The sequence below is a fragment of the Nipponia nippon genome, unplaced genomic scaffold, assembly GCF_047370975.1.
Source record: "Nipponia nippon isolate SJK-2023a ecotype South Korea unplaced genomic scaffold, ASM4737097v1 scaffold_1, whole genome shotgun sequence".
In the NCBI taxonomy this organism is placed as follows: domain Eukaryota; kingdom Metazoa; phylum Chordata; class Aves; order Pelecaniformes; family Threskiornithidae; genus Nipponia; species Nipponia nippon.
In genome coordinates, this window is record NW_028262290.1 from 123,806,463 (window position 1) to 123,928,578 (window position 122,116).

Sequence of the window (122,116 nt, forward strand, 5' to 3'; positions counted from 1 at the left end):
CAAATAATATCCTTTGCAAGAACAGTAGAAAGATAAAACCTGGCTTGAAGTTTTGATAAGGAGTTATTAAATGACTTCTATTTCTACGAAGCCGTTCCAATAAGATAACGTAAGAAGCAAACATTATATGCACAGGAGTCAGTAAACAGAAAGTTGGTTTCAACCTAGCAGCAGTGGTTTGTGTGACACAGGCTCAGGCTGCCAGTGTGAAACCATGTACTTTGGTACAACATAGAAATGTGAATGCAAATCAATCTCTGCTAGCAGAAGCAAAGAGAGAGGCTATAGTGCTTAGGCTAATTCTAAATGGACGAACTCAGGCCAACCGTTCGATTTCTTTATGCCTGTCACCAGTCTTGGCCAACGTGACTAAAGCCAGGTCTGACACTAAAAGCTAAAATGGTTAATGGCCTTTGGGTGCTTGGCTGTTATGTTTGTGCTCGGGGTCTTTGTGATATGTCACTATTATGAGAGATTACAAACACAAAATACACAAGGTACTGTGAAGAGCATCCTAACAGTGTCCAAAGTACTGTTCTGTAGGACTCTTTTACTGTGCTCCATGTCCTACAGATGCTGTACTCAAGGTCAAGTTTCTATGTTTTTCATTGCAATAATAATCTTCTATTCCATAAATTTGTTAGGATTTAAAAATGATCTGTCATTGCTTCTCAACTTTGTCATCTTGCCACCTTTCCGTTAAAATGGAAATGGTGCAGTTGTATGTCTCTTTTAGGACTGCGTTTATCAGAGGGACAGTTAAGGAGATGGACTAGTGCTTTTGGGACTGCGTGGGAAATGAGTACATGCTGCTGGGAAGTAGTCCAGGTGCCCATCAGGAATGATCAGGAGTAGCAGCAGAACGTAAGCCTTGGAAGAGATGTTTCTCTGATGCAAGAAAAATTGATTTGTAACCACACTCTGGAAGCTTGAAACCCTGGAAGGCTCTTGATTAGTGAGTCATTGCTTTTTCTATGAATATTTAAGGAAGAGGGGACATTGCCCAGGTGGGAAGTATGTCCTTCAGTTGAAGGTGGCAATTCTAGATTTTGCGCCAAAAAGAAGAGGGTTTCTGAAAGCCTGGTTTTCCTGGTGGGCCAGCAGAATTCAGTCCTGCCTTCCTTGGCTGCATGTGACCTCGCTTCAGAGCACAAGGAAGAGGGAGCACTTCACTTATGTGGGATAGCTTTCTAGGGACTTTTTTCTGAGCACTGAAGGAGCACAGAAGCACATCTTTAGAAGTGCAGATCTTTTAAAAAAGCTGCGAGCAGGGACCTCTTCTTCAGACCAATGTGCTTAAATTGATACCATTACAGTGTAAGTAACCACTGCAAAGGCTTTGGTCTCACAACCTTCCTTGGCTCATAGACCCATGCATTGGATAGGAGCAAGGACAGATTTCATTACTACCTAAATAGGCGCAGGATGTTGAGTTTGGTAGCTTGACAGGCCTCCAATAGGCCTAGATTTTATATTCCCATTGTACATTATTGTACATTATCTCACTATATTTTGCACATGTATGGGGAAATGTAGTGGTGGGTGGAAGGGTCAGAATGTCAGCATATTTATTGGTAATACTTAAACAGCCTTTGTAGCTGCAAGAACACATTCAGTACTGTAAAACTGGGTGAGGCTTGAAAAGATAACTTAAGCTATGTTAAATAAGATTGTAATATCCTGATGTCTGCGCACTAGCTCAAATATTTGTCTGTGTAAATATGGTGGCAAGATGCTAACTTTTGACCTGTGACATTTTGCTTTATTTGATCATATCTTGATTTAAAAAGAAAAAAAATGTCTAGCAGTAACAAATCAGAAGAGATTTCATTAATAATAATAATACATTTCAGAACCTATCAATTCTTACATATTTGTTTGTCTTAAAGTACATATGTTTATAAAAACAGAGGAAACTTTCCAGATATTGACTTCCTCTGTACCGGTCAGTTTGGCTTAGGTACGGTACAGACAAGAAGGCAAGCTATGTGGTTGCATGAGCACCAAGTTACCCATGGACTGAGTACTCACTGGTTTTGCAAGCATCTGGAAAATTTCATCTTGCATTCTGCAAGATGTATGAATGCCGTCCAGTGAGTACCTTGTCAAAATTCATTGGTTGAGAAACATATTTGGGTGTGGGCACTTGGCAAAGCTGTGTTGCCAAGTGCCTGTCAGCTGCACTGAGGGAACTGGCCACATACGTGGTCTCTGCTTGCCACAGCTGTGCTGTGAAAGGTGTTAGTTCAAACTGCTTGCTCAGGTACGGTGGGGATGCAGGTAGTTGCATATTGCACACGGGCCAATGGGCTGTCACACAGTACTTTCCAGTGTCAGGCTCACTTTCAGTGCTCTGCTAGCCTCCTGGTGTGCTTCTCAGTGCAACTTCTTGGTCCTTGCCTTCAGTCTGTTTCATTGGGACATGCCTCTGGAATAAGCTGGTCTTGCTACCTGTATACATCTCACACCTTGAAAAGGAGGGGGAATGTAGATTGCAGACTTCCTGAGTGAGAAAAGTGTGTGCCACAGAGTCACTTGAACTGTCTTCCCTTGCTCTTACTGTGTCTCTTTCAAAGTCTAGGTTTAACCTGACTAAGGACAGAGTTAGTCCTGTGGTACATGAAGTCCATATCCCCTCCTCAATGTGTATTTGCCATCAGGGACAATCCCTCAAATCCATTCTCGGTGGGCACTGCCAACAGTTTTCCTCCTGGGTCTTATGAAGCATGAGGGACAACATGGGAGTGGCATCATTGCCAAGTTTGTCAAGGACCTTTCCGTTCTGGAGGAGAGCAGCCTGGATTGTGTGTTTTCCTCACTTCTCAGTCAGGCTCTTGCCGTGCCTTTGCCTATTGTGTTTCTCAGCAGAGCCCACTTTTGCTTTCCATGCTGCAGCAGCCATGTAAATGTGTCCTGCAGTGGGATCTAAGAGGCAATATGAGCCCACAGGCCTAAGGGATCCAAGAATCCTCTTCCAGGCAGCAATACAGTTTCGAGCTGGAGATTTTGTGTGGCAAGGTGGGCTAGGAAACGGGCTTTGCAGAAAAGAGGGACGGCTGTGGTGTCTGGGTTCCTGGGTGGTGGAGTTCTAGCAAGTGACTGAAGGAGATGCTACTTCAAGAGCAAAGACACTGGGATAGTTGCTGGAGGATTGTTCTTATCAGGACCAGTCATGTAGCACCTGTGCTGGCAATCTACTGTCAAAGTACGTCCAAAGAGTACGTAGTTTCTGCTGTCTTATTTTAGTAACACAGTCTAGACTTTGTTACCAGGAATCATGTTTGGGCCTGTTAACAAAGGTAATTTGGGCTGCCAAAGACTTATAGTATGCATCTTGCTTGAGGACTGTAGGAAGCATAGAAGGAACAGCTTTTGATTTGTCCCTACCTTATTGCCTGAAAAAAACATGCTGGTAGTGCTGAGTCACCTCCTTTTCATCCTGCGAGCTTGGTGTTTTAGAGGAGTCTCTACATTTGAAAAAGCACGAGAGGCAGTGAGGCATCTTGTGTCAGCAGCGTGCAGGCAACACGCAGGGCTCTTTCACCAAAGCCAAAAAGTGTGAACTTACTTCGCTAGAACTGGGCTGAAAGTAGGCTCAAGCTTAGAACACGTGTCTGGAGGCAGAGTGGAAGAGCCGCTGTCTGTGGTGTTTAGACTGTATGATAGGAAAAGGGACAACCCCTCCTCTCTTTTATAGTAAGGCCTGCTGGCTTGGGCCACTCTGCTGCTCCTGAATACACACCTGCAGCTGCAGTGGCTGGAGTGGCTTTTCATCATGGAACCCTATTTCTCTCTGCTGAGCCTCACAATAATCCATATGTTTCCCTCTTTCAGGCTAGACTATGGAAGTGCAGGCACAGCGAGCATACATAATGGCTGGTTTATTTAGTAGTGTACAGCCCAGCAGTAACGCAAGTGCTCTTTACCTCACAACTCTTTTTTTTTTTTTTTTTGCTATGTATCAATCATAGTAATGGCAATAGCAACAGGTACCACCACTAGAAGTATTGCTACTGATACACATATCACATAGTCTGGGAATGACTGGGAATGGATCTAGAATTTGTCATTTTTATTGCCTTGTGTCTCCAGCTGAAATGTTTGTTCTGTATTTGTACAGTATCTAGCACGGACATAGCCAGTACCTCAAAGAATACAGTCACATAAACAAGTCTTGCCAATGGGCAGGGTAAGTAAACGAGGGATATTTTCAATCTATGTTTATAGGAAGTTGTCACTGCAGGTCAGCAATTTCACCCATGTTAAGTGCAGAGGGATTGGAAGGGGAAGAATAAAATAGCTCAGGGGATGCTTATGGAGAGCTTCGGCTAACTGTGAGAAGCTGCAAAAGGAAAGCACAAGGCTCTGGTTTGAAAATCTAATGGAGGGGACTGAAGGGTCTGATGTGATGGCAAACTGGACATGAGAATAAAGGTGCAGTATTGCAGCAACTGTAGCTGAACTACTGGGGGCTGCCATGGTCCTCTCTCCTTGGAGGGCTGAGCCAGCCAAAAATTAATCCCTTTTTTTAAGATTCGTTTTCAGCTGGCTCACCTCCCTGAACAATTGCAGTAGCAGCAGTGCTAGCACAAGAGAGGTAAATGGTAGCGTGCAGAGGAGAGCAGGACTGCAGCAGCACAGATTCAGATTAAATTATACAGCTATGGGACCACACGCCAGCCTTCTGACACTGAATGAGAAATCATAGGTGCAAGGGAAGGAGTCTCACTAGTTATGAGTTGATTTTTCCTTACTGCCATGAGCTCTGCAAACAGCTAATAGAATCTCGCTCTCAGGGTCTAGGTTTGAACAGAGCATTTCAGTGGTAGAAATAAATTGTGGGACATACTCCCTTGCATGAAATGATGTGCAAAACTTGAAACTTGGTAGTAGCAATAAGCAGTAGGATTGTAACTTGTCTCTGGCCTAGGCATCTTGAGAGGGCAGTGATATAATAAAACACTTGAGGTATTTTGAGTGTAGCTTCTCACAGGGGAAAATCCTTTCCCTCTGTAGCCAGAGGGAACGTATAGTAGCCAGAAATGTCCGATTACTGTTGCTCCTGCTCTGAGACATAACGGAATTTAACATCTCTGTCGCAAAGCTGTCCTCTTTTGATGGAACCATTTTTACCCATTCTAGATCTTCTCCAAAAATACTATCGGCAAAAGCATTTTATTTTAACTAAAAACTGGGACGAGGGAAAGCCAGATGTGCTCGTGAAAGCTAATCATTCTGGCTCTAGAAGGAATTGTTTTCTAAATAACATAAGTCCTTGCAGTCTGTTCCTACTAGTGCCGGAGTTCTTTGGGGAGTTATTCTGAACTCTAGTCCTCAGCAAAGTAAGCTTTCCTGCAGCCAAGTATTAGAGTTAACCTCCAAGCTTTATTTTTATCTACAGTTTTCTTGGCAAATTATGAAGCTTATGTTTGGCATTTTATTTCCTTGTACAATCTTCTATCTTTGGTTTGTATTACGCTTTGCAGAGCTTAGAGTTTATACAGGGGTTTGGGTGGGTGATATAAATTCTAGTAAGTTTCCATATAACCTAATTTAGAAGCTTAAACAAAGCAAGCCATATCCTCTATTGGCAGATTTGTGCAGAGCTTTGCTGCACTGATGTTAGTGTTGAATGAACAACTATTTTCAGTAGTGTTTTGTTTCTCTTTCAAAGGAAACTGTAATGGGGAAGAAGGTGGAGAGCAAATTTCTTACTGAAATGCAATACAACAGTAACACTTAAATATCTTGGAGGATCTGAGACTAAAGGCCAAACTAGGGGCCCTAACATTGTCATTATTATGTATATTTTCTTTGAGAAATCAAATCCCAGAAACTTTGTTTTTACAGACAATTTTGGTATGCTAGATTTCTGGAATGTGTTTTTCTGCAGCTATGATAGTAATTTTATATGACATAGAGCAAAAAGTAAGTGTGTATAATGATTGCAAGGCTGTATGTTCCTATTGTACCTTGCAATTAGGGAACAAAAAGTATGTTACAACCACTGGTTGTACTAAGTCAGAACTGAATGTGTAAACTCGATTTCTGTTTCTGCTGGTGTAAATGGATGTTTTACTCACAGCTTAAGCAGGACTGATTATAAGTGAAATTGACAAAAGTGCTCCAAACCACACCACACAGCTGAAGATAAAAAGAGTTGTCTCTGTATGTTTTTACTTTGACAGAACAATATAAATAAAAGCTTAAGATGGGGAGATAAGGTGGAATGCCAAACCGTTGGCAGTGCCTGTAGCCTTCAAGTTCAGCAGGGTGGTGGCAGTTTTAAACTGGGAAGTCTCATATGGGTTTGTTAAACAGACTTCTAGTACTGGTTTAGATCCAGAAATTGGGAAGGAATAAAATAAGAACTATTTCTTGGCTATAAATGGCAACTCCCATAAAAGGCAAAGGAGAGTCATAAAATGTCAGCAGCTGTCTGAGGGTATGTCTAGATGAACTATTTCTCACCAGGGTGATTAGCCCCAGCAGAGTGCCACGCTAATGTGCCAACTTGGTTCTCAGTTCAGAATGGCCTCATGTCTGGTTAGCTTTTTTTGCCCTGTCTCTCCCTGCACACTTTTGAGATGATATACTGCTATTGCTTAGGCTGTATGTGGACTGCTTGACACGGATGTAGTTAGGCCAGGGTAGCCACAATGATTTACACAAGCTGCAAATCTTTAGTAAGGGAGACTTTGCTCAGAGTATATCTTGTCCAGGGAAGAATGAAACAGCAGAGACTGTATTTGGCTTTTTCTACCTCTTTTATGTCCAGGCCAAGACATTGTTCTGTTAGACATATTTAGTATGGACCTTTATATTCAAATAGCGTTGGAGTATCAGAACTATAAATATGGGGGGAAAAAAGAAGGAAAAAAAAGAAAATACTTTCTAAGCTCAAATAAAACAGATAAATAGGCTGCAGGAGACTTAAGTGCTGTAAATGGGATCTTGAAAGTGGGTATATGTTAATTATAAGTGCAAACCTGCGTTTAGATTACTGGTAGAAATCATCAAAGTCAACATCCTAAAAATCAGCTTAGCCTAGAATGTTTTAGGTAATACTGCTGTTGTCCTATGATATCTTGTACTTGTGGCAACATTCTTCCTTTGGTGCCATAGGAACTTCCATTGTCCTGGAGATGATGATAACACTTGTTTCAAAAATCTTCTTATATCCATTGATAAAATGTTTAAATCAGGATAGTGAACATTATTTTTTTTTAAAGAAGACAGAATCTGAAAATTTGTATCAAAACTAGAGGTGAATGGAAATTCTGTGCAACTCTTCACAAAGTACTAGTGCATCTGCTGATGTGTCTTGGAGCCACTGCTTTTAGTTAATATTACTACTAGGGAAATAACTCTCATGTCACTGTGGATAATCCCGTGAAAAAGTGAGCTCAGTGTTCAGTGGTGGGCAAACTAACCAGCAGAATGTTAGAAATTATTAGGAAAGGAACAGCAAATAAAAAGAAGATACTGTTATGTTAGTATTAGAAACTTTCATTTTCAATACTGTACACAGCTGTGCCTCGGAGTACAGCAGAGCTGGAGATGGGGACAGGGGTTCAGTGATACAAACTGACTTTTATGCAAAGGAGAGACCATAGTGACCTGGTCTCATCAGTCACTCCTGTCCTCAGGAAAAGATAGCCCCTTTCTCAGAGACATAAAATGACAGAGGTTTACAAAATCACATGTGATATGGGGAAAATTAGCAAGGAATTAATATTGGCTATTTCTTGTAACTTAACTGGGAACTCTGACTTCTTCAGTTACAAAGCAGTTTAAACACAAAAGGCAGTTATCTGATCAGCAAAAGTATAAATTCATTCAAATATGTGTTGGAGAAAGTCATGGCGGCTTTGTCTATTGGCAGCTCTTGAACATGGTGGTCTGGAGACAGCCTTCAGACTAAGAGATCCCTATGGTGGTTGCTGAGAACTGGAACGATGTACCAGGGGAAGGATCATACCAAAATTGCTAAGCCTCTGCTGTGGGCCAGTGTCAGAAGCAGAATATGGAACATAAAGAGCTATAATTTGATCCAGTTCAGTGGTTTTTACCATTTTACATTTCTTCTTGCAGGTACCCTGAACAATGAGCCCAAATGAGGTGTGTGTCCTACATGATACCATGCCTGAGGGAGTAATACAGGGATCCTTGCTTTGTTTTGTACTTTAGACTGGGAATACTTTAGTGGATGCAACAGTCACCAAAGTAAGCAAGAGTTTTGTAACTGGGAGCTGACTTAAAATTAAAGTCATGAGTTAGGTTCAAGATTTATGCCTATTTTCTTAATTTTTTTCCAGGTTTGACTATTTGAAGTTTAAATTGTTACATGTGCACTAAGTAAAGAACCTAGATTTTCTTAAATTTTGGAGTAACTGCGGTAACCCATTTGGCACATGTGGCAATCTAGTCGCTAATACAGACATCTAGTTACAGACGTAAAGCATTTCAGGTTAGGTAGCCTTGTTTAAAAGATGTAAGTAATTTTTTGTGTCTTGTAAATCTCTTTCCCAAAGAATCCACTTCCATATTCTGTTTCCATGTATTTTCTCTTTCCTTATTTATTTAAACTTAATTTCTCTAGCTATTGGTTCTATTTTAAGTCTTTAAAAGAGGAAATCTATCATATTGAACTACATTGGCAGATAGAAAGTTGCCAGAAAAATAGTCAGTAAATAGTATTCAATAAATAGCAATTCCATTATATTTCATAAATGATCTAATGTCTGAGTTTACTAAAGCCACTTTGGATGAATTCCTGAGCGAATGTTGTGTATGAAACTTTCTGCTGCGGTAGGTGAGCTGCATGATCACAAAGAGAAAAGTTTTGTATTTCAAGAAATCTGACTTTTCTATTCCCAGACAGGAATTTGAGACTCTCCAACTATGGTGCACCTTTAAAACAGACCATCGTAAAGAAGTAGTGTTGTGAAGAGTATAAAGAGCATTTTAGCAGCACAAAGAAAGTATGGTCTATCCCGTGTACTTGTAAAGCTGTGCAGAACGACTTTTTGCAATAAGAAATAAACAAGAAATGAAACTCACAGTACAAAGGAATTGTGAAGGCACTTGCATGGAAGCTGAATGTGTCAGTACAGCCAGACGATCCTTGAAGATGGGGTTAAAATTTTAATTTTGCAAATTCAGAGAAAGAAAATCCAAGAAGCTCTTTATCTTTTATGCCTCAATTTTGATATGGATAGACTCCAACTTGCCTTCTCACCTCTTCCCCCACTAATATCAATCAATCAAAAAAAGACACTTTTGAGATAAAATAATTACATTTTACTAAAACTGAAAATCCATGTCATCTGGCTATAGGCATTTTAATCCTTTGCTAGACAAATGCAAGTACATTAGCAAACTTTTGCTGAACTTCTAGAATTTTTTTCCCTAGATTGGCCTGTAACTTGACAGGCACATTGTTCTGCCATGGCTGCTGAATTAAGGTGAAGTCCATAATTCAGATCTGAAACTCTTAAATGCAACTTCTCCATAATTGGAAATTCAGTGCCTAGATGTCTGTCAGGGACACAGCTGTTTGTATCTTGCCAAAAACAACTTGGTGGTTCGCAATCACAAGGGAAAACTTAGCTTCCCAGCTGGCTGATGGGCTGTAATCTGACTCCTACTCAGTCACCAGAGTGCTGCAGAAACATGTGTTCCATTTGTTGACAGAACAATTGTCCTGGATAGCATTTACTTACAATTCAGTACCTTCATAAATATTGTAAGAACTTACATCGTATAGCACAGAAAGTGCAGGTAGCAGTTTCCATTTTCACTGTGATTGCCTGGGGCCATCACTTCTAAGCACACTGTCAGCTCACTCAGTAAATCCTCTAGACTGGGGTACAGGCAATTTAGGAATTGAGACAGATCATGCTGTACCTTGCTTTCCTTAGCTGGCCGTTCTCATTCTTGGCTGCTTCCTTCTTACTCTAACCCTCATAGCTTCTTTGCCCAAAATTGCCTAATGGGTGGGATTTGTGCCACGGCGATTTCCAGACTGGAAATCGAGTAAGTCATTCGAATAGAAAGCACGTGTGTGGAAGAGTCCTGAACGACAAGAACAAGAGTGCACTTTGACAGTGGCTCAGGAAAACATTCAACTGTGATCTGATTTTTCTAGACTCTTTTGCGGATATCCCACCTCTTAGAACAATCTGATGAAGGCTTCTTCATTAAGAAAAAGATATAAGAATAGATCAGATTACAAGGACCTGGAAAGTATTACTTTGTTTTGTGTTATCTATTGGTGATTTGTGAGGAGTTGTCTTTGCTAAGAAAAATATTCAGAGGGACAGTAATCTCTGGATTTGTGCTGTAATCGCTTTATCTCCTGAGCAATGCAGCTAAATTTTGTCATCGATTCTGTTTCCTTTCAGTTGAGAATCTTAATGTAGTATGTTGTTATCGTATTTACTCTATCCTTTACAAGTCTCAGATAGGAGACTTGAACTTTCTAGAAGTCGCATGTACACTAGGGACTTTGACAACAGTCCCCTCATAAGGAGGTTATAATGTCAGTAATCCCTAATCTGATTTGCGTTAGGGACTACATAGAGCTCATTAGCAGCACTGTCGTCTTAAAGTTAATTACAACATAACAAAATGCGGGACATGAATTTGACTTGTAAATGAATGTTCTTTATATCCATGTTCCTCTATCAGTGCCAGGAAACCAGAGATAGTGGGGATGATGATCTAAGCAGTAAGTATTTCTCTTTAAGTGAGGGAGGAAGCAAAGTAGGCCACCCACTTCCTCCCCCAAAATATCACAAAGCTGTGCCTAGTGGGACGTGTAACCTCATTTGCATCAGTCACGTCCTTCATCAACAAACACGTTTTTCACAATCTTTTCCATGGTCTATTAGAAACAACATTCAGATCTGTTCCCTCTTTCTCTCTCTGGAGGCCAGGAGTGAAGGAGTTGCCTCCCTGTCTTATTGGTATATTCTTGCCAACTCCAAGCTTCTTGCTTAATTCCCCTTTTAAAGTAAAGGTTTCCTAACTCTTGTGAAGAAAATAGAAATACATAGGCTTATGCTTGAACATAAGAGTTAGAAAAGGCAATGTTTAATAAATTTGATAATATTCAGTAAAACACTTAAGTTGCAATCTGTGATTAGATAATATTTTAGTATAATTTGATTTATTATAATGATTTATTTAAATATTAAAGGGCTATGACTTTGTTATGTCTCTGTTTTCTGTCCCTAAGTACCTTACTTCTCAAGAGCTGAAACTTCTCAACTATAGAAGAAAAGTATCTGAAGTTAGACATGCTTTTTGGCTATGTTGTTGATCAGAAAGCAAAGACCACAACAGCAAATTGAAAACTTAGTATGTAGTAAAGATACTTCACTTGGAAAGGTAGCAATTGCATAAATATAGTGTCTATTTTTGTTATTACTTTTTAACCCAGTTACATAGTTTCATAAATAAAAATTAAGCTACTGATAGCATACTGAGTATAGAATGGTTCTACTGGTAAAAAGCTAACCCCCCCTTTATGTTTAAACTGATTATTGAAAAAAAGGAAAATTATGTTAATGCAGATGATGTTACAACTGTTTTTAAAGGTATAGTCACCAGATCCTGGGTGAAGACCTTGTGGTATGACATTGTGAAATAGAAATGCCAGCTCTGAAGGCATTTTATATGTAGATAATTGACATGTAGTTAATTGGGCATTTTGGAACAGAGGTTCCAGAGGGCGTCCAAACTCATTTAGAAGTTGGCTTTTCATTACAACAGGTATGATTAAACTCCCTGGGGTGATGGAAGAGAAATTGTGTGGGAAGAATATGATCATCTAAAGAGTCTTATGGGAAAAGAGATTTGATGTCCCATATTGCACAATTTACCTCAGCTACCTGGGACCCAGGATATATGAATATCTTTGGTGTTTATTTGCTGTCTTCCTTCTGTGCATGTGAAAATTTTTTACAGAAGTTGACTAACCTTTTCTTCTTGGCTGAGGAACAGGTTAAAGGTTAAACTCGGGACTTTAGGCTAAGTAGTGCTATAATAAAGGGTGCTGATTGTTTTGATGATGTGAAGGCCTGCATCGGTGAGGTTAAAATATTACACCAAGAGCCTGCATACCCTATATAGCGTAACAAGGAACAAGTGCAGCTGTGAAATGTGTGAGACCACAGGATTGGAAGAAACTTCTTGGAAGCTTTTCTTGGAAGAGTCCTCTCCTACTGCAGGCATTTACATGCTAAAATCCTTAATGACTACTTCAAGGTCTATCTTAAACTAGGTAGTTTCATGCTTTCTCAAGGTTGCCCTAGACCTGTCTTAAAAGGGTGCCCTAGACCTTCGTTCTTCTCATGTCTAGAAACTTTTTCCAGCCTAAATTGTGACAGTGTTGTCTTTTAAGTTAAGCAACTGTTCCTTTCTTTGTCCTAGGGAAAAAGTAAGTATCATGGCTACCATAGAGCTAAACAATGTGAAGGTGGAATGTCAGGAAGGCCTCTTCTTGTAGTAAGCCGACCATGGTGATGCTGAGTTGGTGCCTTGATCCAGTGAGCATTAAACATATGATTAAGTCTGAGGATGGATTTCACTGCTTTTCTATATAGGGGGCTGAAATTTCTTACGCTTTAGATATTGCACACAAGCTGGATGGGAGAAGAAATATAATTTTGTGTTAAAAATCAGCTGCATATATTTTCACAAGTGTAGAAATTTAACTGAAAAATTTCTTTGAAGTCTGCTGCTGCTACTGTTGATTGACAAATTCCTTATTTGTGTTACTGTACTCGGACAAGGTAGGTGCTGTGTATAAGTAAAGCTGGTACTGAAGAGGGATAAATAGGAATAGATGGACGCACAATCAAGACATTTGGTAGTTTGTTAGAGACCTTTCATATTATCCTCCCATGCCTGCTGAAATGGCCAGGTTCTACACACTGAAGCTAGTAAATCTTTTCCTTCTGTCAGAGGTCTGTACTGATTTCAGTATTGTGACATACCAGAAAATGATTAAGCGGTAGATTTTTCTTTTCTTTTTCTTTTAAAGACAAACTGAAACAAATTTCCCTAGACTAAAAACTCTTTTTGAACTATGTAACAGCTCAAACACGTCTCTGTTTTAAAATGTATATTTTTCTTTCTCTTGATATGGAAGAAAAAAGAAACATAAAGACAACTGATCTTCTAAAAGACAGGAGAATTTGAGGAGAGAAAATGAAGTGGAAGTGATTTTCTTTCCTAAGTAACCTGTCTTGACTTGCTATATACCTTTCAAATCTACTTCACACATCTGAACTTGTACTCATTCAAGCTAGTGACTGTAATGACGGTGACGTCACTGTTTTGTTTATACTGAAATCTCTTTTGAGGGCAAATCACAACAGAGGTGGTTTTAGGAGAGGTATTGATTATGCCTCAACTTTGGAATTTGGTAATTTTGGTATACCTCAAACATGCTGCACTTGTCCTCTAGTCTGCTTTTTTTTTTTCAGCTTTAGATTATGAACTCCTCAGGCCTGTGATTATTTCTTCATAAGCATTTAGAAACCACATAGAACAATAAATCTTCTGGAAAGAAACAAGAATAACTTTGATCCTTGACCATGTTAATGTACAATAAATATTTAGTCACAATTTTGCATTAAATATTATACCCACAAACTGTGTGGAGACAAGCACTCAACACCTGTAAATCTTACGTTAAGATCCGCCAGAATGCAGGTTGCTATTAGTTTTGATTTGACCCTGTTGTTCATGTGCCTTATGAGATGGTCTTCATTTACACAGTTGCTTCAGTTTGTTGGGTTTTTTTACAAGACCATTCTTACTGCATTCAGCACACAAAATACTACAGCATTTACTTAATGAACAACTTCTCAGTGTTTTGTCTTAGTTGTGCAGACTTAGGATGTATTTATTACTTTATTATTTACTGCTCTGCGGGTGAAATTATTATTTTTCTTTTCTACTTTTTACGAGTATTCAGCTTTATATGTCTGGTTGTTTTATAAGCATTGACTTTCATGACAGCTTTCACAAGTAAGGGAAGGGGTATTTATCTTTTGCAGATGGCTAGCCAAACAGTGTCAAGAGCTTCAAATAATCTTCAGTATCCAATTTTAGACACCTACAACTGGTAAATTTTTTAAGCGTTAAGTATTGTATGACGCTCATCTTCAAAACGCAACATCTTCTGGCTTTATTTACAAATGTCTTTGGCTTTTTTTGCAGTCTGAACCTGGCAAACAGGTACCTAGAATGTAAAGAATGCACAGTTTAGTTGACCACGTAGGAGAGTTTCATTTTTTAAATTGTGATGTAGGACGTACATTGGCAGGGCTCCTGAGACTCTTCAGTGTTTCTGCTGTATTCTGCCTCCTAGCAGAGAACTCTTCTCTCCCTAAACCCTTTTCTTTGTCTTTAAGAGCATTAGGCCAGAATACCTCTTTCTCCTTTTGCAGCTCCAGTTTGTGTGTTTCTTTCCTCACCCCTTCTTCCCCCCACCCCTCTTTTAACATCTAATACTTACCTTTCTGATCCCCAAGAGATCACCATCTTTCTCCCCAAGCTTACTCCACTTTTTTGCTTGGAGCCAGCCTTCTCATCCTACCCAGGTGTTTCTCTTGCCTGTTTCCTTCTGTACCTGTGGTTGTTTGCACTAGTATTTGTGTCTCTTTGCCCTTATCCCTTTTGTTCAACTTTTGTTACTCCTGTTTAAATGTTCTTTGTTCTTGTGCAGGTATAGGAACTGGTTGTTTGCATATTGCATCCCTCTCCTCCTCACACAGTGATTTCATTTCTTGAATTTCTGTTTGCTTCTGCCAGCATCAGATGCTCTAATGAGAAGCATTTTTTTCTTTCACCATTCTTAGGGCTCTTCTTAGGGTCACTACTGCTGCCAAAATAATCTCCTCTTGTGATTACCTGCACCAGGTACTCCCCACCATTAAAGCAGCCAATGTTTTCATTAATTGATATTGTGTCAGCCTGGAAGAACAGCCAGTATTAACAGACAGAAACCTTGAGAAAGAGTCTACTTCAGTAGAGGTAATGGCTGTTGCAGTTACCCCATCAAACATCATCTTTTCATCCTGTGAGGTCTGTGGTAACTTACTGCCAGAGGTCATACTTGCCAGAGCATCTGAGGAGGAGTGGATCGGATGCTGGTGTCAGGCTGGATGGAGGTGCTTTTATCAGCCCCTAATGTCCTTCCTTTGAGCCCTGTAAGTGCCTGACAGTTGGCAAGAAACTAAACAGCAGGAGAGTAAACTGTAAAGCTGACACTAATGGCTCTGCCTTAAGGAGACAGGCAATTTCCTAATCGGAGATGTGGCTTATCCACCAATTTCTGCCTCTTCCATCCATGTCCAAGAATGGGACTGGGGGTGGGGGGAGGAAAGGGAGGAAGAGGAGTGGAGGAAAAGCACCATCAGGCTACTCTTGGTGGACCAGCTATGTTATCTTATTAAAAATACTGATGATCCACTTCTTCAGTGCCACATGAGCCCTATCCATCTCCTTTCATATGTCATCTGGTGTGTCAGTGACAGTTGCAGTTATGCTTGTATGCACAAAGCTGGCCTGTTTCTATATCAATAATGGCTCTTGGAAAAGGTAGGTTTTGAACATTATGAAGTCCTGGTCAACTTGATGTGAACAGAGGCATCACTTTCTTTTCAGTCAGGCAGCATGGCATGGGGAAGCTAGGTTGGCCTTTTCTGCTATAGTTATACATATGGTGACCAGATGGAATGCAGTGAGCAAACAAGTTTTTCAGCTCAGCAAATGACTGGGTGTTCACCTGGAGATACTGTTCTCAGTATAGCGTGCCAAAGGAAGTATGGTGAATGAATGCTGGGTCCTGCTGCGCCTTGATTTGTCTATTGGGTATTCTCTGATGCCAGGGAAAAGAGTGCTAGAGCATCTCGTCAGAGATCCCTCTTCAGAACCCCTCTTCAGAGATGAAGAGGATAATGGAAAAGGAACATCCTTTAGTGCCAAAACCTAACTGATGTTCATGTCAGTAGGCTCCTTTTTCATGGACTAAACATTCTTCTCACTCTGGCTAAGTTTTTAGAAACACTCTGTCTGCTGTCTCCTGAGGAACCTCGCCAAATACTGTAGTTTGCTGTACATTACGGGAAGTCCTTACTTTAGATATTACTGTTCTCTGGGCTGAGTCCCCAGAGAATGCAGAAGTTCCGTGCTCGTGAAGGTGGGTTGTGTTTATCTCAATATCAAAGGAGGACCTCTGGGATCTACCTCCCAAGACACTTATTTAGCACTAATTATGTGGGACCTGAAGTTACAATCCATCCCCATTATACCCGTGCTGTCTAGTGCAAGATCATTTTCAATGGTTTATCTGGGTTGAAACTCTGCCAGTACTGTTCCTGGAAGAGGAAATGACAGAATAGGTCACAGTTATACTGCAGGTGTATCAAGGCGCTTTATATCAACGTTATTATTTTTGTGGTGGTTGTGCACAGTGCTTTATTTCTGTCTATTATCTGTTCAAACTCAGCTGAGACCTGATCCAGGTCATAATCTTTGATTGAAGAGTGTGTTAAGATTGCTCCCTGTTCAATCAGTTCCACACAGCTTGCCTTACTTCATCTCCTCAGTAGAACTAGGCAGGTGTAGCTTACGCTAATGACATGTTCCTCAAAGTACAGGTTATAGTGACCTGTTGTAGACCCATGCCAAGTCATTCATTTGAAACTTCCTCCAAGTTGGATGGGTCAGGAGCTCTGGCCTTATGGCCAGGATTGCATCTGTGCCCCGTGCCATCAAACAGTGTGCACCTACTGTTCCTTCCAGGACATCTGCTTCTGTTCAGAGAAACGGTGAACTATTTTCATCTGCAGACTGCTCAGCTGCAGACTGATCTGTCTCTGCCAGTGCCTTTCCTGAAAAGCACAGAGAGGACTGCTGGTCACCAACCAGCTCTTCTCGCCCATGCTGAGGCAAAGGTTCAGAGCCTTCTGCTAGCCTGTGGCCAGCCTCCAAAGCAAGCGGGTCTCTAAAGCTGTGCTAAGCCTCCTGCTGGTAGGCAGTATAGGAGAGGCCTGGTTTGACTCTACGGCCAGGTTTACATTTTTGTCCACGGGCTCTGCAGAGCCTCCTTTTATAGTGTTCTTAGTCCAGCACGGTGTTTGCTGATGCACGCATTCCTTTTATTTGCTGCTTCTAAAGTTACTGATAAGACCAGCAGCTCTCTTATCTCCATTTGAGAGGAGCTGCTTGAGAACCAGTCTAATTCTGATCCCCTTGCCTTGATCTGCCTTGACCATGTTGTATCTGCATCAGTCAGCCTGCCTTCTCTTTTACATTGCATCTCCTGTGATCCTGGTCTGATCCTCAAATCTCTGCGCCTCTCTTCAAGTGACCCATCCAGACTTTGTCGCTTTCAGAAGACAAGCTGGGACGGGGCCTGCAGGGAAGTCACTGGTATTTTCTTACTGACACTTCCGAACCATTCGGAGTTCACATGCCGTATGTAACAAATAAGCGCTAAGCCCAAAGCATCCCGAAAGTGGTCCAGGCTACGGGCTGCATTGCACATGTTGTGGAGCTGTGTGGCATCTCTGCCCCGCTGGTGTGCACCAACTCGTTGCATTTATGGTATTAGAGCTTCAGAGGAGTCCAGAAGTCCTGGGCAAATACAGGCTGCCTTCTGCTCAGGCCAGGCAGGGATTCAGGGTGGAAAAGGGGCCATAGCATACACCTCCCCCCTGCCACCAACCTGTAGTGGGTGTAGGTAGAAGGAGAAGCCCCAGGGTGATGCAGGCACGTCATCAGGCATCGGAAGCGTGAAGGGATGGTTCATCTGCTGCGTACGCGCACGTGCAGTCCTATCAGTCCAAGGTGTCTTAGAAGTGGATGCGTCCGAGGAGGGCGTAACCTTTACAGAGGCAGACACGGCGGAAGGTATCTCTGCTAGACAAGTGTGAGCAGCTGTTTCTTTCTAAAAACTTGTACTGGTGTGAAGCTTTACAGAGGCAGCCAAAAGCACAACCTTGACACTAACCTCCCCCCTCCGCCTTTTGAATAAAGGCTTGCTGGAATATTTATACAAGGGCAAATAATATTATTTTTGGAAATGACTGAATTATTTTGGTTACTTAAAATCAGCCCGAGGCAGGCACCTGGCATGGAAAATTGCAGCTTGCGTGGTAAAAGCTTGGCAGAAGTTACCGGCAAGCGAGGAGGGGTGCTGGGCCAGGCAAGCGTCAAACAGCCGTAGTCGCCGGCACCGCTACCGCTCTCCGTCCAGCAGCGCCGGCAGCTCGCCGCTCTCCCGCGCGGGGGGCGCGGGGCTGCCAGCTCGCCGCTCCCGCCCCGCCAGCCCGGGAGCTGAGCCTCTCCGTCAGGCGGAGCTCGCCCGCCCCGGCAAGGGACGGCCCCGGCCGGGACGGCGGCGGCGAGGCAGGGGCCGCCCGCCACGCGGCTCCGCGTGTGGACCGCGCTCCCCGCCGCCCCCTCCCGCGCCCCGCCCCGCAGCGCGGCGCCCGCCCCCGGGGGCGTCGAGGCGCCGGGCGCTGCGCTCGTTCCCATTGGCTGGCGGCGCTGCCGGTCGCGCGCGGGGCGGGGGGGAGCGGGCGCGGCGAGTCGGTCTGGGCTCTGCCCCCGGCGCGGCGGAGTAGTCGCGGCCGCCCCGTCCCGAGGGCACCAGCGCAGTCCGCCTCCGCCTGGCACCAGACGCCCGGCTCCGGCTTCAGCCCGCCGTTCGCCTCCCGCTCCGCCTCCCGCTCCCGGGCGATCTCGGCGGGGCCGCGATGGAAGAGGAGCGGGCGGGCGAGCAGATGAGACCGTTGCTCACCACGGTAACGCGGGGGTGGGGGGCGGTGTGCGGTGTGCGTGCGGGGGGGGCGCACAAAGGGCCGCCGCGGGGCAGCGCCGCCCGCGTGGTGCTCGGGCCGTCCCGCTCCCCTTTTGTCGGGGGACGGGGGCGCGGCGGGGACCCTCCCCTGGCCCCCCGCTCCGCGGCGGCGGCGGCAGGGCGCGGAAGCGGCGCCGCAGGCACCGGAGCGCCCGGGGCTCCCCGGCCCCTCTCGCCGCCGGGCGGGAGGGCGCAGGTGTGCCCGCGTGCCGGCCTCGCGCGCCCGGCCGTTCCCCCCTCACCCCCGCCCGGGCGGCGGGCGGGGGGCAGCGGGGCCGGAGCCTTTGTTCCGCCGCTGGCTCCGGGCGCCGCCGCGGCGTGCGCTCGGCGGCTGCGTCCGCCCCGTCCCCGTCCCCCCCCCTTCCTTTGTGAGATCCCCGCGGGGCTTTGCCAGCGGCGGTGGGCGGCGCGGCCGCCCCTGGCCTCGCCTTTCTCCCTGCCCCCGGCCCCGCTCGCTGACGAGTTCCTGGGCGAGGGAGAAGTGCGCACACATGGCAAGCAGCGAGCTTCCCCTCGCCCTCATGTTGCGCGGCCGCCTGGTCGGGTCAGGTGGTGGATACGGTTCCCCGGCGGATTTCTAGTCTTTGTGTGTGTGGGGTTATTGGGGAGGGAGTGTTGGTGCGGGGAGATGGATAAAACTACGGAGCTTGGGTTCGTTTCCTTCCCGGGCCGGTGGCTAAGTAAAGCAGACATGTGTTGCCTTACTTCCTGTGCTACTGAAAAATACATGTGGTTCCACAGTTGTAATTTCCCCTCCCTTCAGATGACTCAAAGTCTGGATTTTGTTAATAAGCCTCTGAGCCCTTACTCTGATATCCTCCTCCAAGGCCTTTTCCAAAAAGGTGTCACACAACGACTTGTTTTCAGTGCCTGAAGAGGAGGGATGTGTAGTTTGCGACACAAAGAATGCTGTGACGGACAGAGAAATAACACTGAAAACATGTAAGTTTTCATCATCTTTCCGCTGCTCTTCAAGGAGAGACTTGAGTCACATTTGATAAAATTGGCAATCTAATGAAGTGCTAGCTTCCTGTGACATCAGTATGTTTAGCGTGTCTTTCCTTTGTTATAACAGGAGTGTTGATAACTTAGTGGTTCAAAGGCCCATGAATTTTGCAAATTCATGGGATTATTACAATCTTTGTATGTTGGCTTCAGAAATTAATGTGTGTGCTCTCCTCTAAAGGTTTTGTAGATCTATTCTAGACTGCTTCCCCACCTTCTTGTCTCTGTCCCAAAAAGTCATATTCCTAATTCATGTTAGCTTCTTCAAGATAAATTCTTGGTAAGAGCAGACTGCTTGATAGGTTTAATTCGTGTTAAAACTACCTTGCCTCTCTGTAGGAGGTATCTCTTCTTAGCTGGCAGAAGAATGCTCTCATCTAGTAAAGAGATGCTAGGCTGTATGGAGCAAGTTTCAAAAGCTTTGGGCTTCAAGTATATGAGGTTAACGTGGGAGATGCTAATGGTTACCCTCAGGTGAATCCAAATGAAAAAGAGGATTACAGACTTCATGGAAGTCAATGTTCCCCGAGCACATCTTTGTCAGGCCTGGCAGGAGTTGTTTAGGTTCTGTTGTAACAGAAAAGAATTACATGCTTTTGGGACAGACACATAAGCTGCTGTACTAGTGCATGGTCGTTTTTGATGTAGGTGTTTTGAACAGAGGTGCTCAGTGGAGTGGTCCAAGTTGGTTTCCTTACAACAGCAGCACCTAGTCAGGAGCCTGACCTCGGTGCCCAAGTGTGTTCAAGGAGGCAGCGGCAGCTGAGGCAAAACTGAAATGCTTAGAAAAGTGAGAGAGCAGGATTGGTAGGAACTAGAAAAAAGGAACTTCTAGGGAAAACACATGAAGTAAATGGCTTGAAGAAAAGACAGGACATGCTAATCTTTGGCCAGTTACATAGTATAGCAGCATTGGATTTGTTGTGGGTTTTGTGCGAAAGAGGTATAATTTTATACACGCAAAAGCTACTTAATCCAAAATACGAGTGTTTTTGACAATACAGCTTGACTAAATTTTTCTAATCCTGCGCTTCTGGTAGTACAGGCCACCTTCCTGCTAGCAGAGCTTGCTGAAACTGCTTACACATGCATAACTTTTTCAGAAATAAAAGTCTCGGTAAGTTGAAAGGACTTTGTAGAAAGCATGAATCAAATCTGAGAACTTAAGCACTGTGAGTTAAAAATACAGAAGCATGATCAAACAAAGAACTCCTCCAGTGTTGGTAAATCAGCTGGGTCTGTGTTTATGTAGTATTAGACATGTAATAAGTAAGCTCTGGTGCTTCTTGTGTGGAGGAGCACCTCTCTCAGTCAGCCCCCCTCACTGGATTTATTTTATCAAAAGTATAAAATACCCTTTAACCTTGCTTGTTTTGTATTTTAGGTCTAGTCTTAAAGAAGAGAATCATCAAGTGTTTAGGACACGGGTATTTTGAGGATACTGCTTTGGTGGCAATGTGTACATGGAAGTTGGAAGGGGGAGGTGAAGTGAATGCCTGATATATAGTTGTTACAACCAGAGAGCAACCGATGATCAGAACATCTGGGACGAGTAGAGAATACAATAGGAAAAAGATACGGAACTGCATAAATCCATGGTTCTTTCATACCTTACGTACTGTGAGCTGTGCTGCCCCTCATCTTAAAAAGTTGCATTATTATTGGAAAAGGTTCACCGAAGGGCAACAAGATGAATTAGTTCCTAGATGAGAAGTGATTGAACAGGCTAGGGCTTGTCAGCCTAGTAGAGATGATGGGACAATGATATGGTAAGGCTCTATAAAACTGTGGAGAGAGTGGGTGAAGATGGACGAGGAGACACACAGTCAAATCAGAGTTAGGTGCTAGGTTCAGAACAAACAAAAGGAGGTGGTTCTTCACTCAGTGTAGGGAATTCACAGATATATTTGCTATACCATGTGTACACAAGAAGTTTTTGTGGACTTAAGAGGAGGCTGGACAAGCATTGGAAGACAGATACATTGAGGTTAGTAAATGGATGAGCAGCAGCCTCAGGAAGTCTTGAGTTGAAAATAGCTGGAGGCTGTGAGAGTGTGAGGAGGAGGAGTTGTATGCTTGTCTTGTTTTTCCTCTTCCCTCAACAGCTACTTATGGTCATTCTTTTTTGGTTTATTTAAATAGGAGTGGAGTGTGTTAGAATGTTGCTTTCTATACAGTGGTGAGTTTGACCGTTACAGTGATGGTATTAAAATGCTTGATACCAGTGATCTTTGTTCTAGCTTCTAGCTTTTGTGATTATGGTGTTCATTACAGGATGGTTTGGTGGGTTTCTTTACAACAGCTGTAAGCATTTAAAGGAATGTATATTGCAGTTCTGTCTCTCGATATTTTGCAGGTAATATTTTCAAAACACTTTGTTATCTTAAAAAAAAAAAAAGTAGATGGACACTTTTTTTTCCCTTTAGTATTTGATACTACTTCGCATATATCATAAAATGTTCACAAGGTCGTAGACCATACAGTATGGCTAAGTAATGGGTTTATGTTTCTTTGCATCTTCTTTTTCTTTCAATGAAACAAATCTGTTTTTATCACTATTCTACTGTAGATGATGATAGAACTGAAAGTGGCTCTTGTTGGAGAAGGGCATGTTTCTAAGCTTCTCCTTCTGGCTTTCCTAATCAAAGCATTAAAGTAACGTGGTCTGCCATATCTCACTGAAGAGGGCATCAGCGTCCCTGTGCTTTTTCTGAAGTGGCTACGTGGTTGGCTACCACTTTTATTTTTTAGCAGCAGTGCATGCACATTATCAGGTGGGTTTTAGACTTCCCTGTTCAACAGTGGTTGTGGTTCAATGTCAGCTTTGGGCTTTTACTTCAGGCTTGCTTCATTTGAAGACTCTTCCAGGTATAGCCAGCTTCACCAACCCACATCATTGCCTCAATGGGGTCTGTCCATTCCTTTATACTGATGCATCTTTTTAATGCAACAGGATAGTGTCTGGTACTCTCACCTTCTTGAATCCATAACAAACCCTGTGAAGGCTTGTAGGAGTATAGGGTAACAGATGTCAGAGCCACTTGAAATAAAAAAAATACACAAATTGATAAAAAGTATCCTAAGTACCAGAATCTGTTGGTAGTCAAACTTGAACAGTTTAATAATCAAAAATACAAAGTGCTTTTTCTTTTCAAGAAAAACCTTGAAAATAACTTCATTTTCATGAATGGATTTCAAGGGAGAACCAGATATTTGGTGGCAGCTAGACTGGAATACACGGTTTCCAAACTAAGCTTTGGTCTGGTTATTGTATTTCAGATAGCTTGGTAACTTTGTCTAGCTATGTAGTATTTAGGTGGTTATTGACACAATTCCTTTTAAAATATGTTCTAAGTCTTGATTTACCTTGGTGGTACTTCATATGCAAGAATGTAAGTAGCATCAGTACAGTCAAACAAAGTCTTACAGAATTGACGACTTCGTATCTTTCCACATATCTTGGATGACTTACTGTTTTAGAAATTAAATAGTGGAAAGTGTTCTTTTGTGTGACTATTGGCCTTCTTATTTGACATGTGAATTTTGTGATCGTAAGTCAAATGACAGGTCTCTGAAGAACATTATGCTGGTAGATATAAATTTTTTTCATATTAACATAGTAAGCTTGAGCTGGTGTTTTCCCTTTATGGCTGGACAAGGGTAAGGGAGGGTATGTTTGTACTGCATAATTGAGGGCTGAGCAGGAAACTCTCCTCCCCCACAAGTTTGTGGCATCTGGCTGAACACATGCTTTCCACAAGTTAAAGCAATACAGTTATACTGGTGTGGCAGGGCCCTAGCTAAATAGCCCTGGTGAGAGAGACTTTTACTAGCTTGACAACCTTGCAGGCTTGAATCTATGACTTTTGAGAGACAAGCTGCTTTTCTGTATTGTGCTGTTTCTGTAGGGTGCATACCTCATACAATTTGCACCATGCAGTGGGCTTTGAGCAATGTCTCTGATCACCTCTGGGTTAAAGTACTGTAAGCTGCTATTAAGTGTACGTGCTGGCAGTCGTCTTGAGTTCTGAAAAAGTTACCATGGCTGTCAAAAACTTGATGTGTTACTTGAGAACTTTCATTAGGCTTCACTGCAGTAGTTTTATTTGCTGTCCAAAATAAGCTGTAGGGTCTATGGAGTAGTTGTTGCCTTATATCCATGTGATTTGATCTGTTTCTGTAGGTGACTTTTGACATGCCACCATGGTTGTTGTTGGCTTTTGAATATTGATATCCTTTATACAAGGGTGTCTGTTACACAAAATCTTTAGTGGCCCTGAAGTAGTACTTAGTAAATAGAGCTGCTTTATAACTAGTGATTGATAAAATACAGAGTATAACTTGAATATACTTGAACTTAGCTAGAGAAGGTCTCCAAAGACTACTGTCGTGCTTTTGTTATAGCATATTCTGGAATGATAAAGTTTAGGGACATCTCAAATTTTTTGCTAAACTTAAGATAGCTGTCTAACTAATGTTTTGACATAGTGATGTGAATAGTGAGATTCAAATGAGATTTTTGTAGATAAGCACATGGAGAAAAGCACCACAAACTACTTAACCCTGTAGATCAGTAAATGTCTGCATGCAAAAATGAGACTGTTGATTCTTCTACAGATGATCTTACAATGTTCTTAAGCATGTATTTCTAAATTTACATTTGCACAATTAGCAGTAGGTGAAAATATTATGACATTATTTTTAAAAAAAGTGCAACATTTACATTTAAAAAGTCAGTCCTGACATCTTAGAAGCTCCTTTTTTGTGTTACTGGGAATAAACATCAATTACGCAAGCATCCCAAATCTACCTTGCCAGCATATCTCAATGGTTATTAGAAGGGATTATATGTGTAAGAGTCTGTGTTAGTTTGTGCTTGGCACCCTCCGAGTTCCTTGTTGCACTGGGAGTTAAATTTGCTGCAGTAGAGAGAGCATGTCATGACAAAGGAAATGTATATTTTAACCAGTAGATGGAGCCATTTTAGCTACATATCAGCATGCCTATTTACGTAAGTTTTTGAAAACTTTGTTTCTTAAAGGCTTTTCAGTCATTTTGCCTTTAGAGTATGGCTCATAGCTATATCATTTTTTCATCTACAGAGCAGACTAAACGCTTTATTCTTACAGTAACAGTGCCGGGATTGTACATCAGGAAGGCTATTCCATTTTCATAAATGTGCAAAAAAGAGTGAATGCTTGTGCTTTATGGGAATTTCAGTTATCTGTGTAAATGGTCCAGTGTCACATGAGTAAAGCTCTATAGCCTTTGTATACCTTGTGTTGCCTGAAGTAACGTTTTGAAATATTGATCTGTAGCGACAGTCTCTTGTGACTTCTGCCCAGGAAAGGCTGTTAGCTCGAACTGAGATTTTGTTTTTCCTACTCCAGTGGCTTAAACTAAATTGACTCAAAGCTGTGTAATGGAATGGTTGTCCTATTTGGGTATACTGGCACAAATTGTCTTATTTCAGCAATGCTGGAGTGCTTCATAACCTTGAAACACCCCTGGCTTATTAATTCTAGCAAGCCTCATTTTAGCAGAAGTATTCACAATGCTGTACTGGTATCATCTTGTATCCTCCTTCAACATCCACTATTCTAAAAGGTATATTATGTTTTTCTGAAGAGTTTGACTCTGCCCCTGCGTTTGTACTTAGTAATGTATCTGATAGACCTTCCCTTTCCCCCACTCTTTCAAGTCTTCGGCACTGAAGATTATTTTTGGTGAACACAATGTCAACTTGGAAGAGTAGGACCTTATTCAAATCTTCATTTTGAACTCTCTCAATATATGATACTTTGTCAGGTATCTGTATGTTGTCTTCTTCCCCACATTCCTACTGTGAGAGAATTTGAGTTTTGTTTTTTTTTTTTTTTTTCCTACTTATTCAATCTCATTGGAAGTTAGATTTTCTACAAATGATATAGAATGACTACTGCTATTTTTCATAAGATGTAGTTGTGCCGGAAGGCATCTAGACTTGTCATGTTGGCAGTACGGCTAAGACAGTATCCTGAAATACCAAAATACTTTTAAACTTAAAAACAGACTTGATGTTTTTTTAACTAAAACAGAGGCTTCAGTAGAAGTTTCCAGATCGGGCACCTGTTGTCAAACTGTTGCCCCAGTTTAACAGAATTTCTGGAGTCTGCCTCCAAAGAAACTGGAGCTTCTGGTGAATGAGGCAGGTGGGCACAGGCTACAGAGGGAAAGGGGGAATTACTTACAGAGCAGTGTCCCTCATCCCCCCACCGTCTGATGTATGTTGGAATTCTGCTGTTTGACCTTCTACTCTGCCCTCTGCTACTGTCCCTTCTACAGTACAGCTATACTGCTGAGGAGCTGTTAGCTGAGGTCTGCTTTTAGGTGGGGAGAACTGAGGACTCGCATGAAAACTGGACTTTCTTTCAGTTATTATCTTTTCACTATGGGGGCATGTGTGTATTAAGAGTGTGTATGTGGACAGCATGTCTTGAAAAACTATGCTTCCCTAAAGTAGAAAGGGAAGATTTGTTTTATTCTTTTTTTCCCCTGCTCATTGTTGCACTAGGCTGATTCTTCTGCATTTTCCATGACTAATGTCTACTAAATATATGCTGGCTGTGTCTTGACTGGGATCTATTTTGGGATGAAGAAAAAGATAGCGAAGTGGTTGTAAATACCTAGGTTATGGCAAGGGTAATGATATCAATTGTTCCTTGCTAGAAAAAGCTAAGAATTTGCTTCAACGAAAAGTGCCACTTCTGAACATTGTGACTGTTTTACTAGCAGAGTATAATCAGAAGACTAAAGAATCTCTGTCTTGTTTGTGTGTCTTTGTTACCAAAGAACAGAAAGAGGTTAAAGCAAACCTGTGTTCGTAGAGGTGTTGTAATACAATCTTGTTTGGTGTCCATTTCTGGAATGTGATTGTTTCTCAGTGCAAAAATTCTGTTGCCATGTCAAGACTCAGGCTGCTGTGTTCTGGATTTCAAAAGTCATGCTAAGCGGAAGCATGTGTGATTTCTTTCTCTTAGACAGGGTCATGAGCAAGCTAGTACAGCTAGTAAATCATGTTTATTGCTAACTGGTCAGACTTCAAGTTCACATTTAGAAGCCCTGATCATTCAGACTTTCTCTTACATTTGTAAGAAAAGAATGTATAGCAGATGCTAATGTGCATAACACCTTGTTGTACAAAGATCTATTTTCTGTTTCTGTTGTACAACTTCAGTTTTGGAGGAAAAAAATAGAATGTGTTTTCTCCCCTTTGTACTGGTTTCCACATCCATTGTTATCTTCAAGTCCAGCAGAGCTTTGGCTTACCTAACTCCACCCCTGCATGATTAGATAATGTCTGTATATTCCTCCTACCCCTGCTTCCACCTTCCGTGTACTCTGTTTTGCATTTGAGCTCAGTCACAGGTTCCCTTTTCTTTCACACTGGTCCATTGTCAGGCCTGCTTGACTTCCTGCATGCAGGAATGGTCCCTCTTGTGCTTTGAGGAGGCTGTTCTTGAAGATCAGCCAGCTCTCCTAGGCTTTCCCTTCACCATCCATGGTGGTCTTCCATGAGATTCTGCCAAGAAGACCCCTGAACAAGCTGAAATGTGCTCTCCTGAAGTGCCATGTTGTAACTGCATGTACTGGGTTTTGCACTGTACGCTGTACTATTTGTCTTTCTCGCTCCTCCGAGGACTTTAAACTCCATAATTTTGTGGTTGCTGCGGCAAGGCTGCACTTGACTTCCACATCTCTGTCTGGTTCTTCCTTGTTTGTGAGCAGAGCATCTTCGTTAGTGGGCTCATTGATCACTTGCACCAAGAAATAATTTTCAACACACTCAAGAAATCTGGAGTGCTTGACCACACCCTACCAGCAGATATCAGTGCTTTTAGGCCCCAATGTGTACCAGGGCCTGCAACTGTGAAGCTTCCTCCGGCTTTCAAATGAAGGCTTCTTCTACTTCCTCTTCTTGATAAGGTCTGTAGCAGGCACCTGGCATGGCATCACCCATGTTGGACTGTTCTCTGATCCTCATCCATAGGTCTTGACTGTCTTGTCACTTGTTCCAAGCAAAGCAGTGTTTGTTGTAGCCAGCCCTTTGTATAGATTGAAACCCGTGTTCATTAACTTTCCATGCTGGCTTTTCTCAAGAGCTTGTATCCACCCACTGCAGCGCTCCAGCCATTTGAGCTGTCCCACTGTCACTGTAATTCCTGTGAGGTTATAGCACTGGAACCGTGCATGGACTGTGTCCTCCTGTTATTTCCCATGCTGCGTGTGTGCTTGAGTGCAAGCACTTGAGAGGGGGCCCCCAGCCATGCCTCTTTGATAAGGGAAGCGTGAGAGCCTTCTGTCGTGTGTTCCCCATGTCTTCACTTCTCTTAAGTGTGACAACCTTTCTCCACCATGCCTAGTTTAAAGTCTTACTCACAAACTTAATGCGCTTGGTGGCAAAGATACTTTTGCCACACTTTGTCAGATGGATCCTTGTTCCTGAAAGAGGTTCCTGGGGTCATAGCAGTAAAAGGTCTGCTGATAACCACGTATTGACGCTCTGGATGCATCTACTCTGCCCTGAGCCTTTTGCTTCTCACCGGAGAGACTGAGAAACACCACCGGGGCCTCTTCACCCTTGCCCACAGCGCTCGGTAGTCACACTTGATTTGCTCAGTAATTGCTTTTTGGAAGTGTCACTAGTGTCCATATGGATAAGCAGAAAAGTGCAATAGTTTGAGGATTGAATGAGCCTCAGTCTTTACAAGCAAGCAGCAGACCTCCCAGGACCTCCTGCTTATCTTCCCTGTTGTGCAGTGCATTCATTCCCTCCTGCAGCTCTCTCACCTGGCCCCTCAGCACCTCAAAGATAGCGCACCACCCTCAGATGAGGCCACTGCTATCAGCAGCACCAGAGAGGAGCAGCGGCTGCTCCCTGCAGCCCAGCACCTGGACGGTGACATCCTCCCTGTGCAGTTCTTGGAGCTGGCATCTCTGATATGCGAGGGACAGTTGCTTCAGCTGGTGTTGGAGACTTCACCCTGTAACATGTTGCACAATCTTGAATGGTGTTTCAGGGCCCATGTGAACTGCTGTGACATCTGTTGGTTGCTTTTGTTGGCTGAGCCCTGGGAAATGTGCTGTGCCCATGTTTGTGTTGTTAGACTATTAAACTTTACCATCTAATTCTGTTCACAATATAGATTTAAAGCACACAAGTTTAGGTGACTGTTTTGTTCTACTTGCAGTTGGTTTCTGATAGACACATCACGTCGATATTATTTTAACAACTCGAGTATTGTAAACTTATTTGTAATGACTGCTATTTCTGCAAGGCAGCTATTCATTAATAATAATAATTAATGTTTTTAGTTGGCTGGTGCCGTTGTGTTGGCTGATGATGTTGCATAACTTCTTGGCTTCTCAGCTTCGAGGGACCAAACATAACAGATTTTCACATTCATGTTTTGCCAGGTCATGTGCCTGTAACAATATACATCTCTTTCCCTTACCTTGAAATACTTGATGAGGTATTTATTAAATGCTGTTATGTAGAGAGGAGACAATTCCACCATATTGGAGATGCTTCAGTTGAAAAGCCTAAATTTTCTTCTCTTTTTCTCTGTGATACCTGTAAACATAATTTGTTGCAGGTGGAAACACTGCACCTTTGGTCTATGTTCTAGGAATTACTTTCTTCACCTCTGTCTCTTTTATAGAGGGGTTTTAACTGAATAACGCTACTGGTGCTTACCAGTGCTAGATAAAACCAGAGTTATCTTCTTTTCTAGTTGCTCCCCAGAAAGAACACTTAAAAGAAGGAATCCTTCTCTGTGTTCTCTGACTTGTGTAGTCAAAGGACTGATTGCAAGCTCTTTAATTAGCATTATAAACAATAAGGTAGGATTATTTAGACTACTACTAGATTTATTGCTTCTTTGTTTCTGTTTAAAAAGAAAACTATTGGAAAGATTGTATTTAAACTACTGCCTGTTTTAGGCTAGTGATTTTTTTGCCTTTTTCTTTTTCTTTGGCTTGTATAACACTATTGTGAGGATATACTATTATGTAAGCGCATGCATTTCTTTAACATGTCAAACATATTTCCAGACAGACTTCGTGTATGAAAAAGGAAATGAGAAACTTCTTGGTGAATAGCTACAGTTGGTATTACTGTTGGTGGTAAATTCTTCATTTTGTTTGTCAAATGACTACACCCTACCAGCCATGCATTTTAAAACTGTTTATATAAAAACAAACAGATAGCATCTAACAATTATTATGACTCATTTAAGGAAGTGATAAAACCCAAGAGTAGCAGAGATCCTTTACTTTTTCAGCTTGATTTTTTTATTAACATTGCTGCGTTTGCCTGTCATTGAGAGATATCAAAAAGGAAATTAAGGAGGCAGATACTCTTGTAATTAATATTTGGTTGAATTAGGTAACGATCGGATGGAGAGACATAGAATCATAGAATCATTTAGGTTGGAAAAGACCCTTAAGATCATCAAGTCCAACCATTAACCTATCACTGCCAAGTCCACCACTAAACCATGTCCTCAAGCACCACGTCTACCTGTCTTTTAAATGCCTCCAGGGATGGGGACTCTACCCCTTCCCTGGGCAGCCTGTTCCAATGCCTGACTACCCTTTCAGTGAAGAAGTTTTTCCTAATATCCAACCTAAACCTCCCCTGGTGCAGCTTGAGGCCGTTTCCTCTTGTCCTATTGCTTGTTACTAGGGAGAAGAGACCGACCCCCACCTGGCTACAACCTCCTTTCAGGTAGTTGTAGGGAGCAATAAGGTCTCTGCTCAGCCTTCTCTTCTCCAGACTAAACAACCCCAGCTCCCTCAGCTGCTCCTCATAAGACTTGTGCTCTAGACCCTTCCCTAGCTTCGCTACCCTTCTTTGGACACGCTCCAGCACCGCGATGTCCTAAATGTTTCAGCTTATAAATTAAGTGTACAAAATCAGTTATTGGACACTTTTAATTTTAGATTGTAAATACAAGCAAAATTATTAAAGCTTTACTAACTGATTTTTGTGGAAATTCTTGAGTTTTGAAAACTGCTGATGTATGCCAATCAAAAAAGGAAGAACATCAACCAGGTTTTTTTTGTTGTTGGCATCAGTGTTGCCACCCATTACCTGCCTTAACTGCTGATGCTATAGAAAATGCTTGTAATTACTTTACATTTTTTAGAAACGTAACCAGAGTTTATTTTCAGCATATTTTGTAATGTACTTTGCTAGATTGACTTTGCTTGCTTTTACTGAAATATGTAACTGTTTATGATTCTGTGTATGGTAAGGATAAATATTCTTGGGTCTTGTTTTATACTCAGATGCTCTAGGTAGAGCTTCAGCTGAGGACGATCAGTTTATTGAGAAGTTGAGAGTATTTTTCCTTAAAGTCAATAGAATGAACAGTTATTTTAAACTGAGTAAAATTATAGATTCAAGCCTTCAGAACAGGGGACCCAAAAAAGGTTAAATATCTGATCCCCAAGAAAGAGACCAAATTGAATAGGGGTAAGGTGCTAGCTTAATTTTTTTTTTTAATGGAACAGCTGTTCAACAAATGATTTTGTTTGACATGATTAAAAAACTATTTGTCAAACAAAACATTTTGTTTGACATGATTAAATGTACTTAAATTACGGTCCATTTGTAGACACAGATTCCAGTTGTTTATAACTTCTGTGTAGTGCAAATGTGCATGGTAGGCAACCTGTTGGCTTATAGTTAAGGAAGATCGCCGTATTCTATGAGTGAAGACAAATAGTGTTAGTCTAAGGCTTTTAATTCTTGGGTGTGAGTAAGTTGCCTTTGCTATGAAGAAGACGCAAATGAAGGACAGAATATAAATAGGGAACTGAAGAAATTTGATATGCTCAAGGCCAAAGAATATACCTGCTACTTGTATTCTGTGCTTTGAATGGACAGAACCTTTTGAAAAGACAGGCAAACAAGGAAGTTCAGTGTACTTTTCTCATTGGTGATGGAGCCGACTTACTGTCACCCGTTTGGTATATGGGATTTTATGTAATCCTAATACAGTAAATAACTTGGAATATGCTGCTTTGTTAAATAAGGTGACTAATTTCCCTCTGTCACATTCAGTGGTTTGTTGTATGACTGGATGTTTATTGTGTTTGCATTTATGGTAGCCCAGGCTGGGTGTCTGATGATTATAAACTTCTGGATCCTGGAGGCAATGTAAAGGTGAGAATTTGCATGTTAAAACAGTAGTTCTCAAACCAGGTGTACTTTTCCAGGTCATATGCCATATGCTTCAGTGTGTACAAGGGGTGTGCACTTACCTGCTAGTCATATATCATACATATATCAACTCTGTAGCTGTGTTTCTTTGGGAAAGGGGTGGGGAAGTAGGTCTACAGTTTAAAAACTATTGTGGATTAATGTATTCACAAGTAATTAACTTCACCTTCTTGACAAAAGGCTTATTTTTCTTTGGTTATCCTTGGAAGAAATCTGTAGGGCTTGATGACCACTGGTTAGATAATTAAGTTTCAAGCAGCTAAGGCTGTAGTCTTGTATGTTGCTATAAGAGGTTGCTGTGGAATACTTTGAGTTGAAATTACCACTGGTGCGTATTTTGAGTAAAGTCACAAGTGTCCACTTCCAGGTACTGGGGGAGGTCATAGCCAAAAGGTGTATTTGCTGGCAGTGAAGGCACCAGGGAACTAGGAAAATGTGTATCTGTTTTCAGAAATAGCTTCTAGAGAACGGTGGCAGTATCTCCAAAAAGAGGTTTAAGTTTGTTTTAGAGGCTGCAGAGGTGGCAAGAGCTGGGGAGAGATGCAGACAATGGCACTAGAGGTGTCAGGGCTGGGAATGGTGCTGTGGAAGCTGTTAAGACCCTGAGGGAATTGTGGCTGGGCAAAGCAATGGACCTGAGTACTTGTGGAAGTGACAGAACAGGTATGTATGTCCGTATGCATGCTTGTTTCTGGAAACGTAACGTAAGTGAACTACATACATGAGTAAAGAATACATACCTCCAAGATGGCATATTAGCTTCTGTGTTGTGACTTGCATTACTGCTATTTCTTGTCAAGTTCAGCAGATCAATTGTATGTGGCGATACATCATAAGACTGTAAGTAGTTTAATGTATTATGGCCACATTATGATATGGAGAACTTGTTTCTTGCTTCAGTTGTCTCGTGGCATAAAACAGGCTCTTGGGGCAAAGACACAAGAAAATTTCCCTTCTTGTCTTGAGGGTTACTAAAAAAAAAAAAATCTAAAAGCCATGAATGGATACAATATGCTGTACAGTTTAATGAGATCTGAACAATGGCTCTTTATTAGTGAATGGATTGTTTGTGTGTATGTGTGTATTTATCTTTCAGATGTTCTAAATTTGAGTGGAAGAAGGAGTGTATTGTTACAGAAAAGTAAAGAATGGACACGATCTTAATTTTGAGAACCAATCTCCTGTAGAGCTGTATATCAAAATAATTTTATGTTGTGCAAATCTAATATTTCACTAACAGATCATTGGTAAACATACTTTAAGTCCGCTAGTATTCCTGAAGTGAAGTGTAGGATGGAAAAGAGGAGCATAATCTGGGAACTGCTTTCAACCTCTGCTTACTTATACAGGAATCATTAAGATAAGATAATGATCAAGAAAGTGGCTTGTTGTGAGGAGCGATACGGGGCGAAGGGGAGCTTGGTGGTGTCCTTCTGTAGGCTCTGTGGCCAGGGTCATTCTCAAGAATTCCATGGGAAATTCATGTGTAACAGCAAGCAATAGAGGTGGGGTTTAGGTATGCCTTGACAAGGCTGCTCTTATCCCCTTTCCCCTTTTATTTTGGTTTCCAACTTTGTTGTAACGTATCCAATGCTTTTCTTTGTTAGAAGGAGCTTTGCCTGGCTTTTATCCTTAATGTCATCTGTTGGGAGGTGGCCTCAAGGAATTGGATTGTCACTGAGTGCCCTGTTCTGTGTCAGCAGTGAGTCTATATTCCTGTGATGTGGAAGGATTCCCGTGGGGTGTCTCCTACAAAAAAAAAGTCTTTTGTGACTCTGAAAAATTGGTGTGCTTTCTCCACATACCTGCAAAGATTGTCAGTGACTTATACTGTAGCACTGGAGAGAAGTTTCTCTTGCTGGCTGTATACAAGTGCCCCTCTATTAAAGTGAGAGAGAGCATTTGCAGCTCTACAATACTTCTGTGTTTCATGTACTGCTTCATATATAACTGAACACCGAGTTCCTTCTGAGTATTATTATGTTGTCTTTCCTCATGTTACTGTGCTAGTGTGCCTCAACTTTGGCATGAATTGCGAAGCTGTAAGTGAAGTGCGTTCCTTGTTCCTTTTGATGAATGTGATTTTAAAGTCTAATAACTAGACAGAGACCCACAGCAGCTTTCCAGTGTATTAATTCTAGGCAGATAGTAATGAAAACTGAACTGTAAATGATGTCCTGGCTGTGACTGTATTTTTTTGAAGTTTGGTTTTCCCTGCCTTGTGCTATTTGTATTACTGAAGAAAGTGCTTCTAAATTCCTTAGGTCCCAAGAAAGCAGCTTTGTTAGAAGTACCAGAAATCGAAGAATTTATAAGAATAATCCTGTTTTCCCTTTGATATACATAGTGATCATGCTTTGAGACAGTCATCAGCAGTGAGGTCCTAATTTTGCATCACCAGTATGGACAAAAGTTTCAAAACAAGTTATATGCTTTATATTCTATCTGATAGGTCAGTAATCCCATATCAACCCAAGTCAGAAAATCCAAACCTGAAAGCTCACTCTTTGTTGGAAGTGAAACAGAAGTAGTCTAAATGAGCTCATATAGTGTTAAAGGAGCAACACTCTTGGTGCAGTTGATATGGAACTCTTCGTAGACGAGAAAGCTGGTCTTTGTTAAGTGTCCTCTCCTGATTATGTAAGTTAATGTGTTAAACCTACTTGTAGCGAGTAGTTTGACAGAAGTCTTATTTATGGGAATAATGGTTTATGTCAAAGTTGTTCAGAGACTAGATGCAGTGAAACAGAGCCAGAATTACTTGCTTTAAACTGAATGATTGGCTGTGGTCCTGTCACTGTATTGTAAGACCCCACTTGAGCAACAAGAAAGTCTTTTCGTCATAGAAAGTGCCACCTGGCATACAGCTACAGCACAACAGAGTAGTCTAGGATGGAGCACAGTGCGATTTGTCTTCCCTTGCAGCTGAGGGCTAAGGTATCTGGTTTTAAATACTTACTGGTGACACTTACTTTTTTGAGTCTCTGTTACTGTAATAGAGAGAGCCTGTAATTCGAGGCCTACTCATGATGTGTTTGTAAAGAAGTGGTTCCTGATTGTCAAGGCAGTATAGCGTGGGAGAGTTGTATTCACGGCTGCTTAGATCATGTGTTAGTATTATCCTGTTATGAATGGTAGTTCCTTCAGTGGCTTCCTAATTTAGAATACATAGAATTTTCCTCTGTAGTTTCATAAATTTCCAATAAAAGCAACTTAAGCAGAGGGGTTTTTTGTGTTGTGTCTTTATTGCTTTTTGTTCATAAAATCTTGGTGAAGAGGGTAGTGTTTGAAAAATTGTATTTGAGTCGATGCTTCAGAATGAATGTAAAATGTTATGGATATTCCACTTTAGCAGTTTAGTTTGCAACAATCTAGAAAATACATGAGTAGTTATCTGAAAGATTTTTTTTTTTTTTTTTTAGAAGGCTTAGCTATGGAATATAATACTGCATTAAAGTGTCAATAAATACACAGAGTTATTAAAATAAGAAAATTATTATTTAAAGAAAAAGGGCTGAGTTTCAGGATACCATTGGTGAACTCTCTCTTCCACCACCCTCTTCATCCACCCTTCTTCTTATAAAGTGTTAGACTGTGAATGCTGCTAACAACATCTTTCAAACCTGCATGCCTATCATTGTCTCTAATGCTACTTAATTCTTTTAGAGCTTTTAGAAACGTGGGTTTATCTTGTAAATTCAAATTAAGACCCAGAGTAGAAGTGAAACCTGCTGATACAGTGGTTTCAAAAATCTGGTAACGTGGTACAGTTCCTCTGTTGTGGAATGTGTTCGTGATGATACTGTTTAGGAGAGCACGCATGTTTGTGAATGTGTATAAGTTGCTAATAATGTTATGTGTTACCAAAAATCCAGTTACATTATGGAATTAGTCAAAAGTGGAAACAAGCTTCAAATACATAGAGTAAGCTTTTCTTTAGGCTGCTTTCATTGTTTTATTTCCTAAACAGTAAGTGTAGATATGCATTGCAGTCTTTTCACTTGCTTTTGTTTAATGTACTTCTTTAAACAGGTTGGTATTTGAGTATGCAGCTTGATAATTTTCTTCAACAGAAAAGACTGGAAGAACCATAAAAACAGAGAGCATGATGGTTGTGCTCTGTATTATTGTGCAATAGCTTCCTTTCTGAGTTTATCAGAATTCCATGTTTTTTCCCATTTACATAGTCTGTATGACTAAATTTCAAGTGTTTAAGCATTACGACCTCAGTGGTCTGAAAAAAGTAAGTTATCTTCACTCATATATCTAAATAACTTGTCCATGAGTGAAAATTTGGGGTTAATAATAATCAGCGTGTACGAGTGATTTTTTTGAAGTGGACTAGGTTCCCCCTAGTGTCCTGGTATGAATGTTGTAATTCTAAACTGAACTATGGTACAGTCTTCCTGTAACCGGGAGAGCTTCCTTTTGGCACAGTTGTTCTGTTCCAGTGAGAACAGGGTGCCTTACCCTTTCTTTGAGACCCTGTCAATGACGCCTCAGACATCATAAATAGCTTTCATTAGACAGTTAACCTAGTTATAAATATTTTAAATTATGCATTTATTTGTCTCGCTATGCTTGAATGATTTTGCTTTTTCTATATATATGTAAAAACATACATATATTTTATTTATATATATATATAAAAATAGTGCTTCTGCTAGTGTTGATTTTGATAATCAAAAATGAAAACTGATTCAAATTTTAAAGACAGATCTTTTGGAAACCACTGTTTTTGAAGAAGTCTGTAAAAGGTTGTTAAAATTGGATACGAAATTACTGCTTTTATTCAAATTAATTACATCTCAGTCACAAGTGCTGAAATTGATTTTAAAATCACCAAAAGCTATATGTCATACTGCCCCAAATAGAAAATTTTATTCGAATTTCAATAAAAAGTACCATTTTCTACCAAAGTTGAGTGCCTTACCATCATTCAAATACGATTTCATTTCATTAAGGTTAGCGTGCAGTATAAGTCAGTTTGATTCTGTTTGTTCTGTATGTAGGAGATTTTTACATCACGCTCTTCAGTGATACGTTTCCAGCCTGGTGTACAGGCAGTTGATGTTTTCTGTAGAGTTAGTCCTGTGAAGAAATGTGAGTAATAGCAAATAATTTGGTGGCTAGGCTAATTTCTTTGTGCACGCCCTGACTTAAGCGAAGTACCACTGGAAAAAAGGGATGGGTATGCTTATAATATATATACAATCTAGGCAAATGAAAACTTTTATCATTAGAAACATGGGGAGTTGTCTAGAGGACAAGTATATTCAAATTCTTCCTATTTGAATATTTCTTTACATGTTGCTTTTAGCTGTAGGTGGGATTGTTTCAATATTGCCACTTTGGTTTGGTTGCTAAAAGTCTTCTAGTGAAGATGTTCTTCCCCCCTCAAAAAAAAACCCAGTTAAACACTCAAAGTTATGTTAATGCGTATATGATTAAGATATCTGATTGCATAAATTTGATATAGTAACACATCCTCAGGACTATAAACTGTAGTTGTTCCTATTTTATATGTCACAGTAAAAGCAAGTCTTGGATTATGAGCAGATGGCTTCTCTACAGATTTGATAGTATCAGAAAGACATACTTATTCTGGAGACTTGGTTTCTAAATCATTAGAAGTGTCATGCTTTTTTTTTTTTTTTTTTTTCTTCTTCTTTCTCTATTTTCCCTTATCTGATATTTGTAGATAATTCAGTTGGCTGCCAGATGCAGTTGCCATTGTCTAGATCAGCATCAACTCTTGCATTACAAATCCTGAATTACAAATGTTAAGATAAAGTTCTTGTAGCCATTGGGTATAGCATATTTGATTCATATTGCTGGAAGGTCTTTTGCTTAGGTCTCCAGTCTGGATGATGTATTTTATGTATCTGTCTTAATGTTTGGTTTACTGTATATTCAACACAGCATTTTAGTTTTCTGTCTTTTAATGGGATCAGTTATGTTCATAAGGCCATCTTAAAGCTATTGCGTCTCTTTTCAAGTTCAGGTAGAGAATGCAGGAGGAGAGTTTGTGTCTTGGGGCACGACTTGATATATTGAAGCCAGCTTTAGAGTTCCTAGGGCTGGTCAAAATAGCCGTGGTTGCATCTCAGGGAGCATGGGTCTGGTGTAAGCTTGCTCTACAAGTTCAAATTTGCCTTACAAGAAAATCATGGTGGTAGAATTTTTATGGGTGGACTTTATGCAAGGCAAGATCATTGTCTGTCTTCCAGAAGTCAATGTGAAAGCCAAAAGCCTGTCTAAATTCCTTGTCGTGTGTGCTCTAATTTGACTTAAAATCAATCTTTCCTTGAGCTTGTATTCGTGCTACTGGATGGCAGTGTTCAGATTAAGCTGCATGGAACTGCAGTCTGACTGTGGCTATGTTAGGAAGACAGGTAACTTCTGTTGCTTATTCCAAAATGATAAAAAAATGCCTCTGAATGGTTTGGGTAACCTTTTCAGAGAGCACCCTTTTTAGCAGTTGTTGGCCAGTTAGAACTCCCTTGCAAACTCAAATGTTAGTGCTCTCTGAAGTAGAGAATTCTAAGTGTTAAATCAAGAGTATCTAATTTGCCTGCTGCATGTTGGATGCATTCAACTTTTTTTACTAAATAGCCCCTCAAGTAATAAGTTTGCAGTAAGAGTCCTACAGCATTAGTTTTTCCTCTTCAAAAGAGAAATGCATGCATCTTTCTTAGAAGTGCTGTGTTGTAGATTGTCTTTTATGTGGTTATTCACAAAAGGAAAAAATGTAATAAAAGTAGTAAAAAAAAATCTTTCAGGAGTTGTTCTTGAGACAAAGGATGCAGTAGTTACAAAAGAGGTAGGTTTTCTTTTTGGCTAACTTTTAGATCTCTGTCGGATTTTCCCCTTGCGTTTTGTCAGTTGAACTTTCTTGTAAAATAAGTACCATGTACGATGGCATGCACGAATCTGTTGTGTTAGAATCAGCACCTTTTAAACTGATGTCTCCCAGAACCTCCTAGTGAGACACAGCAAAAACACTGCATTTCTTAGTATATCAGAAAATCAGCTGCTTTCTCTCTTTAAACAGAAACAAAAGGATCTCAGCTGTATAGGTTCAAATGATGTTAGACAAGGCAAATAAGAAATAGAAGTGGATCCCCTTTTAAATGTCCCTTCAGTGATCTTTCTGAAGGATCTTGGGCTGGCTCCTAGTTCTGACAGTTTTTTTGTCTAGCAAGATCTTCACTTATAAAGGTTATTTCAGATTTTTAAGATATTTTGTTGTGCTTTAGAATTGCAAGAGGAAAATGGAAGAAATTTCAGCAAGAAAGTACATGTCTTAAGATATGGCTTCATGCTAAGGCTGAGCTGGACTAATTAGGTCCTGGTCTCTGAAGGGGAACTGTCATTCCCCCTCTGTCGTGACTCCTTTCCCATAAGCTGCTGCAACTTGTGAAGCTGGCAAACAACAAACAAAAACCTCAAAAAACACCCAAGAACCAAACTGAAACTTAGTTTTCTGAAATGAATGTTAAGGGAGTTACAGGTTTACTCTGTGATCAGAAAAGCATCAGATCTAATGTAAGACATGTTATAATGTCTAGTCAGAATATTGTGAGAAGAAGGGGAAGTTGCATGAGCAGTCTCTCTCCATTTCTCCAAGCTGTTGATTTTACCCAAGCTGAGATGTGAAGCTGCAGCATTGAAGTGTGGCTCCACTACAGTCCAAGTCTGTCTCTGCTAGAGTTGCCCCATGGTCCTGCCCTTCCTACTCTGGGCTCAGCAGCCTCACCCGCTCTGTGCACCGCTTGCACCTCACCAGTAATGAGTGGTGTCGGAGCTGAAGTGGTAAAATATTGTCTGCGTGATTTTATTGCCAGATCAGTTTCCTGATCCAGTATGTTGTTGGTTCAGATGATTGCCAGAACTGGCACAAATTGGGAATTGCAGCTTTCTGTTACTGTCTGCCTTATTAATAAAATACATGTGGATTGCTAGAACTCGTTTTTTTGGTAGTTGTGAATTTATCATGGTAGAGGCTTGCTAATACACTGGTAACTAGTTGACATTCAGCATGTAACAGTGGTAATGGTCTGACTGGTATTCATGATAAATGTGGATTTCGGCTGTTTTGAAGTTATTCAGCATAACTTGGGAGATGTGATTTGTGGAATGTATTTTGTATTAAAATGATCTGCATACAACAGTGCCTGAAATCCTGTATGTTACACCACTTGGAAAGTTAAAAGTTTATGATGAAAGTCTGCCCTTGTTGAAATTGCAGTGGTCATGAGCAGGCCCAGAGTTTTACTTCCATTCTGCCTGCCTTCTTTTTTAAGAAATGTTGTGGGCCAGTGGAGCGCTGATACCTCCTGCTGTCTCAGTCCTGCTCCTGATGTTGGAAATGTTGCCTTACCTTCCTGTTAGAGTTTGCTGAGCTTTGATTTGTAGGTGGTAATTTTTCTTCACTGTAAGAGTAAACGTGTTGTTGGTAAATTATTACACAGATGCTTGATTTGACTGGGGTGCAATTACATGAACAGATGAGAATTCGAGAGACAGGAAAGCTGAAGGTGAAGAGTTAAGCCTTGAATTCATGTGAGTTGGTGAGATTCATGATCTTTCACTTTTCTATGAAGAGACAGACATGTAGGTGAATAATCATTCAAAAATTACAGCATTCACTGAAAGAGCAAATTTTGTATTTATCAGCTGTTGCTGTTTGATATTCTTGTCAAGGAACTCTTCTGTGTGGGTGTTGCTTGGTTTGGTTGTATTTGGAGAGTCTGTCCTAACTGGGTAATTGGATAATTTGACTCTTCCTTTCTACCCCACCCCTCTGGTGTTTTTTTTGTTTTCATTTTCCTTTTTTTTTTCCTCCTGAGGATCTGCTGTCAGGGAAAGGCTTTTGTGTGCCTATACTTCAAATAATGTCAGTACAAACCAGATAATTTTATCTGCCCCGTATTATACCGCTTCATATCTGGAGTCATTAGCTGTTCACTTCTAGGAGATGAATGTTAAGTATTTGTACAAGCGTACATTTAAACATATGGCCTTGGTTAGGTGGCCTTAATAATGTTGAAACAGCCCTGGTTTATAGTTCTTGTGAGCTTGCACAGTGATCTAAGCCTTCTTCAGAATAAAGAAAAATTAGAATATGTCTCAAAAATGCTGCCAAAATGCCTGGAGATGAATTTAGGTAAAAACAAGCGATGAGGGATATGTTGTAGTTGTAGAGTGAGCAGCTTTGAATTCAGAAAGCATCCTCGTTCTTCTGCCAAAAAAAAAAAAAAAATCCCAACCAAACCACCCCAAAAAACCCCCAACAAATCAAATCACCCAACACCCCTCCCACCCCCACCCCCCCAGCCTAGCTCAGTGCTGTTCGCATGATAGCCACATGCTCATACATGTTGATGTGAAATTCTTCGTAGTGTTCTGTTTGAACATGGTGAATTTCTTCCATCTATCTCTACTGAGGGAAGTTTTTGAGTCCAGAAATAAGTACTCTAAAACTTTACACGCATCTTTTGTTTTTCTGCTTCATCAATGTATCCAAATCAGGATTGCAGGGTGATTAATGAAGTAGTCTATACAATAAGAGTCCATAATAATCTTGCTGTTGGTGACGATTCAGATTACAAATTTCAGTGGTATCCTCTCTAGAGAATAAGTATGCAGCTCTCAGGATGATGTGTAATTGTGTAATGTCAGGAGGACTCAAACTAACAATCCGCCTCATGCTCACTCCCAGCGTCCTGGTGGCTTGTGACAGCTGTCCTGCAATGCCCTGAGAAACCCAAGAGTCCGCTACTGGGGCAATACACCAGAGAATATTTGCACAGAATACATCTATGTATCTATCTTATCTATCTTTCTTCCCCCCCGCCCCCCCCCCCCTTTTCTTTTTTTGCAAACGCTCAATTCCATGTGTACGTGCTAATACAAACTGAAGTGAGCTGAAGCATGCTGTGCAGATGTACCTCTTGGGAACTAGCTCTTATGTGGAAATTGTATTCTGAAAAATACTTGTAGGCAGTCAAACTCTTGGTTTTTATGGATGGTTGTGTTTCATTAAATGCTGAGCCACTGCCTACGAAGGTTTCTGTGTTTCCCTTGCGAAGGGAATAACGTCTCCTTAGAGGAATAGCTTATATTTAATTTATGTGTAATAGAAAACTTGTAGGAAGCTGTTCTTCTTAACGTGAGTTAGTTGGTTCCCATTTAATAAGAAGCTGAACAAAACCATCTGTAGTGGTATTTGGCATACTAACATTAGAGAGTTTGTGTCATACAGCTTGCTCCTGCATCATAATCCCCTAGCACCTTGCCTCCTTTCCTGGCTCCCCCGTGAGCTGGGCTGCCATCCCCTGCCCCAATCCAAAATAAAGTCTTATTTAGAAGTATTGTCTTATTGTCTCATGGGTAAGTATTTCATGCTTTTTATATTATTTTCTAAAGAGAGGTGCTTTGAGTTTGATAGATGCTATCCTTTCAGCTACATGAAGAAAGGTGGCAGTGAACTGGGGTGGTTTTTTTGGGCTGCAACGTTAGAAAAGGCTGTCATGTTCATTTCGCATAATTTGTTCATATAAGGAAGTGTTGAGTTTGGATTACGGATGCAACTCTAACACCCACCCCCCCACCCCCAGCAGGTTTTTAAAGTATCAACAGAAACCTCATACCAGATCTATCAGTTTGCAGAGCTAGGTGTGTAGGTATGTCAGTATGGTCTCTTTGCAAGCGAACGAGCACTTGGTTTCCTTGTGTTCCTATACTAGGCTGATAGCTCTGGGCTTGAGCTCATGTGGTAAATCCTGCTGAGGGCACAGTCCTGCTCATCGCAGCTACTTTAAATAAAAATGTGCTCATGTCTTGCCATCTCGGAATGGCAGATAAAGCGCAGCTCTACCTGCTAGAGACTCTGCAGACCCTGCAATCAGGCAGTTTACTGCCACTTCGTGATAGACTGGGATCATAACTGCTCTCTCGTTTTAAGAGCAAGATTTGGAGGATAGGAAAGAAGAGGTTGTGGCTATGGTAACATATGCAGCTTGCTGGTGTGTTAACGCTAGTGTTGCTGTTAAGATGTGATAGGGGATATTTTTACAGATTGATCCAGAAACCAGTCATAACAAGTGACATGAAAATTACTCTTCTGATACATTGTAAATGTTTCTGCATTCCACCCCATGGCTAACAGAGGTTTTGGAATTAGTCCAATTTAGTTACCTGTACTGCTTACAAGGAAATCATGGGCTATATATCGCTTGTCAAAAGATGAGAAGTTTTGCTAAGAGCTCAGATGAAATCTTTCTTTTCTGTCTGGAGAACAGATAAATATTTTTTTTTTTTTACCTGCCTTTCCAAAAAAGTGCCTTTATAGCTAGAGATAAGCTCAAATAAGTGGAACTTGAAGGGTTATAAAAGTGAAAATTAAGAAGGAGAGATTGATGGACGAATTGTATGTTTCATGATAGCTACTTCTGTTTATTTTTATTTTTCTTAAAAAAAAAAAGCCCTCATTCACTTCATAAAGATTCTATTGCAGCATCAAGCATATGATTGAAATATTGCTGCAGCACAAATAATTTTGCTCTGAGTTCTCACAGTGTTGTCACTGAACATGTTCAAGGATGTGATAATTTTGAATATATTTGCCTACAGTTTGTTTTAGAATACTTCTGTAGTTAAGCATGTTGAGACAGTTGCAGTTTGAAGTTGCTGCGTTGTTTTGAATCTAATGTGAAGCTTTTCCCTTGTATTTATTCTTAGGTAAGAGCAGATGTTTATCCACAAAGTATTTTGGTATGGAACTTAAAAGACAAAAACTTCCATCTGTTTGAAAAAAAAGCTTGTTTATATTTTAGGATATTACATTTTTCAGCTTGGCTGTACATGCACAAGGTCTTTGCTTTCTTTCTTTCTTTCCTTTTTTTTTTTTTTTTTAAATGAAGAAAGCTTGTGAGTGGGTTTTTTGGTGTGTGTGGTTTTTTTTTGTTTTTTTTTTTTCCCCCAAGACTGAGTGACTGTTAACTAGGAATTGGTTGACTACAGAGTAGAAAGAGATTTCAATAAACTGCTTCAGAGCGGCTTTTTATTTTTTTTTTTTTTAAGTTTCCAAACCAAGTAAGTATTCTTTCCAAAACTTATAAAAAGAAATAAAAAAATCAGTGTGATTCCCAGGCCTGCACCCCCTTCTATCCCAAAGGAATAGACAGCCTCTTCCCCCTTCACACACACACCCACCCCTGACCTAAACAAACCAGCTTTTGTACTTTTAGAAATTGAAGTACTTCTAGTACGTATTTATGCTAAGGAAGACCGCATTACAGTGCGGGAGAGCCACCAGAACACAATTCAGCATAGCTGTTCCGGTATTCATCTGAGTAGCTGAAGAACTGTATGAATCTGTGCTCTGCATTAGGAAAAGAATAAGTTTGGTTTAGGATGCTCACTTGAGAAGAGGTCACTAAGAGTTAGGGTATCCGATATTTTTGTTTAAGTTTGTTCTTGCTATATGAGTCATTTAGTTTACAGTCATTTACATATAGCAACAGAGAGGCCTCCAATAGCTTGGAAGTGAAAAGATTCACGCACATGTTAGAGTGAACATCTATTTACAGAGTGGAAACAAACTACTTTTAAACTCTCTTGTCAGCACTATCTGAGAATACTTTTATTAGTCTACGGTTAGAGAATTTTCTGGACTGAGAAAGGCAGTGAGGGGAACTGAATGTGGTCTGCTGATTCCTGAACTACTAGGTGATAAATACCATCTTCACAGTTGCACAGTATGTTTCATTGGCTGGTGGTATTTGCCCCAAGTTTGTGAACAGTACGTTATTTGTTTTGTTTTGTCCAAGTTGTTCGTTGGTTGGGGTGGCACCAGTCCAGCTTCATTACTAGAGTTCTCGTCATCCAAGAAGTAGGAATGAAAGAAGAAAAAAGAACAAGGAAGGCAGTGTCATGTCATGAAGGTTAAGTTATGGATAATGCCTTAAAGAGCCAGTTTTCCTATGCGTTACATCATGGGACAAGGAGATTAAGGTATGTTACTGATGAGGAGGGGAAGAGTGAAATGAAGCTCTGAATTTGGTCTGCTGGAGTGGAGGTTGCATTTTTCTAAGGTTGGCTTAAGCAAGGAAAAAGTATAGCTACTCATATCATACCTGAAAGAGAGCCATCTTACTCTGGGAGGAGACATGAAATTAATTGCAGCTAACAGCATGGCTTTTTTAGCTCTTCAATAGGAAAAAAAAAAAAAACCTAAAACACGAGCATTTTTTTTAGTAAACCCTGGTTTATTTTGCTGAACAAGAATATATGGCTTATGTCAAAAAATCCTGCTTTGGAATGAGTATTCAGTGAAAGGTCGGTATTACAGCTATAAACACACTTAGCAGATGTTTGACTTCTGGGTTGTTCTTTTCTGGGACCCGAGGTACAAATGTGCTTTCATTTTATAGTGCTAATGAAGTCTTGGATCAGAACAAAAATATAACCTTGGAGCTGTTCTTAGCTGCTGTTGATGCAGAAAATGTTAAGTCTCAAACTCCGTTTCAGTTCCTTTTTTGGTATTCTCTGAGCTGGAATTGAAGGCATGCCGTCTCGCCCATTCTGCTCTTGTGCGACCCTGCGGTAGCTGCAATCAGTGGCCTGGGAGATGAGAGGCTCGCGAGGTAGCGATTGGCTGCGGGGCTGGGGAGCAATTTCCCGGAGTACATCTGTGTCAGACTGAGCGAGCTAAAGCAGTCATGTATGCGCAGTCTCTGATCTCTTGGGAGGTTCGTTACAGGGTCTCGTACAAGGGCATTCTCCGGTCCTGCGCATCAGCATGGAAGAAGCTCGTCCAGGAAAGAAAATGCAACCTGTATGTAAATAGCAGCTATATAACTTAATAATGGTTCGAATGTGCTTTGGTGCAAGTGATATTTAGCAACTGTCTTTCAGAATGGTGCGCTACCTTAGACTCACTGGTTTTGGATGAAATTTTCAAAAGATCTGGTGATAAAAATAATACTTGAAGCAGAGATTTCTGTATTAGGGAAGATATTTTCTGTGTAGTTAGAATTGCTTAATCATAGGAACTAGCTTGATCCAGAAAGAAAATATTCTTTTACGATAACAAGAGTATACTGCCAGATTTTGAGAGTGGTTGAGTGTTGTGGTTTTGGGAGGTTTTTTTTTTTTTTTTTTTCATTTGCATTATTTTGAGTCAGCCTTTCTTAATTTGAAGGTTATCAGCTGTGGCTTTGAGTAATTTTGTACAAGTATAGCAGAGAAGTTTCTGGTAAAGCATCTTGAAATAGCCTATTGATTGTTCCTTATGACAAAGAAAAAGTGAACTTAATGAGCTGTGTAACTGAGGTAAAATGTTCATGGAGGTAGTGTTTGTTTTCTTCGGACTTCAGTGGCATAGCCACAAAACTCCGCTTGCGGGGATTTCTACAATGAAGCAGTGAACTCTAGTATTAGTGTTACAAGCTGTTGCTTAGCTCGTGTACGGGTAGTCTTTATCACTGCCATTTAACTGCAATGCAGTGGGATGCTGTAATTGATATTGTAATAGAGATTACTACTTTAGAGTTCCCTGGAAACTAAAATCTACGGGATGGAATTTTCCTAAGCTGTAAAGCTTTGAAGACCCCTGAATTGTTTTATATAACTTTTATAAGATGGCCACTAAATTTTCTATTTCCTTTTGTGAGCATAAGAAGAGTTTCATTTAGACATATTAAAATGCATCTGATTGCAGTGGTCTTGTTTGTTAGGGTCTCTGTAGTACAGCGATTGATTTTTGATTTCGATGGGGGTGCTGCCTTCAGCTCTGGACACAGAACTCTTCGCAGGCACGCATATGCCTAGAAGACTAGGCAAAGATCAGAGGTGACTAGTTATAAAGATTCTACTACTGTGCATACTATAGTCACAAGACTGTTCACGTTTGAATGAAGCAGTGCAATGTATAAACTATATGCTCCACTCATTACAGTGTTATGCCTTAAAATTTAGAGAAACTTCAGTTTGGCTATTGGGAAACTGATTATTTTTTTTTTAACTGTAATTTTAGAAATTGAAGTAAATGGAGCTATGAATTTTTGAATGAAATTTAGTGCTGTGAGGCAGTGATAAAATGCAACTTTGTAAAATGACTACTATAATGTTAGATATGCAACTTGATATCTTGTGTTGGATTGGTGACATTATTTGCTAACTTTATGCATGGTGGTAGATTTTCTGGCGTGCAGAACACTTGGGTTGAATTCAAAGAGGCTTCTAACTTTAATCGAATGTTCTCTTGCATTTTAGTAATTCCTTAATATTAATCAAGCCATCCCTTTTTCTTGTGTTTGTTCTAACCCAGTTTTTTTTTGACAAATTGCTGTGGTGTGCTGTAGATGACGGCCAGTGGCTACTGTGACCGGTCTCTTGTCAATGTTTATGTTTCTTTTTCTCCCAATTTAATTCTGTGTTCAGATTAATGCAAGCACTTCGTGTTTACTGTCCAAAGACTAGTGTCTGATTTGTCTGGGACATGGCTTGTTTTGCAGGTTATGGCGCTCAATGTGACAGTGGCCAGACTAATGCCTGCTAGAACCACTGAAATAAAATTATTTGTAAACATTAAATGTTCAACTGTTCAGGAAGCAAAACATTAACATGTTTAGAATGGCTTTTTTCCAAAAGTGTGATGTGGGGGTTTTTTTGTTGTTGTGTGGTGTGGGTTTTGGGGGCTTTATTTTTTTTTGTTTGGTTTTTTTTTTAATTTATTTTTTATTATTATTAGCACACATACATTTCTTTCTTTTCTGTCCTCCACATACAGTTTTGGAAAAGGAAAAGTAAAAGTAAAATGCAAGTTCTGGAGAGTCTTACTGAAGTCTGTTGATGTCTATTGGACATATTTGTCCAAACTGAAGGTTTGTATAGCTCCTGTGTTTTTTGTAAGTCTTCTAGAAGCAGATTGGTCAGACGTATTTAGTAGGGTAAGCTGAGCAGTTAATTAGAGGATTAGTAGGCTAGAAAAACTTCTCTAAGTATTCCTAACCTCTTTCGTTATAGCTATGGTCTTACTGAAATCTAAGCGTCAGACCTTCCTGTGAGGCTCTGAGTATGGCTTTGATTAGGAGGGATCTTCATTTACATGTGAGGATAGTTGTGTAAAATAGTAGTTGTATAACCACAGATAAAATTTGCAAGAAAAGCGGGGGGAGGGAGGGGCGACACCAAAACCCTTGAGCTGTACTGGAGTCTTTCCTGTAGTGCTCGAGCAATACCTACTGCTATGGTAGTAGGAAAAAAAAATCTGGAAAGCAGCTGTTCCTGTGCAAATGAGACCATAGCAAATACGACCAAGGGGGAACTCATCAATATGGTACACGTCCTATTTTAAAACTGGCAAGTGTTCTCTTTGTGAATTATTATTAATTTTGCTCTCATTGATATATATTTAGAGGGCAAGGCCAGCTAAAAATTGTGTGCTGACAAAATGAGACAGGGTCCATTTATATTTGGTGCATTTCCCCTTGGTTGTTAGGTTGATGTGCTTGATTTAGGACTGGTAGTGTTTCATCACTTTGGCAACTTCTGTAGATACAGTATTGCTGTGTAGAGCAATGCTGTGCCCAAAGAACGTACGTCAAATGCATTTACAGGACCACTTGTGCAATTCAGCTAAAGACTGTTTAATAGGCTGAATAATACCTTTACTTACTACTATTTAGAAAGAACTTTGATTTTTTTCATATCCTGGCTGTCCTTCAAGGAGGCAGCAACCGGAGATGCCTGCCCTCCTGCACACCATAGGCTCATCTTACCTCTGGTTTAAAAGCAGAATCAATCTGACAGAGAAGTAAAACAATATATTTAGAACTTACCAAGTGCTGCTGTTAGTCATTCCTGCAGGTGAACCATGTCAAAAAGCCCTGCCTAATCTGCTCACTCCTAACTAAGGCTACTTGATGCTCTGCCTGGGTTGCAGTGGGAGACCTATGGTATAGACCTAGTGCTGATGATTGCCAGAGGTAGAACGATTGTCATTGAACTCCGCATACAGTAGTCACAGATGGCATTAACAAATACACTAATTTTTTGGTTTCTTTTCTTATCGCTTCCAGGGTTGCTGTCACTGGTAGGCTTGTAGCCCTACAAAATTAGGAGATAACACTGGGCTTGTTGGACCCCCGCCCCCCCCCCCCCCCCCCCCCGTATCGGTGCTTATTAGCTTGCAGTTCTGGGAGACTGAATGGATAGGGAAGAGGCTGTATGTGCATTCTGTATTTTGTTTTCTGACTACATGGAGTATTATGTGTGCTTAGAATAAAAATGCAGTCTTCTGAAACAAACCACTTGGGAAATGTTGCTGTGAAAATGAATTGTGAATTACTCTACTGGTTCATAATTATTCTGAACAATGTATTTCAGTACCTTTGTGACAAAACAAATGAGTTTGTGTGTATATCTATTTGTAAAAACAGGTAATTTAAAAAATATTTTATATATGTGCATACACATCTGGAAAACTGTTGCAAAATCAGGTTTTGTAGTTCCTCTTTAGTTATCTTTGAGATGTGTAGTCAAAATCAAGGTTTTAATTTCTTTTTCTAGCTAAATTTTTATTTTTCAAGCAGAGCAATATTGGTAATTTTTCTTTATTTAATTTTACTTTTTTGTTAGTGGAGCCTTGATGGCTATCATATCTGTCGTCTGAATGCAGATTCAACAAAGTGTGAGGGCTGATGATAGAACAAAAATACTACTTTGACTATGCTTCCTAGATCTAGGTCAAGCCACCGTTTTGATTTCTGTTTGCACTGATTTGTAAGTTTATTGGGAATTTGCTGTAGGCTGCTGCTGTTGTATCCTCTTGGAGACAGCATCCTGGATTGGATGGATGGCTTGATCCAGCTTAACTGCTCCTGTATACTGATGATGAAAGAATGAAGAGCGAAGTACAAAGAGCAAAATGCACTGTGCAAAAAATATTCATTTGATCTTGGTATATAAATCTACAGTACCATGCTATATGGGTTTACCAGTTGGGTATGTAAGCAGTGTCTGCTCATGTTTTGAGAAGAATGGTTTGTTGGTGCCACATTCCAGCCTAAGAGCTAAATCCCATCTGCCAGATCTGGTATCTCTACAAAGGCAGAGACGTATCCATGGGTTCTTGTGGGAAGGAGGGGGGAAGTATTTGCCCTCTTTTAAAGCCAGAGAGGATGGGATATAATTACAGTCACAGAGCAATATGTATGTTCACTGTGATGGTGTAGGTAGTTGTAGTAGATGAATATCAAAATTAGAAGTTTTAAACTCTTGGCCAGGGACAGATGTATAAGGGAAAAAAATAGATATGAACACACCTACACCCCCCCCCGTTTGTTTTTTTTGTTTTGTTTTGTTTTTTTCAGCATTTGCATCTACTTGAATAAATGCTGCAGTGAAAGTTCTTTGTAGCGTGAAAGTGGCAATGTAATTTTTTTTTTTTTTTGGGGGGTGGTGGTGGCGGTGGGTTTCTTGTTTGTGTCCTCTCCTGTGCCCTTACTTATTCCCATGAACACTAGTGCTATCTCCTCCGGTGCTGCAAGTAGTGCCCCAAGAACTTTGGGCTGAGGGGACGTAAATGGAGTGTATGAATATTGACTTAGCTAAGTAATGGTTTTAAATGTTGAGCTCAAATTATCTCAACGTGATTACTGTATTACTCTTACATTTCAAAGGTTTACAGTTAACTGTATCAGCCATTTGTATGATCGCTGTCTATCACCAGAATGAATTGATTGAACTGCATTTCAAGTACCTTAAAAATGTGTTGGTAGCAAGTTGTATCTCTTGGAAGTGGTTATTCAGTAATGCGCTTTGGCAGCGCGCCCATCTGATGTCTGTCATGTGTATGTGACTGCATAAGGTTAGGTGAGTTGCATGGTGGGAAGCGCTTGTACAGATGACAGTGGAAAATTTCCTTTAGATTTAATATTCTGTGCATCATATTTGTGCCAGTCCACTAGACAGTAACTAACACATGCTGCTGGAGGTTGACAGTTTGATTCTTGCAAACTTGAGCGCTTTCCTTAATGATTGATGCAATTTAGGATTGACTTTTTTTAAATACTACTTTTAAAAAAAAACATGTAGCGTTCATATTTCAGATATGAAAAGTGTACTGTACTAAGCGAACACAAATGTTTGAGAAGGTAAATAAGTATAAACAATTTCTGGATACTTGTTTGTCTGCAGTGAAAGGGGAATTACTCTCTTCTGAACTGAGAAAAAACATTTGAAAATCGGAGGTGGCAGGAGGAATCCTACTGGGATTCTGCTAGGGCAAATAGTTTTTGAAAGTCTTGTCTGGTCGGCAACAGTTAAAGGGGTTTCATTTTCATGCTGGGGAAAGTTGGAAGGCTGAGAAGGCACGTTGTAGTATGTGTAGGCACCTCTGGCTGAATACTAAGGTTTTACTGCAAGGGTGTTTCTACAATACGTTTGTGAGTATCCACAAATTTGGTGTTAGGAAGAAGTATCCTTAGTGTATTTTAATACAATGTACTAGGATTTTGGGAGTTTTTTTTCTTTGAAGTACTCTTAGATTTGTTCTGGTTTTATGAATTACCATCTCCTTGTGAAAAAGCAAACCAAAGGTGGAGGCTTAATCTCTCTCTGGGGCACCTTGGTTGCTGCTTGCGTTGTTTTTTTCTCTTCTCAATTGTTCTGTCTCTTGACTGAAAGGAGAAGTTACATACATTCCAAACTAGTCTTAAATTTTACTTTGGCTGGTCTTCATCAACTGTTTTTTGGGCCACTGTGGGATTATTGTACGCAAAGTTTGACATGAAATGGATGGTAAACTGCAGAGGAATGCTTGCTCTAAGGTGAAGTCATTTTCTGTGCCTAAGAAAGGGAAGTTGATGAGTTTTAAACAATCCCACCTCTCTTTGGTTATGTGTGTAAAAAGTTGAGAAAGTAAAAGAGAGAACTAGAATGGGAATGTGTTTTGATTCAGCAACTAAAAAGAGTTTTCTCTCACTTTTGTGCCTTAAACTGACATGGTAGATCTTCTATTGTTACTGGAAACCTATGCCCTATAGACTTTATTTTTAGCAAGGAAAAGGCTGTAGCTTGGAATTAGTTTTATGGTGTATTTGAATATTTTGGATTTTTTGCCTGACCTAAGGCAAAACTATCTTATGGTGGGATGTGCTATTGGTATCACAAATGGTTATGTTAAAATGATGCTTTGTGTTTTTTCTAAACAAAGGCTGTAAATGATAGGCTTTCTTCATGTATGATATTTGTGGTTGCTAATGGTTTATTCTTGGAGCAGTCTTTGCATATGTTGAGTACTTTGAGATAGCGATGGAACGGTTCGCAAGGGCATGCGTGCCTTTCTGTAATCTAATCTCAAAAGACATGTTACTTTCACATGATGTGGTTTTGAAGGCTGCTTCTGTATGTATAAGGTTGGCAAAGTACCTCTGTTACTAAAGCAAAGGGTGATAAATATTAATAACATGGTGTAAGGCATACAGCAAGTACAGTTTCAAAATGTTATTGGGATATAAAATCTTTTCTTGCATGTATATTTTCCACAGTGTGTGTGTAATTTTCCACCAGTACACAGTAGTCTGTATAATCTGGAGAAAAACTTTGTCTTCCTTTATTGCTCAAAAACTGTGTTTGGCAAGCTTCCAAGTGTCCTAAAAGGACGGGGGACGGGGGGGAAGTTAGGTACAGGATATTTCAGCAGTCTATGGCTGTAAACATGAAGTGAATTGTGGAAGAGGTTTTGATAGCAGTTTTCCTAATGTTAGGGTTTTTTCTCTCTCATATTATAAGACACTTAAGATAATTTAGAGGATTTGTAATACTTTATCTATTTCTGTCTCTATTTTGAGTTTTCTGGTAATGTGCAGGATTTGTGTGTGTGTCTGTTTCTGTAAACTGGAGTTTCTATTTCGGTGTCACTGAGGTAAAGTAGGTACGCTTGGCTCCTCCTTGGTTGTGTTGTGGCCTCATGAATGCAGTTAAATGTTTTGCTGTACTTATGTGGTGCCTCAAAAGATTGTTAACTTAAGCTTTTAAATATTGCTGCTTAGAGACCTCTTTTTTTGCTGTTGGGTTTATGCATGTTAAAATTTTTTTTCCCAAGCTGTGTTGGAAAATACATCTTCAGTAAAGATAAGAGCTAAGACTTGCTTTGCAACTGTGTTTTTCCTTACCTCCAGAATGGTTGTCAAAGAGATGAGAGGCCAAGTACATCATGAAGGCATCTGCTGGAGGGCTCTTTAATTTTGTTTTTGTGTGTAGGAGACAGGAATGTACTACTCCTCCCCATTCCCCCTTGTTACCATGACACTTTTTAAATTTCTGCCACTTCTTTGTTAATTTGTCCTTGTAATATTTTCATAGATTTGCCCATCAGACACGACTTTGATTTAATCACCTGAATTTTTTAATTGTAGCTGACTGGAGTGTGCAGGAGTCTTGATTTTTCTAACATGCATGCAAAACTACTTTTGCAATGCACCAGTAATGACAAAGTTATGTTACTGTGTAATGCCTTTCTCGAAAACCCCACTCTTAAGGACACAGCTCAGAGTTGACCTTTATTTAGTTTTCAGAGGCTTTTTCTGCCATGTGCCACGCTTTTCTTTTGCTTATTTACATAGTGCCAGCTGCTTTTATTTTTTGTGGTCTAACTGCTTTTAACCTTTTTCTATAAACCTCATCTGATTTTTTTTTTTTTCTCCTGTATGTGCCGTTGTCATCTTCATATTCTTTAATCTACTTTGCTCACTAGTGAAACACAGATTTGGATTTGTTTGTGTGTGTGTGCACAATACATTATAATAAATATCTATTTTAGAAAGATTAAAGGGTTATGTGTTAAAAATTTTTTTTTCTTTTTGGTGGGCCTTGCTACAATATGTTTTAACTTACAGCTGTTACAGAGGTATGTTGTTTTTCATCCTTGTCACTTCCCTGTGAGATGACAAACCTCTTCTGTATTTAAAGCATTGCACTATTGAGTAATTCTAAGATCAAAGTTTAGGTGAATATCAACACTGTTAGGGTTCCCAGTCCCTAGAAGACTCCTGATTTAGGCTTCCATTTTTTCCTCATGAAACCATTATCACAGATCCCATGTTGATTGATGTAAATGCACCAGTGGGCTGCTGCCAGAAGCAGGGATCAAATTTATTTGTGGTGGATCTAGCTGTCATATGGACACGAGAAAAGTCAGTTTGGTGAACTGATCCAATGGAAAATGAATTAAGTTGTTTAAAAAAATAAAAAATCCATTGCTTCAGCTCTTTATATCTGACTTAAGGAAAAAAAATGTGTACCCAAGGGAGCAGAAGGAGCAGGGACAGTATTCTTCAGCAGTTAGCCTGCCGTTATATGTAGTTAGATGTAAAGCAAAGCATTACCTTTAGGGTAGGCAGCAGTTCTTTGGAGAACCAGTTCTGCCAGGAGGCTGTAATCTGTGAGCTGTTAAAAGTGGACTGTATTCTAAGGAATACAAACATTTGGAGAGAGGCAACTTTAATGTTGTTTTGATGTCAAGTCTGAGATGAGATTATGAGATTTCTACTGCTCAGTTATTTTAAGGTTTATTTTTGTCAAGGTTGAGCAAAAGGCAGTGTTTAAACGTTTCCTTTAGTGATGTGCTAAATGTGATTAGAGGACACGTTCACAGATAAGACTCGTTCTTGAGCTTATATTTATTTCAAATACTGTGCTCTTGTGTTACGAGTGGTATGGTTTCAGTAGTAATGGAATCTGAACAGATTGTCTTGTAACTGCTATTTTCTAACTTTGTGCATAGAAAACATGACCTAGCTAGGGGTGTGGTTAACAAGCTGTCTGTTGAAACCTGAGTGAAACAGTTACTTTGATCTTTCCAAAACTCTTGGTCTAGGAGCGATCCCCAAGTTGTGTAACTTAACTCTTTTGCTACCCCTTTATAGAACGTTTGGTTCGCAAAAGCTGCTTGTTTGTGCTGGAAAATCTTGCACTGGAATTGTTCCCTAAGCAAATGGGTTCAAGAACTCTGTTAGAAACTTATGTAACTTTTTACAAATTTGACAGTTATTTTATTGAAGTAGATTCATTGCTGTTCAACATAAAACTAAAAGGATATTGCACTCCTGAAATCTATGTCCTGATCTTTGATATGATGAAATCAAGAGCATCGGAAAAGGAAATTGCATGGTATTTGGCATATCTGTTGATTTACTCTGTTTTTCCTTCAATACGGGGTAATTCTTTCTTGAAGAGCTGGACGGGTGGATTTTCAGTGACATTTTCTTTTTCAGTTTCGAAGAGGTGAAAATGCGTTGTTTGAAGAAGACTTTGACAAACAGCTTCGGAACTGCAGTATATATTTAGGAATTTAGAAAAAATTAGTTCTATTTCATTAAACTGGCGTCTTATTTCTTCAGGGTCATGATGAAGAAGCCGTTGTGGATATGGGCAAAATCAGCTCTACTATCAATACGAACTTTGAGAAAGAAGAACTAGAAAGTAAGTTTGTGGTGGCTTTCTGTTTGCTTAATGTGCGTTTTTTGCCTTGGGATAAAAGATCTATTTTCCTTCAAGTGCAACCAGTATTGCTAAAAGGAATCAGAATTTTATGGCCATCATGAAATTCTAGGAATAAAACCAGTGAACGGCAGATGACCTGTGCTGTTTTTTGTCTCTGTGCATGCTGATAAATGCTCAGTGTTATTCAAATCTGTGACAGCAAAAAATGCTTAAAAAAAAAATTACGAAGCTTTCCAAGGAAAGCTTGCTTCTGAGATTGTGGGCTTGAAAAAAATGATAGCTGTCAGTAAGTAATTTCCCAGCATGAATGATGTCAAGTTCTGCAGAATCAAAACTCAGGGAACAGGGGCCATGAGGGAGATGTTTGTTTTGTTTTCTTAAAGTTAAGTGTCCTTGTGAGTGTGGTCATGCACTTCAAATACCGAGAGCCTGAACAGATAACAGGCCTTCTAGTTCCATGGTAAACTGTACATTCTGCAATCTGCTGTCAGTTAAAGCATTATGGAATCCTGTGAGTCTTCATTATTTGATTCAGGATCAAAAATTTTTGCTTAGGAACAAAAATGGCATTGAGTTAGTTTCATATAGCAAAATGCAAAATTAGATACTTTGTCTAAGATACAATTTCTTATTGGCTTGAAAAGGAAGTAGATGGGATGAAGATTCATGGATTATGTTATTTAGTGAAGCCAGAGGAAAAAGCTAGGGAGACCCAGTGTTAAAATCTTCTTTATTCATCCTTCACATAGAATGCTCTGAAGCTTAATTAAGATTTGCAAAATGCTAGAAGACTATCAGTTGATTCACTAAGTAGTATTTCCTGACAGTACTGACTCTTACAGCTTCAGAGCACTGGAGAGCCCTGATAGCAGCAGTTTCTAGCTGAGGAAAGTTGATATACGTTGCTGTCACATTTTCCTACACTGTGGTCTAACAAGAGACGGTTTAAAGTGATTAAAGTGGTTGGTTGCTGTTGCAGTCATACTCTTGCTCTGTTCCCTTCAGTCTGTTACTGCTTTCTGTCTTGCACAGTCACTTTTGTTTGTCTGACTGTACCATAAGCCTGGTTAAGTATGTTAAACCACCAGAAAATGTAACAGTCCTGACAAAGGAAAACAATAAGAGAGATCTCAGCAGTTGAGTGCCCCAAACCAATTTGTCACACAGATGGATGTGCCAGTGCTGAGCGGAGGAAGGAAGTGTGAATATGAGGCTGAGAGGTGCAGCGGTGGAGGCTGCAACAATGCCAATTTAGATAGGGTTGAGCTGTGGTGAAACCACTGCTGTGTCTGTTTCTGCAGTTAAATCTTCAGTGCAGATTTAAGCTGTCTCCTCCTTCATTTCCTTCTCTTGCTTTTCTCTGGGAGATGACCCAGAAAAAGCATATGTGTTTTGCAGGGAGGCAGGGGTTAAGGAGAAGCAGGCATTCAGCTGGAGTAGTTTGCGGTGCAGCAGCATGACCAGCTGTGATGCCTCAACCACGAATAAGGACATGGGAACGTGCAGCCAGATCACTTCCCCAGTCTCTTTTGTAGCACATTCGCAGGAGTGCTTCAGCTAGTACAACACTGTAGTTACACAAGATATGGGGTGAGAAGGCAAGCGGGTTCAGGCTGCTTGAGGCTATTTAAGCACTTGTATTGCTGACTGTGGAAAATACCCCTGTCTTGACCATGGCCAAAGAATAAATTAAGGTGAAACCAAGACTTCTGTTTCATGAGCAGCTGAGTCAACATAACAGCTGTTGAAAGGAGGAGATGAGATCTTGCTGTCCTCACCTTGCTCTTAGCCATACAGCCTTATCTTTCCTTTGGCTACCTCTCACTGTCTTTGGAGTGACCCAGTGTAAGTATCTCAATGTGAGAGAGGGCTGGCTATGCAGAGGTTAAACAAATAACTAACAAGAAGTATCTGACAAGAAAAATGTGTTCCGGTAGGATTATCGCATATCTGAAACTTCATATAGACACACATTTTCACACACAAGTAGGAATTATTTTTGGTGATTACATATATTTCGTAGTATATTACCTATTTGACATATTTGTAAGAAAATTGGGGGGGGGGGGCGTGTCCCCCCCCTTTTTTTTAAAAAAAAAAAAGAATGGAGAAAGGGAGGGACGGCATGTATTTTGATGTTTATCAGTGGAAACTTTGAAAGTAAGAATAAGAAGTTTTTCCTTTCCTGTATGAAAGAGAAAGGTATGTAAGTACAGTTGTTTATGACTCATATAGTTATCTTCTCTGAGATTCTCCAAAAGAGATTCTTTAGATTCAGGGTGTTTTAGAGGATAAATTTATGTGAACTTAAAGCTCTGTTTGTTTACGAGATCATTATTTATAAGCTATTATGATTAAAGTAGGTATGTGGGATTTCTGGGTTTTGTTTTTAATTCTGGTATTAAAGTCTTACAAGGGGAGAAATGGAATTGTTGGCTGCAAGCAGTAAAAAACCTCCAGATAGTATTATTTTTCATTACTGACTTGTGAACGTTTTCTTGTAGGCTTAGGAAGACATACAGTCAAGCATTAGGTATTGTAAGTGTTTTAAAACCTGAAACTGTTTCAGTCCAGTATTCCAACTTCTTTTTCCGGTGACTTGAAAAGGAGTTCTAGGAATTTGGCGCCTTTCCAGAAGTGTGTATTGATTCATTTTCAAGGAAAGGCAGCAAGCAGTTAATTCAGTTCAGCTATGATGTGAAGCACCAAACCTTTAAGAGCCAGCATGGACAGGTGATGTTTAACTTCTTTGAAGCCTGTACAAACTAATGTTGATTGGTTTGATGCTATAGAAGGCATACTTTTGTTATTAATACTAAAGCAAAGGTTTCTTGATGTTGTCAGTATTGGATACTTCTATTTTCTGGAAATTTTGTGATGAAATATTAATGGAAAGAGGGCCAGATGCTAAAGGGAAAAACAGATCTTGGAGTTAGGGCTTCCCAAGCTCTGCGCTCTATTTATGGTGGCTGGGAAAGTGTGGTACATATCCGGAGTGACAGTGTTTAGGTTATAAAGGTTAGGCACAGGCTACTTGTTTCGTAACTCTCTTCCTGTAAAAGAGAAATGGGTAGAGATGGTAAACTGCAATTGTGGGCAGACTGTGTGTGTACTAAATAAAGGTACTGCACTTTACTGAGGCTGTAAGGCCTTACTTTGAAATAACAAATGTCAGTTTACAGAAGAGCTAGAACGGGGAATAACATCTTAAAACAACATTTTTAAGAGCACCTAATGTTCTTAACTTGATGCCAGACTCTTTGAGCTGCAATGAATGAGAGTAATAACAAAATAAGGCAGGAGTTGGAAGTAAGGCAAGAATAGTAATGGCAGAGGTATTTCATGCCATCTTGTAAAAGGCATTTTCTGTTAAGAGCCATGTTTAAGGAGAACTTTCTTAAACCTGAGTTAATATGTTTGGCTTGATATTACCAGGACCTGTCTTTTTAAATATGTAGTTAGTTTTCCACCTTGATTTGAGGATACACGTACTAGATACAGTTTAAGCGAAAAAGGGTATATTCTGTTATTCTTAGCAGACCAGTTACAGGCATCGCAAAGATAAGGAGTTTACATGTAACAGTAGTCTTGTTGCAGGAACAATCTGAGGTCAAGAGTGTGTGTCTCAGTAGACTAGTTTTCTGTGGCATAAATCCAAGAAGCAGCTTTCAAGAGTTAAGATGATGTAATAGCTACTCAACTCTCACACTGTCATGTGGCAGGTGTAAGTAGTGTTTACATTTCAAGTGACGCTATTATCTCTGATACCTTGATGGTTTAGAGCCTTATTTTTTTCCTTTAACTAAAAAGTACAGCTGTTTTCTTAATCTTGGTTGATAAGGACAGGTAATTAAATAATCCTGCATTTTTTTCCCCTCTAGAAGTGAATATTGTATATCTAAGTGGAAAACTTGCTCTACAAGTGTTTTGCAGTTCAATGTGTTATGAGTAGTTAGAAATTGTTTCAGAATTATGAAAGGTCTTTGGGGATCTAAGAGAACTTATATGGCAATTTGCAGTAGAATGTACTGCTAATATTTTTTTTTTCAGGTGGCAGGTTCATTATTACTGTACCTTTTAGATGCATCTAAATTGCAACTATTCAAAAACCCGTGAATAGTCCCTGTAAAATCTTTCAGGAAGACAAGTTGTACAGGAGCAGGTAAAGAGAAGTAATACAACAGGACATTGTAGCTGCTGGCCCTTCAAGATTGTGTTCAGTATTTATGTTTTTATGTTCTGTAATAGGCTGTACTAATCTAGACAGGCAGTAGAGAACAGGTTTCTTATGGTTCTCAAACTACAGAATGAGTGCTTGAACCTTTAAGAGACTCCTTAATGGTCTAGAAAAGAACTGCGTTTAACAGAAAAAAGAATTTTGAAATGCTGTTTCTCATGAAGTTGTATCTTTTTATGTGGTCAAAAAGTAGAAAAATGTGTAACTGCTTCTGAAAACAAAAGTAATTTAGGATGGTTATTAATGATTCTTGCAGACTACCTTTCATCCATCCTCTCTAGTGGTATCTCTGAATTGGAAAGATCTTGCCTGCTCCTTAGTTTGGGTTGAACTGAGAGCAAGCAAAACCATGTCTGTTCAGATACAGTACAGCCAGTCAGGTATGAGACACGGTCTGAGTCATATGCACCATCAACAAAATGTTCACTTGCACCAGTTGTGCTAGCAGCTGGTATAGGATAAATTCTTTTGTCCTTATTGTTCAGAAATAAATGTTAGCTGTGCTCAGCGCTTCTCTATAAGTCACAAAAATTGAGGATGCTTTCCTAATATGATTTTTAATGCAATCTTGACTAAATGAATTTTGGAATTAGGCTGCATTGCTACACCTTTGTCACATGTGCATTGAAAATTTAGTTATAATATCTTTTGTTGTGGGAATTCTGCATTATGCAGTTCACAGGCAAGTTGCTCAGGACTTCTTGTCCTGTTCATTTATGCAATGTTCAGACTTCTGTGTAGAGAGAATAATTGTCCTCAGCTTACATTATTCTGTTATTTGTGGTGTTTGTCACAAAGGTAAATCCTTAACAAATGCTATCAAAACTGTTTTCAGGCTGCCTTTTGAGAAGGAAAGTTGGCAACCTGATTGTGTAGACATAAAACTCAATAGAAGTACCCAAAGTGACTAGAGAAAATTTTCTTTGTTGATGTGTCATCAGTTTTGGAGGCAGGGGGTTATTTCTAATTTCTAGAATAATCTTTTTGGAAGTTGCTTCTGATTCTGCCACACACAGTATTTACAAATTGCTGTAAATTCTGAAATTTTTATTTGATGTTAAATTACTTGCAACTTACTGGAAAGATAACAGTGTAAGCTCCTGGCAAGTGAAGCTTAATAGCAGTTACTTGAGATAAGAGACTTTTTTTCTTTTTTTACATTATGAGACTTCTTCATGGTAGCCTAACAAGAGCTGAGTATAAAAAGCAGCATAGAGTAGTACACCCTAAAATTCATATTCTTTAGCTAGATAACAGCTGTATAAATAAAAAAAAAAAAAAAAAAAAAAAAGTTTTAGCAGTTTTGATACCACTGTTGTCCTCATCCTTGAGGGAAATTACTTGTTAAGAAGATCTGTTTGTAGAATAATGAGTGTCCTTGGGACACTTGTTAATTTCTTATTTGTGGAAGGGTCTCAACAACTAAGGAACCCTTCTGCATACCCGAGTTGATGACAGGATATTTCATCTTGCTAAAGAAGAAATTATCCAACTTTACAATCTTTCTGACTGAGTTGGGACTGAGTAGTAGTATCCATACTGAACTAAGTCAACATTTTTGCATAAGTTCTAAGTCATTCATTAGAATAACAATAGTATTACTAATTTGATTTTATTTTTATTTAAAATACATTGTATAGTGTATGTATGATGTATAAATGTGCATGGTATTCTATTCTGCTTTAAAGTAAGGAAAACATTCTCAGAGAAGACAGCTTTTGTAATGACTTAAATCTAATAGTATGATCTAGGTGTTGCTTTATGGGAAGCGTAGACTTCAGTAATTTCTGTGACTTCTGCATGGGAACCGGAATACATGTGTAGGGAATCAAAAAATTCATTTTAGCTATGCTTCCCTTCTTATGTAGCCAATTTGAAGTAGAAGATCTTTATGTAAATACTGAACCTTAAGTGAAAATAAGCTTTGAAGGAGGTGATGCAGCAAAGTGTAAGTTTTTCAGTATGCAACTACTGAATATGCATACCCTTGAATTGTTACAATTTCTAACAAGTAAGGCTAGATTATCTAATATTCACCCTCTAAAACAGACAAAACTGTTCAATTACTTTGTCTGTCCTCTAGTAATAGTTTTTCAAAGTGAATCAGTGTTTAAACTTCAAAGAGTTCATGAGAACATCTGCAGCAGACAGTAACTTTGCTTATACTTAAATCTTTAAAATCCATTTTGGGAAATGTCTGTGCTTATTTTAGCATTTCTTAAAATAGAGTTGTTTTTAAAATGGATGCCGTTCAAAACAAATGCCTTTTACATAAAGGTATAAAATAAATATTTAATGTAAAATAGACTAAGATGGAAGCAATGCTTTTTAAAAGTTTATGACATAAACTGTGTCATAACATTTTTTCTTTTTATTTTCAAACTTCTTTTATTTGAGAGAACATTAGATAATGCTTCTGTTCTGACTGCATCAGAAATTTCGTAAAAAGGTAACTAACTGCAATTTTGTAATCTGAAACACCTGTAGAATTTTTATTCAAGTAGTAGGGCTATAAAACTGAAGTTTTACCCAACAGCACCAATTGGAACTTAAAACTTTCAGTGAACTTGATGGCCCCAGATTGGTCAAATGTAAAATTTTTGAGATGAGGCAGAAGAAATAGGAGACTGTACTTGATTCTGCAGCTTGTTGTTTCTTGATGGCTTTTCATAACATTTATCTTACTGGTTTTAATCCGTTTAAAAGCAGTTGTTCCAAAATTTGGCTAAACCTGTGACTTGTTGGATGTCAGAAGTCTTTATGAATGGATCACTTCTCCATTTGCAATTTACTGAAAGCTAATGTTTCACAGCAGTTAAAGCTTTTAAGGTGTGAGGTTTTTTTTTTTTTTATTTCTGAACACTTCTTGTTTTATAAAGAAAGTGTGAAAGCTTGAGGTTTTTCTCAAAGGATAACCGTTACATGAGGCAAGATTCTTTCTCTAATATTTTTGTATCTTAAAATATCAGGAAATAGATGCACATGGGGGCAAGCTGATCCATTAACTGCTGTGTGCAGCAGTGGTAAGAGAGAGGTGTGTGATCAAATTTGTAATGAGAATGTATTTGTGACCCATTAATGAAGTGGGAAAATCTTTGCAAATGTTTCTTTTGAAATACTTTACGAGCACAGTGTTAACAAATGTGGAAGCCTCGTGTCCTTACGGGATATGGCATCTGTGAAGGGCTGAGAACGTTGGTTTCTTTATTAGCAGATGAAGGGCCAATCTTCGGTCTTAATGGGACTTCTGCTTGCATAGCACGTTTCTAGGTTTTCTCCCCTTCAACAGGAACAACTCTTTCCAGTTATGTCGGGTATGTATCCTTTTGCCTGAGCTCTGCTGCAGCGACAGGCTGGACCAAGAACCTTCAGCTCAGATAAAGCGTGGGGCCCAACTACGGTCTGACTTGGATGCACCATGCAAGGGCAGCTGTCCCCCCTCCCACAGGTGCCAAGTGCTGGCTCCGTTCCCAGGCGAGGGAGATCGGTGCTGGCAGTGGGCCACAAAGACCTGGGGTGGACATACCGTGCCAGAATCCCTGTGTAGCTCTGTCAGCTGGCACTAAGCTTTTCCTATTACTGTTACTACCTGCATGTCTAATGTAATTACTGATACTGCCTTCCTGAATATTGTTGATTGTGTCAAATAGAAATATGCAGTGTATTTTTGTCTTATGACCGCCGCTACCAACTCATATTTGGTTTTAAGTCAGAAAAAAATCACTTCTCTGTGTTATGAGAAATCTGGCATTTACTGCTTTTGCCAGTCAGCATAATATGATGCTGTCTTTCATTGTGCAGTGAGAAAACACTCTTACGGAGCTGCTTTAATGTATGCTATGCATACTAGATTTTTGGATTACACTTCTCAATTTTATCTATCCAAGTACTTTAGTATGAAGAGCGTATTCTCCAGATATACTTAATTACTAGGAGCAACAGGAGATTTCAGAATAGAGCCCAGAACATCCTTCTTTGTACGAAGCTTAAAAGGCATCTAGCTAACAAAATAATGGTTAGAAAAAAGAAAGCTCTGTGTGGAATTGTACTTACAGGGTTGCCACATCAGAGCATTTTTGGATACATGTTTTTGATCTCTCTTGGACTTTAGAAGTCGTCTATTACCATATTCTTTGGGCTTTGGGGGAGAAATCAGGGAACATAAACAGAGCATTTTTTATTCTGTCAGTTTTATAGGACTTGATATCAACTGACTTTTGGAGTAAGACCAGCCATGTGATGGAGACACGTAGCAAGCTCCTAACGTTTAAATTTGTTTCATACTGATCAGGACCTTAAGTAGTAAATACTCTTTGTGGATTTGAACAGCTAAGCTTGGATGAAGTCATGTTAGATTAAAATGAACAAGTATCTCTTGAGCTTTGTACTACTAAATTTAGTATCGGGCAGCCTACTAATTCTATTGATTATTAGTTTAAAGTAATTCTATAACAAGCTTAGCTTGACAGGGGTACTGTGGTACAGATGTTCGTGTGAATAAAGCTTTGAAGGTCACATAATTATACTTTTCAAGCTTTTAAAAACTATATTCAAGTAAAGATTATGTTCTTTCTAGAAATAACACTGATGCTAGTAGTATTGAATTCCAGCCTTTTTAGAGTTAACTTCTTCTCCATTGCTATTATATTAGTTGCCTTTCTGGCTTTACATTAATTACTCCTATCTGAATAATGAATCTTAAGGGAACACAGACCTACTCAATACAGCTGCCTTTATTTTCAGAGGGTTTCTCAGTGCGCTTTGCTTTGTGGAGTTAGAATTAAGGTTAAGCTTATCCAACTTCTATTATGCGGTTTTGCCCTGTTGTTTGGAGTTGAATATACCTGCAACATGTTTTTGGGTAGTATACTCAACAGCAGTAGTTTTGGATTTCCTAGGTAGTAGTGGAAATGTCTTTTGAGTGTCTGTGATAAAAAAAAAAAAAGTCCCTTTCTTAAGGAACAATCTGGTGCACTCATAAGCTGCTGTTTGCAATAGCCAAACTTTCGTTGGTTAGTCTGTTGCATTGCTACCCCCCATGCTTGCTCCAAAAAACAAAATCATTCAGAGGCTCTTTCTCAACATTAAGTTTTTTCTTGAAGTTATTCTCATAGAATTACATTGGATTGTGATGCATTTTACTTAATAATCGCTGAAAGTCATCTTGCTCATCAGCATTTCACATTAGTCCCAAAATAAAGTTGCAGGTGTAGCAGTCAGATCACTTTGCATATACAGAAGTGATTTGGGGAAGGTATTCTTGTTTTACATTTGCCTGCAAGACAGTGTCTATGTGAGGAAATAGCCATTCACACAATAGTCACTTCTGGGCAGCGAGGGCTGAAGGGCAGGTGTCCTGGTTCCAGCTGGGATAGCATTGATTGAGCAAGCGGCTGTGTGGTGCTTAGTTGCTGGCTGGAGTTAAACCATGACAGTAGGATAACCCACTGCTAGGCTGTTCCCTTTGTCTTTGTGATACCCTAACCTGTTGGGGTAGTGAGAAGGCACTGTCTTTTAAAAAGTTTTCTTCTGGAGTAAAAAGTAATACTGAGTGTTGTAGGTTGTGGGCTGGCTGCCCACGTTGAGGACTAAGTTGGCAGTGCCTACTCGGTGTGCCTTGAAGCAGCTGTGAGGCATCGGGACATAGTGATAGCCGAGAGGTCAGTGCATTTTGGGTAGGAAAGCAATTTGCTATGGTCACAGGTTGTTTAAAAACACCTTTGGTTTGTTGCTTATTTCAGCTTGGTTTTCCCTAGCTTTTACCTGTCCCTTTGCAAGGTATCTGCTTACCTCCAAACTCTTCTATTGAAAAAAATTTTCAGTCAGACTGCAGTTTTGTAATAGGAGATAGACTTCTCGTTTCCTTGTTCTACCTGTCCTCCATGCAGCAACATGGCCTTTGACTATGGAAATGATCACGCTATTACAAACGCTAATTTTTGCAATAGCAGGATGAATTGTTCAAGATGGAGGCTCCTGAAAAAATTGTATGGCATTTTTGTTTGATCTTTAGTACAGAAAGCAATGTGGGATTTTTGTCTTAATTTATGGGAACAGCAAGAGACCAAAATGTGGAAGTCTTAATTTTTTGGGAGGTAAAATCTTGAACTTTCAGATTCCTGAAATTTTCTAGGAAGTGATCACCTGCAAGTTTTTTTTGTGTAACGATCAAAACACATGCTTGAAACAGTCTTACTAAGAATATTAAAACAAGCTGATAATATAAAATGCTCTATTACTAGAAATATGTTCAGTTTCTCTTAGGAAAAAAATAGCCCCTGCAAAAAATCAAACACTTTGATGAATAAAAGTGTTTCACTATATATATAACTATAGTTTAATACTTGCTAATTGAATGTATAAAATAAAACAAAAATCCAAACAGGAAGGGTAAGAGCATTTGCAGTGAGTCGTGGGTCACTCGGTTGCACCAGGCAGCTTTGAGTGCGGTGTGGTGAGTAATGCAGCTATTTTTGAACCTAGCACTTTTGCTTTCCCTATACATAAGATTATTGTATCACAGTTGTATCAATAATGTGACCATTGTTAATGGTGCCACCTAGTCATATTATACATCAGGTGCATTGATTTATGTTTAGATGTCACATTTGCATTAATTTCTCTGGGAATTGCATTATGTATAGTAGTGATGGAGGGTGGAGGTCAGGCTGACCGGTAGGGGCTGAGTGTTCTTGTTGGAAGAAGCTCACAAAAGAAAAGTCTCTCTCTCTCTCTAAATAGGTCTGATGAATGCTTCAACAAATCAATCTGTTTTCCACTCTTACATGGAAACAAATAGCTTTTAATATGCTTAATTTCAGATTTGGTCATAGTGCCAATTAAAATTCTAATGAAACTCTAATTAAAACTAGTGTTGGAAGTCTGGCAAGAATCAGGTCTTGTAATTTGAAACGGAATCTTGACAAAATCAATTAGATGTTGAACTTACTCATGCATTATTACTGATTTTTGCTTAGTCTTTTTACTCATGTAGCACTGTAAAAATATTGCTTTGTAAAAGTTTCGTGTATCTTTTTGGGCTTAGAGGTGCTTTTGTTGGAAAACAAGTTTGACATACTACCACTTTTTATTTCTTTAAAGCTCTGTAATTGCCAGACCTTTTCAGTACCCTTAATCTAGTGTATGTGTGTGCTATGCACACATATATATGTGCATGTATGTGTACACAGTTCCTAGGGCTTGCTTGTCTTCTATAAATTTGCTGAATTTGTGTCTCTCTAAGAGCTGGGAACCCACTTCCTTTTCCTTTTGTTACTGTCAGTCTTCTGTAATAACTCTTCTACGGTATGAAACAAAGTATTTAGTGTTAACCTCCAGGCTTATAGTTAATGTGTCTCTTCCTGAGATTGTTTGTTTAAAAAGGAATTGAAAAGGTTATTTTATATGCTAAGTCCATTACAGGAGACATGGTAGTAATATGTTCATAACAGTCTGTTGATTGATTTCTTTTGCCAAGTTGTTGATGCTAGTATTGCCTTAATGTGAGAGGTCAAAGGAAAAACAAGATGTTTAAAGTACATGTTTTAAAGAGCAGTATGTATTAATTTGAGGATGTGCTACCTAAATTTATTGAAAAATCCTAGAATAGGAAAAAAAAACCCAACCCAACCTTCTCTGTAAGTTATTTGATGTTTCGGCATACATTTCCAAATATAAGTTCCTTTTACGCTCCTAAACTGATACTAAATTAATGGTATAGTTGAACATCAGGTTCACTTAGATGTGTGACATGCTATGTGAAGAAATATTGGCAGTTCATTCAAGCAGAGAAAACTTGCAGACTCTAAATGATGGGTAATTTCTTAAGTTCTTAAACTGAACTAGGAGATTACATCTTGCCATTGTAATGACTGTCCCGATACGAATCCCTGCAAACAAGAGGAGTATCATGTAATGTCTCTGCCTTGCCCTGGTGTTTATCAAGTAGCTTCTTTCAGTGTTACAGCTCAAGCTTCTGTTTCTATATTACTTGTTTCACAACTGAGTTCTTAAATTGGGCCATATTCTTACTCAGTTTATCAGGGAAATGAGTATAGCACTAGTTCCTTGACAGTGGGGCAGAACAGAAAGGAATCGGTAATATTAGTTCACTAAAGGTAGTTTTGCAAAGTGCTTTTGGGTTTCTTTTTGTCAAGCTCCTTGCCTTTTTGACTAAGACACTAACTTTGGGCAGGAGGTCCTTTTTTGTTTAATTGTTTCCTTTTAAACTTTCTTGAAAAGGCCACAGAGCTGTGTATATTGGAGTTCACGTCCCATTTGGAAAGCAGGGCCGTCGACGGCATAGGCATCGTGGGCACAGGCATCACAGAAGAAAAAAAGAAAAAGAGACTGACAGAGAGGATGGCCGAGAATCTCCATCATACGGTAAGAAATTTGTTGTGTGAGTTCTTTGTGTCTCTTGAAAATAAACTTATAGTAGTTCCCCTGTGCTTAAACAGTGTTTGTTTTGTGCTGTTTCTTTTTTTCTCACTGTAATTGATGTCTTTCTACATACAATCAGGCAAGGATTTTGCGGTTGTGTTTTATCTAAATCAAAAGCTGTTGGAGTTCATCCAGGTGTCTGTGTGAATGTTCAGCAGCCTGCACTGAATAGGTTAGACTAGAGCATCGTAGTACTCGCCTGTAGCATAATAATCTGTGTTATTTAAATTAGACACCTTTTTTTCAGATTGTGTAGTCTTTTAATACCCTGTCACTCAAGATTTTTGAAAGTATGAGTATAGCTGTGAAGCAGCATGTGCCATGGTAATTTGATCAATAATCCATTAAAATATTTGCTTCAGCCTTCTTGCTGTCTGTTAGGAGGCAGAACAATTAATTACTTTACTGTTACTAAGTTTTTAGTTTTGGATCAGGCACCGCCCCCCCGCCCACCCTTTATCCTCAAGAGACGATGACTTTGTCATATCATTCTCTGAAATGAAATTATTTAGCAGTACTCTTAGCAGTTTGTCTTCGAGACCTCAAACCCACTTTTACTCCTAGACTGTAATGAATGAGAAGCTTATGGTGCAGTGTTCCGCCTCAAGTGTGGACACCACACTGTTCACTGTCACCTTCCTATGACTAGAACCATGTTCTACATGGGACCAGTTCCCTGAAACAAAGGAGTTTTCAAATGGGAATGCATTCACAAGTCCCCTTTTACCATTCTCCTACTGTTCTTAGTTTCATCCATCTTCAAAACTTCCCCTCCCAAATACAAATTATTATCGTTTGATCTTATGTTTGTAGAGTCTCGTTGTACAGGTTCTGAAGCAGCAAGTAATATTAAATTGATGGAAATTCAGTTCTCTCTTCTGGTCACTTCTGTGTCCTGGATACACAGGATATGGTAGGATTCTTGGGATATGTTGGTTTTGGGACAGAAACAATCTGCTGTAGGTCTTCGTTGATAATGAATGTGGTTTGTATTCAAGAGCTCATTTCAGAATTATGTTACTGGATGATGAGGTATGCCAGAACAACAATGCAAAAGCAAAATTCAATTTTGAATGAAGTTTATTAGTAATTCAGCTCTTATGTCTGAATCTAAAAGGCAATCTTCCTTCTGCAGTGAAAGTATACAGTTGTATGTTCAGATCTAGCAGCTGAGAGAGTGACGTTTCAGTGAACAAAGTGAAATTTTTAAAATTGAGATTTACCTGAATTTTCTATCTCTGACCTTCCTTGATATAACACTGCGATTACTGCATTACTGAACCCTTGTAATTTGAAAGCTCTCCCTTGAGCTGAAACAAGGTCTGTGTATAGGTATTAAAAATATTGCTAAACCCATGTGTTTTTATCATTGTTTTTTTAAAGTTTTGCTCATAGCACTTGTATTTGATCAATAAAGATAGTTAAATTTTGTTACTAGTTATTACTGAGCCTGTTCCACTAGGCATTATACTATGAGAAGTTAAAATATTTCCTCAACATTTTAGCTGCGTACTTTCTACTATCCTATGCTAATCTATGTACAGTGCTCGAACCACACAATGAGAAAGGTAATAATTTTTTCCATCCTACATAAGTAGCAACAGGCTGTTGAAAAATCTGTGGCTTTAACAATATGTGTGCCTGTGTACCCACTATAGAATCATAGAATCGTCAAGGTTGGAAAAGACCCTTAAGATCATCGAGTCCAACCGTTAACCTAACACTGCCAAGTCCATCTATACCATGTCCTTGAGCACCACATCTATCCGTTCTTTAAATACCTCCAGGGATGGAGACTCAAACACTTCCCTGGGCAGCCTGTTCCAATGTTTGACCACCCTTTTGGTGAAGAAGTTTTTCCTAATATCTAATCTAAACCTCCCCTGGCGCAGCTTGAGGCCGTTTCCTCTTGTCCTATCACTCATTACTTGGGAGAAGAGACTGACCCCCACCTCACTACAACCTCCTTTCAGGTAGTTGTAGAGAGCAATAAGGTCTCCCCTCAGCCTCCTTTTCTCCAAACTAAACAACCCCAGCTCCCTCAGCTGCTCCTCATAAGACTTGTGCTCCAGACCCTTCACCAGCTTCATTGCCCTTCTTTGGACACGCTCCAGCACCTCGATGTCCTTCTTGTGGTGAGGGGCCCAAAACTGAACACTGTATTCAAGTTGCAGCCTCACCAGTGCCGAGTACAGGGGCACTACCACCTCCCTGGTCCTGCTGGCCACACTATTCTTGATACGGGCCAGGATGCCATTGGCCTTCTTGGCCACCTGAGCACACTGCTGGCTCATGTTCAGGTGGCTGTCAACCAACACCCCCAGGTCCTTTTCCACCAGGCAGCTCTCCAGCCACTCCTCCCCAAGCCTGTAGCGTTGCATGGGGTTGTTGTGACTGAAGTGCAGGACCCGGCACTTAGCCTTGTTGCATCTCATACAGTTGGCCCTGGCCCAATAATCCAGCCTGTCCAGATCCCTCTGTAGGGCCTTCCTACCTTCAGGCAGATCAACACTTCCACCCAACTTGGTGTCATCTGCAAACTTACTGAGGGTGCACTCAATCCCCTCATCCAGATCATTGATGAAGATGTTGAACAGGACCGGCCCCAACATTGAGCCCTGGGGAACACCACTTGTGACCGGCCGCCAACTGGATTTGGCTCCATTCACCACCACTCTCTGGGCTTGGCTGTCCGGCCAGAGTTTTTAACCCAGCGCAGAGTGCACTTATCCAAGCCGTGAGCAGCCAGCTTCTCCAGGAGAATGCTGTGGGAGACAGTGTCAAAGGCCTTACTAAAGTCCAAGTAGACAACATTCACAGCCTTCCCCTCATCCACTAAATGGGTCACCTTGTCATAGACGGAGACCAGGTTAGTGGAACAGGACCTGCCCTTCATGATCCCATGCTGGCTGGGCCTGATCCCTCGGTTGTCCCGCACTTGCTGCATAATGGCACTCAAGATGATCTGCTCCATGGCCTTTCCCGGCTCTGAGGTCAGGCTGACAGGCCCGTAGTTCCCCGGATCCTCCTTCCAACCCTTCTTGTAGAGGGGCGTCACGTTTGCTAGCTTCCAGTCATCTGGGACCTCCCATCTGGGACCTCTGTGTAGAGGAAAAAGGGGGGGGGGGGGGGGGAAGCCACCTATTTCAGGTCTTGAACTATTACTAGGGCAACCAATCTATAAGTCAGGCTATTTGTTTCTGTCAGCCTGGGCTTTTGTTGTTGTTGTTGCTGTTTTCGGTCTCTTCCTTCCCCGCGCTGCGCCCCCCCCCCCCCGCCCAGTGTCTGTGTTGTGATGCTATCATTTATTTTGTTCGTAAAGTGAAAAGGTTTCTAGCCCGCTGGTATATCAGTTTTTACATTCTTACTAATTTTGCTGTTGATGTTTGTTTTCATATTGTTAATCTATAGAAGAGCTAAAAATACTTAATGGTGTTACATAAACATAAATTTCCAGATATTTGGTTTTCAGAAACAATGAAAAATTTTAAAAGGGCCTCCTTTTAAAGAAATGTCTGTGTTTCTTTTGTTCCTCTTCCCTCTTGGAGAGGATATTCTGATGCATATTTCTAACTGAGAGTAGGAGATTTAACTGTTACGTGGTGTTTCTTGCATAATAGAAGTATTTTAACTGTTTGGTTTCTCCTTTTCTTCAAGACACGCCATCCCAACGAGTGCAATTTATCTTGGGTACTGAAGATGATGATGAACACATTCCCCATGATCTCTTCACTGAAATGGATGAACTTTGCTTCAGAGATGGAGAAGAATATGAATGGAAAGAGACAGCTCGGTATGCTATAAGTAGATTGTTTCAAGGTGTAGCTTCTCATGATTTTAGTTCAAAGAACTGCAAACCATGTCTAGGTTAGAATTTTCATGAACTATAGGAGTTGTTCACTCAATTCACGCTCAGCAAATTAAAACTTCTGTTGTTTTTGTCCAACCCTGGAAGAATCAATATGATTTCTCAAGAGACCCCTTGGTCTTACTGGTGCTGTGTTGACTTTCCTGAAACTGATCATGCCAAGCATTGTGAAAGGTACAACTCTGTTGAGTTACAAATACAGGCGTTCAGCCATGGAGCATGGTATTTATAATCTCAGAAATCTCTTTATTATTGCTGATGTATTAGTGTCAATTTTTTTCACTCAAACATAAAGAAAATTGGATATTTACATATGTTCTTCTTCAGTAGTATTTGATTAATTTTTTGCAGATTGCGTGCATGGACGTTACAGGATGCCACGATTATTTTTGGCCCGTATTGGTTTAGTTGCTTCCTTCTACATACGCATTGTAATAAATTCTTCTGCATTCAGTACTTCTAATTACCTTATTGCATGCTAGCTTTTGCAGAAGTTCAATTTACATAAAGCCTGTGAGTCAGAATCAAGATCAATTTATAGTTACACATGTTAGTATTACCTAGCTCTTAAACGTCTGACTTAGCGCCCTAGGAGACTCGAACATTGTATACAGTGTGTTTCAGACAGCTTTCTAATCCTAAAATACCGATGAAACTGAGATATGCAAATCAAGTAACAAGGCACAGTCCCACACTGTTCACAAGAATTTATGAACAGACAGGTATTATTCAAACCAAAAGAAACAAAATGGGTGAAAACTAAAACAGATGAGTGTGATTAAAAGGCCTGATAAAAATGTTGTGACTGTCAGTCAGTTGGGTTGTCTGAGAAAATGAAAGCAGGTATGAGCTGATGAGATTTCCTGTTCCATGTCATATAGAAGCCACAGGGAAGAATGGGATTGCTTGCCAAATTCTGTCTTACAGGAGAAATATAAATACATGTATGCATTTCAGGTGGCTGAAATTTGAAGAGGATGTTGAAGATGGTGGTGATCGATGGAGCAAGCCTTATGTAGCAACTCTGTCTCTGCACAGTCTCTTTGAACTGCGAAGCTGTATTCTTAATGGGACGGTCATGTTGGACATGAGAGCAAACACACTAGATGAGATAGCAGGTTGCAGCAAAATTTTTAATATTTTATTTCTAAATTTTAGCCTATAACTTGAGACGTTTCTGATGGTGTCTTTTTATGTTCTTGAAAATACTGTATTGAAGAAATAGGCATGTGCATGCTTACTGCAGTTTTCTTCATCTGGTTTTAAAGAGCTGATCCTACAAACTTCACTTACAAGGAGCTACACTGGATGAGTAGGACCTCCTTTATTACATGTTTTGGGATGAGGCCCAGAATTTGCCTTTATGTTCTAATCCCTGAATGTGTTCTTTGTCTTTGTTTCTACAGATGAAATGTAAATATCTGCCAGAACATTTTAGGACTTATTTGTGCACTTTAGTACCATAATTATTAATCATAACTTGGCTGATGTTAACTTGATGCCATTAGTGCAGTTGATTGTTGCACATCTGGTATTTTTTTCACCTTTATAAGAGGTGAGCAGAAATAAATTTTGTACATGTTGTTTGACCTACTGTGTTGAGTGTCCTCGCTAATCACATGGTCATTTTGGATACTATAAAACCAGCTTTGAAGACTTTTTCTTATATGTATATATACACACCTGCTTAGCCTGAATGCCTTTGAACTAGTTTTACATAATTTTCCTGGTATCTCTTGCTACAGGTACCACACAGTGGAATGCCTTCTCAGGAAACATGCTAGACTTAGGGCTGACCAACATCTATGTGAAAGACAAGGTGTTTTGGCATTAAAAACTTTGGCAGTGCTTGAAATGCTGTCTTGTTTTGTTTTGAAATCTTCAAAATTCAATCAGGAAATTGGTATTCCCTTCCTATTTTCCTGACCAGCTGAGTAAGAGTGTTCAATACATGGTTTGTAAAAGTAATGTTTTACTTTTTAATTTATTTTTAATAATTGAATTTAGCAATAATCTTTAGTACATAAGAAAAACAGTTATTGCTTAATTCTGAGTAAACAGCACTCTTTTAATAGTAGGTATTTTAGTTGGAACTGGGATGTCTTAAGAGATTTAAATTTTTTTCAAGTTAATTTTAGGTGCCATTGCAAAGCATGTAGGATAACAGTCCTTGGTATACAAATGTATCGTCTTGTTTCCGTGAGCCAGGAATACCTAGTAGGTATTCTTGGTTCTCGCTCAAAACAGGAGGGAGATGGTGGTCGGTTTCCTTTTGAGAAGCTATAACCAAAGGTTGTGTGTTGTCAGCAATCCCAGAAGGAAGCTGCACTGTACTGACAGAGACTTTGCTGGATATAATTTTGTTTGTAAGGTTTTCCGAGCCATAACCTTTTTCATTGTGAAAAGTTCTATGTAATTGCAGTTTACCAATACAGTTAGGTTCTCGATACATCAGTTACAACTGGCAAAATATATCTTAAAAGTTGTCACATAGGTTTGTGTTGATTTGTGCAGGGTTTTGTTTTGGTTTTTTTATTAATTAAAAAAAAAGGCAGCTCAGAAATTGCAGCAGAGATTTTCCCAGACATGCAGGCTTTCTTTCCTGGTGTGAGCATACTGATGAGGTGCCCTTTAGAAATTCGATGTCGTTTGACAGCTGATTAGGTAGTTTTAGATGATGTAACTAGCTTTTGTTTTACACTTCCTCTTCTAAACCATGTGAATTGCATGAAGTTCAGTAGAGAGCCTCAGGAACTTAGGGCATCTGAAGGTGACAGGAGTTACGGAATTCATCTCATTCTATAATAACTTCCACTTTTGTATAGTTGTATACCTTCAAAATAGGGAACACCAGGTTAAGACTGTCCTAAGAAGTGTGTTCTCTGTTGTGTTTCTATCTTTGTGTGTTCACTTCTAGTGGAGGGCTGTTGAATACATAGATGCTTTTTTTTGAAAGGGAGTAGCCATTGAAAGTTGAAGTAAATGACAATAAATTATAAGATATTAAGTAACTTATTTCTTAAAAGGATGTTACTAATAAAAACAGTCTTTTGGCTCCGCATGTCTTGCTTCCCTTATTCTCACATTTGCTTGTTTAGTGACATCTTTGAAAATTTCCTGTGGATTCTTGAAGATGACTTTGCTAAAGAGAAGACTTGTCTTTTTTTTAAAATAGATTTTTTTTTTTTTATTGTTTGGTGTAACTACAGTGTTTGAGCGTGGTGAAGGAGAGATTTGATAGCTATATATATAATTTTCTTTTTTGTTCTTGTTATTATGTAGATATGGTTTTGGACAACATGATTGCCTCTGGCCAGCTCGATGAATCCATAAGGGAGAATGTGAGAGAGGCTCTTCTAAAAAGGCACCATCATCAGAATGAGAAAAAATTCAGCAATCGGATTCCCCTGGTTCGGTCTTTTGCAGATATAGGCAAGAAACATTCTGACCCTCACTTGCTTGAACGAAATGGTGAGATAAGTTGTAGCATCCAGTTTGTTCTAACCTGTTAAATAATGTTCTCCCTGGGAGATGAAGGAAAATTCAGCTGATAATAGCAGATAAGTGTTTCCTTCTTGATAAGCAAAGACTAATGATAACAGTGTGTGCTATGTGTAGCTGTGGATAATGTTGCTGTATATTTTTGAGTTTACTCAAGCATTTTACTCCTGCCTGTATATGTAGCATGCATTATTGTTTTGAAGTATAGAAACAGACCTACACTGGTCCTAATGTTTTTCAGGATATGCTTGAATAAAGTGTGTAATGTTTGAGGAATTTCAGCATCGTGGCATAGCTTTATATGTTTATCAAGTGGATCCTACTTGCTTATTCAGTATTTATACTAGAGATTTACTTTGTGGTGATGTCATGAGTTCAGTGGTGCTGACAATTACTGTGTTTTAATCCAGTGTTGTTATGTTAATATGACTAGAAAAAGTTCACTATGCTAATGGTGAACAAATTACTTTTAGCTAGGACACTTTATTTTTACCTTGTTTTGTAGAGGATCTAACGGGGGGGGGGAACGACAAACCCAAGAAAGGTATTTGCAATATTTTCATAAGCTGTACTTACATCTTTTATTGAATCAGTTCCTGAAAATATGCTGGAATATCAATACATTTACTCTGGACATCCAGTTCTAAAGTCCAAATAGCAATATATACTGCAAAGCAGTGTATTTTTATTCTTATATTTCTTATGGCCTCTATTTCAGTCTCTGTTCTTTATGTTTTCTTTTGCCTTGCATTAACTAAGACATATGTAATTTCAACTGAAATTTTTTAGTTTAGTGAAAACTTAGTAGTCTTTTAATGAATCACTCCTTGAAGTTCCTTTCCTGTCTTGAAAGATTCCTCATTGCTTAGAACATGTTAAATGCTAGTTGGGAGCTCTACATACTTGGAGTAGGCTCCAGCAAATGTCCAGGCTTGCTGATACTTTTTGTTAGCTAGTGAATATATGATGTATGCTTAAATATTTCCCTGATAGTTTCAGAATTATTTTTTTCTAGAATGAAAATACAAATGATTTATATAAGAGCATAATTTCTTCTATAACTTCTGACTTTCCTGTTTTGTTTAGCAAACGTAAAAATTTCACATACAAACTTGGCTTTGCCCATCCTTGAACACCTGTATTGGCAATTGTAATTATGAGAATTTTGTATTTGAGGTCTCCTGCTTGTCAGTTACTTTTCATGTATTGCTTCCACTTTCCAGTGCATTTTATTCTTAATACTACTGCTACAACAGAATATGCGATACATGCTGAAATAAGAAATCAATATAACATGATGCCAGTATATATGGACTTACTTTTTCTTTATAATCCTATGCTTACCCTCTAATAAACCAGTAAACCAAACATGCATATGTGCATAATACTTTTTAGGCTTCTTTTTACCCCTGTGTGTGTTAAGACATCTCAGGTTCATGATTTGTCACGGATATACTGACAGAAGTCTAGTTATTACTCTAGTGACTAATATAGACAAAATCAACCAGTTTGCTTTGTTTGTCCTCTCATTTTTACTGCACTGCAGTTTGAATAGTTGATCTTCGACGCTTTTATTCTTATTTTAAATCGAGTTTGTATCTGTAGGAGCCACTCTTCCATTGTTAGAGTGGGGGGGAAAAAATGTATGTGACCTAACCTAGGCATACTTTCTGCACCTCCTTCTTGTAAATTATTGTAGTGTTGTTCAACATAATGGTCTCTGTAGTGCCTCGTATAAATGTGAGACTAAATGTGTCTAGTTTGTTGTTTCCTTGCTTGATGGCATGGTATGTGAAAACATCACGTTTTTGATTTCGGGGACTGTAGGAGAAGTAAGCAGTACTCTCCTCAAGGAGACTGCCATCCCAGGAAAAGTATTTGTGGTAAACAGGAGGAATGGTATTGCTAAACCTTCTAAGGGAAGTACTGATATGAGGATAGACAGTCTCTCTTCCTGCTGAAGGAAGAACTGAAATCCATTACAAACTTAAATCTGGGGGTGCCATGGCAAGGCTATGTTCTCTTTATATCAAATTAGTGGGACATTGACACTGGATAGGGCAAGAAAAGTGACAATGGATTTTGGAGAAACATGTTTGGTTTTAGGCAAATGGGGATATTTGGTAAGTCACAGCAAGAAGAAATGGAGAAGGGACTATATCTCATTCTTGTGCCCTCTTCAAAACTATATATTGAGACTACAGCTGGCTAGGGAACTTCTTATTAAAATAAGACTTTTCTAAGAAGACAGTTGCATTTAACATGATGAGATGTGTTTGATCATGTTCATTTTGAAATATCTTAATTTTAAATATTAACAATTCTTTGTATATAATGGATGCAGTTAACTGAAGTCTTGCAATGTTTTGGCTGCTAATGATTTTTTTTAATGTATTTTTTGGATGGCATTAAAGGCAGCTGCTGTGCAATTTGGAATAAGAAATTCTTCTAGGAAAATTTAAGAGTAAATTTCAAGAGAGAATTTTTTTGTTGTTGTTATATTAACAAGTCTTACTGACTTTAAGATAATATCTTCTTCCATGTATCTTTGGCATTCTAATTAGTACTCATCAGTAATTTCTGACTTTTCTCATGTCTGAAGTCAGATTTGCTCTTACCTCTTGTCTTACTTGCATGAGTATGACACTTCTGGCCCATAAAGCTTGCAATTTACTCTGTAAATTGTTAATGCGTATTTGTGTCTGTATTTTTTTTAGTATATCCCTGTTGTAAGCCTCATGGTGTTTCATTTGTTTTATCTCAGGGGAAGGCCTTTCAGCCTCCCGCCACTCTTTGCGAACAGGTCTCTCTGCCTCAAATATTTCCCTGAGAGGAGAAAACCGTTTGTCAGTTCTTCTCAATTACCTTCTTCCTTCTTCAAGAGCTGGAACTCCGGCAACCTCAAGGTGTACAACCCCTGTAACTACCCCTCAAAACACACCACCCTCCAGTCCCACCTGCAGCCATCCGCCAACCACAAGTGCCCAGCCAAGTCCACTTCAGGGCAAGGAATTGCTGGTGTCACCTGCCAGTGATGATATTCCTTCAGTAATAATCCACCCACCTGAGGAGGAGTTAGAAGTTCAGGAAAGCCAGGAAAAGACGACAGAGGAAAATATTGACAAAACACCAGGCAACTATCAAAATCTAAGCTGTCCATGTGTGATGCTCTCTGCATCTGGATCACTTGCATTGCGATGTTTTTGGCACATAACTTGGGCACAAAGGAATATGATAACTGTTACTTCTGCCTGCATGTCTTATTTCTTCTCAGTTGTGACTGTTTTCTTGTTTGGCATTTTTAACTTCTTAGCTTTTAACTAAAGCCAGCAAAAAAATCCTTAAATTAACCTTCATTTGTGTAATTAAAAAGGAATATGGTTTCAAAATATAATACATAAGCAAAATGTCAAAAATGGTGGCCTTTTCCTTTCACTCACCTACAGTCCATGTCAGGTTTTGCTTTGTTGTTTTTGTCAGTGGTTAAAGTAATATTTTAAACCAGCGTTTGATATCCTGAGGTAGCTACAGCTGAAGACATAGTGAAGTATTAGAGATGAGTATGAAAAGAATTGGGAAGGATGCAATAATTAGTGGTGTTCGTAGTTTAGTTGTATCGTGAAGTTTTTAAGCAGCTTTATTTTTGCTTTTGTGCTTTTAAAAACCAAGGCCATTAAAACCAGTAGTTGGTATGATGGAACTGGGAGGTTCAGTTCACCTACAACTGTTTCCACATAGCTATCCATTAGTGCACTGCTTCAGCATTAGACACTTGGTTACTGTTTGTGTTTGATATGCAAATTAGGATAAGGTAGTTAGAGTTTATAATTGCAGGTCAGAGCTCAGGAATTTATTAATTTGTTGTCTTGCAAAGCTGTTGTTCTTTACATGTAAAAAGATATGTAGTTGTACAGATAAGTTGAAAGAAAGGATGGAAAGTTCTGACGGTTTCTGTAATCGTTTTTAGTAAATGTTTCATAACTTGTGCATTCTGCATACATACTGTTATTCTTACTTTACTTCTGCAAAATTATCACCTATTTAGAGACTTTAGGATTCTTCTACATAGATCATGTTTTTAAGGGGGATCACCTTTCTTTTTAGCTTTCTGGCTCCTCCTGCCTTTTTTTTTTTCCTCTCAGAAGCGTAGCTTGCCAAAATCTAGCTTGTAGGTTTGTCTGCTTTATAGCTATGTGTATTGGGGGGAAGCTGATTTTGCTCAATTCTTTCATTGGTGAGGCTTTTCTTGGTTTCCTTCCTCACCTGTTTAATAAGTAAGAGCACAGCATTACATACAGCAGTGAAAATATGCTGAGAGAGAAAAGGCTGTGGTTATCTGCCTTTTCACATTTTGCAGCCAAGTCACTGAAAAGGAAACAACTATGTTGTAGGCTGTTGTCTTGAGTTGGAGTAGGGGCCCCATCCTTAAATTCAGAAAAGCAAACAAAAAACCTCTTTCTCTGACTTCCTTGTGGGAAATTAAGAATTCGCATGAAGATCATTCTCTCTCATGGGTGATCTTCCTCAAAGGTAATTAAAAAACAGAAGTGAAATAACAGCTGTAATTAATTTTACAGTTCTTGTTTTTCTACTCATCTGACAGGAATGACAGCATGCCAGACCCAAGGTCTTTAGAACCCAAGAGAAGGCAAACAAATGAAGATCAAGTACTTGATGCTATTATTATCACTAATAAAGCTTTCCATCAGAATCTCCAAGTCATGTTCAAATTGCTTTTGTGCCTCAAGAGGGGATGTTTCTCATAAAGGAAAAATCTGAAAGGGATGATTTCCTAGTTAATCCATAAATAAAAGTCTTTCCAGAGAAAGATGAACGCCAATAATAATGGAAGACATTTTTGTTTTCTGGGTTTTCCCTGCCTTTTTCTTTCAAGAAATCATCTGATCATAGAAAGACACATTTTCCTTAGGTATGCCTTTGAAGACATTCTCAAACTACAACTTCAGGGCTGCAACTGGACTAATCTCTGTCTTGGGAGACAGAGTCAGAAGGGAACACTGAAGAAGTCGTCTTCCTTATATTAATTAATTTAAAAAAAAAAAAATCATCTTGGTCCATTCCACTATAGATTATGGTCTGTATTACCTCTCTAGTAATTCAGAATATTGTAGCCTGAATACTTTTTCACATCTGTATGATTGAGTTGGGTTTGCCTCCTGTGAGAATTAGGAACTGTTTTAATTTTCTAATACATGGCTTTCTTCTGTTTAGCATTCATCTATCCTCGGCCTTCCTGCTGTTCAGACCTTATTTTTTAGTCTTTATAAATAGCTGGAAGGTTACTGAACTTAATGTGAACTACTGTAAAAGGAGGGAAGAGGGACACATTTTCAGTCTACCACTTGATTTTTATCAGTCAGTCATCAGTTCATAGTAAGTCAACCAGGCAAAGGGTTCTCTTTAACAATTTTTTTTCTTTTGTCGTCGGTTGAAGAACAGCGTTTGTTTTCCCATCTTTGAAACTGTTGAATAATGAATTCCCTAGGTGGAGCGAGGAAGAGAGCTGTGTCACAGCTAAAGATGAACACTGTTAGTTCACCAGCATCATTAAGCTTTGTTAATGTCTGTGAACAACAGCAAAGCAGCCTGATTTAAGGGGTCTTTTAGTTCACTGGTAAATATACTTTAAAATTGACTAAAACAATATTTGAACAGGTTTGATCTTAAAATAATTACTTACTGAAAATAATAATTCAGAAAGGTTTATACATTTGCTTTCTAGGATTTGCCTTCTAATAATTTTTTCCCATATTAAGTCTGCATTGGAATTTATTTTTAAAAATTGATTTTTATTTTCTCAAACACAAATATGGTGTGACTTTTATATTTTGAAGTTTTGTATTTCATAATTTTGTCTGTATAAACATTGGAACAAAATACTGGAACAGTCATGCTTAGGTGTTGAACTCATTTCCCTCAACATTTTTTTCTTTAACTGGAGACATGAGGCAAACGAGAAGGAAATAAATTATTTTATTAGTGTGAGATTTGAGTAAAAGTGTTGCGCCATTAGAGATGATAATTTTTTTATTCTGAGTTGCCGTGCAAATATCAGATTGATTGATGTGCATAATTAAATGCAGTATCATATGGAAATGCTTGCTCAGGTCTGAAAACCTGTAAGTAGTATTCTCATGTGAGCGCAGCAGTCTGTCCGACTGCAAGACCAACAGAAAGCAAAACTATTTACACATGGTTTAGGATCAGACAAATGTTCCTGTATCAGTGCCAAAGCTTGTGGACCTTAACTGTGACTGGTTGGAGAAATTTTGAAGGCAAACCTTTTAGAAGAATCAGTATCACTTCAGTACTAAAATAATAAATTAGTTTATGCTAACATGTAGAATCCTTATTCTCTATCCTCCTCCTCCTTGGTTGTCTCTCCATTCTTTGTTCTAGTCTCTGCTTGCTCTTGCTCACACAGCGAAAAGTGCAAAATGATGCATTATTGCTCATCTTTTCGTCAGTCATACACATCTTTAGTTACCTTTATTGTTACGTAGTGGCGGTAAAAGTGAAAAATGCTTATATGTAAGAACTTTTATGGTGGTCTTCTGCAACAACTGTTTAATATTTCTGTCCTATTTCTAGTCCTACAAACACATCTTAACATCAACTCTTAGGCAGTTAAATACTTTGAACAGCTGATTTCACGGGTGGTTGCTGTTAGTTATTCTTGTGAATAAGGCGTACATCTTGGAGCAGAAGGGTAGAATATGATTTTTTTTTTGTCTAGCTAACTGAACGTAGTATAATGTTAGCTAATTACTTGTGCATGTTAGGATTCACAAAGGAAATTGCAAGGTATTAACTTCATCTGATTTTTCCTTCAGGAAAGCTACTCACACCACTTATGTATGAACTGTAAGAATGAAATTTAATGGTAGAGGCTTGGATCTGCATGTTTTCCATTGATAGAATGGCTCTTTGAAAGAGTTTTTTTGGAAATAATTTTTGGGATCAAATAAAGCAAACTCATTTGTCATTTGAAATGCTAAAATATGTCAGATTGCTAAATTATAAACATGGAGGGATGCAAGTAGTTATGCATCAGTAGTTATGAAAGAACAATAGCCAAAAGGTAGCCAGCGAAGACTTCGGTTTTATCTTGACTAGAGTGGTGCTTGACCTAAACACAAACTTTCTGCATGTAATGCAGTGTTTAGACTTTAGTCTTTGTCTAGATGTGTTTTTGAAAGCATGCTAAAGCATGTTTATCACCACATCTGAAAGGTCTAGTGTAGGCAAGCAAGGCCAAATGCAGTTCTAGTGCATGTTAAACTGAACGAGTAAAAGCTCTGTTAGCGAAAAGACAGGATTTCGGCTTGGTTATGCATGCCTAGACCAGCTTTTAAATGATAGCTGGGTAGAGAGAACCATGGCGCAACATGGAATTCAGTGTTTATGAAAACCTGGGTTACTTGACTTTCGCACCCTTCACTGAACCTGCAATTCAGTGTTGCTGGTAGTGTAGCAAGCTGCATAAAATGTCGTCTTAGTGCAGATGATAGAGGGAGGCTGTATGTTTAACTTGAATAACTTTATTGTATGTGCCTTTATAGCTAATGTGTTAGAGCATTTCATAGAGTGACATCTGGTCAGATCAATAGTTGGAGCTTTGGTCTGTTGATCGAAATCACGGTTTGCAAGTTGTCTGTCCTTCATGTAGTACACTATTTGCTTCTACAGGTTTAGTTAACTACCAGGGTATCATTCCTTGTTGTCGTTGTAGCCTGAGGCTTGCTGAGGCATTTTACAATTGAAACAACTGCTACACAGCAGACTAGATAGCAGAGGTGTTTGCTTTTGGTGTTTGAGGACTTCTAAATATAGTGAAGGTGCTATCTACGAACTACTAGAGTGGTAACGATTAAAATGTTGACACTTGTTATATTTTCTACAATTAAAGTAGTTCTTGTTTTCGTTTCTGGTGACTGTTCTGCAAATGGCCATCATTTGGGCAATATTTAATTTTAATTTTTTTAATTATGTAATTATTTTGACAACACAGTGACTTGTTAAATATTGCATTTATGATACTAATGTAGGGCGCTCTTACTGAATAACTTGCACATTTGCTTTAAGCAAGCTGCCACGTTGAGTTTTGGTAGTGTCGCATACTCAGTTCACTTCATACACCATTTTGAACTTATCTGCTTTGTTTTAATTTAGGGCTATTGGCATCTCCACAGTCAGCACCTGGAAATTTAGACACCGGGAAAAGCGGAGACATTAAAGGTACTGGGACAGGAGGAAGCAGAGAAAACAGCACAGTTGATTTTAGTAAGGTAAAGAACATTAAATACCTTAGTTATTTTGTGCTAAACATTATGTAACAAAAAATGTGGTGGTTTTAACTACCCTCGTAGTTACAACTAAGACACATATACATACGCATGTGTATGAGCGTACATGGGATGTATGTACTAAGACATAGCTTGTATGTATGAGTGTCAGAATATGGCACAGGCTAAACGTGTCAAGTGTTTTGAAACTCGTCCCAGTGGGACTGAACTTTGTATTTCATTTGATCTTTTCAGTATTTTGGTAACTTAGAGTGCAGCCACTGTACTTTCTCATGCAGAGGGAGATATTTTCAGATGTGCTATAAAGACTCTTATGAAAACAGTTTTGTGGATGGTGTTATAACATTTTTTTCTAGGACTGACTTTGTTTTGTTTTGGTTTGTTTTTTTTTGGTTTTTTTTGGTTTTTTGCAAAGAGGGCTTATAAAGGGGATTTGCTTTATATGTTTTATGAGTTTGCTATACAATGTTATTGTACATCTTAATCATTAGGAGCATATAATATCACTTTCTGAAGGAAATCTTGTGTAATACTGTAAATCCTTTGTATTTCTTTAATAATTTAAATTTGCTGGGCAAGTTTTGTTATGGCCTTTACTATAAAACTCAGTCGGTAGTGTCATCTGTACTGTGAAACACTGTTAGAAAATTGGTTTGCCAAGTTAAATAATTATGTTTAAGGAAAGCTAACTTACACTGTAGTTCTCATCTAATCATGGCAGGTGCCGTTTATTCCTGCCTCTCTGTCACAGTTTTTATGTTTTTGCTTGGCCTGTCCTTCTGTACACCTGCCTTGTCTCCTGTTGGGCAGGAGTCAGCCTCCTGGCACTGTAGTTGTGGCACACTTGGTGTGGGACTCAAGAGGCCATCTGTAAGTTCTCTAGATAGCGATGTAACTGGTGCTTGTGTGTGTGTATGTGAACACAGAGTTCATGTGCTCTACCATTTTCTAATACTCTTCTGTAATTACGTGCAGAAATGAAAGCTAAGCTTTTCAGCCATCATATTCTTTATGGATGAAAACATAAACATACAAATTACTTTTCAAAATTATGAAGTATTTGAAATATGCAGCTGTGAAATAACCAATTGCATTCTAGAAACCATGTGTAATTACATGAACTCTCCTTAGTTAATTGTGCATAGATTTTGTTAACTTATGTCATATAATGCAATGTTTGTTATGATAATATTAGAAAGGTGGTTATGCAGTTTGGAGTCTTCTAGAATATAGTAGGTGGTAGTAATTCTAACTTTTAGAAAATAGTTTATTATTAGTTGGCTGGCTGACATTTTCTACACATGTTTGTCTTTTCTGTACTGTGGGATATTGAATTTGCTTTTTTCTTTGTAGCATAAATGTCTAGTAAATACTGATAAACTTGTGTTACAGAATTTTTGCTAACAAATGTAAGGGAATAAACACTTGTTTCATCTTTGTATGAATAGGTTGATATGAACTTCATGAGGAAAATTCCTTCAGGAGCAGAAGCATCAAATGTGTTAGTGGGAGAAGTAGATTTTTTAGAAAGACCTATTATTGCTTTTGTGAGGCTCTCCCCTGCTGTACTTCTCTCAGGTCTCACAGAGGTTCCAGTTCCTACACGGTAAATAAATGCCTGGAAAGTCTGGCTTTACTTATACAATAAGATAATCATATTTAAGATGTCAAATAGTTGTAAATTTTTATACGTACTCTATTAAGCTCAAGAAATGTAGACTTCTGTTTTAACATGATGCCAGTCATTTGCTGCAAATTTGAAGGAATGAGATCCACCATAAAATTCTCTGAATGCTTTAAATATATATAATGATGCTGTCTTAAGCAAGTGCAGAAGTTGAAACTGATAGCTGACCTGGAGTAAAAGCAATGAGTCTTCCAACCTTATGTTGCCATTTTAAAGATGAGCATGAAGATTGTTATAGTTCCCTTTGACACAGCGTGGCAGTAGGGAAGAGTCAGCTAAGTCTGAAAATCTAATCTGAAGCTCTGCTCTTTGCATACAGATACTCTGTATGTGAATAACCTAGGTGGTGGAAAAACTTAACTCTTTTTTTATTATATGCCCAAAGCCACGATTGACACTGGGGTAACCAATCTGCAGCTAATACATTGAATCAGTTTTCAATCTGCAATATGCCATCCAGCCTGATACACTGTGGGCTGCCCCCCCCCCCCCCGCCGATCATGGGTCTCACCGGTATACCATGGGTGTATTTACCACAGATGATCAAAATGTCAAAATGCAGGTCCCATGATGCAGATAGGTGGTCATTTCATCAGTCATCATGGAGGACACTTCATTTTCTGTGCACATTGATGTATTGGGCTGTTCTGTGGTGTTTGGCATAAATTTGTACATTTATGTTTTTTGTGTTTGTTGTTTTTTTTTTTTTTAATGTTTTAAAAGTGATCAAAGTGCCTGTTTATCTTTGTAATTTTCAGCTTATATACTCTAATGAAAGGCAAAAATAATTTTGACGGTGTTCTTATAAATAGATGTGAGAATTTTCAGAGGGTACTTGATGTTAGTGCTCATCATGTTTCTCAGGAAATTCCAAAATTTCTGCATACAGATTATTGTATTAATGTAGCTAAAATTGTCTTCTCCTAAATTTTTCAGAATGGTGTAGACTTGAAGATTTGGAATAGCATACTTGATTTTAAAGATGTGATCTCAGTTTCCATTAGGGTAGTCAACTTGCAAAGGAAAAATAGCATTGAGCTTTTTCTATTGTGAAGTGAAAAAAGACATTACTTCTTTCAAATGTGGTGTACTTAGGAACTTCATTTTCATGGGGCATAAGAAGGAGGTTGTGAAAAGAATTACTGAGGTTTACTCTTTGGTTTGTATCCTTTTGAATTTATAAGATACTAGTCCTGTTCAAGTTTGCTTTCTTTTTAAAAAAAAAAAAGGCACGATAACTATTATTGTGATTGGAAACGTAGACTGACTGTTAACATAAGTTGTGACCCACCTGCAGACTGGATTCCCTTCCCAAAATGTCACTTTTACCTTCTTAAGTGTACAAAATGCAGGTTGCCTTCCTTTCCACTGACACAGGAGGAGGATATGCCTATATGAATGTGTCCAGTGTGTTGCTTGAAGGGTATATCTGTGAATCCGCTACATGACATACCCAGTCACTGCAAGTGAGAGGGGTTTAACTCCTGTGAAGAGGTGATCAAGGAAGCTAGAACAGGTCATAAAGCTCCTAGGCTCCCACTAAGGGGTCTTTGCCAGTGGGAATGTCAGAAGGATTTATAATCCACAGGAAATATTCGCTGAGCTCTAGCCTGTGGATTTCTACTACACTTATGGCATTATAAGAAGTTGAAAAATTAGGCTTAATTAAGAAGATTTCAGAGTAATTTTGATTCAAGATTCAAGTTCCTTCCAGTAATAACTTTGAGGCGAGTCTTTTCTTAGTCTTGCAGCAGTCTTTAAGATCTGAAATGGTGAAGAAGATATTTTTACTTCACTAAATTTTCTTTAAACATTAGTTTGAAAGAACCCTTTTGAGTATATTCAAATGAGTCAGCTGTATTCATTTCTATTGCTTTCTCCACAGGTTTTTGTTTTTGTTGCTGGGACCAGCAGGAAAAGCTCCACAGTACCATGAAATTGGAAGATCAATAGCAACACTTATGACAGATGATGTGAGTGATGTCTTTTAAACATTTGTAGTTAAGTCTAGAATAATGTATTTACTGACTGTTTTCAATGAATGTGTTCTGGAGTGACAGGTTACAGAAAAAAAAACAAAACTGGTTAAAGAAAGAACTGTGAAGTTTTTTATTGCTTGTGTTAGTGAACTACATAACAGCAAATTAACTTTTCCCCACATCTTTCTTGAAGAAATCCTAAATGTATTTCTGCAAAAATATTTTAGTTTGATGTATGGATTTCATTTTTATATTAAGTTAGGAAATAGAACTATTAAATAGAACTACATCTGATATGAATCACTGTGTCGAAAAGGATACAGGAAACTACATAAGTGTTTGCGACAGAAAGCTTAAGGATGCGTGCGACTGAGTCATCACAAATATTTTTTATCAAAACGAGGTCAAATAATTAAAACTAGAATTTTACTAGGCATTTGAAGTCATATGCTTAGAGCCCTGGTGGACGGTTTTAAAGAGCACATGGAATCTGGACTTTTTAAGACCATTGTCATCTTCCTGAGCAAGATCAGGATGTGTTAATTCTGACTTTGTATTGAGCGCCACCTACTGAATTGCTGGTAATTATTATGGTTATCTGGCAGAAATTCTAATAATATTTCCTTATTCTAGAACAATTTAAAGTTTGGAAATGTAAACCAGAAATTGGTCATTTTACAATTGGGCAACTAGTCTGTGAATACAGTATTTGCTCAGTGTGAGAACTGAGTATTAAAAGCTTTAGTTGCAGCTTCTAATTATTTAGGTAGACTGATTTTTAGGAATACTGTAGATCATTGAAACAGGAAAAATTCAAATTATCCAGTGGTGTAAAAAGACTTAAATAGGCTTAAAAGGTCTAATTTACAATTAGAAGACTTAATTGTCTCTAGAGACACACAGTTCAGGTTTCAAAGGTACAGAAGCAATTTAGAATAATCTTCTGCAAAGAGTTTTTTATAGCAAAACTAGCATATCCCCCCCGTATAAAATGGAACTTGGGATTCAGGGACTATACTACACGTTTGTCAATTCAGAGTTTTTGTGTTGTACTAGTCTGTAAAACAGTGTAGTTTGTTGGTTTTCTTGGTGGTTTTTTTTTGTTTTTTTTGGGCGGTTTTTTGTTTGTTTTTGAGAATTGCTTTCATGTGCTTTTTAAGAAGTCTTTTAAAATTAATTGAGCTAGAGGTATACAAATGAAGTTCTTATTCTTAGTAAAAACTTGCATTTTGGTTTGGAGGTTATTTGAAGTATGTTTGTCCTGATTTAGCACAGTGTAGTGGCACAGTGGCTGTAGGGCAGAATTACTCATGCAATAGTACATGAACTTGATTTACTGAATATCAAGGATTAACTTTTCAATTAATTTTAGAAATTAACTCAATATTCCTTTTGAGTTTGGAGATATAACTTCCTTATTTTATGTTCCATGGGGGTGTGCATACAGATCGTTCTTAATGCAAAAGTATGCAAGTAAAGCAAAACCTTAACTTCTGAGGACCTTTAAAAAATTTCTTATGCCTTTTTAAAAATAATGAAGTGTTCCTTGTGATCAGTTCCTCTTTAAAAAAAAAAAAGAATGTTAGAATGTTGGATACTTTCTTCTTGTAGGTTTTCCATGATGTTGCCTATAAAGCAAAAGACCGAAATGATTTGTTGTCAGGAATTGATGAATTTTTAGACCAAGTGACAGTGCTGCCTCCAGGAGAATGGGATCCATCTATACGAATTGAGCCACCGAAAAGTGTTCCTTCCCAGGTAAAAGGAAAAAAAAAAAGTCCAGTAGAGAGCTCCCATGGTTTTTACTTTGAAAATGCCATTTCCCAATGCAAGTAAATTGGGTACTGAGTATAAATTTCAGTAAAGCATCAGGAAAGCCCCTACATCCATTTGGAAGAAAGAGTGGATTGTCCATTTAAGTTACAGAAAAAAAAGTTAGATCAATGTTCTGCTATGCTTTTAAGTAAATTGTATTTACTATATTTCCTTTTATAATGCTGAAATGTGTTCGTGTAAGATCTTGGAGAATTGGTCCAAAATAGTACCCGAGTTCATATTATAAATGTTATTACTAATCTAACAATGATCAGCAAGAATATTGTAAGTCTTAAAAACTTTTATTTGCATACAACATTGATTGAAATGTTTTTAATGTATATTGGCTAGCATATAATGTTCAGAGAAAGTTTATGACATAGATAAAAATGGATCATATTGCTCAGTTGTGATACAGGCTTAGCATGAGAGCCGGGGAAAGCTGGACCTTAGAGGGACTCTGATTTCTTCCTTTTATCCTTCTTCACAACTGAGGGGAATTCCTGCCGCCAGGCTCGAAAGTGGGGGGAGAGACCAGTGCTCTTGATTCAGAAGGCTGATGTTGGTGTTGAATTCAGTGGTGGTTTGGGTGAGTGGGTGGAACTGAAGGGGTGACAGCAGTGCAGTTTATTCATGAATAGCCTGAGGCTACCACTTAACTCGTTTCCAAAATAAGCAGGGTTCGCAGGGTTCGGGGGTTTTTGGAAGGCAAGCTTGGCCAAGAAATTTATGAGGAGCTGGTGAGCAGCTTGCTCAATAGGGCAATGACTTCTCATTTATACTTCAAATAATACTGTGTGTGTCATAAAGCAAGGTCAGTTTCTGTTAGAAGGTAGAGGCTTCTGCTCTGGAAATGGCTGCGAAAAAAAATCTAAAGATTTCTAGGCCTCACGGTTGAGCCTCTACTATGTTTTGAAAAGGTAGGCTTTGTTTCATCGTGTCTCAGGGACATTTCTTGTAGAAAGAGGGAAGATTAATACTGTTGTGCAAGGTACTAATAAGGTCTTTTTGGGATTGTTGTACAGTTCTAGTCGTCTGTACTCAACAAAAGATGAATTTGGCAAATGGAGGACTGCTGATAAGCTGGGAATATGAAAAAGGTTTGGAAGGCATAGAGTCTCTGCATGCTGTCTTTGAATTACGCTTTTTAGTGTGTAAAGGCAGTCTCAAAGTTTGATTTCCCCCCCCCCCCTTTTTTTTTTTCCTGTAGGAGAAAAGGAAGGTACCTAAATTTCCAAATGGATCTACTCCTACAGGAGAGACTCTTAAAGAAGAAGGCCATCATGCTGGACCTGAACTTGAGAGAACTGGAAGGTGTGTTCACTTCCCTAAATACCAGCTACCATAAAAAAATAAAAGTGATAAATCTTCACAGTTTTTAATGATGATATTTGAACATAAAAAATCATGGTATAAGTGTCAGAGTGCATCCTTTTTCCTTTTCAAGTGTTGGATTCTTGCCCATAAATGCCAATCTGCTTAAAGCATTTTCAAGCCTCTGGCAATGTTTCTCAACACATTTATGAAGGATTTCATATAAGATGCTGCCTAATTTAACTAACTGACTTTTAAGAGTTGGGTTTTAATTTTTAATTGTCAAGAGCATGCAATTATCATAATTATAGCAGGAATATACAGTTTTCAGTATTGGGCTAGGTACTAAAAATTTCCATTAACGCAAATCTGTTTTATTAAACATGTACGAAATGGAGCAACAAGGAATATGAAGTGGCAAAAAATACTTTGGTATTGGTTAGGTTACAGTTTTGGTTAGGTTTCTTCCTTTAGATCTAAAATAAAATTGAAATAATTTCTTTCAGTTGAGTTGCATTGCTGTTCTCTTAGTTCTGAAATACTTGCCAAAAAAGTCCCCAACATTGGAAATAGATTAAACCTTAATATCGCATATGAGAGAATAGAGATTAAATTAACTGAGAAATTCTGGAAAAGATGGACAACGTTGTTACCCCAAAGGATAAAGTTCCACATGAAATGCATCTTTCTCATACCTTTGCAAGAAGGACTTTACATCTGTGTTGATTTTTACATTTTTGGATTTGTTACACTTACTTTTTGCCTTTCTGCAGACAGTATGTGGAGCTGAGAAGTTAATTTCTGCTCACAAATTATCTCTAGATGAGACTATTGTTTTTCTTAGGAATGGATTTTTTTTTTTTAATAAATTAAAATCAATTTTTTGTAGGTGCAAATTTTACCTGGTATTTGGGAGTCTTGAAAATTTTTTGGAAACTGCCAAAAGCTTTTTTATGTCTTGCTAATACCTTACTCAGTTGAACTGACTTACATGTTTGGTTTTGTATTTCCATTTGTAGGATATCTCTATATTCCAGATGAAAACACTGTTAAAAATTATAGACCTAAATTTATTTATGGACCTAACCATATGTATGTAGGGAATTCGAATCAAAAAGCTACAGCTACTTATTGGAGTAATAATATTGAAATGTATCAGTGCAGTGGTCTTGGTTGAGGTTTAGCATATTTCTTCTGTTCCTTGTTTTGAATATTGTAAGACAGATTTGACTTAAAACGTTATTTAGGTAAATTGTTTGCAAAGATTTTTTTTTCAGTATCTAGCCCATATACAAAAATACTTAGCTTTTAAAAATGTGGATAACCTGCTTGATTATATTTGGTATACTACTGAAATGGAATAGATAAGATTCTCATTTACATTTTAAACTGTTATGCTTTAATCTGGATTATGAAATAGCTAATTTGTGCTGGCAATAGGCACTGGCAGTCATGTGTAGCCCATAGTTTTGAACTAGCTAGAATCCTTTAGTGTACAGTTTGACGAGTTTCATCTCACCTATTTAGGCTTTTTGGTGGTTTGATACTTGACATCCAAAGGAAAGCACCTTTTTTCTTGAGTGACTTCAAGGATGCATTAAGCCTGCAGTGCCTGGCCTCGATTCTTTTCCTATACTGTGCCTGTATGTCTCCTGTAATCACTTTTGGAGGGCTCCTGGGAGAAGCTACACAAGGCAGCATAGTGAGTACAAAGAATGGTAGTGGCCAGGCTTTTAGACCTTCAGAGGCAAGTCACTGTGTGCATTTGTCTCATTTATTTATACTTGTATTTGAAGAATTTACCCACAGCACTTGATTAGCCTGCCCAAAGCAGATCTTCCCCAAAAGGTAATTGCTGTGGAAAATGTGGGGAACCCATGTGAACAGGAGAAGATGCACAGTGGAGGTAAAAAATGTTTATCCTGCCTTATTGGATGAATGGCTTCATGAATTGAGAAAGGGCTTGCATTGCCTTCTTTTTGGCTACTTAAAAATAATGAATAGCAGTAAAGGTGCACCATCCCACTAGGCCTACTTTAGGCAAAGTCAGAGGCTCAAGGTGGATAGCCAAGAACATGTACTGGCCTTGAGTAGTAGGCCTACGAGGATGATAATGCCTGCAGTCTATGGGTAGCAGTCAATTTTGTATTTAAATAATGGACAGGATATGTATACGCTTTCACTAATAGTATGTTGTTAACAATAAAAGAAAGTGGCTAAGGTTTATGAGCAGAAAATACTCTTCATTGTAAATGACTTGAATATAAACCATACACATACAAAATTTTGGTAGTGTTATGATGGGCAGTAGTTAACACCAGCACCTTTTTAACCAAAATATCGTTGCGCTTTGGTTTTTGGAGCAGGGAAAGAATATTTAACATGAGCAATGTTAATAGCTTAGTGTTTGTGTCAATTGGCTTGTGAGCAAACTAGTTTGAAGTGTATTTTCTGTTCTTAAATCTATCACAAAGAAACAAGGCTCTGCCCTTTTGGGGGAGGGAACGATGTATTCAGAGATGTCCTTTACAAATTTTAAGATTCTGTTAAAGCTTATGATGCTATAAAATTTTCTTGATACTTAGATCAAGTTTTTAAGCTTGTACTGCGTTAAAATTTAGTTAACTGTTTTATCTCTTTCAAGTAATGCTGTTGACTCAGATTTTTGTTTGTTGATGTACCACTTCAAGCTGATAGCAAATACAGAAATAAATTCTATCTTTTCTGTGTGCTGTTTTTGCCACTCTAAATGTAGGAATGGTTATCAAAATGCTGATGTAATTTTTGAATGTACGTCATGTATAATTATGAAAATATGCTCCTTTTAAAGCTTGATTCTTAAACACCTTCTTTCTTTTAGCTATCTGGAATTATTTGCGGGTTTGTTCCTGCCTTCAGATACTTGGTGTGCATCATTGAACATAAAATTTAGTTACTGCACACACATGTTCAAGCACAGTAGCTGACATTGTAAGGTACACAGTTTGTGTTTGAAACCTTCCCTCACATTCCCAGAGGTCATCACCTCCACAGTACTCCTGTCCTTGCCACCCTGATTGAGAGCCCCAAGGTTAATGCATTGACTAACCAAAAGCACTAATTCAAAGGTAATAGAACAAGAGGCTGGGATTATATATATTTTTTTTCCTAATGTAATGAACAAAGGGCTCAATTTTTAATAGCCCCAGTTCAGCAAACCATTTTGCCCAATTTTAGATGCTTTCCTGAATTGGAGCTTAAGTTTGCATAAATATTGTTTTCTTAGGCTTGCATAATTGCAAAATAGCAAACACTTAAAAATGCCACCAGGAACCCTTTAATCTGTAATCCATGACTTCTTATAGTTGTAAATGGTGTAGTTAACTATTTTCAAATAACTAATCATTTAGGATCTAGATAGTCCTGCCCCTCTCTTTTGAGGTGCATTGTAATTTTTTTTTAGTAGAAAATGTTATAGTAAAGCATCTAATTCAAGAACTGAAGTAGATATCTTACTTCAATGAAAAGAAATGCATTACCAGGTGGGACACTGGTTTACTGCTCATTTATTTTTGGTGTCATGTATACATAAACCAATATTGTTCAGTAATTTCCCCTGCACCTCTGCCTGTCAGTTTTTTTCTTTTGTAATGCTTGGTTGACTGATGCAGGTTTGATACGGCAGACCGTATCATGTTTTGGTACAGGTATGTTGCAATATGTGTATCTATTTTCTTCAGGGAGACAGATAATTCTTTCTGTAAACTACATGCGGAGTAACTTTTTTTTCTTTTAAATTTGTAGTAATTGTTGGTATGTTTTTTCTTCATAGCTAGCAGGACTAGTAACTTGTTCTCATGGTTTTGGATGGCTTTATGTTTCTCAAGAGTGAAGTTTTCAAAATGTTTTGTCTGTGGTATTGTTACAGCAAAACTGTGTTAAGTTATTTTTGTCTCAAACATCAATATTAATTGCAGTGCTTTTACATGTTGTCTTGTTTCTAAGTTAATGCATCCTAAAACTGTGTTTATGCAGATGTGATGCTAAACACCACCCTGAAAGGCACCATAGTTACAGCAGTTTCTTTTCCCCCAAACAGAGTGCAATAGAGTCTCTCTTTGGAGCCTCATTAACTGGGATTGCCTATTCTCTCTTTGCTGGGCAACCTCTTACTATTTTGGGGAGCACCGGACCGGTTCTAGTGTTTGAAAAAATATTATTTAAATTTTGCAGGTAAGTGATGTTTGTATTAGCTTGAAACACTTTCTAACTTCCTTGCCTGTTAGAGTAGCTGTAATTGAACGCAGATGTGTGTTAAAAGTGCGTGTCCCTGAAGATGTAAATGCAGCAGCAAGAGACTGAGAGATGGATGTGGTTTGGCAAAGCTGTGAGGCATTGGTGAGCCTTAATGAGAGAATCAGTGATAAGAAGTGGCTAGGACTTAAATAGAAGTTATGTTCTGACTGTGTGGAGATGTTGGCTTTGCTGCAGGGGTAAACGGGGATTGATGTGCCCTCTAGGGGAAACGACCTAGGTAGTTTTGGAAAGGTCATCCCCATGATGCTTCCCAACCTAGGTAGTTGCACCCTCAATCCTAGAAACACCTTGCAGCGTCGCTTTGCTTTGGTAGAAGATGAGACAGAAAAGTTTCTCCTTCCTTCAGAACTAACATCAAGGACAAGAAAAGTGGTGAATACTTACAGACCTTGGCCTCGGTATCTGTTTTCAAAGAGAATATAGTATAGGTGACTTTTGGCTCAGTTAATACTTTTGTTTCTTTCTTCACACAGGGATTATGATCTTTCCTACCTCTCCCTGCGAACTAGCATTGGTCTGTGGACTGCATTTTTATGCATAGTGCTTGTAGCTACAGATGCCAGCAGCCTTGTGTGTTACATCACTCGATTTACTGAGGAAGCTTTTGCAGCGCTTATATGCATCATATTTATTTATGAGGCATTGGAAAAGCTTTTTCATTTGGGAGAAGTGTATGCCTTCAATATGCACAATGATTTGGATAAACTGACTTTATATTCGTAAGTATCAAGTTTCTATCCATTAGTAAAATGCATAGGGAAAATGTTTATAGTATAGAGACACACCGTTTACTAAACTGCAATGTGTGCCTCTCCGTAGAAGGGTAGGAGGAATGCTGGGGTGGCATGGGCATGAGAAACCTCAGAAAAATTCTATTCAGGATGCTGTGGAATTGAATTTTCTGTGTTAGCTATGGGTGGTTGGAAGGGATGAGGGGCTGTGACAATGCCTGCTTTAATTGCAGCTTTATTAAAGGTCAGCCTGGAGATTAAAGGTCAGAACAGGAGTTCTGCTGTGCCACTTCTAGAAATCATGATAGTTTACCGCACCTGGGTGAGGATTATTTCCAGGTAGCTGAGGCATGGAGAGCTTCTGCAGCTTTCACATGCTATAAATAAGGACTTAACATCTTTAAACAGTGTTTCTTTCTACAGTAATTACGGGGAATACTTGACTTTTAAAAAAATATTTTTGGGAGAGAGGAGGAGAATAATAGAAAATACAATACAGCTTTTTTTTTTTTCCTAAGTAGAACTATTAGTTCTATTCATCACAGTAACTACCAGTAAAACTATCAGTATAAAAATAACTTTATTTAATTTAAGGAATGCAATAAGCAAGCTATTTAGGGAAATCTTTTTTACTTTTGATTTATTTCTGTGGCAGTTGTATATCATCTACCTGTGGTGGGTTGACCTTGGCTGGATGCCAGGTGCCTACCAAGCTGCTCCATCACTCCTCCTCCTCAGCTGGACAGGGGAGAGAAAATATAACGAAAGGCTCATGAGTCAAGATAAGGACAGGGAGATCACTCAGCAATTACTGTCACAGGCAAAACAAACTCGACTTGGGGAAATTAGTTTAATTTGTTGCCAATCAAATCGGAGTAGGGTAATGAGAAAATAAAACCAAATCTTAAAATGCCTTCCCCCCACCCCTCCCTTCTTCCTGTGCTCAACTTCACTCCCAAATTCTCTATGTCCTCCCTCCGAGTTGTGCAGGAGGATGGGGAATGGGGGTTGCGGTCAGTTCATCACACCTTGTGTCTCTGCCACTCCTTCCTCCCCAGGGGGAGGACTCCTCGCACTCTTTTCCTGCTCCAGCATGGGGTCCCTCCCATGGGAGACAGTCTTCCACAAACTTCTCCAACGTGGGTCCTTCCCACAGGCTGCAGTTTTTCTTGAACTGTTCCAGCTTGGGTCCCTTCCATGGGGTGCAGTCCTTCAGGAACAAATGGCTCCAGCATGGGTCCCCCATGGGGTCGCAAGTCCTGTCAGCAAACCTGCTCCAGCCTGGGCTCCTCTGTCTCCATGGGTCCACAGGTCCTGCCAGGAGCCTGCTCCAGCACGGGCTTCCCACGGGGTCACAGACTCCTTTGGATCCGCCTGCTCCAGCGTGAGGCGCTCCACAGGCTGCAGGTGGATATCTGCTCCACCGTGGACCTCCATGGGCTGCAGGGGGACAGCCTGCCTCACCATGGTCTTCACCACAAGCTGCAGGGGAATCTCTGCTCCAGCACCTGGAGCACCTCCTCCCCCTCCTTCTTCACTGACCTTGGTGTCTGCAGAGTTGTTCCTCTCACATATTCTCACTCCTCTCTCCAGCTGCTTTTTCGCAGCAGTTTTTCTTCCATTCTTAAATATGTTATCACAGAGGCACTACCACTGTCGCTGATGGGCTCGGCCTTGGCCAGCGGTGGGTCCGTCTTGGAGCCGGCTGGCATTGGCTCTATCGGACATGGGGGAAGCTTCTAGCAGCTTCTCACAGAAGCCATGCCTGTAGCCCGCCCTGCTACCAAAACCTTGCACACAAACCCATTACACTACCTTTTGGTGTGCAGCTGTACCATTTCTGAATTAAAACAGTTTGCTTGTATGGTGAAATTAGCATTGAGTGCTTTTTATACCATGTGTCTTGACACTCTGTATTTTTTAGTTTTTGATGATGTGCTTAAATGCTGCTTTATCTTTTGCTGCTCAGTGTGGAGTTTCCAAGCTTATGCTATAGTTTCATATATATGATGAATTGGGTTACCAGTTCACACCTGCCAGAAGGAGGAGATCCTGCTAACTGTTGCTGAGAGAAACTGCTTGTTTCACGTAGTTTAAACCAAATCAAAAGCAAAGCTGTTCTTTGATTCATCAACAACACACATTTAACTGTCAGTCAGAGATCCATGCATCCAGTATCAGTAATACAGCAGATAGACCACAATGCAAGACACCTAAGAAATACTAGTAAGAACCTACACATTTTTAAATTGTCTTCTATTACGAATCCCCAAAAGTTCTAATCGCACCCACACCAATATTTACTCTCCAGCCCCAGACAAGTGGGTTACAGTCTGACACCATCTTTGAGAAGCACAGGTTTCTCTGCTCGTGCTCCCTTCCTGTTGCAGATGCGCGTCTTCCAGCTTTATTTGTACTCTATCGTCTGTTAAGTCACACACTGGTAGGGGAGCCCCCTGCGAGGTGACGTCCATACACCCGAGGTGGGAGTCCCTGCTTGTTGTGCCCTGCAGTCAGTCCCTAGTTGGAGGGCAGACTCCTCACCGTCCCGCTGGGCAGCTGCTCTGCCTGGCCGAGGCAGAGATCGTCATCCACGCAGGGTGACTTCTGGCAGTGTCAAACCAGGTTGTGACTATTGTGTTTCCACTCCAGGATCTCTCCTCACTTTTACAAGCGTTCGTGCTTCTTTGGTACTTGCTTTCAGGATGATTTCTCTTCCCCTTCCCCCCGTCTTTTCGTAGTTCCTTTGTTACTATTTAATCCAGCTGATGGTTGTCATCTTTCTCTTCAACGTGATCAGTTCTGAGCAAGCACCCTCTCAGACTGCTGCTTGTATTTCATTCACACGTGGCATTTACGCTCACGTTCCTGTCTTAAGAGCTGTTAAGACCAGGCCACGTTGCCAGGAGCGGGCCATGGGACTACTCTCACTTCTGAATTTCCCCCTTTCTCCTGTCTGCTCATCCTTCTGTTTCAGTGGTTCTGGGACCTCAGTGGACCCCTATGTGAGCATGTTAAATTCACTAATCTGGCAGAAACTGTACTGTAGGCCTTCTGACGCTTGCCACCTGATTGTGTTTTGCTATGCTAGCATAGGCAGGCTGTGAGGGTGAAGAGAGGAAGGTGTAAGGTGTAACAGTTCCTTGGTTTAGCTCTGTGAGGTGTCACACATGTCTTTCAGGACATGCCACAGACTTCAGCTTTTTTTTTTCCTATTTTTTTTTTCTATCACAAAGCTGTAGGAGATCCGGCCTTTTACAATTGCCTTCCCTCTGCATGCCCTCCCTCCCTCCCACTGCCCCCCCCCCCCCCCGTTTTTTTTTTTGTCTCTGTTCTCCCAATGGGGAGGATGGTGTGGAACAAGCATCTTCAGCTAAGTGAGCCAGAAGACAGTCTCAAATACTCTTACATTTTCTGTTTTGTTTTTTTTTTTTTTTTTCTTTCTCTTCCTGGATTTCCACTTACCTATTTGGTTGCATCCTTTATCTTCATTGCATTTGTTGAGAAATTGGTCTGTCAGTCTTCCTTCAGCATGCTTGTTCATGTTACTGCCTTGACCAACAACTGAAGATGCTTTCTTTTCATCTCATCGTACTACTGTTGCAATTCCTTTCTCTTCTGATGATTCTTAAGTTACTCTGCTTGCAACTACCTTATAGGAATAATTGCTTTCCAATCTTCTCCTATTTCCTGTTACTTTAGGATTCAGTTATAAAAAGAAAGTATATTTACTTATTTGTTTAAGTTCCCTAAATGTTGTGCTTCACAAATCTAGGTTCTTTTTGCCCATGCATGTGTAGTGCTTTTTCCTTCTTTACCTTCACATGATCAGGATGCAGGTTTGCCCTTCCATGGTTCTTTGTTTGTTTTTTCAGTATCTTAATAAATCTCATAGAAAAAGACTTATTTCTTGCTTATTATCCGTTTCTCTTCTTCTACATAAATGTTTACATGTTGAGCTTATGATTTGGTGTACTTGAATAGCTTTATTTGAAAACATCCCATTAAATCAATATTCAGTGTGTTGTGTTTTTTTTTTTACTGATGTGTACATCTGTCAGCCTGTCTGACAGGATTCTGCAGTCCAAGTTTGCAAACCATTACAGCAGGGATGGACACTTCTACTTGTTCAAAAAGTTATTAAAAATCTGTGGATGCAGTTGATTTAAATCTGAGCAGTTTATGCATTTGTATCTTCAGTTAGCCCACTACATATTCAAAAATGGTGTCTTAATTCAGGGTGACCAGTTTTGGTTATGTGTAGATCAAAAGGCATGCAAAATGGAAGATAAATGGCTAACTCTACCAAAATTTTGGAGAAGACTCAGAAATGTCTAGAGGCTAATGACATGTCTGGTGTGAAAAGGAGTTGCTGAAACTGTCTTCTACACTAATTTTTTAAATGATATGGTTTCCATCTCTGTTTTCTCTTATGTTGGTGTACAGTAGGACTAATTGAAGTTTAAACCATTGTAGGATGCATAGAAATCTAAAAACCTTACTTTGTACACAGCCATAGAAAACTATTTGTGCCAAGTTAGTCTAATTATATAGAATCTTTAGAAATAACCCAATATATGTTAGGGTTGTTGGAAGGTGGTGTCATTTGGATTTTTATCTTCATCTTTTTATTCACAATATGTAGAAGTCTGCATATATTATATATTTAATTTTATTTTTCAGGTATCATTTTATTTAAAAACTGGCAGATCAATCATATAGTTAAGTCAACGTCTTGCCTGCTTCTAATTCTTTAAAATACATAGTTTGGTTTTTTTGGTCTAGTCTGTTAAACCTCCTGAGCAGTCGCTTCTTTGGTTCTTCATTCCCCCCTGCCCCTGTTCGTGTCATGTAAGGAGGAGCCTGGTACTCTGCTTCTTTCATAGAAGGTTGGGCTAAACTCTGGTTTAAACCCTTCAGGATTTTAAGTTACTGTGAATCACTGTATTTTGGCACATACAGCTTAAAAGCATGTAAATTAATTTTTTTTCTTCCCTTCAGATGTGTGTGTTCTGAGCCTGAGAAACCTAGCAATGAAACTTTGCAGGTGTGGAGGAATATGAATAAGTCTGTGGAAAATATAGCATGGAGTAACCTTACAGTTTCTGTGAGTATCTAAAAGCTATGTATGTATAGGGGTGTGTATGTATGTAAGTATGTATAAAAAATAAATACCCATACAGTACCAGTCTTGATGAATATTTTTCATCTGGTTTCTTTCTTGATTTGAACCTGGACTGTTTGCTTTAAAGCTGTATGTTTGAACTCTTTTATTCCTCCATAATGCTTTAAACAGTCATTGTAGTGGTTTGGATGAGCGAGTCCATGGCAGTAAACATCTGCTTGAGGTAGCCATTTTAATCCTGCTAGGCAGAACAGTCTTCTTTCTGAAGTGCAGATGAATGTGATGTGGTGAATAAATAGGAGATTGCTTCCTTCAGTTTCCTGGAAAGGATGAAAAAATATTTTTAAGAAGGTGTGAAGATGGAATCTGCAGTTAAAATGTGGTAGCAAACACATTTCATTAGTTTGTTAGACACTGGTATAAAACTACAACAGAATCAAACAAACTACCTAAATATTGATTGGAAGAAAATAATTATTTGGAAAATTGAAGTTAAAAGAAAAGGGGAAGAGCTATTTGAAGGAATAGGCTTGAAAGCATTACCTTCTGAACTGGGTATTTCATAACAATATCTAATTTTGTGGGTAGGTGAAGAGGAGGAAAGCTATCATGTGGAAGTGATACTGAAGGCTTTTAGGAAGAAACATTTTTGCTGATTGGTAGTTCCTTGGGTGGGATTCAGTTGCCTAAATGCAGGTGTCTGCAGCTGCTTTGCATAACCTGGCATCTAGTTTCCACCTACTTCTTGAGTGATTTGGATCTACTATAGATTTTGTCTTGCATTTGCTAGCTGTGTGTGCCTACTTTGGCCATCTTAGGCTATCCAAAATGGCAGTAGGTATCTGTGTATGGGCTTTCCTTGTGTGTGAGCCTAGACATTCACACTGAAAGTAGAAGACGTTTTACACAGGAAAAAATACTGTGAAAAACCTCAGTGCTTTACCTGAGTTTTAGCTGTAGTGTTTTCTATGTACCAACAGTGGCTCCTAGTCTACCATAGTCACCTAGGATAGCAGTTTCTCTTTAGCTTATTTTTTTATATTTATTTTATATTTATTATTTATTTTATATACCTTTTTATTCTATTAAGCATCTTTAGTCTTTCCAGAGAGACAGAACTGATCCAGAATTTGGTGGTGCTTATAATCAAAGTTGATTGTTAATAGGGAGAATTTTTGTCCTAAGTTAAATTTTCAATAAAATAACCCGTTGAAAGACTAGGTTGTGGCAGTGCTGCTTCCAACTATTTCATTTAATGGCTTGTTGTTTCCTTATACTCCCTGTGTCTAATTCTTTGCTTTGCGTTTAAGTGAGCCTTTTGGGTAGGGATTGCCTGACTTTTCTTTTCTTTTCTTTTCTTTTCTATTCAAATTCATTATTTACCATGCTTTTCTACTTTACTAGAAATTTTTTTTCTTACAGTTGGGTTAATCTCATTTTGTAAGAGTGTTTTTTCCTTAACTATATCAGGACAAAACAAAGTCAAGAACAAAGAGGTGGGAGAAACTGAGCACATTTTTTTTTTTTCTTTTTTTTTCTTCCCATGTTCATCAGCTTGAAAGTTGGATAGTCTGCTTTTCCTGGGCTTAGTCCTCAGTCTCTATTTATGCATTCAATCTTGTGATGCTTTGAGAAATAGAATAGAAATGAGATGAATGTAAAGAAGTTGTTTCTTCTTGGGCACCTCCCAGCATTTTGGCATCCTGAAATAATCAGTGATAGATACTGTGGCTCTTCTAGAAGAGATACCACACATTTTTGGCATTTCAGGATGAGGTAGCGATGAAGGAAAGAACCCTCTTTTTGGGATTGTGAAAGTTCTCAGGTGTGTTTTATATTGAAAGGATACAAGTTAGGTTGAATGTACTAAATGAATAAAACATAGAAATTTAAGGAGTTCTTCTCTTTGCAGGAATGTTTAGAATTTCATGGTGTGTTTCGTGGATCAGCTTGTGGCCGTCACAGACCATATATTCCAGATGTTTTCTTCTGGTCTGTCATACTATTCTTCACAACATTTTTCCTCTCCTCTTTCCTGAAGCAATTCAAGACCAAACGCTATTTCCCAACTAAGGTAATTCTGATTAGGTACTATTGTTATCTTGTGATAAATACATTAGTATAACTTAACGGAGTTGAATTTTTTATTTTGCTTCAGAACTTTTTATTGAGAGAGTCCTGTTAAGACAGAAAAAGAAATTAAAAACAGAAAATTAGCTAATAATTCTGAAAATGAAGACATTAGAGTAAATAAATCGGCTGCTGAAAATTCAGTGCTTAGTCTCTACTTTCCCGTAGTTACAAGATGTTCTAAACATTAAAAGACCTAAGCAGTCTGTCTCCCCATATTAATGGGTATTGCCAGGTATCATTTGGAGAGATAATATTGCTGCTGTTTTCATCACGTAGCTGTACAATACAATTGATTGCTTTCCCCAAACTGCTGATGTATCAAGGGTTCTGAGTGGTTCCTCAGAGGATTACTATTTCTAATAGAGGCTAATATAATGATTATCCTTGGGCTGATTTACACAACTTAGTTCTGCTAGCCAAAATAAAGTGGTTAGATCTTCTCTAAACCTCAGTTGATTCCTACAATGTATTCCTGGTGTTTAATAAAGTCACCTTTGATAACCTGAATCTGTTGCAAATTATCCCCCTCCTATCTATTAAAACATCAAATGTATGAATGTTGATTTCGGAACAATTCAGTGATGTTACTAAATTAAGCTACAAGAGACTAGCTGTGATGGCCCAGCCTCCCAGTAGGGTTTAGAGGACAGGAAGATGAGGGAGGAGTTATTTTAAGTAATTTGCTGCTTGCAGTAGATCATTTTAAATGAGATAATTGCATGAACAGTTGTACAGAGTACTTCCTTCTGCAACTTCATGCTATGTTGGCAGGCAACTTAAATTTCAAAATAAAAAGAGAAAGTATATCTAATATTCAGTGGTGTAGTATAATATAAATATTCATAGGGGAGAAAATTGTCTTTCTATACATGCAAATTATAATGATGAAAAAGCAAGAATTAACACAAGTCTTTTCTTTATAGGTGCGTTCTACCATCAGTGACTTTGCAGTATTTCTGACCATAGTTATCATGGTTTTGATTGACTATCTTGTAGGAGTACCTTCTCCGAAGCTTCATGTTCCAGAGAAATTTGAAGTAAGAAATAAAACCTTTTAAAAAAATTAACTTTTTAAATGCTTACAGTTTCATAGACAGTAGAACAATGGAATTGTGTGGGAACAGAAATTTATCTTTTTTACTTACAATGTAGTTGATGAAGTAATCTCCCTTTTCTGTTTTGGATGCATGTGTCATCTGACAGAAAAGACTATGCTTTATATTATAATATCACTGAAAAGGAAGCTTTCTTTTGTGCAAATGTGCAAAAATGAAGGAATGGAATGGATTTGTTTTTTTTCATATAAATGTAACATGTAACAGCTAAATCAGAATTTTGGTCAAAGCTATTGGGGGGAAAAAAATCTAAACACATATTTAAGAGGCTGTTGATCTGTTCATTGCAGCTGTTTGTAGCAATACAATCTGCATTTTATCGTAGTCATTTAATTCTTATTGTTGATGTTTGTTTTTTCAGCCCACCCAAAAAGACCGAGGATGGTTCATAGATCCTCTTGGAAGCAATCCTTGGTGGACACTCTTGATAGCTGCTGTTCCTGCCTTACTCTGTACCATTCTCATTTTCATGGATCAACAAATAACAGCTGTTATTATAAACAGGAAAGAGCATAAGCTGAAGGTAAAAGTCATTTTCACAAAACTCTAATGTTGTGTAAGTCAAGTTTATTTTAAACCAGATTCATTTTGCAAGTCTGTGAAACATTACCAACAGCTACTAAATAAATGTATATACTGATTAGTAAAGGACAAATATAATTTTGTGGACGCTCTCAAAGTATCTAGCTTTTGTAGTTATCTGTTACTTACCAGCTGAGTTATAAATATGGTATCATATAAATAGAAAGTTTATCAAATAATTTGTTCACTTAATTTTACAGAAAGGCTGTGGTTATCATCTTGATCTGCTCATGGTTGGTGTTATGTTGGGGATATGTTCTATCATGGGCTTACCGTGGTTTGTTGCTGCAACTGTCCTGTCTATAAGTCATGTTAATAGCCTGAAAGTTGAATCTGAATGCTCAGCACCAGGAGAGCAACCAAAGTTTTTGGGAATCCAGGAGCAGCGAGTGACAGGATTGATGATTTTTGTCCTGATGGGGCTGTCAGTGTTCATGACTTCTGTGTTGAAGGTAAAAGACAGTTTTTTCCAAAATATTTATATTTTCTTTGTACTTTTAATTTTGATATTGTGGTTAAGCATTTCATAATGTTACAAAGTTTTATTATGTTAAGTAAAATATGCCTGGACTCATTCTCAAATTGCCTTTTAAACAACAGGTGTTAGTTGAATAGAAATGAATGGGGCAGATGTAAGAAAATGAAACCTGAGCAAGCTGGAAAAGTAGTGAGTGGTGAAGAAAGCAATCTTTGTCCATGTTACCTGATTTTCTTGCCAGCTATTTTTTAGTTTCTCAAGTCCATGTTACCTAAAATAGTTCTTCTGAAGTTTTTATGTGAGTGCAGAAATGGAGAGAGGAGTGTGATAAAGATATAAAGTTACTTGAGTGGAAGTAATGTAATGTAGCAGAAGAAACAGAAACATCTGGTTTAAAAAGTGATCATCAGAAGTGATATTGTTCACTTCTCATTCTTATCTTCAGCTTATTAAACTTCCTTTGATGTTTGTTTAAAGTATTTAAAGATTATAAATCTTATTTAAAGATTATCTTATGCATCATCACAGTGTAATCGAGATTTTGTGGCCTCAGTTTACACTTTGTCTTTTAGTTTTTATCCATAGTGCCCTTCCGAAGACTTACTGGAAGAAAACCAATCAGTTCAGTTGGCTTTTTGCTCAGATTTGAGTAAAATCCATTCAGCTTCTGCTTTATTGTTTCACATTCAGTAGTTAAAAAGAGAAATGCAAAAACCTGTCTCTTTGTTGACAAAATAGCAGATATGGCATAAATTGCATAATTGCTAATACCTTTGAAGAACTTTGTAAAAGTCTGTTTAAAGACAGATCACAAGTCATTTCAGAAAAAGGTAGCTTCTAATGGCTGTTTAAGTTTAGAAAACAGGAAGAAATAAACCTATGAACACACAGCTACAGTTTAGTAATTAGAGCTACATATTACAAGTTCTTAATAGTTGACCATTTGTATGTGTTAATGTAAAAGCCTGAAAACAATAAGGCAGTAGCAGTTATTAAAAATGAGTATTCAGATTTGACAATCTCTGGTTGAAAAGCTACCAAGAGCTCAGCTGCATAATGCAAATGATCAGAATCAGAAGCAGATTAAAATAGATTTATTGTTGCTTAAAAGCAAAAGATAAAGGTGCTCATTGCTGAAGCTAGATGTTTACCCCACGCTTCAACAGCTGATTCTTAGAAACTAATACCTTTATTTTATTTTTTTATGGAACCAAGGGTAGTAGGAATAGGAATGGAATTATTACTATTTGCTCTTTATGAAATGTTTTTCTTTTTCAATATGAATGGTTGTTATTGTTCAAAAGAAGGAAGGAGAAAAAAGCCTTGCATCTGTAGGTTGCTGTGCTTTTGTTCTATGTATGGATTTATACTGATTTAATGCAGTAGAAGTTAACATAAATGTAAAAGTATTAGCATTTCAAATTATAGAGCTTACAGTGAAGACACTAGCTTTTTTATATATAAATGTATATACGCATGCGTGCACACACATACATGCAGTAATGAATCCCTAAGGCACAGTTTTATTCCACACTATTGAAGTTTCAGTAAAGGCTTTTTTTCAGGCTTGATAGCAGCTGTTTTTATTAAGATTTCGAATTCTATCTTGGCTGTCCTTTACTCAGGAGTTTCATGAATACAGGAGCAAAGAAAGCTTCACTTGCTTTGTGTAGGCTGCAGAGGTTTGATGCAACTGCCACTGAAATCAGTGGACAACTTCATTATCTTAGTAAGCTTTAAATTGATCTTCTTATTAGAGCAAAATTTAGCCCTGAATAATCAGCTGATTTTCATAGCTCAGTAGGTATGGTGGGTTTTTTGTTTCATCTGTTCCAGAAATGCAAGATTAGTGGTCAAAAGTAACACTTCATATGGCAATTTTATGAAGTTGATAATCTCAATACAGTTCCTATCAGATAGCAACATAAAGCAGCATACTTAGCATTAATAGAAATCTTGGTTGCAACCTAGAAAATTAAATACTGGGCAGTCAAGACTGAACTACTTTTTTAATCCTGGTGATAGCCTTGTTAGCTCTAGATTTTTTTTTTTTTTTTTTTTTTGCTGCTCAATGATGCATATATTTTCTCTATAAATAGCCTCAGCTTTTACAGATTTCACTTAAGTAAAATATAAAGTAAAAAATAACTTGGTCCATGTCTTTCACTAATACGGACTGCTATGTTATGCCATGTTGATTCCACAAGTAACTGTGTGGGTATGTTTTCCTCTCCAGTTTATTCCAATGCCAGTTTTGTATGGTGTCTTTCTTTACATGGGAGTATCTTCATTAAAAGGCATTCAGGTAAAGTCTGATTTTAATGAGCAATTGCTAACACTGAATGAAAAGGAAACTAACACATTACTTTATGTCAGCAACGACAAAGTTAGCCCATATTGTCTGAATAGTACGTAGGATAATTTCCTGAGTGTCATGTTCAGATATTTGTTCTTACCATGTTGTGCCTTCACTTCTCAGTTCTTTTGCATTTATTCTTTCAGTAGCGTAGCTGAGCAACAAATTTTCTGAAATATTCTGAAGTTTTATAGTAATAATGAGAGGTGGGAAAAAAAACAACAAAATGGTCCCCAGCCCCACCCCCTTGAATGTTCAGTGCCCTTCATTAGTATTTTATTTGGGCTTAACTTATGTGTCTGGAGTCCCCTAAAAATGTTTATTTCCTTCTGGAGGGGAAGAAAATAATTAACTGAACGATGATTTTGTTTTTCAATGCAGTTTTTTGACCGTATAAAACTGTTTGGAATGCCTGCCAAACATCAACCCGACCTGATTTATCTACGTTATGTGCCACTCTGGAAGGTCCATATCTTTACAGTTGTTCAGCTCACTTGCCTAGTTCTGCTGTGGGTGATTAAAGCCTCTGCAGCTGCTGTTGTTTTCCCTATGATGGTAAGTTATCTGTTTTACAAGTTAGTAATTTTCCAAGGGTACGTGCATCGTCCAGGATCCCTTCAGAACATATTTGCTGCCTTAAGAAGGAGGGGAGTGGGAAAGAAGCAAAAGAACCCGTAGTGCAAGTTCACTTTTGAAACACAAGGACTTATTTCATTTCCTGAAAATAAGCAATTCAGTTGTGAATAGCTACTGAAAGTGGAAATTATTTAACTTTGTGGTAAGATAATACTAGTACTACAAAAAACGGCTTCAGTTAAAGATTCTGAATGTACTGAAAGAGTGCGTGCGTTTTTGTTCACTTAAATAGTTTTATGATTCCATTTCTGGTTCCCTTAAGGTTCTAGCATTAGTGTTCATTCGCAAGCTGATGGATTTATGTTTCACCAAAAGAGAGCTTAGCTGGCTTGATGATCTTATGCCAGAAAGTAAAAAGAAGAAAGAAGATGACAAAAAGAAAAAAGAGAAAGCAGTAAGTGTGAAAACAATCAAACTAAGCATGTAGTAAATTACTAGAAAACACTCAATGAGACTTAAAAGAATTTTAAGTGGCCTGAGCATATGACCTTATATACCAAACACACATTTTGAAATTCTTTACTAAATTCTAGAGGAACTATTACTGGCGATTAAGTTAAGGAAAAATCACTGTTTCAATGATGCTATTGTGAACTATGACTCTTTATTTGTGATTAAAATTAGCAAGCAAAGTGGAAAGAAGCAGTTTTTAGCACAAAATGTTGCTTTCTTTGTCTTTCATCAGGTTAGAAAGTGGCTGTGGATGGGAGAGAAAAGCAGTGGAGTGAGGATCTTTTATCCTGCTTAAATTAATCACAAAACTGTTCATCATGTCAGGGACATTTGCTTGTGTGTGCTTGCAGAGCTGTAGTTAAAACCAACTGCTAGTTACCAATAATATAGTAATATAGCCTGTATTAAGTTCTCCATAAAAGTCTTACCTAACTGTATACCAGCTGGGTGAATTCCTTACGAAACTTGTAACACCCTCCTTCTCCACTCCCCCACCCCACCACCTGGATAAAACACTTCTAAGAAAAAAAGGTTGTAAGCTTTATCTCCTGCATTTAACTCCAGTACGTCCAGGGGAATGCCCTTTACCGCTATGAAAATTAACTGTCAGCATGAGATACTTCCTTGATTTCTGCTGCATGAGTAATTTTATAAACTTTTTACTTGGAATTTACAGGAAGCAGAGAGAATGCTTCAGTCAGGGGACAATGGAAGTGTACATCTTGCATATGGAGAAGCAAATTTGGATTTTCCTGTAAAAAGCCTAAAATACAGGTATAATAAAATGTTGTTCTTTTTGAAAGTTTTTGTGTCACATGCTGTAATTTGCTTTATATTAAGTTGGTTGTCTATGAGTTCAATTTTTTTTTTCCCCCCAACTTTTAACTCAGCCATGATTAGGAAGTATGAAGGTATATCTCATGGGCCTATAGTAGCATTTTTATGTTGTGTTGTTCTTTAAAACTGCATCTTAATTATAAATTTACATGACCATCTTGAACAGATCAGATGACTCAATTTCGACCAGCTGTACTCAAGGTGAAGAAGCTTCCTTGGTCAGTTTTTGTGGAATACTTGTGTGTTGCTGTGCATGAAATACTGAGTATTAAGCAACTAATAGCATCAGTTGAGTCATGTGTTTACCAGCCCCTTGGATTTTTCAGAAAAAGTCTAAGTGTGCAGTTCTTTGATCGTTTATTTAAGTGAGGGCTAAAGTCTATAATTTCTGCGATATAAAAAAATCTTTTTAGAGGCAGCCATTTTTACTTTAAAAAAGTCATTTTCTGAAAGTAAATGTGAGGACAGGGTTACCAGTTCTCTTCCAGAAAAGGAAGTGCTGGAATTTCACTGATGAAAAGTTCCTCTAGCACTGGAAGGTGTTTTGTTTCAGTATGTATCTCCCTTGCAGGGGATGTATTCATCTTAGTTGTCAGGTATTCTACAACTGTTCAACACACCTGGAAGATGTGACAGATAAATAGCTTGCCAGCTTTTTTTGCCTCTCTAGTACTAAGGGTTCCTAGGTTAAAAATTGGCTTTCCTATGGATCTAGAGTAGCGTCAGGTCTACCCTGATCTGAGTTGGGAACAGGCAGATTTTTGCATTAGACAGATCACTCCTGCTGAGTGCTATTGTCTACTCCAAGAGTAGGCTTAATCAGACTTTAGCAACTCAAATAAAAATGCTAAAGCTTTTTTAAAAAAACATTTGAGTTGCTAATTGCTCTCACAGTAGAACTATGATTTCATCAGCTATGTGCATTTACTATGTATTTCACTGTCTTGCGTCTTGTGGGGAATCCTGAGGAAAATGGCTTTCAAAGATTTTTGTGCAATTTGAGGAACTCTTACAGATACTCTGGGGTAGATTCTGAAGCTTAAGTATGGAATAGAAAAGAAAACATATCTACAGACAACACCTAAGTCTGCTGTACATATAAATGTGTGGAGGGCAAAGGGGGAAATAGGCTTTGAAAGCTTACTGTCTGTGAGGGCGAACTTATTTTCTGCAGGACTTGGGAGGATGGTGGCAAAAAAACCTTGAAAAATGTCTAGTAAGGCTCTGCAGGAAAAAAAAAAAAAACAACTTGAAGTCTGTCTAGATAATTGGGACTTCCAGATTTTTGCTAGGTTTAAATCTCAACTGAGTTACCAGTTTCAGAATTTTATTAAAATCTGCTCTTTTGTGCTTGATTATTTCCTGGAAACAACTTAAAGTAATTCTGATTTATGAAAGCCGTAGCAGAACAGTGTGATTAATTTCATTATTTCTGAGCATGCAAAATAATTTTCTGAAGTTGCAGGTAATTTAGAACTGGGATCTCTCTCAAATATTCTCAATGTCTTAGTGGAATCTATGTGAAAAACTGTTTTAAGATGCTATGTGATTAAGGCAGCGCTAGTGAGTTAAATTTTCAAATTTTTGTTGAAATAAGTTTGTAGGAGATGAACTTAACTTGTGGCTGCGTAAATATTGAAAGAAGGCACAACTGATGTAAACGATGAGTGACAATAAGTATAATGCCATTGCAAGGTATTGTATACTAACCAGAAAGTATGTTTGTTCTTTAGTGTTGATCCCTCAATTGTAAACATATCAGACGAAATGGCCAAAACTGCACAGTGGAAGGCTCTTGCCATGAGTACTGAGAATGCCAAAGTAACCAGAGCTAACCTGAGGTAGCTATAATTACTCACGCATTTTCTAACTATGGTCTTGTATTTAGCAGCTAATAGCTGTACTTGTATTTCTTGAAATGTATCTCAAAAAGAGCATACATGGTTTGTAGATCTGCATTGACTTTTTTACTTTTGAGGAACTTGATTTTGAACTGAATTTTTGCTCTGTACTCTGAAGTTAAACAATTTCTATAAGGAATTCCAATTATTAAATGTATCATTACAATTTCAAAGTTACTCTTTATTTGCTTAATACAATTGTATGCTACTCTGATGGGCTTAGGGTTTCTAAAAGCTTTACTAGAGTGTATATGAGCATGGGAATTGTTTGATCCTGAACATTACAAATGCCAGTGGGAATAAAAGGTAAGTCCAGCATTTTCATTGTTGCTTTATGCTGCCCTAGGGTCTGCCCTCTGGTTTTGTGAGTTGGTTGGTTGGTTTGTTTTTCCCCATCTCGCTTTTAATCTCTAAAAATCAAATGTGGCTTGAATATTATCTTCACTGGATATGAAATATGCTTGAATGAAGTACTGGACAGATTAGGAGTCCTCGGTGCTATTAACATTTCCTTTAAGCTGACGTGCATCTTCTGTCGTGGCTAGGAGCCTCTTTATCAGTGAGCTTACCATCAAACAAGGAAGTCTGTATGCAATGAATCATTCTGCTGTTCCATCCTAGTTTCTTCCCTGTCTGGCTGAATCAATCAAGGAGAGCAAACCAAATCCTGAATACTCATATAGAATATCCCCAGCTTCCCGAGAGGCTTGTAATTTGTAGGGACTGGTATCTGTGGACTGCTCCATCACAGTGCAACTATTGCTTAGTAGTTTTTATGTAGGAAAGAGGGAGAATTGGCCTGGTTGACTTGGAAAATTCTTATGCAATCCTCCCATCTGTACATGCATCTTGTTTTGGTTGATCCCTTTCAAAGGAAGACAGGTTTCACAGATAGGAAATTGTCAAGTTTTGTGTAAAATCACATCTCAGTGGAAGAGTTGGTGGTGAGGGAGAATTCATACGTAGTTGTCCAAGCTGTTGGGTACTGTTTAGCTTGCATCATGGAAACAGCGGTAGTGACTGGCCACTTAGCACTTGTGTACCATCTGTTTAGTCAAGACATGCATTGCTCCAAACTAGGCATGGAAATATACTTTGTTTTGCCCAGATAGTAGGTCAACCAAGGGTGAAGAAGGAGACAAGGAGAGATCTCAGAGTTATTGTAATAGGAAAAGCTGGAGAGACTTGTTAGTGCAGGCACCATTTTCAGTGAATCTTCATCCCATATTGTTCAAACATTTTAAAATGTTTAAATAGATGTTTTAAAAATGTTTAAAACTTGAGTACCACACAAGCTAGACTGTCAGGAAGATGGATAACAGCGGCATTAGGTAGATAACAGAGTATTGTGTGTCAGTATACCCTCGCATTTAATTGTTTATTTTCTTTCATGCTAAGTTCTGAGAAACCCCTTACAGACCTTGTGGATGCTTCTGTTACATTATCTGATAAGTCACTGTGTGTGTAAGGCTTGAAGAGATACAGACCTGTATTTCTCTTTCCAGAAGAACTAAAATTTTTAGATTTGGTTTTCAGGCAGTTAGAAGTTATTACAACTCCATCCTGTGCTTTCCTGTTTCCTGAATAGGTTAAGTTAGTATAGAATTATATGCAGCACTAGTGAATTAGGCTTCTGACCAATTTGCAATTTTTTTTGATCTACTTGGGCCATATTCAGTATTCCATTTATTTTTTTTTTATATTTTGCTATAAGACATTTCCCTTAGATTCTGTAACATGGCCCGCTTGAGATTAGTATGGTAAAAATTGCATCTTGGAAGGGAACTTGCTGAAACTACAAATTGAAAATAAAAAACACTGGTGCTGGAAACTAGCTCTTGCAAGAGGCAATCTGATACTGCATGCATTTAGAAAATGTTAGAAGGCAAGACTTCCTTGAGCCTTAACTCAATTGGTTGCTGTTTTCATGTATTTGCTACCCTTTTTTTGTATAGTGGGTGCTGGAGAGATTGAGAGATGTCACCACTGCTCAGTCAAAAGTAATTCCCAGTAAATTTTTCATCTCAGTTCTGTTGAGGTTTTTCTGTGTAACAGTCTTCATCTGATAACATGGGCAAATGTTGGTGCTGTGGTAAAAATGGTTCTGTAGGCACTGCTATTTTCAGATTTATAGGTTTCAAATAGGGTGAAGTTTGAAGCAAGCAATGTATTTTGGAATTCCAGATGACATGTTGTGTGGGTTGGCATTATTTCTTTAAAAACTTACCTTTTTTTAAAAAAATATTTTTTAGATTTGTTTGTCTTTCCCAAACTGATCCAGATTGCTTTTTCTTTCTACCTCCACCATCTCTCATATTTTATAGGTTCTGTGGAGTCCAGGTACACTTATGTTTTCTAAGTAATCCCAGAATGTTTCTCTCTGCATGGATTTCTGCTACTTTTTTTTTCTTTAAAGAGCAACTCCACAGATGTGTCGTCTCTTCTAAAATTCATCCCTAGAGAATCCTCGCTCTTATGCTGTTCCAATTTCTCTTCTACTGTCCTGTAACTACCTCGGGATGTTCCTTTCTGTCCTTGGATAAGCCACTGTTCAGTGGCTTTGTGCCTAAGAGTGTCAGTTGTCCACGTGCCAGCCAGCCTGTTTTCTTTAGGATCTTCCACTTGAATGGATGCTTATGCAGATTTCTAACTGTCTTCTACTGTTGTTACAAGTGTGGTTCCCCATTTTGAAAAGACTGAAATGTTATCACAGTCTTGTATTGTGAACAAAATTGTTTCCCTGCCCAATAATTTATCAGTATTAATAACATTGCTTATTATGTATTTTTGAGTGTTTTTAACTAGACAGTTTTGTGTTTGATTTTTTTTTTTTGTTTTGAAAAAGATGTTTTGCAAAACAATTTCAAATCAATAGAATGAATAAAAGCAGTGGGACTGGAAATGGTATTTATAGATGAGAACTTGGTGATTTCTCTATTTAAGCTTGTACTGTTCCTGTGAATAGTATTTAACAATTACTAGAATGTAATAGAAATGCATCATCATAAAAGTATCCTTACATAAATACTTTCAATGTTCATTGTTAAGTATAAAATGTTTGAAAGTTAAGCTTTACTAAAGTGAACCAAATCTTACGTTTTCCTCTTTGCTTTCAAACAGCCCTGAAAAACCAGAAAGTGTGAAAATAAATGTGGAAGATTCACCTGTTGTGAAGTATGTGGATGCTGAAACATCTTTATAGAACTGAACAAAGGGGGAATTGTGTGTATTTGTGTGTGTATATATATCACTGCAGGATATTATACCATTGAAGTGTGATTTCCAATTTAAGGAGCAACATGTATTTAATTCTGCCATTGTTTAGGGCACTGTAGATATGCTTGCATAATGAGAAGATTTTCGTACAAATAAGATGAGTGGTAATCACACTTCAGCTATTTATTTTATTGGAAATTTTATTTTCATTTTTAAATAGGAAGATTGTAATGAATGCATATTATTTTCAATAATTAATATGTGCATAGAAGTTAAATCAGCTTTTGCTGACGATTACTGGTCCACGTTGCTTAAAATTTTGCAATACCTCTGTTTATAATGTGCGCTACAGAAGTTTGTTTTCCATGCAGGCAATTACTGCTTGTTTTTGCAGGGTATACTTTTTTGTGATTTCATAGAACAAATATTAATGTGCTGTTGACAAGAACTACTGTGTTTTATGTCTCCACTATGTGCTAGTGTTTTCTGGATTCTGTTTCTCCTATTTTACAGAAGCGGCCTAGAGCCCTAAGTTGGGTGGTTAGTTAATCCTTAAAATATATATAAATACCCTGTTCTGCTACCTTTTTTTTTTTTTTTTATTTTAATTCACTCTTGATTTTTCATTATTGTCCAGTAGCAGTATGAGTGCAGTAATTGTAGTTACAGTCCCAAGTCAGTATTTGCCATTCTGGACACTCCATGTTTACACAATATAAATTGGACTTCGAGACAACAATTTGGTCTATAGGAAGTTATACATACTTACCACACTAGTACTTTTGAATTCTTTTATTCCTGCTTTTATTTACATTTTTCCATCGACTTCCAGAGTCTGATTTACTCAGCTCTAAGTTTAAAGTATGTCATGTCCTCATCAAATATGTTTCTTGCTTAATTAATTTTTAAATTTACTGTGTATTTGATTAAATTAGCTGTAGTTTAATTCTGTAATAGGTTTATGATCAGTATTATTTTATGGATTACAAATTGCTTGTGGTATTTGTGTGTACAGTTCTGATCCTCTCCATTGTAAAGGGCATATATGATAGCACACCAACTTATTTTTAAACATTTTATTTATTTTAATTAGTATAAATTTTTATCATGTAAGAAGAATTTAAAAAGTAAATATTCATTTATTAAAGTAAATGGGATTTTTTGGGGGCTCACTGATAAAGATGCAGTCAGTGCATTTATTGTACTTAGTTTTTCAAGTTCTAGTGTTTAGCATTATACTATTTGAAATAATGATAATTTTATGTATAAATGAAAATCTTGATCACTTACCTGTGCAGTTTCCATTATTAATATTTTTTTGCCTTATGCCTTAGTTTTTTGGCTTTAATTTCTGAAATGATCTCTTTACATTCTGAATTGCCACAAGCCCTTTCTGGATGTATTACAATGGCTTTAACTAGAATCTGTGCTCATTTAAAATTAAAAGATGCTGTTTGCTTAATTTTGCTTTTGGCAAAGTTGGGAGTTTTGCCATGGACCACATGGTAAAATGCTCAACAACTGCAAACGGAGCTGATTCTGGAGGAGGGCAGAGTTCATCTGAAAATACTACTTGAGGTGGAATTTTGGTGCTCTTCAGCCAAGTGTTACTTGGAGAGAAGATAATTGTATATTACAAAAATAAAGCAATCAGTGGGAATAAATAGAAATGTTTAAAAATAGCATATAAGTTATACGGACTGTTACCGTTCCCTTTAAATGTAATGTAATTAAATAATGCCTTTTTTTTTTTTCTTTTTTCATTTGGCTGAATTCCAAGAAGACAGTTTAAAGAAAGTAAATCATAGTGTACAGCAATACGAATAATGCCATCCAAACTGTCATAACAAAGGCTCAGGTCAGTGGCAAAGCAAGTGAGATCTGCATTACCGATTTGACTAATACTGTGTAACGTCCTGTATACATGTTCCTTTATACATGTTCCTTTATTCTTAGATAATAGTGTAGCTTGAGACTTAGCTTGGGTATGTGCTCTTTCAGAAAATACCCACGTTTTCCCTCTAGTCAAACTGAGATACAGTGAAACTATAGCAGATGGTTTTCCAAAACTTTCTGCATTATTTAAAAAAAGAAAGTACACATCTGCACGTCAGTTGTTGACTACTAAGTAGCTCTTGCTGAATCAAAGAGGGAAGATACTTTTGGGGCAGTTTACATAGCGTTATCCACAATACATTACTTCTGTAGCAGTCCTCCCAGTAGTTTTACACTTCATGTTCACAGTCCTACAACAATTTCCAAAGACCCAAAAAATTATTGTAAGCCTTTTAGATTTTTAACTCTTTAAAGCCAGAAATCAGGGTTCCCTGGTGCTGCACATCTTGTATCTGGCTTCTACTTCAGAAGGGTTAAGTTTTGGTCAACATTACAGGAAGTGGGTATTTTTCTAGTAAAGTTGAAAGGAAACAAAGCCAAAGCCCAACAAATCTAATCACAGTATTTATTTAATTTTGATTGTATAGATATTTTAATCAGTGCCAGATATACCATGAATTGCAAAGCAGTTTACAGTGACCTTTAGTTCCAGTGTTCTTGGTCGCTAGCACGTTATGCTTGCACTTTTTTCCCATATGGATAGAAGAAGATCTGGTATTAAGTGCATAAAACCCCACTGATAATCTACGGTTAAGTGATTCGCTGCTCATTTTACACCTTCTCTGCTTTAAAATCACACATAGTATTAAAGTAGAACAGCTAAGGATGTAGCTTACTGTATGTAGATACACATTTTGCCTTAACGGATGCAAAAGAGCAGTGATAATTGCTGTGCACTGATTTTCTTCAGAGGGGTTAAGCCCTGTAAAAACTACGCCAATGTATTTCCATTCCAACAGTTAGAGGAAAATAAACAGCCCTGCACTTTTTTTAGATGCCTTGATTTCCCGGAATGGAGCTTAGTGCTACTGTGTATGTGGCTGCAGAGCCAGCTCAGGAAGTCCCTCTGGGTTTTTTTTTTGGTCTTTTTTTTTTTTTTTTCCTTTTTCTAATTTATTTATAAATATGAATGTTTACATAAAGCGTAGGTCTTAATTTTGACCACTCCATTTAAATTATCATCTAAAATATTTGACTTAAAGTGCAGTCTCATGTTTAAATTATATTCTACAAAACTCATTCTTAGTATTTTCACATGTATTACAATGACATGCTTTTCTTTCCGTTTACATATGCCCAAATTAATTATACTTTCTTCCTACATTAACTTTGCAGCTGTAACATAAGGTTATTCAGTGAAATGTTCCAAATTGCCAAGTTCGTCACCATAAAACCTGTTAGGGTAGAGTTTGGTGCCCTAGTGGGGGTTTTTCAACCAAATGTCTTGGTCATTTTTTCTGCATTTAAGGGAAGTTCTCCTGTTATCATTTGCTTCACCTGCATCTCTGTCTTTATATGGTAGCTTCCTAATTTGTGCCCTTTGCAAAGGCAGGTTCGACAGGCTGTAAAATATATCTGTAACAAATAGGTGTCATGTCGCAGAGCCTGCACCATTTTAAAGGGTTGTCTTGTACATATGTTCTGTAAATCGTAAGATAAACGGTTCATGATTTTCAGTTCACAAATGTAGTCTGTTAGGTGAGCACCGCGATGATTTTAGTTTTCTTTTTGCTTTATATGATTAGTAATGTTTTAATTACTCATCTAGGTCGAATTCATTATCAAGTACAGTACAAATGTGTGAAATACTTTGTTCATACCAACAATAATTTATTTTACGGTGAATTTTAAGACTAGAGGCACACAGCTTTGAGTCAGTGTAAAAGTAGTGCTATAAATAAAGCAAATTGCTTAGTAATTTTAAGTCGATTTTATTTTGTAACATTTTTAGTGAAAACTTCCAGGACTTCGTAGTTGGCATTGAAGTTAATCTAAAGACACTTTCACACTGAATTTAGTATCTGCTGACATTTATTTGGAATAATGAATGAGTTTGAAAATCAATACTTTTCTAACTGATTTTATTGGCAAGACACATAATTTATAGTATTTTTCTTTCTATTGTTGCTGATACTCCTGTGCAAAGGTGTCTTCCAGGGTTCAGCATCTGTAGCTGAACTACGCTTTTGATTTTAATACTGATTGTTTGAAATGTGATTACATACTGTACGGTTCGAATTTTTTATGACTGCTTTTCTAACTACAATGATGTTTTCTTACTTCATAACAAATTCCAAAGCAAATGAAAACATTATTCCAAATGTGGAATCAATATTCAGTTCGTACAGAAAACACAACGCTCAGACTCGTCTTTATTGTGAAAGATCCAGCCTTTTGTTGTTTTAATTACTGCTAGAATAAAATTATCTTTTGTAATGTTTCGGAAACTTGGTAAAAGCAATAAAAATCTACGGGACTATATTATGGCTTTTTCTCTTTTTATTATATGCAAGGGGTGGGGTGGGGGTGCTGTGCTCAGAGGCCGGGGCTTGCTCGCCGCCACACGGGGCTGGCGTCCCCGTGCCCATGGCGACGGCCAGCGGCGTCGGCCGTCGGTAAGGGTGCCCGGCACCTCGGAGCACGGCGGCTTGCGATTGGCCGGCGAGCCCGGCTCTTTTCGAAGAAGATGGGACGCGATTGGCGGCGGGGCGGGGTTCCCCTCGCGGCGGACGGAGCGTTGCCGCCGCCGCCGCCGCAGCCGGACGCGGAGCGGAGGCGAGCGTGAGTGGGATGGGGCGGGGGGAGGTGGGGGGAGCACGCGCGGCGCGGGCCGCCCCAACGGAAAGCGGCGGGCGGGAAGGGAGCGCCGCCCGCCTCGGCCGCGGGGTGGGCTGTCAGCCCGGCCCCTGTGCAGGGCCGGCGGGCGGGAAGGGAGCGCCGCCCGCCTCGGCCGCGGGGTGGGCTGTCAGCCCGGCCCCTGTGCAGGGCCGGCGGCGCCTGGCCGCCGCCGGTGGCAGGCGGCCCCGCCGTGGGGGGAGGCGGGGGGCGAGGGCTGGCCTGGGGAGGAGGCAACAAAATTCGGCTGCTGTCTTCTCGGCGTGTTACGGCTTTGTCACAGAGTTACCGGGTAATCGCGTACACCAGCCGTGGTATAATTAAGTCATGGAGAGGTAAAGGTTTCAAACTCGATGTTAAAAATGTCAAAAGATAATGTTGGTAATTTGGGGATGTATGTACAGATGCAACTTGGTATAAAACACTTCAAAAAAGTCAAGTGCTGACCCAGGCCTGCTTAGTCATAAATAAGATGTAAAAACTCCAGGGAATCTCTTCTAAATGAAGCCCAGTTTGTGCGGCGTGCCGGCTGCCACCTCGAGGGTGAATCTCAGTCCTGAATCTCTTCGAAGAAACTAGGAGTAATGCCTCTAAAGTAAGGGTTACTCTGCCCCCATCCCTCCCCCGGTCCTCCCGATGTCATCTTCCCCAGCCCTGCGCCTTTACCAGCTCTGAGCCTTCAGAAGACTTCAAACAATCTCTCATGATTCCCAGAGGCTCGAAGTCTTAGCGGTACAGTTCCCTAAAAAGGTCTGCCTGGTAGCGAGGGCGGAGAGGATGAATTTCACAGAGCTGCGTATTATCCTTGCATTGATACAGAGCTGCTCGCTAGACCTCAGAAATCCTCTTTTTTTCTACATCTGTGAACTGCAGATTAACAGGGTAGATTGAGGCAGAATCTACAGATAAAAGTTATGATCTGGAAAATAGCCCCGAGACTTGTATTGCATGGGTCCAGCAATCTGAGAATAGGCCTGGACATTTATGGGTCCACTGGAACTGTGGTTGCGCAGAGGGCAAACAAATCAACTTCCCCCCCACCCCACCCCACCCTGACCAGCAGTGGCTTGAATATTTCGATTTGTTGGAAAAACAGGAACCTCGTATTGGATCCTAGTTAATCTATAGAGAACCTTCAAAGAAGTTATTAAACAAAATAAAATACATGCATGTGGAAGTTTTCATGTATAGCAAACATGCAGATTTCTATATTAACTCAGTCAACAGAATGTGTAAGATGTATTCTTCAAACATTGTCTTTATGGGTTCATCAGTGTAGAATTTCCTAGGCAGGGGCTGTCACCAGTGGTGACTCGTCCTTCTGACCACTGTGCTCTCTGGGAACAAGAGGGGAAGTGGTCCAGAGTTCCCTTTGGTGTCATCAGACTGGAGAAGGAGAAGTACCTTTTGGGAACTTTTCGTCATCTTCTTTGCTTCCTTTGCTATTTCTATTTTGAGAATAATATATTGATAATTGCTCTTTTAAGGAGTGAATTTTCATCTGACCTCACACCCAGCTTATGGTATTAGATACATTCCTATCTAGCAAGAGCATCAAAAGTCTTATTAAAGCCAAGTTATAACATATCTACTGCTTCTTTATCCAGCTTAAGCCAGTTAACCTTTTGTGTATAATTAGATAGTGAAACTCAGCCACTAGAGTGATTAAGAAAGGAGTTCAAAGGTAAATCAAGCAACTAGTTGGCTTACAAACTATCCATATCCAGTAGTTACTGCTATAAAGATTATAAAGAAAATAAGGCATCTTTTTGTTTAAGAGAGTTTCTAACCATTACACTGTAGTTCATGGCAGTAGATTGATTCTCCAACATGTCTTTGTGGTTTTGTTTATTTGGGCGTTTGTTTTCACCTTCTGAAGCTTTATGTGCTTGTGTCATCTGAGACAGATACTAGACAGGGCCACAGATCAAGTCTGGGGTGGTAATTCCTTTGTCTCCTGTTTCTCATCATGTGAATTCTTGAATTTCTGACAGGGTTCTTGAAGCATTTCTTGTCCTATCCTGCATGCCAGCACTATCAGAATGCATCTCTCTTCCTATGTAATTGAATTAACATAACTGATTGAATGTAATTATCCCCAGTTAAAATGAATTAGTTAATATTGCTCTCATTTCATTGTTCTAAACAGAATTGAATAAGACTCTATGCTGTAAAGACATTTTCCTTTTAATGTGTTCCTGTTCTTTTAAAGAGTTGTCTGATCTCAGGCTTTTTCTGGCACAACCTAGGTGAAATGTGAGTGTTGTTTGGTTTATTTCTTACGGGGCTGGCTTAATAGCTGGGGGATAGTTATGAGGATAGTTAATAGCCTGGCTCCATGGAAATTTCTGCTGACACGAGTAAAGAAGAAACACAGAGGTGGGAAATTGTTCAGTGATTTCAAGAAAGTCAAATAACTGTGAGAATAGGTAAGGAAATATTTCATGTCTGTTTTCTCTCAAGTTTATGGCTGGTACATGGAAAACAGGGGGTTGTTTCCTTTTGTCTACCCCTCAGTCAGGGTGTGGTGCTAATATACCCACCTGATTTAATGTCTGGCTACTGATGAAAGGGTTTTCTGCTTGTCTCCCACTATTTACAGCTGTGCCTTCCCACCCCCTGCCTTGTCAGCAGAGCTACTCATCAGGCCACTGCAACAGTGAACTAAGTTGATAGAAAA

General features: G+C 38.8%; 1 protein-coding gene across 7 annotated transcripts; it reads left to right on the plus strand.

Moving 5' to 3' along the window:
• Window positions 1–18,610: 18,610 nt before the first annotated feature.
• Window positions 18,611–119,082, plus strand: SLC4A7 (solute carrier family 4 member 7). Of its 7 annotated transcripts, none has more exons than XM_087770913.1 (27): window positions 18,611–18,830; window positions 55,574–55,655; window positions 68,155–68,298; window positions 72,013–72,148; window positions 73,181–73,341; window positions 75,506–75,694; window positions 78,489–78,857; window positions 83,918–84,033; window positions 85,500–85,657; window positions 87,624–87,711; window positions 89,329–89,475; window positions 90,743–90,846; window positions 92,374–92,548; window positions 94,925–95,058; window positions 95,616–95,861; window positions 100,875–100,980; window positions 102,911–103,072; window positions 104,055–104,168; window positions 104,608–104,769; window positions 105,029–105,280; window positions 107,543–107,611; window positions 108,044–108,217; window positions 108,561–108,692; window positions 109,428–109,525; window positions 111,322–111,429; window positions 114,610–114,663; window positions 116,486–119,082. In XM_087770913.1, the coding sequence occupies exons 1-27, from the start codon at window positions 18,783–18,785 to the stop codon at window positions 116,511–116,513; spliced, it is 3,756 nt and encodes a 1,251-aa protein (XP_087627039.1). In that variant the 5' UTR covers window positions 18,611–18,782; the 3' UTR covers window positions 116,514–119,082. The 7 variants fall into 7 exon arrangements, with proteins under 7 accessions (XP_087627039.1, XP_087627049.1, XP_087627034.1 ...); XM_087770923.1 differs by having other exon boundaries at window positions 116,489–119,082; XM_087770908.1 differs by having other exon boundaries at window positions 114,610–119,082.
• The last annotated feature ends 3,034 nt before the right edge of the window (window positions 119,083–122,116 follow it).

Excerpts from the sequence above, each read along its gene's own strand:
- SLC4A7 (XM_087770908.1), top strand. The coding sequence starts at position 18,783 with ATGGAAGAGGAGCGGGCGGGCGAGCAGATGAGACCGTTGCTCACCACG. Across the intron at positions 68,299-72,012 it reads CCGAGAATCTCCATCATACG|ACACGCCATCCCAACGAGTG; the intron begins GTAAGAAATTTG and ends CTTTTCTTCAAG. Across the intron at positions 100,981-102,910 it reads GGAGTAACCTTACAGTTTCT|GAATGTTTAGAATTTCATGG; the intron begins GTGAGTATCTAA and ends TTCTCTTTGCAG.